This window comes from Maniola jurtina, chromosome 1 (genome assembly GCF_905333055.1).
Source record: "Maniola jurtina chromosome 1, ilManJurt1.1, whole genome shotgun sequence".
NCBI classification, from domain to species: Eukaryota; Metazoa; Arthropoda; class Insecta; order Lepidoptera; family Nymphalidae; genus Maniola; species Maniola jurtina.
In genome coordinates, this window is record NC_060029.1 from 11,545,503 (window position 1) to 11,667,398 (window position 121,896).

General features: G+C 36.8%; 7 protein-coding genes across 14 annotated transcripts; 3 read left to right on the plus strand and 4 right to left on the minus strand.

Moving 5' to 3' along the window:
* The first annotated feature begins 2,702 nt into the window (after positions 1-2,702).
* Positions 2,703-49,977, plus strand: LOC123867830 (tyrosine-protein kinase transmembrane receptor Ror-like). 2 transcript variants are annotated; one of them, XM_045910130.1, is made up of 8 exons: positions 2,703-3,248; positions 43,230-43,311; positions 43,979-44,122; positions 44,705-44,799; positions 46,137-46,340; positions 47,288-47,456; positions 47,863-48,021; positions 48,106-49,977. In XM_045910130.1, the coding sequence occupies exons 1-8, from the start codon at positions 3,195-3,197 to the stop codon at positions 48,876-48,878; spliced, it is 1,680 nt and encodes a 559-aa protein (XP_045766086.1). In that variant the 5' UTR covers positions 2,703-3,194; the 3' UTR covers positions 48,879-49,977. The 2 variants fall into 2 exon arrangements, with proteins under 2 accessions (XP_045766086.1, XP_045766077.1); XM_045910121.1 differs by having other exon boundaries at positions 2,733-3,248; positions 47,234-47,456.
* Positions 49,682-55,142, minus strand: LOC123867843 (gastrula zinc finger protein XlCGF57.1-like). 3 transcript variants are annotated; one of them, XM_045910158.1, is made up of 5 exons: positions 54,883-55,142; positions 54,548-54,849; positions 54,026-54,217; positions 53,427-53,547; positions 49,682-51,989 (listed from the first exon to the last, which is right to left on the minus strand). In XM_045910158.1, the coding sequence occupies exons 3-5, from the start codon at positions 54,180-54,182 to the stop codon at positions 50,681-50,683; spliced, it is 1,587 nt and encodes a 528-aa protein (XP_045766114.1). In that variant the 5' UTR covers positions 54,183-54,217; positions 54,548-54,849; positions 54,883-55,142; the 3' UTR covers positions 49,682-50,680. The 3 variants fall into 3 exon arrangements, with proteins under 3 accessions (XP_045766114.1, XP_045766098.1, XP_045766106.1); XM_045910142.1 differs by lacking the exon at positions 54,548-54,849; XM_045910150.1 differs by lacking the exon at positions 54,548-54,849 and having other exon boundaries at positions 54,850-55,142.
* A 654-nt stretch (positions 55,143-55,796) lies between these two features.
* On the plus strand, positions 55,797-110,450 carry LOC123867810 (dedicator of cytokinesis protein 9). Of its 4 annotated transcripts, XM_045910091.1 has the most exons (35): positions 55,797-55,870; positions 55,982-56,055; positions 57,606-57,725; positions 58,009-58,181; positions 59,603-59,897; positions 61,788-61,959; positions 62,751-62,958; positions 63,049-63,352; positions 63,829-64,046; positions 64,408-64,598; positions 65,534-65,778; positions 66,259-66,458; positions 66,787-66,907; positions 67,378-67,650; positions 67,733-67,849; positions 68,292-68,474; positions 69,009-69,146; positions 69,401-69,596; positions 69,818-69,888; positions 70,556-70,715; positions 71,587-71,826; positions 72,692-72,809; positions 73,227-73,370; positions 73,700-73,917; positions 74,430-74,666; positions 75,056-75,216; positions 75,721-75,841; positions 76,335-76,430; positions 76,895-77,025; positions 77,675-77,816; positions 103,058-103,470; positions 104,544-104,760; positions 105,083-105,248; positions 105,860-105,985; positions 109,558-110,450. In XM_045910091.1, exons 2-35 carry the CDS (start codon positions 56,008-56,010, stop codon positions 109,769-109,771), a joined length of 6,177 nt encoding a protein of 2,058 aa, XP_045766047.1. In that variant the 5' UTR covers positions 55,797-55,870; positions 55,982-56,007; the 3' UTR covers positions 109,772-110,450. The 4 variants fall into 4 exon arrangements, with proteins under 4 accessions (XP_045766047.1, XP_045766041.1, XP_045766053.1 ...); XM_045910085.1 differs by having other exon boundaries at positions 55,823-56,055; XM_045910097.1 differs by lacking the exon at positions 73,227-73,370 and having other exon boundaries at positions 55,823-56,055.
* On the minus strand, positions 78,044-88,258 carry LOC123867870 (venom acid phosphatase Acph-1-like). Of its 2 annotated transcripts, none has more exons than XM_045910182.1 (10): positions 88,048-88,258; positions 85,740-85,855; positions 85,159-85,226; positions 84,259-84,366; positions 81,862-81,943; positions 81,428-81,585; positions 80,583-80,765; positions 79,941-80,061; positions 79,242-79,489; positions 78,044-78,698 (listed from the first exon to the last, which is right to left on the minus strand). In XM_045910182.1, the coding sequence occupies exons 1-10, from the start codon at positions 88,080-88,082 to the stop codon at positions 78,552-78,554; spliced, it is 1,266 nt and encodes a 421-aa protein (XP_045766138.1). In that variant the 5' UTR covers positions 88,083-88,258; the 3' UTR covers positions 78,044-78,551. The 2 variants fall into 2 exon arrangements, with proteins under 2 accessions (XP_045766138.1, XP_045766145.1); XM_045910189.1 differs by lacking the exon at positions 88,048-88,258 and adding an exon at positions 86,525-86,895.
* Positions 89,163-93,688, minus strand: LOC123867887 (prostatic acid phosphatase-like). Its single transcript, XM_045910198.1, has 7 exons — positions 93,436-93,688; positions 92,800-92,910; positions 92,472-92,714; positions 91,337-91,519; positions 91,145-91,265; positions 90,684-90,895; positions 89,163-89,994 (listed from the first exon to the last, which is right to left on the minus strand). Exons 1-7 carry the CDS (start codon positions 93,595-93,597, stop codon positions 89,833-89,835), a joined length of 1,194 nt encoding a protein of 397 aa, XP_045766154.1. The 5' UTR covers positions 93,598-93,688; the 3' UTR covers positions 89,163-89,832.
* On the minus strand, positions 94,224-101,453 carry LOC123867894 (venom acid phosphatase Acph-1-like). Its single transcript, XM_045910209.1, has 7 exons — positions 101,184-101,453; positions 99,983-100,093; positions 99,662-99,901; positions 98,918-99,100; positions 98,419-98,539; positions 94,869-95,080; positions 94,224-94,534 (listed from the first exon to the last, which is right to left on the minus strand). The coding sequence occupies exons 1-7, from the start codon at positions 101,343-101,345 to the stop codon at positions 94,370-94,372; spliced, it is 1,194 nt and encodes a 397-aa protein (XP_045766165.1). The 5' UTR covers positions 101,346-101,453; the 3' UTR covers positions 94,224-94,369.
* Positions 110,451-116,088: 5,638 nt separating the features above from the next.
* Positions 116,089-121,121, plus strand: LOC123867864 (protein phosphatase 1L). Its single transcript, XM_045910169.1, has 2 exons — positions 116,089-117,232; positions 117,605-121,121. Exons 1-2 carry the CDS (start codon positions 116,222-116,224, stop codon positions 117,983-117,985), a joined length of 1,392 nt encoding a protein of 463 aa, XP_045766125.1. The 5' UTR covers positions 116,089-116,221; the 3' UTR covers positions 117,986-121,121.
* The last annotated feature ends 775 nt before the right edge of the window (positions 121,122-121,896 follow it).

The following is a 121,896-nucleotide window of genomic DNA, read 5'->3' on the forward strand; positions in this document are numbered from 1 at the left end:
ATTATAAATATCACAATTATATCATTTGGCCAACTGCCTTTGCAGTGCGTTGCCTTTATTTGTAATATGTTCGACTCTGTCGCCTCAATCAAGCATTCGTCTAGGTACTTGGTAGGTACTGCTCTGCTCCTCCGATCGTTAGAATCTGTAATTCATTTGGAAGTCGCTATACGCGAAGTGCCTGTACGCACGGAGTTGCGGCAAGTTCCATACAAACCACAGATTCTTGGTCGCCGTCGACTAATCGACCGTGCGTACCTAATGGGTCTAATTGTGTTTTGTGTACAATAACAATAAACTACTTAAAAATTGATTGGAAGCATGTTAGATCTACATCCGGCACATCCGCCGGACATTCACAGAATGTTCTTTTTTTAAAATTGTAACTCACTAGAACGGCTGAACCGATTTTGACGGGATTTTGACAGACAAGTAGAGAATTGACCAGGGAGTAACATAGGCTACTTTTTTAACCGACTTTCAAAAAGGGTGTAGTGTTTTTCTACCTATGTACACCGAAATCTCCGAGATTTCTGAACCGATTTGCGTCATTTCTTTTTTAATCGATAGAGGATTTTTGCGACATTGTTTCATAAAAAATTTGGAGTCCAACTCCTCAATCCTGATGCTGCAGGGGATCTGACCAATCCACGCGGGCGAAGCTGCGGGCATCAGCTAGTAGTCAATATAGGGGCTTCTTTTGAGGACGATTCAAATGACATGTGTCATATTATAATTATACTTTTATGCAATGCATTAAGGTTATGTATGACACAATAACACGTCGTTTTAATCGTCCTCTAAAGAAGCCCAGATCTTGATAACTATGAATTCCGGTGTTAGAGTCATTTAGTAGCCTACACAGAAATATGATTTTCATCGATCAAAAAAAAAACTTATCGTTATTAATTAGGCATGTCCTGCTGGTAATCATCAGGTGCTACACAAAAACTTTACGTTTTTAAGTATTTTATGTACCTACCTACTATAAGATAATGCCCGCGACTTCATCCGACTGGATTTAGTTTTTCCAACAATCCCGTGGAAACTCATTGATTTTCCAGGATAAAAAGTACCTCATGGCCGTCACTAGAATGCGAGCTCTCTACCCAAGCTCGCGACTTCGTCCACATGGATTTTATTTTTTAAAGAGCCCCATCCATGGGAACTCTTTGATCTTTTGGGACATAAAGTAGCCTTCCCTGAGATGCAAGATCTTTATACCAAACATCGAAATCGGTTAAGCAGATGGGCTGTGAAAAGCTAGCAGACAGACAGACATACCAATTCGCTTTTATAATAGTATGGATATTATCCATTGGATAAGTAATAGTACCTAATTCAGCTATTTGATAAATAAATAAATGACTACAAGGATTTTCCAAAAAGCGTCAGAAGTTAAAAGAGAAAGCATGTCAACAGAATCTATAAAATTGTAACTACCTACATTTTATTAGCCATAAACATTACGTCAAGTTGCACACGATTATGCGTGAGCACAACACATGTAAGTAACTCTTCAAAGTACCTATACTAAAAGCACGAACAATTTGTATGCGGCATCAATGCAAGCCGATGTTTATAGCAACCTAGGCGATTTTCACACGGGCGCGGCGCGGCCGGCAGGCGGTACTGACCATACAGATTCTAACTGGGTATAATTTATAGTACTTTGATAAGTCCTTAAATTGTTATGGTCCATATATGCAAAATGATTGCGTTATTGACTAAATTTAGGTATGATTCAAGTGCAATATTATTTTGTAATTGAGGTAAGTAGTTAAAAGCTATTATGGAAATTTTATATTATGCAAAATCGTGAATCTGCTGAATTTTCACGGGAAATAGATAGGTAGGTAGGTACAGGTACTTATTCTGATTGTTTAGTTAAAGCTGTATTAGGCAATTTGGATTTCTAGCGGGCTATTTCTGTGTGACTAACGTCTTATGTCGATTAGCTTTTAGCAATTAACATTAGCAGCGAAGTAAAAGATCTGCATTGAACCTCTACTTTATTATGCAGGCAAAGATTTCACGTTCGCACTTTAAAGGTTCTACTTACTTGTAGTACGTATCTATTAAATTGATTACGAAAGTACTTAGTGTTATGTACATAAACCTTACTTATTTACCTAAATCACTTAATTTTAAGTTTAGTAGGTACTTCCTTCCAACGTTTTGTAGACCAACTAATATTGTAGAAGTTATTTATAATAAAGATAGACTTTTTCAGTTGGTATAGTTAACAGAATAAAAGTGGTTAAGATTACGCATAGTGGAAGTAGGTATTCATGCTAACAACTTTAACTATCATTATTTCATACATACGACACACAGACAGACATACGGGCAGACAGATAGACAGCTAGACGGGCTGGATGAAACTGTAAGGAGTTATGAATTCATTTTATTAAGGAATTAAAAACCTATTTGAAAATATATAATTTATGGTATTTTCCGTTGCTATCATTTTGTTTTTAAAATGACTTACAGATGTTAATACTTTTTCTTATTATTATCCTAAAAACAGGTTTTTAGTAAGGAAATGATACCAGCATAGTTGTAAGAAGTACAAGAAAAAAAACAGCATTTTTTCCTCAAACATGTATTCTGACTCAAAACCATAGTTATGGGTTGCAACAAATCTCAGATATTTTAATCTTTCAACCAACGAATGTGTTAGTGAAGAGCAATTAGGATGAGAAGGGTAAATGAAGTGATCTATTTGAATAATTCGGAGTAGGCGGGAGGTGTGCGGCCCCGGGACGCGCAGCTCGCGCGTGGAGCCCGGAGGCGGGAGTGCCGCGTTGCCGCCAAAGGATGCCCACTCCGACACAGTGTGGGCCTGCAGCGAGACGCTTCCCAGCCGCACGCTCCCCGCTCTGCGCCGCGAACGTCAAACTTTTTTCAGCGAAAACACGGCCGAAACGGATTACGGGGTTACGGGACGTAATGCATCCGCGATTCACTTTCTGGATTCATGCAGTTCTTTTTAGTGCTTGTGAAGTGGTAACATTTCCTATTGGAAAAGAAAAACTTTATCGTGCTGAAACTTTTCACGATTAGGTGTGATTTTTTTTAACAATAGTGCTAATCTTAGGACCCTTAGTTAGAAGACAGTTAGTTGTATTGAGAAGACGTTTCCTCTAGTAGGAATGTGTTTTATTTGTAGATAGTTAATTGTAACAAGAAAAATGAAGAAGAAAAATCAAGGTGAAACTTCGGAAAAGCCGAACAGGAAACGAAGGGTTAGTAAGTTTTTCAGAAACTTTTCTTTTGTTTTGACCATTCATTATTCATTTCAATTTATTATTGTACAAATCAATGTCGGACTTTTTCGAATACAAACCGTTTTATCTAATACCTATAAATTTTGTTTGTAGGAAGTAAGTAACCTCTGGAACCACCGAACCGATTTTGAAAATTCTTTCACCAATAGAAAGCTAAATTGTTCCTGAGTGACATAGGCTATATTTGATTAACCCCCGACCCAAAAAGAGGGGTGTTATAAATTTGACGTTTGTACCTGTGTATCTGCGTATCTGTCTGTGGCATCGTAGCTCCTAAACTAATGAACCAATTATTATAATTTAGTTTTTTTGTTTGAAAGGTGGCTTGATCGAGAGTGTTCTTAGCTATAATCCAAGAAAATCGGTTCAGCCGTTTGAAAGTTATAAGCTCTTTTCTAGTTACTGCAACCTTCACTTGTCGGGGGTGTTATAAATTTTTAATTTATACTTGTTTTCAAGCACCCGTGCGAAGCTGGGGCGGGTTTCCGGTGCAATAGGTAGTATGTCCATCACCGGGTGCAAGCTGTCTCTGCAATAAACGTCAAAATCGGGTCAAGAGATAAGTCGTGGAAAGCCAGCAGACAAACAGACAGACACACTTTTGCGTTTATAATGTTAGTATGGATTAAACTACTTAATCATTAACGTACTCTGTCATCTATCTATCTGTCATAGATCACGTCTATACCCTATCAGCTGTTAACGTATTTTGTTGCAATTAGGAGTAACAAGTTCCTATCTAATTACCTATTATAATTATAATAAATAAATATACTTAAACTTCTCGAAAGAAGGCCGTCGGCAGGCGCTCCCCTTATGACGTACCTTCGCTAAGCCGCCCCTAATAAGCCCTCTAGGCCGCCGCCTAATTTTGCCTTATTGAAATTGCTTAGGTAAGTAAGGACTTAAGTATATGGACAGGCCGGGCCTTACCTTACCGGATGTAAAACCTTAGCATAGATGTCACTTCCATCAGATGAATCTAAATAATATCTAATAAACAGGCATTAGATCAATATTCAAATTATTGATTGGGATTTCTTAGGACCGAGAAATGGATCACTGGAAAACATGCGAAAAACTATTTTGAAAGAAAATGGGCATCATAACATTACTGCCCATATTATAAATGCAAAAGTGTGTTTGTAGGTTGATTGGGTTGTCCTTCAATCGCGCCTCAACGGAGCAATGCATTGATTAAACTTTTTGTAACTATTAATTCCTGAATCACAATAAATTAAAACCTCTGGCTAAAATAAAAGCAGTTTCTATGCGGTTTATTTATTGACCGGGTAATCATGTGGGTAGACGATTAGCGTTTATACGGGAAATAATTTGAATTCTACTTGAAATGCAAACACTATCTGTGTGGTAAAGTAATGTTAAGCTGATTAATCGCACCCGTTATTCAATTAGTATCGATTGAAGAAATAGGAAGCTGTTGCTACTATTTATCCTACCTACTTATCTGATAATTTAAGTTTAAGAGCGCTTAAAGTCTTATGAAATGAGATAATGATTTAATTCAGAACGTAATAATACAGATTTTCACAAATATTAAAAATACTTAAATATAAAAATTATAAAACAAGAATATCATCCAAATCACTGTAACGAGGCAGGGTGCCTAGAACGCTGGCTGCGTTACCTCGTTGAATGGCCAGACTATGCTGACCAAGGTAACTGCCAGATTTCCGGTCACCCGTAGTAATGAAACTTATGAAATTATATACTGCCGAGGAATAATCCGAACCGCTAGGATATGGAACGCCCTTCTGGCATCAGTTTTCCCTTCCACTTTTAATATGGGTACCTTCAAGTCAAGAAAGAATAGGCAACTTCTAGGCAAACGCGCTCCATCTTAGGCTGCATCATCTCTTGGTTAGGTCTGACTGCAGCCAACCGCTAGTTTATAAATTTAAAAAAAAATGTGGGAAATGTCAGCACTCTAACTAAACCTGACTCTTGTAATGTAAGAACTACGGTGTTACAAGTTACGGTCATTTCTTAAGGCAATACTTTCATCCATACAATCCAGTGGTCGTAAAATATCCAAATGATCACATTTAATGCAAATGGCATGTTCGAAGAGATATAAAATTTTTATTGACGTTTTAAATTTATTAAATCATACTTTATTTTCGTGCGCATTGAAATACGGCCTCGTAACGGCACGTTTCCACGTTAACGCCACAAGTTAGGTTAGGACCTACGTCTTCAATAATGTCATAAGAACCTTTTAAAGTTTTACCTAAACAATAAACTGTGTTTAATTATACCCCAAATCTTTCAAAGAATTATTCTACCTACACTATTTTATACATCAATGGTTTAACACACCAAATTAAAGATAAATATTAGGTATAGGTATTTCAAATACCTAGTCTAGTCTAGTTGCAGTCTCGGCTTCCCACAGAGGGCTTACATTTTCCACAGAATATGTTGTATTGTGTTACAAATCACAATACATATAGGTAAGTTTCCACGTGAAATGTTCAGAATGAATAATGAATCTTATATGGAAATTAATTGAGAAGTACATATAGGTAATGTATCTAGTTCCTATTTTTTGACGTGACAACGTCTTATAATTCGATAGCGCCGGCTGCACGGACGAAAAAACATGACTCATGCGGCGTTACCTCGCTCTGAGGCGTTCCATGTAAGGCTTGAAGTGCAAGCGAGAGCGCGGAACGAGCGACAAAGAAGCACAATCGGCCTTTGTTGTCACGTTCAACTATCGTCAGTAAACCGACTTTACAGACAACCAATTTTTTTTGTTCCGAAATCGAATGTGTTAGTTGTAGTAAGTCTAAGTCGAACATGAAATTACAATCTTTATAAGGGTTTTAATTTTGAAAGTGTCATTTAGTAACGTCGACAAAAATTTTCCTTCTTTCCGTGGCCGGTGGGCCGGTGGTATCTATGACGGATTTTCCGGAAAAAAAGTAGATGAACAAACACGTAAAGTATATACAAACACTCCAAAAGATCAGTTAAATAAACGTAAGTAGTTAGTTACAATAACATAAGTGATCAGAATTACGAGTAATAACATAACTGTGGAATTGATCTTAAATAAGCCGAGCGAATTTAGGTTCTACGAGTATGTAGCGACTAGCACTCTCATTTATTCGAATTCAAAAAGCACCGCAATGAGATCGCATCACGCTCGCAAGTTAGTGGCCAATAAATAATTCAGAGTCGTGATTTGACTGCAGTTCTATGTTGATAATGCTCGCAGGTTAGTGTCGAACCAAAGTATTATATTTTAGTTTTGATCTCCCGTTACGAACTGTCTACGCCTGCGTTGACATCTAGAAAGACCAGTGCAAAGAAGGTATATGAAGACACGGTATAGAATCTGTATTATACTTACTTACTTACTGGCAGGGTAGTGAACTGCCAGAATAAATCACTTAGGTAGTTTTATTTCTCGAGAGAGATATAAAATAATATTAAAAAAATTTGACCCCTGAATCGAAGTGAGCCATCGCAATTTTGCGAGCGAAAAAGCGACGTCCTCGTTATAATAAGTTGTTACGAAGAATATATTTCAATTGAATGAATTGTAAGTTAACCAACAAACAAAGGTCTTTTTATTTTATTCAATAGCCTCTTAGTATCGACAATGCGAGTTATCAGATTCAAAATAAATTTCCGTAGTTTATTTCTGGGATCTTATCAGATTTAATATATTGAAACCACTTTGTAAGTTAAGTCTGGAAGGTCATTGGCATAATGTCCAGCTATCATGCCATGTTAGTAAGCATTGGGAATATGCCAGCTTCAATTTTTTGTCGAGACACGTAAGGCCCCCTTATACGGAAAGACTACCTTTCTATATAATCCTATAAATTACTTGATTGATAGAATGATTGTATCAAATACTAATAACGACTTTTTGTGTTCATTTTCTTTCTTGAAATCTTGATTAAAGTAATCAGTATAATATAGATACAATTATTATTAACATCCTTTCGATTTCTCTGAACTTTATGAAATCAAGTTATAATCTGTCACTTAGTGACTAAGCTTTTCAATAAAGAGTAAAAAAAAAAAAGTTATAATCTGCGGTTTTTTGTGTACCATTTTGCATAAAGCTTGTAGGTAAGCTTCTGAATTCCGATATTCTTCACCATCATGAAGTTTTTCTTTTAGGTTACGATATGGGGCTGTCCCATAAAGTAAAGACCCAAAAGCCCCACAAAGTTATACCGTGCAAAGCTGGGATGAGTTATGCACTTAAGTAGGTAGTGAAATAAAAGCAAAATACGGTAGGTATAATTTTGAATACAAAAATAAAATACTGTCGAAAATATTGGTTGAAAACTGACCTTCAGAACTTTAAAAAATCGTATTACAACTTTGCAAGTATTTGTTGAATTAGTCGTACGTATTGTGAGCAGCTTTATAGTATGAGTAGACCGAACGAGATTTTTATGCAGAACACTCGGTCCAAATGCGAAGACATACCTTTTAGAAGCTTTCCTCGACTTGCGTTGCCAGATGTAACCGTAGTCCGTACCTACCTACTGTTGAATAAGCAATAGTGATGCGTAGAGATAAGTATGATGTTTACTGAAATATGCAATGGATTCGAAATAGTATTTTGTTTGGGAAATTAGTTAAAGCGATAATTTTTGGCTATCTGACTATCTTGGCGGTCGGCGGCGAGTGTGAGTTAAGCTTTACTTAACTGTGTAGTGTTGATAGCATAAACTGCCTAGCTATTGCGTTTATCGACGGTTTTTGCATCAGTCTAAACTTGGATGCTATGTGTTTATAATTCGTTCAGTGTTGAACAAAAGTTAATTATGTTTATAACTAGCCAATATCCATTGTCCACAACATCATCTCCGTGAATATCATATCAAAACGCACGTTTTGAAAATCGGGAAAAGGGGTTGGTCACTAATAAATAATGGGTTTATTAAGACTTGAATAGAAGTGGGTAAACCTATATTATCGCGCAAACTGGAGGCCCTGGGTGACTTCCGAAGATAATAATCATCATCTTGATCAACCCATCACTGGTCTCTACTGACCACGGATCTTCTCTCAGAATCAGAAGGGTTAATTCATACCAGACTGACCTAGTGCGAATTGGCAGACTTAAAACACATTTGAGGATATTATGAAGAAATGATGGATTCTGGAGTTACGTGCGTTTTAAGTAATTAAAAATATCGTGAGGAAAGCGTGGATAGTAATTTAAAGTATTTTTTTTATTAGAATTTTGATGTGCCAAAGCTCTAGGGTCTTATTGCGTCAAGACCGAGTTAGCTGCGGCTAGCGCGTTATATTCTCTATCGATATGCACTTAGGTAAATGGGTGGTGACGACTGTTTATTCATATTTTAAAACGCAGCTTTATCAGAATTTTTACATATAATTTCGTTAGTTTTATCGACAATTGCGGCTACAATTATACCTACGTTTGATCGGTTCTCGAACCTTTGACCTGCGAAGCTGTTATCGGCAAAACTTTACGAATTGAGCGATATCTTTACGCCATTCACAAGCCTATATTTAAAGTTGTTTAAAGAAAGCCGTTGGTAGGTTCAAAACATGTTGATATTTCCTTCTAAACATATTTAGTTACGATTGTCTAGTTACTAGTAGGTTGTTAGATATAGGTTCTTCTTCTTATGCCTACTCGTATGATAGAGTGATCTATAGAAGTGAATCTAATAGAAAAGATTTTATTTTATACGCCTAGGTACCTACATAATATACTACCTTTATAAGGCCACACGCTTAAATAAAGCAAACGCTTTACTTACCTACTAAATTAACTCCTCGATCCATGATGCTAATAAATTAGATACCTAATAGCATTACTTAGGTAAATTCCTATACAGTTTTTAGGAATTTTATCTATGATTGGCCATTTTACCACTCTAGTCAAACATGTAGTTAGTTTGTGTAATTGGCACCCAATAGCCTATTGCCAAGTGCCGACGCAATGTTACGAGAAGACAAACAAATATAAAGGTAGGCATGCAGTGTGCACTAGGAAAACTGTGCACACTCAAATGATATAACGAGATATCTAACCTAGATAAAAAAAAAAACTGTACCTATTAATTAGAATCAATATTAAGAAAAAATAACTATTGTACAATGAATGTTTTATTTTATTTCATTTGAATTCCATACAAACTTATGTTACCTAGTTACTCTTACGGATCTACATAGTGCATACCTACTTCTTATTAACATTGATTTTCTTTGTAATCATCGATTTTTCTAATCCATGTAAATCAGAACAATTTTGATCCGTGTTATTATGATTTGCAGGACTAGACAAGGAAAGAAAAGAGTAACTAAATTAGTTACCGGATGTGATAAATCGTGCGAAAAACAAATAAGTTGGTGACTACGAGCGGTGTTCAAATAATATTTCCGAAAAATTAACATAATTGGCTTTAATTATGGAGCACAAGAAATAAGTGAAATGAGCTGATAAAAGTGGTAAATAATAATTAATCTAACCTAGTAATTAAAATTTCAAGCCTTTTGAAGTGAACAACGGTCACTTAGGTTTTATTGGGTAATATTCCTAACTTAGTTAAAACTTAGCAATTTTGAGGTACGAGTATAAGTACCTTTTGTGATAAAGTTGCCCGTTATTAGATACGAGTAGCGATAGTTTTGGATAATTGCAAATGTGAAGATGTACCTACTGTTGACTTATCACCAATTAGCTATTCTACAACCTTGTATCAGTTATTTTTATAAATCCTTAGTTCATCGCCCAATATGCTATTTATACCTATACATCGTTTAAGTTATAATATAGAGCCAGCGCAGCCTACCTGCCAAATTAAGAATGAAATAAGTACTTAATTCGATTAAATTTTCTAAAACAGTAGGTAGGTAGCTGCTGAATTTCTGGCTGATGGCCAATTCTTCTTTTCTTAAAAGCGAACAACAGGTGGTAGATACCTATTAGTTGACTGACTATTAGATGCTTTAATAGAGCTAGTAAAAATCTATTTCAAAAAGCATGAACACTTTCAAGTTCGAACTTCGAATGCCCTACAATGCTGAATGCTCTTTCTTGTGAATCTCGAATGATGCCATTATTGGGCTTTCATAGATTTGTACTATTGTATACTTTTTGACTGTCAATTGTTGGATTTTTAAGATAATGATGTAATAATGGTGAAAATTACCTAATTGCGTAAATTGAAAACCAAGGCTACGAGGGTTCCAAACGCGCCTAGGTCTGAGGAGAGCCAAACTCTGTTAGACTGTCATACACTGTTTCTACTTCATAGTTCCTACATTATTCCTTTGATAATACAAATACGCTATTCAAAACCGCTCTAGGACCTTCAAATGATAGCACAAAACCAAAAAATATATGCATTAGGTAACAATTTTTCTTCAATTTGTTGTTTATTGAGCATTATAAATCGATATCCATATCAAATAATTCTACGACAGTAATTTTAAATGAATTAAGTAATGATTAGTTTGGTAGGTATTTGTTAGTAAAATTATGACTTATAGTAGGTATAACTATGTTAGTAGGTACCTAATATATGTAGGTAGGTACGTCATTAATTATTATTAAACACCTACTTAGTATTTAGCATATTAATTAATTAATTATCTTCAATTTATGTCGCACCGGTAAGTAATGCACACAGAAATCCAAATAATACTATACTATTTATCTATGGTAATGCATGTGCACGGTGCTCGCGCACCCAGTGCTTCACAAGTGGATCATGAAATTTTTTCCATACTACAACCCAGGGTTTCCAGACTACTACCCATTGAAATCTTAATTTTTTTATCAAATGGATAGTTTGAAACTTAGGCCTATCGATGATGATTGATGTTAGTTAAATATATCGTGGTTATGCAAGTGTTATATACCTGTCTGATACGCCAATTCTTATATTTTATAAGTAGATAAGTACCTATACAGTATACGATATCATGATTGTATTCTGGCTATACTTGGCATAGGTACATGTACTTTAAAAGGATACAAATCAATTAGTGAAAATTAACATAGTTATATCGATTTGCCTATTAAATAACTCATTGATTGATTACAATTTCAAATGGACGCCGATTTAATCAGAGCTCAATGATAATAATGACTTCGTCACAATGTTTATCCCAAAACAATTAACTAATATGAATGACTTTGTGTTTGACTTCTATACTAACTAGAGCCAGACATCAAATAAACAGTAATTACTTATTATCATAAATGTGCCTAAGTAACTAAATATTTTATTAGGTACCTATTCGTGTATTGAGTTTGACTTGAAATATATAAATAGTATTAGGAACATTCTACTTTAACATTATGATCCGAAGCTTTTGAGTAGATAATAGAACTACTTCGTCAGAAGACTGCCCTAGTTCACCCTATTCCGAAGAAATGCAACCATTCGCACTTCCCAAATTACAGGCCTATCGCGATTACCTCCACAATTCTTAAAGTTATGGAGCAAATTATTTATCACATTTAGCTGACGGGGTATCTTGAAGAGCATATCAGGTGATCAGTGATCGTCAATACAATTTTTGCCAGAGCTAATTTGCTGGTGATCTCTTTATATACCTCACGCACTGCCGACAGCAAGGAGGAGGCCTTGTTATCGCAAAAGCGTTGGATAGGGGATGTCATGTAGCACTTATATCGAAACCACCATCCTACGGACTACCCGTGAAGCTTTATAATTGGGTCACCAGCTTTAGTGTTCACATTTCGAAAGATGTTCAATTTCGGGATCACTTGGGAGCTAAAGTCAAATTAGCCTCCAAAAAGCTCGAGGTGCCCGAGCACAGGCTCCTCCCTTCTTGCTGTCTATAAAGCGCAAGTCCGACCACATAATTATAGAGCATTAATCCTGCCTACCCTTGGCACCCCAGTAGGTACTAACTCTTTCCACTTAAGGTGCATGACACAGGTCTGCCCGCGAAATTCAAATTTAATTTGGTTTTTCGCAATTTGCAAACATCGACAAAGTAGGCTTATGGCATTTTAATTGCGCCAATGGTAGTATCCTTTATTTCACCCTTCCTTTTTCTAAAACCGTACCGCACGCCACGGTAAGCAATTTCCCTGGCCTCACCAACTAGTTAAATAAACTATAATTTTAATGTCAAAATAATTTATTAATAGGCTGTCTAGCAACAAATAATTTCTTTATTCATATTTCATGTAGACGTTAATAGAGTCACCAGTTTAGTGCGTAAATCATATGCTAATTTCTTGCTTTCGAAACGAGTTGAACATAAATCATACCGAGAAAACATTATTCCCACTGATTGGATTACAAGAAAAAGCTTATCATACAATCAATTAATAAACGGACAAGGTGGTCCAACCGTAAATAATGAAAGACAGACCGGCGTCTCTAAATTAATGGTTTACGTTGAGTAAAATACACGGCTCATATTTATTTGCATTCGACTGAGAACTCTCTGGTGAGATGGGCGGGCGGGGACCCGAAGATAGCGAGGTCGCGTTCCGAGATAACATGTGAGATAACAGCACATCTTCACTACGCTACACGATTGTCTTTGCTTCTGAGGCTTGTTTGTAGGGTGCGTTCGCTGCATTTTGATATATAAACCTCATGATAAAAAACAAAATGGAGTAATAAACATTTGGTCTTGTTATTTTTATGACCGTCAGCGAATGAGATTTTTCTTCAGTATATTTTGGAGCGTGCTTGAAGCCTTACGTAGTTTTAGAACTAATAAAATGAAAGGAAGCTTTTGGATTTCGTTACAATACCTAATCCAGTTTGATGGATTTCTAAGTATTGTTAAAAAAATTGTCTCCTGACTTCAACAAATGAAATGAAATAAATTTATTTATTTCATGTCTAGAACAATTACTGTAAAAAACCGGTAAAGTGCGAGTTGGACTCGCAAACGAAGTGTTCCGCACTATTGTACAAGAAATCTAAAAATTGTACAAAAACAGTAATACCTAATAAAAATTTGCAAGCGTACAATGTCATCTTGATGTGAACAAATAAACCAATTAATTGGCAAACATAAACCCTTTTTTTGTAGTGAAACTACACATTTAAAAAGACTAGGCTATCTGCATGATTCTAGGTCAATGGGAAGTACCCTAAAGGTTTCTTGACGGACACGACAGGCAGACAGACAACGAAGTGATCATGTAAGGGTTCGTTTTTTCCTTTTCAGGTACGGACCCCTAAACATTAACATAATATACCATTTTCTAATGAAGTTTTTAATAATCGATTGGATCTTAATCCAAAGTGCAACAAGTTTTATTTACGACCGTTGCCGTTGATCTGTAATCGAAGTTTACGAGCTTCGCGCTTGTAAAGAAAAACTATTCATGCTTGCTCTCCAATATTTATTAGGCCTTACTTCCTAAGCATTTCATAAAATTACGTTGTTCAAATATTTTTACTGAGAGGAAATCAAAGAATAATATAGTTTAAGAACGATATCTGAGATGCATCTCGGTAAAATATTAAACCCGTCAAGTGCGAGATGAACTCGCACGCGAAAGTTCCGCACCATCGTACAAGATAATATAACAACTATTTGCCTACTCATTAATTTTTATGGCAGCCATTTTGAAATTAATCATCTTGGTTTTTTATTTTGTTGTTTTACCGGCAATAGAAAATAGAAATACTAAACAAGTAAAAACTTTGGTGAAAATTACAACTCTCTATCTGTTACGGTTCATGAGATACAGCCCGCTGACAGACAGACGAACGGACACCGGAATCTTAGTAATTAATAGGTCCCCGTTGGGCACGGAACCCTAAAAATTCTTAAATATTACATTTTCATAAATATTTATGGTGCCTATAAACATTTATTTGTTTTCTAAACTCTGTACAAGCTACAAGTTTTTTATTTCATGCACACCCTGCACAAGTGCCCACCATCAAGATTATGAAAAACCGCGTAGGCATAAAGTCTTATCGTAATCCACATGTAATACATCTTCTCTTTTATCTTATCTATACGGTAGTGGGTACACATATACACAGATTATTCCTCGATTTCATAGACAAAGTCGAAATTAATGAATTTCTTGTCGGCTCCTCCTCGGGAATCTGCATTCCACGACGTTGGTGAGGTGGTGACGCCCTGTGTACATTTTCAATTTCATATATTTTATGTAACTAACGTGGCTTTACGTTACGTCGAAGAAAATCTGTAATTTAGTATTTAGTAGAGACGTCAATCTGACTATTTGGAAGTTTTAAACGCCGGCACACGCCGGTGTCCGAGTTTTACCTGGAATATGTCACGTTACGTCAGAAAACGGCAAAATTAAGTTTTCAAATGGAATAAACCTGACTATTGGATTAGTAATGTGACAAAAGACAAAAGTAATAAATATCCATAAAAAGGCCAGTAGAAGGCTAAGGCGATCAATATTCGTTATATCCACACGCTCACAGTTTAACTCTTGCTATTAAACACGATCTTTTATAATACCTGAATCACACAGCAGGCACAATGTTTATTTAATACTAGATGATACCCGTGGCTTTGTCTGTCGTAGGTTTTTAAAAATCTCGGAACTCTTTGATTTTCCGGTATAAAAAGTAAATGTCTATTTCCGAGATGCAAGCTATCTATGAACTTTTCATCAAAATCGGTTAGGTAAACGGTGAATTATCATACAGACAGACACACTATCGTATTTATAATGTTAGTATGGAAGCGGTATGGTTTTTTGTCATTTTCAAACTTGTTAATCATAAGAATACCTACCTACTGATTTTCTCGTTGACAAAATACAGATAGATCGAGAGCCCGTAGGTTAATTGTTTAAAAAATCTTAAAGTTGGTCTTACCTGCCAACTAATCCGTGGTCTGTTGCAATTTTTGAATTTTAATAGGTAGTTTATGTCACTTTAGATATTTTTTATTGTAATAATCCCTCTCGTTCATTTGTTATTTTTATGAAGCAAGATATCTTTCCGAAAACAAGTTTGAAACATTTATAGCACGCCTGCCATAGGTCCTGACAGGATCACTAGTCTCTGTGACAGACGCGATAAACTCATATTTAATTATACATAAATAATTTTAAAACCTTTTAATTAATAGCTTTAATCATTAATAATAAAAAACATTTGAAATATTAAACATAAACTGTGGGCTGTCTTCAAAGTTTAGTTCCCTATATGGGTCTAAGCACAAGTAAGTAAACCACCCCACAAACTTTCAGCTTTGATCAACCACTTCCTCAAATCTCCCACGGACTCTCGGACAAATGTTTATAAATTATTTTGACCCCGAGGTCAGTGATTTATTGGTTAAAGAAATGGTGCCCAAAAACAAGATTAAGATAATTTTTCAACTCAAAAAGACGGTGACATTTTAATCCCAATTCCAGTTTTTAAAGTACGAAGTGATAAACTAACGAATAGGTTTATTAATAAGAGTATGTGATTGATATTCCCGACGGATTAATACTAAAAATTAGGTATAGACAATAGACAGTTAATACCTGATGGGCCGTAGTGGTTTTAGTAGAAAGAAACGTATACCCACTTATTTAAATATTTATTTAATAAAAAATTTGCAATATCACAATAAAATATGTTTCCCATTTTATGGGAGAAATATCCGAATTCCAAACACACTTTCCCATTTTTACACTAGTTATAACATCCGTAGAGATAATTTATTAACTCGTATCGCGTATCAAAAGTTAATGTAGTTAAAGAGCTTTTAATGCTGCGTGTACAAGTAATGATCGGTATTTATAAAGTGGAAGCGCAGTGGGAACTCGCCGTAAATGTAGTAGGTACCTAATTAACGTCACTTGGCTCCGCGCAGTTTCCATAAACTGCCTATGTCACTACTCACGCGCCTTATAAGGATGGAATGCTGAATTCTTGCGTTTTTCTTTCACAATACCGAATGAGAAGCGCCGAGTGCAGGTTGTGCTAAGGAGTTTTACAAACGGGTATGGGGATGAGAATGCTTCAAGTGTACCTTTTGCAATGTAAGTACACAGGTTGCATTTAAAAGTGCAACCGCCTTAATATGGATTTCTGCGAATCTTCGGATCTCGGTATGTGAACTTGGGAATATTGACGCAAGAAATATTGAAAAAATCTAGCAAATTATACGAAAATTAGCTAAACGCTTCAATGTTTCAATTGTTCATATTTTTAGGGTTAGATGTACCTGAAGTGTGCCAACGGGACGTTATTACTCAGCCAACTGTGTCCATCCATGCGTCTGTTTGTCAGCGAGCTGCATCTCATGAATCATAATAAGTAAAGAGTTGAAATTTTCACACAGAGTGTGAATAAAATACCAAATAATAAAAAAAACCAAGATAACCAGATGGCCGCCATGTAAATTAGAAAATTTATTAATATTTAAATAAAGGATAAAATGCATAATTTAAATATTTCAGAATATTTCTAATTTGTTTGCTAATTTGGAATATTATATACACTGAGGAGGCCAATAACTCGTACGCCCAAGTTAGGGTTTGCATGCTCGTTTCCTCTCGTCTTTCATCTTCGTTGTCGTTATCGTAGCGTGTGTAGTTTCGATCTGTTGTCAATTATAGAGCAACTGACCTTATATCCTTAACTCTCCGCCTTGCCTCTAACGAAGATTGTGGTTCGGTAGTAGGTACCTACCGATATTTTTATGTTATATCTATAAAATATGAAATCCTGAAAAACTAATTTCAAGTGCCCCTTCTTCTGGATGGGTAGGTATATAATATTTCTGGATAGGGACTAGGCATGTTTAAGGGCATAGAGATCTCCTGATCTATTGTAAAAAGGTAGATTTTCAAAGTATCTGACTATCGCAAATAAATAGGTAGCTATAGATAGTACGCGACATGGCAATCGGGGCATGAGGCGGGAGGACGCCCCGCACATCACCTGCGCTATCTCGCACCGGGTTAGCGCGGGGGCTGTGCGGGTGTGCAAGGCGTCCCCACCCCGCTTGCCATGTCGACCTGTCGCGAACAATACATAGATAAATCAAAATATGAAATATAGACCAAGACCACGATCAAGTATAAATAACCAATATTTTTAGCAATGACCGCTAAGGTACTAGATGGGCCATTCCGGACAAAATCGTGTTCTGTCAAACTTAGTAGCTGTATATGAATCTGTCAAAATTAGTAGGTATGACACGGGCCATCTCTCATCTCTCAGTCATCAAAGTCATCATTCATTAGTTAGATACCTACCTACTTAGTTACTTTCAAAAGCGAGTTGCAGCCTGCGAAATCATTTATTCGTAATATACTAGTAAGTACATAGAAGTTGTTGATTTTTTGGACCTGCGCAGACGCCTGATTATATTATTTATTGTCCGTGGAGGGGAAAAATTTCTAAGAATCGCATCGCATAACGGATCCAACGCTTAAGTATTAGACTAATAGTAGGTAAGTAATATGTGTAGGTACGTCTATCACGGAATTTTGTCCACTGCGGACAATAGTTGCTCGTCTGTGTAGGCCCTTAGTGAATTCATGTTATCTATGTGAAACATTTTTTAGACTTTCACAAAGTTAAGAACGTTTCATGAAGTTCTCAGCGAATAATGTACCTTATGATGTGGGAAGTTATATTCACATGTAACAATAATTTTCTTTTCGCTTCATATGGTAGGCCTATGCTTGACTAGAGTGAATGTTTTCTTAATGTTGTATCATGCAAAAATAACTAATATCGACGTTAGCGTTAAGTGCTAGACGACAGTCGAATAAACAGAGCCGCAGCCGCTCAAGGGCGCGCGCGTTTTTGTACGGAGAGCATACACGACCACTAGCCAGTAGCCACCCATAACACTTAACAGAGACAGACATGTAGGATAAATTATTATTTAGACCTTTATGTTTACTTTAATTAATATATTTATTAAATATTATTATAAATGCGAAAGTGTGTCTGTCTGTTTGTCCATGCCTCAAAAGAAAAAAGGAACCCCGCATAGGATTACTTCATTGTCCGTCTGTCTGTCTGTTTCGCGAAGACCCTTTTTCTCAGCCATGAGTCACTAACCGTATATGTTCATTGAGTTGTCCATTAAGCGACAAGAAAATATTAGGTAGGTAGGTACCTACTAGGTATCTATATAAGATAATTATTTTGATATGCCTAGTACCTATACTTACATATAGTTATTTTTATTTGTATGTGTTTTTTTTCTTATCATCATCATCATCATCATCATCAGCCTGTGGACGTCCACTGCTGGACATAGGCCTTCCCTATAGAGCGCCACCACACCCGGTCCTCAGCCTTCCTCATCCAGCCACTTCCCGCCAGCCGCTTTATATCGTCGGTCCATCGTGCTGGAGGGCGTCCCACACTACGTTTGCTCAAACGCGGTCTCCACTCAAGGACTTTCCGGCTCCAACGGCCATCGCCTCTACGACAGGCATGGCCTGCCCACTGCCACTTCAGCTTGCTAATAGTTTGGGCTATGTCAGTGACCTTGGTTCTCCTGCGGATCTCCTCATTTCGGATCTTATCCCTCAGGGAAACTCCTAACATAGCCCTCTCCATAGCTCGCTGAGCAACTTTGAATTTGTGAACAAGGCCATTTGTCAGTGTCCACGTTTCAGCACCATAGGTGAGGACGGGAAGGACACACTGGTTGAAGACTTTTGTTTTCAGGCATTGAGGAATTGACGATGAGAAGACTTGACTTAGTTTTCCAAAAGCTGCCCAGCCTAGCCGAATTCTTCTGTTGGCTTCCTCATCGAAATTGCTTCTGCCAAGTTGAATTATTTGGCCAAGGTAGTTGTATTGTGAAACAATTTCGATGCCAACATTTTCGACGCGAACCGGTGTCGGGACAACGTGCTGATTGAACATTATCTTTGTTTTATCCATGTTTATCCCGAGACCGACACGTCTGGAAGAGCGGCTTAGGCTACACAGCATCTCCTCGAGATCTTGCGGAGATTCTGCTAAGATAACCACGTCGTCAGCGAACCGTAGGTGTGAGATGTACTCGCCATTTATGTTGAGTCCTCGTCCTTTCCAGTCCAGCGTTTTGAAGAGGTCTTCCAGTGCACTGTTAAACAGTTTTGGAGATATTACGTCCCCCTGTCTAACACCCCTTCGCAATCTGATAGGTTTTGTCTGCTGAGACTGTATTTGGACGGTCATTGACGCAGAATCGTAAATACATCGCAGCACCTCGATATACCGCCAATCGACCTGGCATCTCTGCAATGATTCCAAAACAGCCCAAGTTTCGATAGAGTCGAAGGCTTTCTCATAGTCCACAAAGGCAAGACAGAGTGGGAGATTATATTCCTCTGTCTTCTGTATAATCTGCCTTAAGGTGTGTATGTGGTCTACGGTACTATAGCCTTTTCGAAACCCAGCCTGTTCTGGAGGTTGGAACTCGTCAAGTCTTCGGGCGAGGCGATTTGTAAGAACCCTCGAAAACAACTTATAAACATGGCTCAAGAGAGAAATCGGCCGGTAGTTCTTCAACAGCTCCTTGTCTCCTTTTTTAAAGAAGAGGATTACTACACTCTTGCTCCATGCTTTCGGCGTTGTTCCATTCATGATGACGTCATTAAATAACTCCTTAAGCTCTGTGAGTACAGGGGTACCTCCTGCACGTAGGAGTTCTGATGTGATGCCGTCATCACCCGGCGCCTTGTTGTTGTTGAGTTGTTTGAGGGCTATTCGCATCTCGCCAATGTCAATTTCTGGTATGTCTTCGGTGTAGTGGCGTGTCAAGGTCGCTCGTTTGTCGCTCGTGTCCTGAGCCGCTTTAGGAGCCTGAGAAGAGTACAGCTGTTCGTAAAATCTTTCGATCTCTTTCAACACCTCTGGTATTGAAGTGACAATCTTTCCTTCAGGAGTCCTCAGTTTTGTCAGGTGGCTCCTCTCAAGTCGTTTTGCAAACACTTTTGAACCTCGGTTTTGCTCGATTGCATTTTGGATATTGCGAGTGTTGTAGCGCCGGAGGTCAAACCGTATTTGTTTCTTAACACGCTTGTTCAGAGTATGCCACTCAGGCAACGCTGAGGAAGTATCTCGTCTCTTCTCCATTAATTCTAGGGTATCTTTGGAGATCTTAGATTCCTTTTTCGGCTCATGACGACAATATTTGCGGCCCACTTCACGAACGACGTCAACGAAGTGGTTGAATCTCTGGTCAATGTCTAAGGTGGTTTCCAACAGTTCGAACCGGTTTTTGAGCTCTATTTGAAAGTTACCTGAGCTGAAGTTTTGGGACGATTTTGGTCTGAGAGCCGACTTCATCAGACGGTTCCTCTCTAATTGTAGATCCATACGCAAGATACCTCTTACAAGTCTGTGGTCGCTGCCAGTATTGAACCTATTGATCACTGAGACATCTTCACATATGCATCTACGGTCCGTCATGATGAAGTCGATCTCGTTCCGAGTCACATTGTCCGGGCTACGCCATGTCCACTTTCTAGAGGGCTTCTTCTCAAAGAACGAATTCATTAAGAACAGCCCTTTCCGCTCCAAGAAGTGAACTAGCATTTGGCCCCTGTGGTTTCTGGTGCCAAAACCGTATGAACCCATTTTTGATTCGCCGTCTTCTTGTACTCCCACCTTAGAGTTAAAGTCCCCCATAACTACGACGAAGTGAGTCTTAGTTGTTTTGTCCATGGCCATCGAGATGTCCTCATAAAAGGCCTCTACTTCTTCGTCGGAGTATGTCGACGTGGGCGCATAGGCTTGTACAATCTTCAGAGAATACCTCTGATTCAGCTTGAGTATAATATATGCCACCCTCGTCGACACACTATTGATCTCAACTATGTTATTGATGAGGACTTTATTGACCAGAAATCCAACCCCACCTTGGGATGCCTGATCGCCTTGTCGATAGTAGAGCATATTGCCTGACTCTAGGGTTATCGTGTCCTCCCCCTCTCTTCGGACTTCCGATAGTCCCAGAATGTGCCAGTTAATATTGCTCAGCTCCACTTCGATTTCAGCGAGGTGTTCGTCCGATCTCAATGTCCGGGTATTATACGTAGCCAAATAAATTCGCTTTTTGTGGTAGCTGTCCGAAACCCGGTGATTCTTCGCACCCCCCGCTCTACCGTGACCGCGTCCGCTACCGTGGACGGGAATAGTAGCGCTGCCGGGGACTGGGGGCCATTGTGTATTGCCGCTACTCATAGGGAGAAAATATGCCCGTAATGACCACGCTGGGCAGGCGTGTTGGTCATCGCAGTGCTAGACTTGATTGTGTTGGTGTCGCTGCTGCCCGACACCACCCTGTGTAATTTGGTCAAGCCCAGCTGCTTGGAAATGGTTATACCGCCATTTGTCGGTCGCCAGAGCCTCGTTAGTTAACCAGCAGGGGGCACCGCGGGCAGGTGAGGTTGACTGTTGAAGCGCTAAGATGGAAGTGCACTCCCTTACCCCCCAATTTTTTTCTTATAGAGATAAAGAAATCAACTCCGATTGGGCTATGTCAGTGTGAATCGTCCCTTACCCAAGCGTTATAATTCCCGATAACATAAATATTTTATTGAATAATATATGTTATTTTACTGAATTTCATACCGATGTAGAAAGATCGAGGAGAATAATTTTAAATCAAGAAGATGTAACTACTAGGCAGGTAGGTTCAAGGTTCCTAGGTGAACATTGACTTGTTCGCTGTCACGTAAAATATCACGAGTCTAAGCCATCAATCAAAACTGGAATGAGAAAATAATTTTTCAGAGAAAACTGTATACAGGTGAACTTAGTATTAAATTGAATTTAGGATAGGTACGCAACCCTACCGGTGATATGAAAAAATCTAGAAATCTAAAGAAACCTATGAATAAATTTAGTCTCAAGATTGCCGATATTGTTTTATTTATTTTGTAATTAGATAAAGTAGTGTAGGTACACCCACTAACGTACGTACTTACCTATACAAAGCAAGGTAGGTATAGGTTATGCAAGTATCTTATGTAGGTACCTAGTTAGCCGATAGACAGAACTATAGTAATCCAAGTCACATTTTTTTTAACTTTTTGAGAAAATAATAGAAACGCGTTTAGACGTGGAAAATGATACTTAACAGCACTCAGATAGTTAGGCATGAAAGAATTACGCAGGTAGGTATGTTTTTTTGCGCCTTCATGTCAAAATCTTTATTAAGATTAATTTAATGTTACTCGCAAAAACCACATAGTGATCTATGTGGTTTTACCATCACCAACATTTGTCTAATACAGTCTTTTAGAAAGTTAACAGCTGGCGATCTACATAATATTATTATAATAGGTATTAACTTATATATCATATTTTAGGAATCTACGAGCAGATAAAAAACTTTTAGCCACACCAAAACTCAGTGTCAGAACTCTGAACACGCCGTAGGGTTCCGTAAGTATAGTCATGCTATAGTAGCTGAAAACTTTGATGGTCATTACATAATATTTCGTAAACGATAGTTTTTTTCACAAAATGTCTATAAGAAATCTCGAAATCTGATAATGATTTTAAAATACCTATTCGACGAGGTACTTTAAGGGAATAAAAAAATTTTTTTTGGACTCTTAACTTTTCATGTTAACCTTTCCTTCGTCCAGATTTGTCGTCGAAAACCTACCTGGGTACATTTCACGCGGTCCTTTACGAGTTGTAGGTAGCCGTCGATTTCGTTTGTACGTGATTCTCTCGACCCACATACTGTGAACCTTTAATTAGACATTGTAATGTTTCAATGCATGCACATTGCACTCTTACGCAATCAACTCTTATTAGATGCATTTCTATCGATGCACTTGAGATTTCACTGCATTTGATCCAGATCACTCACCGTAATACAAATCTCAAAGAAATCTGAAACTGGATCAGTGAACTGATATTTTTCATTGGTAATATACCTTCCTGCTTACGAATAAAACGCTACTGATGGCAAATGAATAATTTTTTTTATGGAAAATACAAGCGTGTTTATTCACCGAACCGAAAAGAAGCCGTCCTTATTAGTAATCAAATTGTTCACTATCGACTTCACTATCGAATTGGTCACTTCGGTATCGACATTCTCACCCGATCTCAATTTCTGGAAATGCATCAAGTCAAAGGCCAAAACAGCAGCCAAAAAACTTGGCATCCTTGGCATCTGATAAAAAGTGAGGCGATATTTTTATCAGGGTCAGATTCGGTCTGGCATGAGATCTTCTCTGGATCTATCCTACCAAGTAAGTATACCAACTCGATGCGATCCAAAAGATGGCCCAACCCGAAGAATTTTTAGCGATCAAGCAGGTAGCTACATAAGTAGGTAGTACTACCTACCTACTTATGTACCAAAAATGGCTCTGTTAACAGCACCGACGCAGAGTCGGCTGCTTTGTGCTACATGGTTTTCTATCGAATGTATTTTGGAAATGTACTCAGGAACTTCTTAGTTTTGTTCCTCCTTCAATTTTCTTTCAGAAAACAGCGAGAAACCATGAGGCTTGGTTTCCTTATTGCTTGTTCCTTATAGTATGGAATATTATTGTAAATTGAAGAATTGAAAAGAGCAACCGCCGAGTTTCTTGCTGGTTCTTCTCGGTAGGAACGGCATTCCGAACCAGTGGTAAATTATTTGACGATTCAAAAGCACTTGTAAAAGTCTATTTGAATAAGAATCTATTCTAATCTATTCTATTCTTATGTGATTAACATCCAATCTTCTTGCACGAAACGTTTCTGGTACGAATTGTTAAGGTGTGGAATACTCATCCGGTATCCATGTTTCTGCCACATATCTAACTCAAGTGCGTTCTAACCAAGAGTGAGGCTTGTCTTCATATAATTCTCATATCTTTTATAAAATATTTTAAATCTGAATGTATGATCGATGAATCATGATTCTCTTACAGGGAAAATCGTATTTAGATCAGCAATTTGCTAACTACAAGAAAGATACCAATTACCTTCCAATTAATTATTATATAAGGTGTACGTCTATCTATCGCCCCTGGCCCTGACCCTTCGTTAAAGTAATAAAGCCAGCAGGAATGTGGGTCATTAACCGAGGTGGATGTAGTTCCGAACGCACCTATCCACCAATTCATATGATCCAAATGCGCATTTCCGTATTAAAGTCCCGACGCGACGCCGACCGCGCCGGTCTTCATACGAGCTCGTAATGATAATCACTCCAAATCGCGTGAACACGAGTAATCGAGGCTAAAAATAGTTTAGTATAATATAATATGCGAAATATTAGATCTATTGCAATGAATTCTAAAGTCTAAGCCACTATTGAGTCTGTCGATATTAAATTGATAGGTACCATGTAGGTACCAACTTCTGAGTTATGAGTTCTAATCATGTTCTCGATCTCTATAAGTTCATTCATTTTATTAAGTTTATATACTTTGATAACATTTTTAACCCCCGACCCAAAAAGAGGGGTGTTATAAGTTTGACGTGTGTATCTGTGTATCTGTGTATCTGTGTATCTGTGTATCTGTGTATCTGTGTATCTGTGTATCTGTCTGTGGCCTCGTAGCGCCTAAACGAATGAACCGATTTTAATTTAGTTTTTTTTGTTTGAAAGGTGGCTTGATCGAGAGTGTTCTTAGCTATAATCCAAGAAAATCGGTTCAGCCGTTTGGAAGTTATCAGCTCTTTTCTGGTTTTCTTATTACTTTTATCCCAGGACCACCAGAGGTTACGTATTTTCTGACACAGGAAATATGTACGATTGAGTAGTGTTAGTAAGTACTAAGAAAGCATGCCTAGCCTACGTGCTAGCTTGCTTAGACGGCCAATTTTCAGGTATCTGATAATCAAGGTACATAAAACCATTACTTACCTCACGTAAATTCTCCAAACTGATTTTTACGTATATTTTAGGCAACATCCTTAAAAATATGTCGCCAATACTCCCAGACACTTCCTGCGTCGGCCGTATTGCTTTGCAGACGCTTTAAAGCTCCCAACATAAGTAATTACTTAACTGCACGTAAATTCTGATGCTCCATTTTTATATATGTCCACCAGACAACTATTTTAAAACCTTTTACAAGAAGACAGACCGATCCAGAGGGCCAATCATCCCCTAAATTCAATTTTAATGCCTCTGTGGGTTTGAGCGCGAGGGCATCATTATCTACGCGCATGAGACTGAGTAAGACATATATTAGGATATATATTGACTTCTCTCTCACTCTCTTATAGTTTACTTATGTCAATTAATTATTAATATTAAAAAAAATCAGCTAAAAATTAAAAAAAATGGAGAATTTACGTGAGGTAAGTAATGTTTTTATGTACCTAGATTACCTGACACCTGAAAATTGGCCGTCTAAGCTAGCAGGTCCGTAGGCATGCGTTCTTTTTACATACTAACACTACTCAATCGTCCACATTTCGTTCGTCAGAAAATACGTGACGGCTGGTGGCCCTGGGATCTTTCACTATTGTAACAGAGGTTCATAATATTATGTCAATTGGCAAATGTCAAGCCGTCAAGATGGCGTTGCCTGGATACATAATTATTTATTTGAAAATAATGTTTTGGAAAACTCCGATACTTTGGATCGTAGGCGCGGAGTTTCTAATTTATAAAATATTATAATCACAGTTAAAGCGAGAAAACATCAATTCAATTATAATATCCAACAGTCAACCAAAGGCCACGAACAATCAACCCAAACCCAAACCATAGTCAAACAATTTTTAGGGTTCAGTAGGTATCTGTAGAAAAAAAAAGATGTAGCCTCGACTGTTGTAGTCGCGTAGGTGTGCATGGCACCATTAAATATCGTAGGAGGCGATGACCCTCCGCGCGGCTGAGGTTCCCGCATCGTAGTCGCTTTGTCGCGCAGGTTTGGATGATGCATTAGGCGCACCTTCTTTTTATTTTATCTGCTTGAACTCAGCTTATTTACTTTGACAAAATACGTTTAAAATTCATCATCATCAGGATCAACCCATCGCCGGCTCACTACTGAGCACAAGTCTCCTCTCAGAATGAGAAGCTACCACACTGGCCAAGCACGTATTAGCACACCTCGCGCACCTTTGAGGGAGCATTATGGCCAACTCTTAAGCATGCAGGTTTCCTGACGGTGTTTTCCTTCACCACTTCATTGTCTGTCTGTGTGTCATCTTTCAAGAGAATCAAAACTTATAAATTGGGTACTTCCCGTTTACGTAGAATCATGAAAGGCAGGTAGCAATATCTTATAGCCCAAGCACTCTACTCCTGTGGCCCAAGTAAAGTGAAATCCGACAACTGAATTGTCATTACATAAAAAAAAACTTGTACGGAACTCTTCATGTGTGAGGCAGACTCACACTTGACCGGTTTTTGAAAGTTATGTCAAATAAAATTTTGACATGCAATAACAAACGAAATGAAATACAAGCCACTTTATTCTTTATTTCATCGGATGAAAGTCGATTTCAATTTAATCGTAGGTATATCTTGAAAAGCGAACTATTATACGACTACGTAAAATGGGTACATTTTAAAGCAACGACATGTTAGAAACAGATATTTCGTTTTGGTCGTGTTAAACTATGTGAGTCATTCAGATAATTCTTGATTTAGTGATGTTCGGTCAAAAATATTTCATGGAACGTATAATTAACATAACATTGATGTTACTTTTGAAGAGATATTAGCTGCCTTATTGGATTTATATTATTATAGAAATTGGGTTTTAGAATGGCACAAATAAACGGTAATTTATGAATAAAAGTTTAAAAAGCGTGAAATAAAAATTAAATTAAAAATTTAAAAACCCCCGACACATAAACCTCTAAAAAGTAAAAAAATAATAGGTAAGTATGTATGGGCCCTTTAAGAATAGTATAAATAGTAAAGTTTTTATCCAAGCGTTCGTTGCGTCGGGGGACCGCTAAAGACTATTCTTTCTACAACAGATGACTTTCATAGTTTATGATAGGTAGCGGTCCCCTGGCGCAACGAGCGCTTGGATAAAAACTTTACTATTTATACTATTCTTAAAGGGCCCATACATACTTACCTATTATTTTTTTACTTTTTAGAGGTTTATGTGTCGGGGGTTTTTAAATTTTTAATTTAATTTTTATTTACTTCCTAAACTAAATCATCATCGCGTGCTCTATTCGAATGAAAGGCTCACGTGCAAAATTGTTCCATCTAAAGCCACTTTTCACACATCATCAAAGCTTATTTTATTCGCCAATCACATGTTTTGCCAAAAAGATGGTTTTCAATCAATCTTTACATAGACATTAGACACATCGTTGCGTGGTAGAGATCTCTACTTCAGGGATAAGGAAGCCAATTACATAGGTATATTTCAGCATTATTTTATTGTTTTGTTCCTTGGTGTACAAAAATTCATTCATCTTAACCAAATCTAGGTAGGTAGGTATCAATATAAAATATCGCGTATCCACATTCGTAGATAAATCTCCGCTGTTCATCGGTACCATATAATAAATCACAATCCTGCGCGTCCTCAAGCCTAACCGACACTTTCACCTACGGCTCGAAAGTTTATTTCACTTTAGTAATAAGAGAATCTCTCCAACGAGATTTATTTACCCTATTAACATAAGACAAATAAAGATCGTAAGATAGCAACCATTAATGGAAATCTCGATTAAAAGACATGACTCTACTGCTAGATACTAAAATATAAAATTGCCGAACAAGGAACCATTCATAACATTCGCTGAAATTGTGATTGATAGGTAACATTACTAAGGCGACCCCTGGCGCCATGATCATAATATAACTGGGAGGCCCCGGGTGACTCAATTTTGGAATCCAGCCTTGAATGCTTGTGAAACTGAACTGCCAATGGGCAGGGAACATAAGTAGTTCGTAAAACCGAAGGACGTTGGGATCCCAGGTGCTGGAATCATTGGCGACCTCACATCGGAAGGCCCTGCGTAGAAGACCCTCCACTAGGTGGACAGATGACATCAAAAGAGACAGGGCTAGTTTAGGCTACCTTTGAGAAATTGTACGTTTATTTGAGGCATCCTACCTAGTATTTGTCTACCGACAAATCCGTGCCGCCAGCTTTCGAGTTCGTTTATTGCAAGCAAAGTCTAATTCATCGTAGTCATGTTTCTAGGCGAATAAAAAGTTTATAAAAAGTGCCTATAATTTTATTTATTGTTAGGATCTAAACTAGATCGCTAGAGTAAGTGTAAGGCATAAATTCAAATTCGTAAATTAGCACAGATTGTTGTAGAGCAAACAATGATTACCAAAATAACGTTAGGAGAAACCAGGACAACACTAAAATAATCCGACCGAAGTTTTATTGCAACATAAACTTCGTATAAAGCATTATGTTAACCACAATACACAATTGAATGTTGAATTGCATTATATAAGTACTTTCAATAAAATAACATAGCTGATTCAAAATATAAAACTGCGATCGGTAGAACTGATCATCTTCGTGGAAAATTTAATAAAAATAAATATTTACACGCGCACGGAATTGGAAGTTTATGGGTTGATGGGATAATAAAAAGTGTTCATTTTGACACCAATCTGGTGTTTATTATTTGGGACAAATGTGACCCGCCATTCGTAACCTGATACCACGCCGTCTGTCGACCGACACTACTCAACTTGTTTGATCTACTGAGAGCTTTTTAAACTTTTTATGTCATAGTTTAGTGATCTTTAGACGCCTTTATTGTTGAGTAAACATTTCAGGATTATCATTCCCGGCAGACGAGGATTTATTTTTTTGTACCCAAATCCGTTTTATATACGAGAGCTTTGTTTTATTTTTATATTCGAAAGTCGAATTAGGTGCCTACTTAAATTTTTCTATAAATCGAAATGATTCACTGATGAACGAACGATTTTATTAAGGCTGCCAATAAAGTTATGCAAACATTAGGTACGAGTACGTACGTCGTAGACAGGCTTTTTAAGAAGCTTTTGAAATGTAATCAGTAGCGGCTGAAAGATATATTTCGATAAGATAAATAAAAAATAAATTAAGGGTTTTTGAGTTGTATATTTAATCCTCTAATGTATATAGCTCTTGATATATTGTTGATGTTACGGAAAGACTTTTGTTTTGTTAAATAGCAAAGATCGGCCGGTAGAGCCGCTGATGCTCGGACACTTTAGGAAAATAGACAGAGCAAATAGATTTGGATTGGCAATGTTTATGCCATAGGAAGGGCAATAGGTACCTTTACAATTCTAATAAAGGTCTTCTAAAGAGGAATGTTAATTAAAATGGAGAAAGTGTCATTAGGTAATGGCCGAAAGTACCTACCTATTTTCATACATATTATTCATTATCTTAACGTTTCTTTGACTACTATAATATCGGAAAGATGATGCCCACTAATGCCGCCACAGACCTCCAACGGGCTTAGACAGCAGCTACATTAGGGCAATTTCAATTTGACTATAAAATAATATAATGATCTTGAATTCTTTCCAAATACCTATGTAATTGGGTCAAAGTATCATGGTGCGTAGCTCAAAAACTTGAGCGTGAAAACTTGATGCGTAATTAGCTGTACGATAAATACATCCTTTTATGACCCGAAATGAATATACACGTAGGCATATAACTTTGAACAGTTTGGAATATTATGTTTTTTGTGTCTAAGAAAGAATTTGTTCACTGTTGCTTAATGCCGACGAACGCTAAGCGGTTGGATTTTTAAATAAACATTTTTAATGATCGGCCCGCGCCTGCGCTCTGCCAGGTGTACGCAGACGGTGCGCCCGCGCACGCACCCCCCACCTCCCGTCTACCCTCTGACACGTACCTTCCACTTCTTTTGTTCCTATTCACAGAATTTTCTGACATGTCCTGTAATAACAATTAAATTATAATTTCTGAGGAAGGCCGTCATAAATGTTACAAAAATAAATTTTGTAAGTGCACACGTGAAATAGGGTTGAACGTAGCTCATAGAAAATGTTCTATTTGCGATAAAAATAAAGTCATTAAAAAAAATAATTATTAAAAAAATAATTAGTTAGAGTTAAAGATAGAGGAAGTTTAACGTTTTAACTGATTTTAAAATCTGACAAAATAGTGAATTTACTTAAAAATCATCAATGTACTTGAACAAGTAGGTGCCTACTTACGCTCTAAATAGAAAATTATTATCTACATATACTATAAGAAAAACATAATAAAATATGTTGATGGGTAGAAATGGTGCTATTACAATCTTATTCAAAGAGGTCAACAGTGTTATCTTTGAAATGATAATATTTTCCTTCTCAGAATATTTTTTGTTTACCATATTTATAAAACAACGGCGCCAACACTAATTATATCTATTAGTAATAATAATATGTATATAGTATGTAGTATATGTGTTGTATAATTATGTATTATGAAGTACCTATTAATTATTATTAATACCATAAATCAACTTAATATAAGTAGCTACCTAGTCTACCCCTCTTTTCATCCCTAACATCATCATCATCATGATCAACCCATCACCGGCCCATTACTGAGCACGGGTCTCCTTTCAGAATGAGAAGGGCTTATACTCTGCCACGCTGGCCCAGCGCGGATTGGCAGACTTCAAACACTTGAGAACATTAAGGAGAACTCTCAGGCATGCAGGTTTCCTCACGATGTTTTTTTTCCGTTAAAGCAAGTGATATTTAAATGTCTAACACCGAAAAGTTAGGGGTTCCAGGTCCCAGAATCGAACCGCCCGCCCCCGGAATAGGTACCCGACCTGTTAATCACTAGGTTATCACCATTAGTTACCGAATGGTGATAATATCTATAAATAAGTTCTAGACATACGAGCGAATAAATTGTAGGTAGGTAGATAGATATATTTTATTTTCTTGGTGTCTATCTCTGATCTAGCCTCTAGGAAATTTAATATCAACACTATAGTATGTTATTTATTACAATTAACGTGTTGCAATGAACGTGCACCTATAATTTGTAGTAGATATTGTAAAGGCTGTGTAATAATGCCTTCGGGGTAACTTGTAACACAGTATTTCTTAGGTAATCAATCAAAGCAATCATGTTCAATTGACTAGCTCTTTGTTGTATGAAATCAATACTTTATCAATAGAATTATGACAACTGTATGTTGTATACCTAATTTGAGATGAAAAATACTTTTAAGGTTTAAAATTGTCATTAAAATAAATAAACAAGCTATTTAAGTCGTTAGTGTTATGGGAACATCGGATTTTCTCACGAACTGAGAATTTTTGGAGATTTAAAATAGCCTTTGTAAACATTGATTTCATGTCGTTGATTCGATCTTCATATCACAGTATCTAAACGACTTGTGATAAATTTTTATACACATACCTACTTACAATAATTTCAATGCATTAAGTAGGTTGGTACCTAGTTTTTTTATTTTTTTTTTATTCTATTATTTTTAAGGGGCTTTTATAGGTGTCCTATATGCCAGCCCCATCGGTACAATCTTTTTTTTTCAGTTGTTTCAGCTGCAATCAGTCGACAGACTATAAGCAGGTTAGTTCTGTTGTCGGTGACTTTACCAGACTGGAGGGCCACTGCCCTCAAGTCTGTATAGTATCGAGCACATTTGCCCGCTTCAGTCGCTTTAGTTTTTTAGCAGTTAATAGGCTGTTTGCCAGTAAATTGGGGTGTCTTTGTAGTCGCTCCCGATGTTTATCATTATATTGATTGATTTCTTCGATCACAGTTGGCATCTCCAAATATTGGTGTATTTCCGCGTTGCGAGCAAACCACGGAGCGTTGGCAATGTTCCTGAGCATACTGTTCTGGGCTCGTTGTATGACCTGTATGTTTGATTTGCACGCCGTGCCCCAGATCTGAATACCATACAACCAAATGGGTTTTAGAATAGAACAGTAAATCAAAATTTTGTTGTTCAGGGATAACGCAGACTGTCTTCCCAAGAGCCAGAGTAGATTTCTAAAGCGATTGTTAAGCTCATCGCGCTTGCGCTTGATATGAACCTTCCAAGTGAGACGTCGGTCCATGTGGAAACCTAGGTACTTGACACATGTTGTTTCGGGTAATGTATCTTTACCTAGTTTTACAGGTGGGCAGTCACCATTTTTTAGGGCGAAGGTCATGTGTTGTGATTTAAGTGCGCTGGGTTTAATACGCCACTTGTTTAACCATCGGTTTGTTTCATCCAGTTGTTTTTGCAACTGATTACTTGCTTGGACTGGGTCATTACTGCAAGAGAGAAAGGCAGCATCATCAGCGAAAGTTGCAACTGTGACATTTGGTGAAAGAGGCAAGTCACATGTGAAGATGTTGTACAAGATAGGACCCAGAACAGACCCTTGGGGTACTCCGGCAGAGCAGGCATATAAGCCAGATCTCGCGTCATGCTGTTTCACTTGAAAAAATCTATCTTTTAAGTATGATTCTAATATCAGAAACATGGAGTGTGGTAAGAGTTGCTTGATCTTACAGAGAAGGCCTTTATGCCAAACCTTGTCGAAAGCTTGCTGAATATCGAGAAAGGCTGCAGAACAGTATTCCTTTTTTTCAAGGCATTGCCGAACCGTGTGATAAACTCTATGTACTTGCTCTACCGTCGAGTGTCGTTGGCGAAAGCCGAATTGGTGCTCAGGTATTATTCTGGATTCATCTAGACTAAGTTTTAATCTGGTTAAGAATATTCTTTCCCACAGTTTAGATAATACCGGTGTTAGACTGATAGGGCGGTAGGACGAGGTTTCCTCCACAGGTTTGCCTGGTTTAGGAATCATAACTACTTGGGACACTTTCCATATGTCTGGAAAGTGACTTGTTCGGAATATGGCATTAAAGAGATTGGCCAAAAATACTAGACACTTTTTAGGTAGCTCTTTTAATAGTCTTGGTGATATGAGGTCAAAACCGGGGGATTTTTTACTTTCTAGAAGACCAATAGTCTTGGCGATTTCTCGGGGAGAAGTGGGCTTTAGCGGGAAGCAAAGTTGCAAGTCCTGTGCAAGAATCGTATCGATTTCTGCGTCATTTGCATCAATAGGGTCATTAGGTCTAAATACTGAAGACAGGTGGATGGCAAAAGCGTCCGCTTTCTCTTCATCAGTGCGAGCCCAAGTATTACCAGTTCTGATTGGGGGTAAATGTTTTTGAGGTTGCTTTAATGTGTGCTTTGTAGCATTCCAAAGTGAGTGTTCGCCTCGACCTGTTGGAGACATCTGTTCTAGATTATTTTTTGTGATGTTGTTTGAGGTAGTTTCTAGAATTTCTTTGAGCTCTTTGATGGCGCGATTGAGGCGTGTTTTGTCACTTTGGTTGCGTGAGGTCTGCCATATACGCCGAAGCCGTCTTTTTTCCTTGATTCTACTTCTTATTTCCAGAGGAAGCCATACGCCAGCGTGCTTGGGGGTTATATGAGGCGTGTTACGCCAGGCAGCTACTTGGATTGCATTTGTAATATATACACTCGCGTTGTCAACTTCATCAGCAGTTTTAAGGGACATCTTTAGATTAATTGTTTTGTCAAGGTAATCCCTATAGGATTCCCAATCGGTTCTAGAGTTGTACAAACATTCCGATCCTTGATCAGCTGTGGGAATTATTGCACTGACTTCCAGAATAACCGGTGAATGGTCTGACGAGCTGTCAAGGCTTGATTCAATAGTTGTATATAAATGTCCAATATTTTTGGTGATGAAAAAGTCCAGCAGGTCAGGCCTTTTCTTAGGATCCGTAGGCCAATAGGTAGGTTCTCCTGAAGACAGTGGCTGCAAACGATTATTATCAATGCTCATCTTGAGTTCTCGTCCACGCGAATGTGTATAACGGGAGCCCCAATAAGTATGCTTGGCATTCCAATCTCCAGCACTTATAAAGCGATTGCCTAGAGTTTTGAAGTAGGCAGAGAACATGGCCTCGCTAATGGTGTGCCGAGGCGGACAATAAGTAGCAGAAAGAGTGATGTAGCCAGAACGATCCTTAACCCTGATGGTTGTTGCTTGTAGATGACTCGTTACATATGGTTGTAGCAAAGAATGTTGTAAATATTGTCTGATTATAATTGCAGTTCCTGCGTGAGCACTGCCATCTGGATGAGGAGTAAGATAGGTGCAGTATCCTGGTATGTGGAAGAAGCTTCTTTCCGTGACATGTGATTCTGAAATGAGTACAGCATCCAATTTGTTAACTGCCATAAACGCTACTAATTCGTCCTTTCTACCTGAAAGGCCGTTGATATTCCACGTTGCAATGCGTAAATAATTCATTTTTGCATTTTAGCTACGAGTGTTGTTATAAGGCCCAGGAGGGTACTTATTTGTTGTAATAAAAAGTCTATTTTTTTGTTTTGTTGTAGGAGTATATTTTCTAAAGTGTTGGCGGGTTGTGGGAGTTCAGAGTTTTCACTGTTCTCTTTTGTAGGAGCAGGGGTTGAAGCGGCTTCCGCATAGGTTTGACTACGTGTATGATTCTGTTTAGGTATTGAAGATGTAGTTTTGGCTTCATGGTTGGATGTACGTCTACTTTCTGTTGGGTTTGGTTTCGGTTGTTGTGGTATTCTATTATTTTGCCTTTTGCGATCTAATATCTCCCGGTATACCTGGCAACCTTTATAGTTTGCGGGATGATCGAGAAAACACAATGCACACTTAGCTGGTGAGTTTCTTTCTTTTTTAGGGCATTCAGAAGTTTTATGTCCTTCTGCACATTTGACACAACGATACGGCCTCATGCAGTTGTTTTTGGAGTGCCCGTATTGTTGGCATCGGTGACATTGTACCACGGTTTTGGATTTGCGGGGATTTTCAATTTTTACTCTTTGGTGAAATATGTATTGTATGTCACTAACAGATTTATTTTTAATGTTAGGCTCAATATTAATGAAGAAAGTCGATGTTGGTATTTTATTCGGGCCATATCGTGAGTTAATTATTTCACCTCGTACCTTATTACCTGTCGCTTCTATGGCTTCGATTATCGCACTATGTGGAGTCGTATGGTGTAGGTTTTTAACGACTATACGGAAGCATTTGGTATCCTTTCTTGTAAAAGTGTGTCCGATTAAGCCGTTTTCTCTAATGACATCAATAATTTTTTTGTATTCCTCTGTAGAGTCAATGATGATCCGTAAGTTATTTTTGTTAACAATTTTTAGCTTAAAATGCTCTGGATTGCTTCTCGACTCTAGTAGTTTTGATAATTCATTAACATCCTGAATGCCATACAAGATAATAGGTGGTGGCTTGTTTATGGGTTTCTTTTTGGGGAGAGAATTATTATCATCTGGTGGGTCTACCGGCAAAGCGCTGAAGCTATTAGAAGTTTGGGTTTGTTGCGTTGGAGAGTCACTCCCCACTCGTCTACGTTTCCCTCCTCTAGAACAGGGCACTTTTTGCCAACTGGGTGGCTGAGTTGTTACTTCTGGTGTATCGACCATATCGGAATCATAGTCATTGCTATTCGTAAAATAGGTGTCAATTCTTTGTTGGACAGTATTACTCACATCACTGAGGGATGAAGATCTTGTTCTGTCGAGATTCCTCGTCACTTGACGGGGAAGAGCTAAGTGCACTCGCTGCTTTGATTTATTGCTTTCGTGCTCTTTTTTATTGATTTGGCCAGTAACATTTTGTACTGAAGAGGCGGCCTGGTTGCCCACCACCTCGCAGTCTTCGGTAACCAACTTCTCACACACAGGCCCGGGTACCCATGTGCGCCGGTCGCTAGCCGGATCGCATGGCAAATCGCATTTCTCTTTATTCATACTTTCATAAAAGGGGGGGTTGGGAATAATAGTAATAGCTCTTTCCCAAGGCGCTACACACAGACTTTTGAAGGCTATTTAGCTCCTCCTGGCTCCTGCTAGCCATCGCGAGCGAGCCCGCGTTTGTCGGGTTAGTTTCCGCCGCCCAATGTTCGGCGTTGAAGTGTATCTGTCAGTTTTGTGTTATGTGCTTGTCAGTATAATTGTGTGTGATTAATGATAGGTGTACTTTAGTGTCAGATAAGTGTGCGGGAAAGTGGAGTGAGGATGTGGCAGAGGAAAAATGGGAATAAGGAACTGGAACATAAGGTTGAGGATAAGTAGGACTCGGCTGATGGTTTTGGTTACGTCTGATTCAGAGGGAATCAAACCAATAACAGGCAGCAACCACGGGAAGGAAACACATCAGCCTTGCCTAGGGGATCTACATGACATGCACTCTCCCCCTAGACCATGCGCCAGACCCAACATCGGACAGATGTTGGGAATAGAGATGAACCCAGACCACTAAGTATAATATTATTTGGCCTGCACCCACCTCCGCCCAATCTAAATTAAAATTAAACTAGGTATATACCTAAAACTACAACAATTTGAGAGAATCACTAACAAATTCATACACTTTCATTGCCGAAACGCTCAAAGGTTTGTTTAAAATACAGTTGAAAATACCAATATTTTTGTAAAATTTAAATTTAGTTCACACATTAGTGTTTCTCTCAAATTGTGATTCCGAACACATGCCAGTAGCAAGTGTGAGACATCATCTACGTTACTCCCTTCCTCATCCCTTTTCCTCATTAAATATTTAAACTTGCCTAACGGCACGTGTCCAGATCTAAGTCTAAATGCTATAACTAACTTATTTCTACTAATTTTACTATTTACAAACTCTGGCAGTTCCATTGCATAATGTTTAAAGTGCACCTATTGTTGCAGCTATCCATTGTGAAATATACTAAAGAAATTTTTCAGCATGTCATTATCATTGATCAATCCAACTACTAGCATTTTAATCTCCTCTATGATAACTTTAAAAATTAATTTCATTTTATTCTCCAAACTTGTTTGTGAAAAGCACACATCCTTAATTTTTAATAGCAACCTTACAAAGTCAAATCTCTTACGTCTCTTCTCATATTCTTCTCTATTTTCCCCTTGGCGTCTTTCTCTTTCTGTGTTTTCAGCTATATATTCTGTATCACCAACTACACGTTCTACCTTACTTCCTTTTTTCTTCCTTTTTTTTTTCTTTCTGTGACCCAGTCTGTACCGTCTCAATATTCTCCATTTCTATTTCACTATCTGATGACTCTTCTTTCTTCTCATTATGAATTTCAGCTTCAGTAACTAGAACATCTCTATAAGTCTTATTCAAATTCGTCTCATTATAATTTACGTTACGATTGTTGAATTCTTCATTTGTTTCGTTCATATTATAACGCTGACGTCTATCACTTAATTTCTTTTTAACCCCCGACCCAAAAAGAGGGGTGTTATAAGTTTGACGTGTGTATCTGTGTATCTGTGTGTCTGTGTATCTGTGTATCTGTCTGTGGCACCGTAGCGCCTAAACTAATGAACCGATTTTAATTTAGTTTTTTTTGTTTGAAAGGTGGCTTGATCGAGAGTGTTCTTAGTTATAATCCAAGAAAATCGGTTCAACCGTTTGAAAGTTATCAGCTCTTTTCTAGTTACTGTAACCTTCACTTGTCGGGGGTGTTATAAATTTTTAATTTACACTTGTTATCATAATATATAAGCAAAGCCTGTCGATATTTACAGTTTTCCTCACACATAATCTTCCTGATCTCCTTTTCTTTGAGAAATACTGGACAGGACATTCTTTCAAGTGCCATATGATTCCCATTGCAGTTAATGCAAGAATATATCTTGGTCTCACAATTTGAGTGTTGTTCTCCACATTTTGGGCAAAAATCCTTCTTTCTTGGACAAAATTTCTTTGTGTGGCCATAGCGCCAGCAGGAAGAGCACTGCGTGACAGGAAATGTGAATGGTTCCACCTTAAATCTGCACCCGTATATCAGTATATACGAGGGTAAGGTAGGACTCTTAAAACACACCCTTACTGATTCACTCTCAATCCAGTCACCATTTTCTAAACATCTCCTTAACCTCTTAATAGATAAAATTTCGAATTCACTTTCAAAACTCGCGAGCATTTCTTCCTCTTGAACATCTAAATCAATATTTCGTACTACACCGAATATCATTTGCAACCCCTCTGTTAATTGACATCTATAATCTGCTTCCGCAAACCATTTATTGCTTAGTAGTTTATGAGCATTTTCTTTGTCACCAAACTCTATCAAAACTTTAAAAGGACTTTTATATTTAATACTCAATATGCTTAGTATATTTTCTGATCGCAATAGTTTCGCTAGTGCCATTTGTTTAGGCAAAATTTCCTTTGACGTAACACTCACCTCAATCTTCTCATTTTCTTGTGTTTGTCCCATCATATTGATGTCATCATTCAAATCACTACTACCCGACTTGCGTACAGCGAGACGTTTGGTACGCCGCCGCGCTACCATTGTAAATCCTTCTTCGTCAATACTCGCGCCGCTACTGTCACGCAAACTTTTTTCCCGTTGCCTTTTTTCGCATCGTACACTTTCGTCAAATTCATTTTCACACGAAATATAACGTTCGCACTCCATTTCCTTACTAAATTCACTCATATTCCCATTTTATTATTTTGGTGTGGGTAAACAAAAAACTTTTATCAATTATTGAGAAAGCGCCCGCTCCAAACGAGTGCGTTCGCACGAATGGTACCTAGTTAAAGTACCTAATGTTAACCCATGTCATTTAATTTAATTGTTAATTTTAATAAAATATTGTTTTTTTTTTTGTACGTATTTGAGATTACACTTATTGAATGGCATTATTAAAATAATATATGATCGTAATAAAGTCGTGTTCACAACTCGGACATGCATTGTTGACATGACTATCACATTCCTTATCATATCATATTATTTTCATCCACGAACCTTCGGATTGAAGACATTTTTGTGTAGGTGTACCTACTGGATATTTTTTTCTTGATAGGTATGAATTCAACCTATTGTGCCTAAATATCAATTGGATGTCTGAAATCCTAACACCGCCGAAGAAAACACCTGAAAATATTCAAACGGTTAAAAAGATTTCATTAAACATGGCTAAGAATCACCCGATTAAACAGGCTGTCAAATGAAAAAAAACGCATCCCAATCGGTCCATCCGTTTGAGCGACACGAAGCCATAGACAGGCATACATATACACACAATTACACAGAAAATACACTCGTTAAACTTATTATATTAACCCTCTCTTTTTGCGTCGGGGGTTAAAAATATGAATCGTATGTGCAATTCGAGAAAATCCCGGTCAAGTGCGAGTCGAACTCGCATACGAAGGGTTCTATAGATTCACCATCTTGCTTATTTATTGTTTGTTCTAATAGTGGCAATAGAAATGCACTCTGTGAAAATTTCAACTCTCCAGCTTTATTACGGTTCATGAGATACAGTCCACTGACAGACAGATGGACGGACGACGGACCGACAGCGGAAGCTTAGTAAAAGGGTCCCGTTGGAATCTTTCGGGAACGGAACCTGAAAAATCACTGTGCAAAATGTAAAGCAAGAGCAAGTAGGTTGAGCAAACCGAAATCGCATCGCACTTTAAAAGTCTCTTTGAATTCCAATTGTGTTAGATAGAGGATAAGCCATTGATCCCTCATTCAAAATACACAGACTTTGTGCATTCACTATATGTTTCCGGATCGATCACATTTCACTTTGACCACAATGAAGCATCGTTAACAACTGGGCCCGTTAGATGAATGCTGGCTGATTGTGCAACAGTTGGTAATATTAGAATTATGGATGATATTACGTCTTGTAAATATTTCATCTCCATTTCAGAATTTTAGAGAGAGGTCGATAATGGTCCAACAGGGCTAAATGATAAGTAGGTACATGACTTCAAAGCAGTAGAATATAATATTAAAATAGACTAGGTACATATAGACGATGTATGTTTACCTAATATTATATTCTACGACCTACGTATTGGTAGCCGCTATGAGGACTTCGGCTAACAATATTATGAGGAACGCATTTTATCAATTTATATTACCTACTTATAGGCTCAAAATGGCTCGAAAATTGATATTTTCGATGTTGTTTCTCGATACAAAATCCTTCCTCGTCCTTTTTTTCCTTCATCATCAAGTCTTCAAATTCAAAGGGCATTGAGCGCTGAAGTCCTCGTTAAATTTTCTGAATGATGGTGCGATTTTCACCATCTTTTCAATATTTCTCAAGCAAAGTTCCTTGAAATCATGGAGCTTATTACTAAGCGAGAAAGTCATGAGCATAGACAAGCTTGACAAAGCTTTCGTACGACTATTATTTACAGATAGAGAGAAGAAGAGAACTACCGTAGTTATAGGTATAACACGAATATTGCATCGTCAAATAATCACTAAGTAAGTATGAATGTATGAATATACATTGATGATCTCAATTTATAAAAGCATACAGTGTGAGTGATTTAATCCAAAACGAGAAAAGGAAATAAATGAGAGCTCAGACGTTCATGAAAAGCATTGATTGTGTAATTCGATTACGTGCGGATTAAATTGGCGAGGCCGCATGATCCTTGTCCAATGTAACTTTTTAATTAGCCTCAACTCTGTACAGTACTCGTGAATAAGATACCATTTAAAATATGAATTACCCGTAATCTTGGTAAGCCTTTCTGTGATGAGTGATGACTGTACATATACAGACAAAACAATCAAAGATTAAAAATCAGACAAGTACAATCGCCGATATTACGCAGTCATACTCGAAAGAGTTAGTTCGTTTTCATGTTTGTGAATTCTTAAATATTTTTTCAGGAGTACCTGTAGATAGACTCACCTATGTAGGCGGTAACAACTGAAGTTATAGTTAAGTATAATAGTTTATAATTGCGTCCAATTCGTCTGTCATAGCCATTTTAAAAAGAAACTATAAGGAGCTGTAAGGTTGAATTACTACAGTTCTATTATCAAAAATCGAAATCTATTATAGAGAGCCAGCGCGTGCCAGACCTTCGTTATTTTATAAAAGCTGCGTATTGTCCCCAACAAAGGGAAAAACGATCAGCGACTATGAAGTTTGGATCATGGTGGCTTTGGGAGCTAACAGGCAATAAAGGTGTAATCTTACGTCAAAGTATAAAGTCAAATTTTTATTTTTATTTTCTTCGGAATAGTATTGGAAATCGAGAAGAAATTACGTCATGCATTGCCAGACACTTTAGTGTCGTGGCAACCCCATGCCAGACGCCCTTAGTGTTTAAAAGCTTAATGTTGTTTGCCAGGGGGTTGTTTGTGGCTTGTGATTTATGCCTACAGCCTAGGTCTAAAACTCTAAACGAATGCAGTAGTGTGGTGAATGCAGTGGTGATTTTGTTTTTTTTTTTCACCCGAGACGAGAGTTGTTGTGGCTTACAACATCAGGATAAATGATTTATTGTTGCATTAGTTTTTATGTTTAATGCAGTAAAACCACAGAGTAAAACCTATCTAACTCAGAGACAGGCGTGTGTATCGTGTAGGTATCGAAATGTATCTATGTGTTACAAAATATTGTTTTTATAAAATTGTCTTACACAATCAAAGTACACGGACGACTAAGTTTGCTCTTTAAATTGAGGACTATAAAATATCGATAACTCATTTATGTATAATATGATATTATTGATTTATCGTAACCCCAGGCAGCCGCGGAGTGGGCACGCACCACGATAAGGTGTCCAAAATAACTGCATCGAACATCTCAACCGTTCCAGATGATGTTACGATTCAATCGTGTTATTTATGTTATTTTGATATCATTAATATACTTATTTATAAAGCAATTTAGGATGACACGGCGTGGGCTTCCGCAGGGACAAACCTAGGAACTATTGCATTTGTGTTATACAGTGTGCTCGACTTTGCTATCTTAAAATTCATATCAATGATCCGTTATAACGAAATTATTTGCGCATTGAAACCTAGACGAATTGATTTACTTACTTAATGTTAAATTAGGTAAGCATTCTTGCTTTCAAATATGGTTCATCTATGATCTACTTCTAAGTTTATTTTTCGCAAATTATAGACCTTTCAAAGCCGAAGAATCAGAAAAGTCTTAGAGCATAGGCATAGAGCAACTAAAATGTTGAGTAGGCACTAGAGATGACAGATTCATGCACAAATTAAGACATATTAGGAATAACACAGCACTAAGAACCTTTGAACTTCAAAAATGGCATACCTACCTACCTAAAGGTTCCATGTGTGCGTAGGTCTGTGCCTACTTAAAATAACACTCTCCGAAAAATTTTACCATTTCTAGTGTGAGCAAAGACACTAGGGAGGTAGGTACATAGTTTCTTTCAAACTAAGTAAAATCTCATGGAATGTTTGTGCCACTTGCACGCGCGTGGCATTAAATATGTATGAAAGAACATTTTAATTAGTAGTGGGAATCTTTGTTTGTTATGTATGACGAATAGCTATTTGTTGAGACCTATGTAATTCATTGGCATCTAATGGCAGTCATTAGAGATGTGTAACGGTATAGAACATACCTACTGTGCCTCGCAGTGAGTTTTTGCGTAAACAAAGCTCTTTAGTTTCCTTACATAGGGCTATTTTCTATGGGACCGGCCCAATGGGCGCCGCAGAAGGGATGCCTCCCTTGTGCGGCATGATGTGTTCGTAAGGGATCTTGGAGCCTCCCGATATGCGTTGGAGATGGTCTTCAAGGGGGATTTAGTTCCTAGATCCTACATAACCCAATTTCCCAGGTCGTCTTGAGTAGGTACCTATCTTAAGAAGTTTTCCCCCTCTGTTAACAAAAAAAAAGGATGGGACAAAGCGACTCTTGTCGGTTTAGCTTTAAAACGCTGTATGTTTTACTAATAGGAACGTAGGTGCCTACCTAAAACATTACAGGTAACCGATACTTACGTTGAAAATGCCGAAATACTTTACGGAACTCATGACATTCACTTCTCCTCCTCTCTCCTTTCTCCAAAGGTTTTGGAGAAAGATTGTTTTAACAATATGGTTTCTTTATCTCTCTATGTTGTTGCGTAATAAAGAGTACCTACCTATATCTATGTATTTAATAACGTAGGCTATCTAGCCTAGGTGACTACCTAATATAGCAAAATTGGAACCTAAAGTTTTATTTCCTTTTCCAGCTTTTGCGGGAAAAGACAACGAAGTTAGCCAGAGTTGCCAGAGAAGAAGCCAGGCCGAAACAGTCTTCACACAATAATACGAGTAAGTTACAAAAATAAAATATATTAGGCCCTAAAAGAAAGTCGAGGTGTTAAAAACATGCAGGTACTATGTTTTTTTTAAAGAATATTAGCCATTTTAATCATGACTAACATTCCTCTTCCCCCTCCATTTAAGCGTAAAGCTTGTGCTAGGAGTAGGTACGAGAATAGTGCAACGGGTGGGGTTTGAACCGCCGATCTTTCGGATCTCAGTCCGCTCCTATAACCGTTGAGCTATTGTGGCTTAGTATGATGACTGATGAGCGTGATGACAATAGATGTCGCTAATTGTGGTCCTCATAAGAAAGCACAGAGTCACTGAGCGAGCAATGGGGAGAACTATGCTCATTTTCCCTACGTGATAAAATCGGAAATGGGGAGATAACCGATTTAGCTCAGGAGGTTGCAATTGCAAAGCTGAAGTAGCAATGGGCAGGGCACATAGTTCGAAGAATCAATAGATGTTGGGGTCCCAAGGTGCTGGAATGGCGACCACGCACCGGAAACCACAGGATTGGAAGACCACCCCCAATAGATGTACAGACGACATTAAACGCCCGCGTGGAATGGTGCCAAGAATACTGGCTGCATTTCCGCGTTCATCAGCATCAGCGTTCAGTAATGGTTTTCTCTCGTTTGATGATGATGATAATGTTTTTGTCTTCCAGTAACATTTATCCATGGCGGTTGCGAAACGTCGTCGTGTGGAAAAGAGGCTGCTTGCGTCCCATACAATGCCACTCTGCACTACTGCGTGTGCACCTCCAATGCCGAGCCTGCGAAGGAAGGCGTCAAATGTCCCAGGAGTACGGGTGAGAATTTCTTTTTCTTACACCTATGAACTCTTTGATAGCTAATTAGTAAAAAAAATAAGTAAAAATAAGTAAAAAATAAGTAAAAATAAGTAAAAAATAAGTAAAGTTAAAAAGTAATGTGACTCTACCCCTTCATACGATTAGGACTTTGGAGAAAATATAGAAGAAGAAGAGAAGAACTGCCTTCCTTATAGCAATATTTTTCTTTTAGAGACAATTGACATTAAATATTCGATACCTATTTTATAATTTCGCATTTTACTATTTTGACTAAGCGTAGACGTAGCTCTTACAGTAGGTAGGTACTAAAATAAACGAATAACTATAGCGATAAGAGGGCTAAAACTACTAACTCCACAGATGCAAAACTGCAAACCATTGGGTTGGCCAAAATCTTTTGCTATTGGTCCCCTAACTTATCAGTAGGTAACTACTCACGCAATGCTCTACAAAATTTCGCGTACTTACCTGGCGTGAACGCAATCTAGTCTAGGAGCTCTCTACAGTTAGCATTTTTACTGTCACCAAGGAAACATCTTAAATACGTTGTATTATTTACGTGCTTTATAACTATTACAGTACCACTGACACAAAGAAAAGCCATCCACAATGTGATCCCGCCGCGGCCGTCCAACGCGACGGAGCCTTACCCACCAATATCGCCCACCGCACAGGTACGCATACATCACCATAAAACATCATTTACTATCGCCTTTTATCTATCAGTTATGTACCTATCTTAAATCTTAACCCCGCGCTGCTTATTTAGGTCTATAAAATGATTTGAGAACAGTAAACATTTACGTTTATCTTTATCCTTCGTTAAAAAGCCGCCTCAGTTAGGTAGGTATAATATATCTAGATTCTAAACAAAAGCTTAATTTAACGAACCTAATTAGAACTATCTTAGGCAATATGTCTTTATCTTTTTCATGCAATAGTAAAATTGTATCCATAGGTGCTTATACTTACTACTACTAATATTATAAATGCGAAAGTGTGTCTGTCTGTCTGCTAGCTTTTTACGGTCCAACCGATATCGACCAAGTTTAACCGATTTTGATGAAAGGTACAGAGTTAGCTTACATCCCGGTCGAAGGACATAGGCTACTTTTTATCACGGAAAAGCAGAGTTCCCACGGGATTTTAAAAAAACCTAAATCCATGCGGACGGTAAATAAAGTAGAGAGATAGCTTGCATCCTGGAGGTAGATAAATACCTAGGCTAGTTTTCAATCCGGAAAATCAGTTCAGAGTTCCTACGAAATTAAAAAAAAAAAAATCACGCGGACGAGGTCGCGGGTATCTAATTACACTAATATTAAATATTATAAAGGCATTAATATTATACAGCAGCAGGCCATTGAACTGATTTGCCTTTGCTGCAGGTAGGATCACTTTAGGACTCATTGAATCAAAAGCTAAGCTTTTAAAATATTATTTTTTGAAAGCTTTTCGCCCCAAATAAAAGCCTAAACGTACCTACCTACTCCGTATTTCAGAGGAAAAACTGTAATTTGATCAAACATTTTATCAATGAAAGTATTGATTTTGGAACTTGCTGTAGGTATGACCGAGAAAAACGAAATCAGTGTTTTTCCATCATAGCTGATAAATATTCATGATAGATAACGTTGTTTATGCCGCCCCCGAAGATGTCTAAAATTGATAGATTTGATGAAAATGTCCTTAAAATGTGTTCAATATGCATACTAAATAAACCATCTTAGATAAACGATTCCTTCATACCTTTTGGGTAAAGACTCATATATTCTCCTAGATCCTAGTACTCTATTTGCCTACGTAAGTCCCTTCACAATCAGTTCAGTCGTTTCAAAATACCTGGCCCCGACTACCAGACAAATATTAAAACAATGGGTTTTTGGATTATGATCAATCATATTAGTACCTATAAATCACCATAACATTTATTTAATAAACGGCAGTGATTTTTAAATCATGCCCAGGCTTCAGTTACCTAATTTATATTTTTAATCTTATTCATTTCTAGGTGCCGCGAACAAGCAGTGAAAAGTTCACGGAAGCCACGGCGGGTACTGAAACCGTCATTTCAGGATCTAGCACGTACTCTACTGCGAGTACGCCCCTCCTCATAGGCATGGTGGCTGGCTGCGGAGTGCTCTTGATTTTAGTTACATTTCTCATATTCTACCTCAGAAAACGTATTTGTCACGTCGACAGAAAAGTAAAACCGGTAAGTTTTTCAGTTAATTTGCTTCGTGCCATCTAGTAGGTACCATACGCAAATTTTTTTCGATTATCCCTTTCTATGTCCCCGCGACCCATGGAATCCATGGATGCTATGTCTATACGTAGGCTTCTTTACTTTTTTTTTTTTCTAAGAAATGCATTCTATTTGACCATAAAAGAAGTTCACTTACAAACAAAAAGAAGGAAATGTCTAAATTAGTTACTTAGGCATTTTTAATATTACCTAACACAATTAGGACAGCCTTCAATAGCCAAAGAGTACATATGTAGGTAATCACTACGTTATTTCAATAGCTTTTACGAGAAGCAATGATAAGGCGTACCTATAGTAGATTACCTACTGCGTTGTTGTATGTCGTAGTATTTGGATTTCTGTGGTCGTCACCCAACTCACAAGGCAATCGGATTCGTAGGTACCTACATATTTTTATATCAGTGTTTTATATAAATATTTTATAACTTCTAAATTATTGAATTCTGACCACACACAATAATTTAGGCCTCAGCCGTGGCTAGTTACTAACCTACTGTCAAAGCTTTGCCAAGCGTTTTAGAGTTCCGGTACGATGCTGCGTAAACCGATAAGGGATACTTAATGGCTTTAATAAAACTGCCTTATTTCTTCTAAATTAGCCCGCTTTCATCGCCACCAGATGAGATCACAAAAATGATAGGTACCTATAAGTACATAATTACATAGTACTAGTAAGTCTGTCGTAAGTCGTAAGTCGTAACGCTGCGCTCTGAGTTCTGACACCCAAGACACGCTCCGGCTTCCGATTGATCTTTTATCGCATCAGTACCCAGACTGCAATACGACAACCACAATGCACTTTGTCTGCAGCTTTAGCTTAGCCTAAGTACGTTATGTTATAGCGTGTACGACCAGGGGAACCTCTGCTTGCTGAACGGTATATAACGAACCCGCAGTACGGGCTGTGCGGCGCGGACTCCGTGGCAACTCCGATAGTCGTTCCGGGCACGCCAGCGCCCCTGCCGGCCAATAAAGCCAACGAGCCCGAGGTGACGATGCTAGAACGAAGCGCACTCACGTTCTTGGAAGAGGTTGGAGAAGGCTGCTTTGGAAAAGTTTACAAAGGTAAAACGATCTAGTATAGCTGACCCGCTCCGGGTGAGATTTCTAAAAATGCCTTCTTATTGGAGGTTTACGTATTTAAACAAAACGTACATGTGCAAAATCTTTATAGCTCCAAAGATTTGAGCTATACGTTCTAATATCAGTCCGTCACTTTTCCCCTTTTATATAGGTTTTCTTTTATTTGAAACATGCCCCTTTCTCCGCTCACTCGTTCTAGAAGTAGATAAGAACAGATCAATAGAACAGATGCGATTAGAGTAGCTTTTCGGATTTAAGTTCATCCCTAAACCGCTGAGCTTTATTGAAAAGCTATCCAATTGTATGGTTTCGAGTAAGTTTCAACTGTACCTTATTAGGAACTGAAGGTATATCCATGCTACTCCATTACATAAAGTTGTACTTTCAGGTGTTCTCAGGGGCAATAGTGCTGAGGAGGTTGTTGCTATCAAAGTGTTAAAAGAAATAGCAGGTCGCAGTGCTGAACAAGACTTTATGAGGGAAGTTAACATAATGTCAGCATTTCGGCATCCTAACATTTTGTCACTTATTGGAGTAGTGTACAAAGGTAAAATATTTTTGTGATATTTAATATCCTACTGTTAACTGTAGATTATTCCATTTTAATTTTTTTTTTGCGTTTTTTTTTCAGATGATACAAATGTGAGTCCGTGGATGGTCTTTGAATACATGAAGTGGGGAGACTTGGCAGGTGTCCTGCGTGGTTCACGTGGTGGCAGCAGAGAGCAACCAACACTCGACGAGTCGGCTCTACTACATGTAGCTCTCCAGGTGGCGCGGGGCATGCAGTACCTGGCTTCCAGACGTTTTGTACATAGAGATCTTGCTGCAAGAAATTGTCTAGTCGGAGCCAATTTAGCTGTGAAAATTGCAGACTTCGGAATGTCTCGAGACGTTTACACTTGCGATTATTACAAGATGGGCGGTGAGAGACCTATGCCAGTTCGTTGGATGCCCCCAGAAAGCATCGTGTACGCCCGATTCACTCACGAATCGGATGTTTGGTCGTATGGAGTAGTTCTTTGGGAAATATATAGCAGGGGTAAACAACCTTTTTACGGTTGCAATAACTATGGAGCTACCAAAAAAATCTTGCGGGGAATTCTATTAGTGCCACCCGAAGACTGTCCTCGATTCGCATGTGAATTAATGCGCTCTTGTTGGGCTATCGATCCTAGGGATAGAATAGGATTCGACGAGATCTGTAGAAAATTAGAAGACGCCCAAGCCGAAGGAGGTTCCGGTACGCAGATAAGGTTGCCTCGCCCACCGACTGCACCTTTAGATTCAGCTGGCTACTTGGTCCCCAATACACCACCGACAGTCGATTATTTAAAACCGCTTCCAGACCAAGACCCTGAATCTGATTTTAGCGACGACGACGACGATGAGGAATATACTTGACGGCTAGACCTAGCGCCGTGTTCGCATTACGTGCCGCGCTCCTCGCCCGCAGCCGCCGCTAGCGCCACTGCCCTGACATTCCCACCGTGGATGAATATTGAACGATTTGAGTGTTGACTACTCTCGGAATGGCTGACGTATAAATCACAAAATAAATAGGATGATCCAGCAGAATATTCATGTAAAGTTGTATACATAATACTCAACTACCTACTTAGTGTGATATTTTTCTTGTTACGAAACATGCTGAATATTTATGAGAGTAAAGTGGAATAAACTTTTGACTTAAATACTATAATAGCTGTATTTAGTATACTGGTAATGAGCAATTTATTTTTAAATAATATTGTGCCATTTATATAAACCAAAAATATATGTGATAAATCATATAGCTAATAATATTATAATGTGTTAAGTGTGTACATACGAATTATTATACTACCTACTTTAGAATGTTTTTTAGTTAAAGAGAAGACTTATTAAAAATAAAGGTACCTGCATTCTTAGGTAAGGTATCTGTTTATCCTTGTACCTAAGAATATAGGTGTCATGTAAATAGTTATGAAAAATATCATATATTATATTATAATAGGTAGGTACACGTATCATAAAAAGGTCAAATAATATTATTTTCAAATTACATTGTACAAAATACCTATACAGACTTAGTAAACTGTGTTCAACTTTAATGGAACAAATTATATAGAAATGCATAGAGTTGCAAATGCAAACCTAATAATGTAGGTACCTAATGCATAAATTTTGAGAACTAACCCGCCATTTTAGCATGTAGTAAGTACTAAATACAGTTCACATTTAAAATAAGGTCTAAAATAGTACTTTTAACATGACAATTGGCACATACAGCTAAAATGGTGAGTGAGATCTCAAAATGTATGCACTATACCTATCTATTGATCTGTCTTTTATCTATAGGTATCCTCAATTTTTAAGAGGTAACACCTACCTACTTAATTTAAAGTAGGTTAGGAGTAAAATATTAATATAGGTAGGTACCAAATTGTACAAAATTAAAGTTGTAAAACTTCGTTTTGAAGATAGTAAGTAATCCACATTAAAAATGTATTGAATTTGTTATCAAAGAGTTTTATTTTTATTTCCAAATTAGATTCCTTCAAAATAACATTTTATACCTTAATCCTACACCCATATAGACAACAAAAAGAGCTTATGTAGGTACAATGCATCCACAAACAAAATCTTGATGGATCATGTTTTAGAATTTTTCGCAATGTATAAAATTTTTCCTGTAAAAATATCTACATATTTTCCTATCGCAATCTGTAATGACATTCAATGAATAAATAAGTTCAAAAATAAAACATGAAATAAGCTAAAAACAAATATTTATTTTTAACTATATAATAATCACAATCACTTTTTTTACTGCATTGATGATATAGAACAAAAATCTATTTAGTTAGGTATTAATTTTTTACGTAAGTACATATTATGTATATTTAGGTATACATTGGGGCAAATAAAACACTAACTTTAGATATTAGTTGCTGTAAATCGATCTGTACATGTCTCTTAGGCAAACTGGCGGACTAAGGGCGGACTAGCTGTCAGTGTCACACAAAATGTATATAATAACCAGATAACGCCTATTGTAAAATATACGCAATTATATGCACAAACATTTCAAGGCGCTACGCTGGAACAACATAATAATTAATATTGTTGCCAAAGAATATTGAAATTTACAAAAAATATAGATACACAGTCCAAGTGAATATTAATGGGCATAGTGCCCAAGGCACTGGTGCTGCAACATCACTTTATTCCTCTTTCTCATCGTAAACTAGCTCAGTTTTGATGTGAACGAGTATACTAAACTCGTCGCTCACAGTTGCACTCAAGTCTCCACATGAGTAAGATTGAGATTGAGCATCATGAGTGTGAGCATGCAACGCCAGACTGCACTCATCTGGGTACTCTATATGGCACACGTCACATGTGTAGCTTTTATTTACATGTGTTTTCTCATGTTCATCCAAATCAGTTTTATTTGTCACTTTATGATCACAAACACTACACTGATAAGTTTTCTTACTAGTACGAGTTCTCATGCGTGGAACTAAATTTATTTTATCTGCATGCATCTTCTCATGTCGTTCCAAATGGGCTTCTCTCACTGTTTTAAAGTCACAGACACTACACTGATAACTTTTCTCATTAGTATGAGTCCTTGTAGCACATTTATTCACATGAGTCTTCTTATGTTGATTCAAATGAGTTTCTTTGGAAGTTTTAAAGTCACAAATACTACATTTATAAGATTTTTTCAAATGAGTCTTTATATGTTTATTCAAATGGGTTTTTCTTGCTGCTTTATAATCACAAATGTTACACTTGTATGGTTTTTCTCCGGTATGGGTCCTCATGTGGGTCACCAAATTAGATTTTCTTATACATTCGTATTTGCAATAATCACATTTATACGGTTTTTCTCCTGTGTGAGTCCGCATGTGGTTCACTAGTGTTCCTCTTTGAGCACATTTGTATTCACAAAAGTCGCAAGCGAACGGTTTGTCGCCTGTATGAGTCCTCATGTGATTAGTTAAAATGGTGCTCCTCGTACACGAGTATTGACAGAACTTGCAGGCGAATGGTTTCTCTCCAGTGTGAGATCTCACGTGGGAGTCTATATCAGATTTGCGCGTGCTCTTGTACTCGCAATATTGACACGCGAACTTTCTCTCACCATTGTGGCCTTTCATGTGTGTTGCTAAAGCACTACTGACGGCGCATTTGTAGTCGCAAATTTCACATTTGTAAGGTTTCTCCCCGGTGTGAGTTCGCATGTGGCCTAGTAAATGATTTCTGTATGCACTTCTGTAGTCACAGTATTCACACTTATAAGGTCTCTCTCCAGTGTGAGTTCTCATGTGAACCACTAATGTGCTACTTTGTGCACATTTATATTGACAATGTGAACAAGAGAATGGTTTCTCTCCGGTGTGGGCCCTCATGTGAATGAGCAGATTATTTTTCAGTGTACATTTGAAGTCACAATAAGTACATGAGAATGCCTTCTTCTTCGTGTGACTGGTCATGTGTCTTACTAAATTTGTTCGACGCGCACACCTGCAATTGAAAACATGATGCATCATACATTTTACCTATACTGATATCACCTATATTGATTAAAAGCCTAGTATTTGGGATTTCAGACTCCATCCAGGTTCCCAGGCAACTCTAAGTTATGCAAATTTTAATCAATTAAATATCATGTATGTGAAGTACCCTGATTGTGTTTTTAACCCCCGACCCAAAAAGAGGGGTGTTATAAGTTTGACGTGTACATCTGTGTATCTGTGTGTCTGTGTATCTGTGTATCTGTGTATCTGTCTGTGGCATCGTAGCGCCTAAACGAATGAACCGATTTTTATTAACCCCCGACCCAAAAAGAGGGGTGTTATAAGTTTGACGTGTGTATCTGTGTGTCTGTGTATCTGTGTATCTATGTATCTGTGTATCTGTGTATCTGTGTATCTGTGTATCTGTCTGTGGCATCGTAGCGCCTAAACGAATGAACCGATTTTAATTTACTTTTTTTTGTTTGAAAGGTGGCTTAATCGAGAGTGTTCTTAGCTATAATTCAAAAAAATTGGTTCAGCCGTTTGAAAGTTATCAGCACTTTTCTAGTTATTACTGTAACCTTCACTTGTCGGGGGTGTTGAAAATTTTTAATTTACACTTGTAATTTAGTTTTTTTTGTTTGAAAGGTGGCTTGATTGAGAGTGTTCTTAGCTATAATCCAAAAAAATTGGTTCAGCCGTTTAAAAGTTATCAGCTATTTTCTAGTTTTCTTGTAGAAAAGAAGGTTAGATAACCCTTAGGTTCATAATATTCAAGTGTCAATTGACAAATGTCAAGTTGTCAAGATGGACGTTGCCTAGATATACATAATTATTTATTTGAAAATGATTTGTCGGGGGTGTTGAAAATTTTTAATTTACACTTGTCTAATTATGAAACATTGTGAGGAAACTATGCTCTCAAAGGTGAATGAAATCTGCCAATCCACATTTGTCCAGTTTTATGGACTGTAGCCGGCAATCATTGAAATAATATTATCATCATGATTATACTGATATTATAAACAGCCCACGCGCCGCGCCACACCCCGCATTCGCCATCTGCATTAGTGTGAGTGCTACATCCGTATAGTCCGTACAAAATGACTTCTAACGCGCCATTTTAACTTTAACAGGGTCAACAGTCATGTCAAATATACGATTCACTTTCAAATTATGGACTAAAATCGTACTTTGACACGAAATTTGACACATATTATTGATTATTATTTGACTTCTCAGACATCAAATAAAATAAACTCATTTTGTACAGACTATACACAGTACACGAGGGCGTAGAACGATACCTACGCCGGCTCATACTCGCATCGTAGGTCAAATAGCTACTTGCTATCAACGCCAATAACTGTTTTATAGCAGTTGATACTAGAGTCCAAAGCTGTGTTGTAATCATTTATGAGTTGAACTCTTCAAATATAAATACCTGTATTGACAAAGTTTACACAAGAAAGGCTTCTCTCCAGTGTGTACCCGCATGTGAAGGATGAAGTTACTCTTCTTCGGACAACGGTAATGGCAGAAGGTGCACGAGAAATACTTCCCACCTGTAATAAGTATAACACAACAATTATTTATTAGTATTGGAATACCAAGCAAGCACGCGCAGTGTGGGACGACCTCCGACCCGCTGGACTGATAACCTTAAGAAGATAGCGGAAAGTGGGTGGATGAGGAAGGCCGAGGATCGTGTGTGGTGGCGCGCTCTCGGGAAGGCCTATATCCAGCAGTGGATGCAAACAGGCTGATTGATTGATAGGAATACCATTTACCTTCAATGTGACTCGTGAGGTAGCCTCACCCTATCTCATGAGCCATCTAAAGTAGGGAGAGAGATCGAACAATTCAACATCAGTGTCACCCTTCCACAACCTGTTTCCTACCCCATCCATGAGCCATTGCTGTATGCCTAACAAGGCTAAAAAGGCCAAACCATTCTGATTCTGGAGGAAACCCATACTCAATAGTGATGATGATGACCAGAAGCAGGCAGCTGTAAGAGATAATAAGTGCAAAAATCCTCACCCTCACTTGTGTCATCATAAGTTTCACAGGACTCTATGTAACTGTCATTTACAGTTATAGGAGATTCATCATTCTTGGTCAAATCTGTTATATTTTCTATAGATTCCTGTGTATTATTATGTTCAATAATGTTAAATTCTTCTGTTTCTTTGTCCATTATTCCTTACTTAAGATCTCTCTTAAGTTATGGATCTGTGGAATTTATATACCCACATATTAATTATTACTAACCATACCAGCATATGTACTACTATTTATTAAAATATTTATATTTTCGTTTTTATATTATTTAAAGGAAGAAATGTTTTTAAAACATACCATCAATTTGGTTGAAACATTTCTATAAATAAATAATAAAACTAACTTCAGCCCAAAGCCCAATTTCACATAGATGACCTTTTATGTAAATCTTCTCCAAGACACAGGTGTAAACAATGTTATACCACATGTGTAGGCTCCTAAACCTCTACAACAGTAATGAGAATATACTTACTTACCTGGAATTTCAAAGTTTTACCTTACCTACTGAAGCCTACAAGTAGATAGCTAAATCTACTAATCCATAATAATCCATCTAGCCACTGTGGTAGACTATACCCAAACCCTTCTCATTCTGAGAGGAGACGCGTGCTCAGTAGTGAGCCAGTGATGGCTTGATGTTGATGATGAGTAGTAGTAGACACATGATAATAAGTTGATTGTCCACATAATAATATGATTAACTAAGTATAAGACTAACATCAAAATTTAAAACATACGTGTTAGGAAGTTAATAACCTAAATTCTACATTGTAAAATAGAAAAAAGTAATTATTTAAGTATACCTTCACACATAGAGTAGGATTATATTAGGGTACCTTCACACCACAAAAATAATAAACCACAAGGCACAAATCCACATGCAATTTGCAAATCCACAAAGCTCAGGACTCTGGAATCTTGAGACTGAGACAGTATGTATATTCCTTGGACTAAGAGTAGGTACTAGAGAGTAGTATATTCCTCGTTGGAGAGTTGAAGTTCCTTGATTCTATTGAAGCTTAGCTTGGTTCCTTGCTGGCTTTAGTCCTATAAATTATGCCTATGCCTTGAATTCACAACAGACATAGAGTTAAGAGATGACTAGATGACTGAGTGACATGACAATTGACATGACATAAAATAATAAAGCATAGAGCACCGGCATCCGGCACCTACCTACGCTGGCGCTGGGCTGGGCGCTGGCCCATCTGGCCATACACCATAGATTAATATGTAATACCTACCATACACGTTCAAGTTTTGTAGTCAAGTCAAGTTTGCAGCCTTGAACCTGCGTCCACTATACTTGATAGTGTTGTATGGCTAAAGTCTGGCCTGGTCTAGCCAAGGCCATACAAAAGTAGACTGGAAACGCGCAGCAAATCCAAAAAATATCAGTAGTGCAGCCGCAAAATTAGTATAACAGACCTAGAATAACCTATCTAACTGAACAGAAATGAAAATAAAATAATCAAAAGAATTCAAAAGGTTATTCTATGGGCTGCTGCCATACTGATTTATTTTTAATATAACGCGTTGTTGCAGTTTTGTTACCCTTTGATATTAGATGAGTAGTACCTTTAATATGTCAAATCACGACGTTACGATTGCACTCAGCTTGCACTCGGCTGTGATTTGTGACTGTGATTGTAACGCTTGACCCTTGAACGGACGCCACTTTTCTGCGGCAAACTTGATTGACGGGAAGCTTGATCGTGTAGGGCCAGCGTTATGTGCCTACAGCTCTATGGACAAACAACTGTCAAATGTGTCAAATGCAATGCAGATTGCAGTCAAATCGTTACTAATTTTCGCTCATTGTAGGTACGGGTTTTGGTTTTTCGGTGTTTTATGTTGTGATCAATGGTGAATTATTAAATAAAATGTTATTAATGTAAAAATTTCAAATGCAAAATTGCAAATGATTCTTTACAGTGATGTCGCATTGTGAATAATTGAGAATGCCTCCAGTGATTTCTAGGACTAAGAAGAATGGCGCTGAGTACGAGGTAAATATTTGTGCTAAAAACAGTAAGATTATGTATTTGGAAGCTTTCTATTTACTATGAAAAGTCGTCGTTGAGAACACACCCAGTTATGACCTTTTTGACGACTACTTGTGTCAGGACTACATAGCGTTCTTTTATGTATGACGAAGTTGGTTGTTCCAAATACATCTTTTTAAAACAGGTGATTCCGTTTCTAATCAAAGATTGTTATATAGAAGTGGAGATATATTGACTTGTGAGAGAGATACACTTTAGCAGTTCAATTAGTAAACATTGTTTCATTAAAAAATTACAATGGTATACCTATATATCATTGATATTTTCATTAGCTTCAAATATGATACAAGTCTCGGAAAACAATGCTTACCGTCGTAGTAATTAGTACAAACATACCACACCATATTATTTACATAACACAAGCCATTGTGAGCCGTTTCAAAACAGTAAGTAAGGCCAAATGTTATTCAGGTATAACTCTGAATGTTCATGTCTTAAATTTTAATTTAAAAGTATTTTAGTCTCTCATAGGCAAAATTATATTTGAACTTAATGCTCCAGCTACACAGCTCCATTTTGCTGCAGGCAAACCTGCACAAATCAGTTTACACAGTTAAGTGTGTGTTCACACCCATAGGTACACAGTAGCTCGTGCAAGCCTTAATTACCATCCATATGCACACACTGCACAGGTGCAGTATGAGTGCAGGCAAGACGAAGCTCTGAACCCAGAACTTAACCTTAAGAAGAAATCTGTTGTTTACTCTAGCATTACTTATCAACTACCTCTTTGGCAGTGGACAGTGCTATGCTTTTGTAAGCGGGAGGTCCATTCAACTAATTTATAATTTCTAAATTGTCTCTGGTTTAGTTTGTTGTGAACATGGACTTGGAATAGCTAGATACCTCAAGCCATTAGGCTTGCCCAAAATTTAAGCCAAATTTGTGCAAAGCACCTGCATTATTTTTATTCCTCTTTCAATACTATTATTCCTCCTTTCAAATACGAAAATCAATCCTCTCTCTTGTTGAAGTCTGTTGGATCACTGGCCTGTGACGATTGAAACACTGCAATCTCTACTAAATGACTTGTGTAACATCATTGTAGGTAGGAAAAAATAGGGTCGGTTTTCATACTATTTAATGAATATGCAGCATTTAGCTATTCCAAGTTTGTGATTGAGACTGGTTGTGGTTAGTTACCACCTACCGGCAAAGCAGTGAAACCAATTAAATTGGTGTTCTAGTATGATGATGCATAGAAACTGATTAACCTATCCTGTTGATAGCCAGTATCCAACTTAGACTGCATTGTCACTTACCACTATAAGTCAACTGTTAACTTGTCATAAAATAAGTTTTTAAAAGTAAAAGTTTTAAATTTGTTCTACAAAAAAGTATTTAAACTTACTTCAAACTTCCAAATATGACTTTCCCATCATATGCCATTTTAAAATAGTAAAAAGCTGGTTTCAATTCCAATAACTGCAGCAGCATAGTATTTTAATTAAGACTTCTTTTCTCTACTTGCTAAAAATAAAACATTTTTTCAGAATGTACTCAGTAATAAAACCACTGCGCTTGATTTTGAAAAGTATATTCAAGAAAACAAAACATTGTTATTAAATGATCCACTAAGAGATATACTCCTTTATCCATCAGATGATGTGTCGGTATGTATGTTATTTATTCTCATTAATAAGTTTTTTTTAATGTTATTTGTGCAAAAGTCAAATTATACCTCCAAAGTTGATAGCCCATCTAGTAACCAATTTGGGTCAACATTGCTTAACTAGCACTCGCATATTGAGCTTCAATAGCTCAATGGTTAGAGAGTGGACCCCATTGCATTATTGTTGTACAGACCTACTCATGACTAATATTCCCGTGGCATGATAACCATGGCTGATATTCTTTAAAAAAATTAAATTTATAATGTTGCTGTATTATCTGTAGAGTGTAGTTCTGCCTCGACGTTGGAGGACAGTTACAACAGCGGTGCCCGATGTTCGAACAGCTGCAACATGTCCACTACTCACAAGGCAGGCCCTACTCAGCTATGCCTCCAGTTGGAATCTTGTTCATTACAAGTACAATAGCTATTCTGGTTCTTATCTTAACTTGCCTAGGTAAAGTATTGTCCTTATTTATGTAAAATTCTATAAGTGGTTTAATAAAGACAGAAACATACCTGTAAGACAGTCAGTTGGGTAAATAAATAATATAAATAAAAATGATATTTTGTTTTAGGTAGAGCTAGTATACTAGACATTTTTCATAGCACCTGGGGCTTGGCTATGTAAAATAATAATAATAATTAAAGTTCTTCTTTATTTATTACTATATTACACTATTATACTATTGTTTTAAGGCAAAAAATCGTAGTTTTTTAATGGCCAAAAATGCAATGTGTTGTATTGTCGGTTTGTAGTATAATTCTGGTCACAGAAATTATTATTAAGTTACCCAACACGCGACGCGTCATTTCAGGAAGTTATGTTATAAGTATGCTTCTGTCTTAATCTTATTACTATGATATGTATTATAAGGATAACAATTAATTATTAATTACATTTGTAATATTATTTATGCATCATCATAATAATAGAGTAAGAAAAATAAGAACTCCATTAAAGTTTTTATATCCCTGATTGATACATGAGACATGTTTTATCATAATTAACATATTATGCATTTTATTGCGGAAAATCAAACAGTCCCCTTTTCCCCGGATCTTTAAAAACCTAAATCTACGCCGACGAAGTCGCTGGCATCTTCTAGTTAATGATATTTTGCAAAGGTTAATGTTAACGCATGCATCTAATGTGTTTAAATGATACTAATAACCCAGAATCTCATTAGCGAATTAATTAACATATTTTTCACGGCCATGAGCAGTGATTTTATTATAAAAGGTTATTTTTCATTATCACACATCTGAATCACTTCCTTTCTATTGAAAAATAACGCAATCAGTTTATACTAACAATAGTAATCCGTACTGTTGTAAAATTCGTTGTTTTAGTTTAGGTATCTGCTTATGCCATTGTGAGGAACTTTGAAAAAGATAGCAATTGGATGATTTATATTTATAGGCAAAACCATAATATATCTAATATTTCTCAAATTTAGATATGAGACATCTAATTTTGAATAAGTTAGGTACCTACTCATGATTGAAAAACTGGGTAATCCCTGTAATGAAATAATATAATAACTGTGGTTATGAATTCGTTATCGGCATATTTCTGAATAGCGATAACTACTTCGTAGTGCCTCAATGGATTGCTTTAATAAAATTATGTTAAAACGTAATTCTTTTATAACTCTACACACTATTCCTGCTATCTGTACACAATGTACTTGTACGTACATTTTGCCATTAGAGTACATTTTGAATTATCTGTAAACCTTCTGTAAACTTTGAAAAAACTTTTAATAAATGTTATCTTTCCACACATAATAAAAATCCCCATCCTAAGCAATCTAAAAATATTAAATTACTTGCTACTATAGCGAAAATATGTTGTTTTTACATTTGTATCAACAGACCAATAAATAACAAACTTCCTGAAGAAGTGTTCGATATCGACGCTGAAACAGAAAACGAACATGACGCTCAAGCGAAAATCGACATTGGAACCAAAGAGGGATACTTGCTCAAAGGACCCGAAATCGGCTCAGATAGAATATTTAGCAATCTTGCATCAAAATCCTTTAAGAAACGTTTCTGCTCAATGGTTAGAGAAGCGGATGGCGCATATATACTCGAAGTTTATAAAGATGAGAAGAAAACAGATACGAAGCTTACAATCGTTATGGACTTTTGTTCAGACGTTGTAAAGGTAATACCTTATAGTGATTATTTTTTATTTTACTTCAATATAATCTATTTGCTACTTACACAGTATCATAATTTTTGGTTGTAGAAAGTTCCAGACACCCCAATGTTGATTTTTCATTAAAATCAACACCTCTGCATCCTATTTTTCATTGCTTAGGGTCGTGACTCATGACTCCTTTCCATTATTCAGATATAATGGTAGGAGTTTTCTTGGGATAATGATTTATAGGGTGGGTTCTCAGAAAATAATCTGACCCGGCGTCATATTTCTTAAAACAAAAAGTGTGCGTCTATCGCTTACAAATCACATCACATTTCACACTAATATTATAAAGGCGAAAGTTTGTGTGTATGTATGTGTGTGTGTGTGTGTGTGTATGTGTGTATGTTTGTTACTCCTTCACGCAAAAACTACAGGACTGATTTGGCTGAAATTTGGAATGGAGATAGATAATATCCTGGATTAGCACATAGGCTACTTTTTATCCCAAAAATCAAAGAGTTCCCACGGGATTTCGAAAAACCTAAATTCACGCGGGCTAAGTCGCGGGCATCGGCTAGTTGTTTATTATAGAAAGCATTTAAAAGTAAGAGGGCTTAGACTTGTAAAGCATTTAGAGCGTAACTGAGTGCAAGTAGCACGCAGTTTGACCTACACTTTTATAGAGCGTGTTCTCTTTAGCCCTTGCATCCGTAAGTCTTCGGTAAATATTTTAAATACCTGTGAACGTTAATCGATAAATATTGCATGTCTATTAAAGCCGGCTCTTTAAATTATTATTTATTTTTATCTTGTTTTATGTAGTTTGCGCAATGGATGTTTACAATTAAATTGATTAAGTAAATCATTAAGCTTGCGCTTTTAAAATTATCACATGATTTTAAAATTTTCGGGGAAATCGACTGTGAGTAATATTTCGGGTTTCGAGAAATGATATTTAAAAATCCAGACCTCTCATCTCGTTTACAACGAACGTAAATCGTGGCCTATTAAAAAAATCTTTCGAAATAAATACTTACCAAATATTTATTTCGTATAATAAGACGTATTAGGCAGGGCTTTTCAGCTCTTGCGCATTGGTCTGATCTGATTCCGAAAATAATATGAAAAAATAGCCTTTGATTTGATTTTCTTCGCCGTAAAATTCTGGCAAAGTGAGTGGCCGCGGTCAGCAAGAAGTGACGTCTTGTTAGCGCCTCACGCATATTCGCCACTTCTCCCTACTCACAGAGAGCCTGGTACATTCTTGCAAGGGACCGCCCACAGCAGACTTAATTAGGTCGGTCTATCACATGGGTGACCTTACTCTCGACCTCTGGTGCCCTCCACTTTGCCCTGCACAACAAGGCGTCATTCCCATGCCGGGAGACGATGATATGAATTAGACATTAATGGTATAATATTAGTTGATCAAATCATCAAAAATTTCTTAATTCTGATTTCGCCGATTCGTATAGTCTATCAGACAGTAAGTCTTTACAAAAGTATCTAGTCAAAAACACCGGGCAAGTGCGAGTCGGACTCGTACACGAAGGGATCCGTATCATCGTACAAGGTATACCTAAAACTTTTATGTAAAACACTGCAAGTTAATGACGGGCTGCGCCATCTATATGTGATTTAGAAAATTAATTTTTTCGTGAACACATTTTAACTACTTTTTGTGATGTAATCACAAATTCCCGGTACCTGCCTTTCATGATTCTAGGTCATCAGGAGTAACCTATAGGTTTTCTGGACAGACAGATAACAAAGTGATCCTATAAGGGTTCCTTTTGAGATACGGAACCCTAAAAACGAACGAATTAAAGGAATCAAAACACGATAGAGATAGTAAGATGAGATGTAAATTAATACAATTTAAGGAAATAAAAATAAAATATATTTCAGAATCCAAAACGTGGGAGATTTTGTTTCGAATTGCGAATGTCAGGCAACAAAGGTTACACGTTCGCGACGGACACTGAGGAAGAGATGAATGATTGGATCAATGCATTCAATGCAGCACTCAAAAAGAACCAGGACCAAGAATCTCATCAGGCGGATGAAGTGCTGGATAAAGGTTCGTTCTATAGTTCTCATAGTTAGTTATACAGGCTTTGTAGTAAATCTTTTCAGTATGCACTCTCTCCTGTTTAAATAAATGCACTGCAATATCATCATTTCATTGTGGTCCAGTAATTATAGTTTCAATTAGTGATTATATTGATAAGTTGATTTGTTTATGGTGGCGACATAATCGCGAAGTGATAAAGCCCCGGCTAAAAATAAAGATTAAAAAATGTCTAAAGAAGTATCGGATTAGCTAAACTCTTGTGTAAGAGTAATTTTTTTAAAGTAGCTATTGTCTAGCAATTGTAGTTTATATTATAGAAGTATATTTTGAATATAGAACTCAATGAATGTGTGTGTAAGATTTTCGGTTCATCGGTTAACTCATAATTGACAAACTACTGAAGACTGCGATAAATGAGTTGCCCTTGGCTGAACGTTCCACTCCGCATCTCATACTGTATTATTATAACGTCATAAAAATCCAATATGGAGTATATCTGCACTAATATTATAAAGAAGAAGTTTGTAAGTTTGCTTGTAGGCAGTAATCTCTGGAACTACTGAACCGATTTTGATTTTTTTTTTCACCAATTGCATTTTTTCTGAGTGACATAGGCTATATTTTATTCTCAAGCACCCGTGAGAAGCCGGGGCGGGTCGCTAGTTTCGTAACAAACAAACATCGCGGGAGGCTTCCTTACTTCGTTCCACCAACTGGTCCTAAAAATAAGTTCTGCTCATGTCAGGTCAGGGTGAAGTTTATAATCGGATTATAGTTATTTTATCTTGTTCATTCAGATGCGGATATATCTCTAACAGCAGAGCCTCCGCCCCCTACATACGGCACACTGAAGGGCCTGGAACACAGTATGAACCCACTCCTAATGCGGTACTCTAGGGAAACCGACCTGTCTATTGCGGCGGCCCGTAACGAGTGCCGCTCTAATATATTCACTTTACCTTACAAAAGAACACCATCGCCTGAACCACAGTTGGAACCTTTCAAGTATGTAAAGTATGCTACTACACTACAAACTACGAATCGTATCCATATGTTAGCTAACAAGCATACACCAATGATATTGTTTCCTTACAGAGAACATTTTGGCCAAAGAATCTTGCTCAAATGCGAAAGCTTAAAGTTTAGGTTACAAGCGCCCATCGACGGCGATAAGGAGCTCCTATGTCAAGTCGAGCCTTACTTCACTAGCATAGCGCTATATGACGCGAGGAGCGGCCGCAAGCTCACGGAGAACTTCCATTTTGATTTAAACCATCCCGCAGTGAGGGATCTAGTCAAAGAAAACGAATGCACAAAGTCATTAGTAGAAAATTTTAGCTACGATGTTAAGTTAGATGTTAAACTAATTCCGGATGAGTGGTTCAGATCAAAACGACAGGTAACAATTTATTGTAATATCATAATAAGTAATTTGAACACAGTCATTTTACTCAGCATTGTAGCTTATTTTACTCAGCAGCTCACAAGAGACGAAATTTCTCATCCAAAAGGAAGCTGTGACACCATCCGTATTTTTAGCGAACTTTCAGTAAATACTAAAAGATTCGTTCTTTCTTAATGCAGATTGCGTATAAAATGTCTATAATCCTCAGATAAAGACTCTTTGGTGATTAAGAAATCAGCCCTTAAGAGGTAAAGAATCGCTTTTCGCAGAATTATGTAAGCTACGCGCTATGCGTGGCGCTTGTTATTCTTGGAAACTTACAATGACACGTGATGTCATAAAAATGAAAAATGAAACTTTAGCATGGAGAGTCGTTTATACGAGTATCGCTTATAGTCGAGAACATGTGATTTGTTTACCTTTTAAGTTACCGGAAAATAGATTGCTTATATATTTTGTACTTGTTTCAGGTAGTGATGTCGGTAAACAATCCGCATCCCGATTTATTTTTAGTAGTGAAAATCGACAAAATCTTGCAAGGTCACGTGAGTCAGGTGCTCGAGCCGTATATGAAAGCCACAAAAGATCCTCGATTAGGACTCAAAGTTCATAAAACGGTCCAATCTTACGCCAATCGGGTCGGAAACTATAGGATGCCTTTTGCTTGGGCTGCAAAACCTCTATTTAAGTATGTTATATTCTATTACATATATCGAGAAGACGCAATTGCGCGCATGTTTCTTTGTCCATTTATCATCTTGTATTTTTTCTTACCAATTGTAGTCGGTTTTGTGGACTGAATAAAAAAAAAAAAAAATTACTTAAATAGCTATTTTAATCGATTATATAAACACATAACCCTCCTTTGGGCTTCGCTACAGTCTGGTAATAAGTCAAGTTCTTATAATATTGTCTAAGATTTGTCTACATTAAGTATGTCTTCATAATTAACGTCCCGAAAAGATTTTTTTAAATAGACGTATTTTGAAATGTTATATGTAAATAGGAAATTTTGAGTACTTCATCATATATGTTTTTTTTGCTTACAGAATGTATAGCAACGATTTGGATACGACTCCCGAATTTCCTGCAATCTACCGTCAGGAGCCGAACAAAATGTCTGATGAAGACTTAATAAAAATACTCTCCGACTATCGAAAACCTGAAAAACTCGGCAAGCTAACGGTCATACCGGGATGGCTCAGCGTCAATATTCAACAGAGCGTGGAACAAATACCTAGTATGTATAAACTATAGAATAGGAACCTATTTTGTTCGCAATGTTGTGTCATGGCAAATCTACCGATAAGCGCTAACGCATTTGTGTGCGTAAAGTAAACGCATCGCGGTCGAAAGCGAGCGCAACACACACTATAACAATGTGTATGCACTTACACAGTGTGTGTGCACTTACACAAATATAGCCAAATGGTCCCCGTGAAATAGGACAACTATAAGAGGCACCAAAAAACTTGCCGGATGCCGAATGCTCTTTTCAAAAAATCATATCTATTATTATACTTGTTTTCCTTAGCTTACATAAAAACCAACAAAATCGCTTCTCTCAGAAAGATGTATACAATATGACACTCTATGCACGGTGCCTAAAATGTTCTTGGGGCAACTTAACAATGAAATCCGTAATAAGTTGTCGCTTACTTGTTTGTTCGGGGTGTTAATAGTATTAGATAAAATAGATAATAGTATTAGCTTTTGTAATTAGCATTATAGTTCAGCATTAATTCAATAGTAATATTTGTGTTAAACAATAATTGGTTGTTGAATAACGAATACCTACATTAATATGCATTAACTTGCACTAATATTATTAAAACATAAGGATTCCTTATGTTTTAATAATATTACTGCAACTACTTAAAGAGAAAATCCTATTAGCTCATTTATCCAATACATGCATTTGTCTTAAGAATTTTTTGCTGATGTAAATAAAGAGATGTACTATATCAATGAATGTATATGTCGCAGCGAAATGGCATAAGCCGGAAGTTGGCCATATGCCTTAGGGATAAGGCTAACTCCCGGAGATGTTAAAACGACAACTCAATTAGACCATTTCACTAAACAAATCTAGTGATATCATAGAATACTATAGATAAATAGAAATGTACCTACTATACATCTCTATTTATTACCAACTGAAATATTTCTGTTTAGACTGTATGACAAGCGCATACGCAGCTTTAAAACCTTTTCCGCTACCGCCTTCATCGCCGCTCACGTTAGAACTAGCGACGTTAAACCAAGAAGCTGAGCAGCCGTATGCAGCGTACATTCACCATTTGTACGTTCGACCGCTGTCTTTGAGTTTCGAGTCGCAGAAAATGTTCGTCCGAGCGAGGAACATTGCGTGCTCGATAGAACTGAAGGAATCCGACGTGGGCGATGTGAAGCCGTTACAGGTGAGAAATTGGCGTAAATCATAACTTAAACTAATTTCATAATATCCGTACTACTCGTAAATATTATAAATGCGAAAATGTGTCTGTCTGTCTCTCTGTATGCTAGCTTTTGCGGTCCATCCATTTAACCGATTTTTACGTTTTGTATGAAGATAGTTTGCATCCTGGGGAAGGACACAAGCTTTTTGTCCCCGAAAATCATAGAGTTACCACAGGATTTTTCAAAACTTAAAATCCAGATCAAAGAATCGCGCATCATCTACTTGGTAGAAGAATGAAACAAATATAATTTTTACTAGAAAGAAAATAATGGAAAAAAAAACGTTTATTCTTCGAAAGTTGTGTCACACATCACTAGTTGTACCTACCTAAGGGTTTGGTTATCCCGCCGCTTCTAACACTCGAGCATTAAAGCTAAGACGCCTCCAGCAGAACAAGCGCCGGAATAAATGACTAATACTAGAGTTTTTATATTTCTAGGTTATATATGGGCGTATAGGCATGACGTCGCAGTACCGCTGTTCGGTTCTACACCACAACACAAACCCCAACTGGAGCGACGAGGCGAAGATCCGTCTCCCGGCGACCATCACTCCGACTCATCACCTGTTGTTCACATTTCACCACATCTCGTGCGATCTCGCCAAAAAGAATGATACTAACGTAGAAACATGTATAGGGTAAGTCCACCATATGATTTTATCCATATTATTTCGATCAATGAACTGACTCGCGGCTGCAGCGTGGGTGTGGCGCTGCAATCGCGCGGCACTTTGCGGCATCATTATTTATCCATATGATTTCGATCAATGAACTGACGCGCGGCCGCAGCGTGGGTGTAGCGCTGCAATCACGCGGCACTTTGCGATGAAGGCGCCCCAACAGTCAAGTACTGTTTGTACTGTTTAACTCGGTTTTATCCATGACATCCGATAATTCTAATTTGCACTTGGGTCATATAGAGGACACATAAATATAATTATCGTAGTGCAAAATCATTTGTTTCAGATATGCATGGGTTCCATTGTTGAAAAACGATAAATTCATAGACGAAATTGTCAACTTACCTATTGCTACTCATTTGCCGTCTGGATATCTGTCTATTCAACCACTTGGACTTGGGAAAGGGGTAAGACATTTTATTTGTTACGGAACCTCTCTATGGTGTTGTTTCAACTCCATAAGATTTAGCAAAAGATTCTATCACTATCGTTGTCTATTGCTGAGATTATATTATGACTTCACCTCAGGTTGTGCTACTTTATTCTTAACTAGGTCACAAAACATAGTGGTTGAAAGTATGTATTAGAATAAACTAAGGACAGTTACTGGATTGTAAATTAGATTTAGAAATTAATCATACATAGAAGTTTAAGCTAGAATAATATAACTTATTAGTCCATAAGCTAGATGGTTGTAGAAATAAAGCTGCCAATAGATAATGATGCTTTATGGTAAGAAATAACCTCAGGTTGGTCGCCAAGTTACCAAGTAAAAAAATTGAGTTTAACAGGGCTTCTCATTCTGAAAGGAGACCCGTCGCCGTAGTGGGCTGGTGAAGAGTATGATGATGATGAGCCTTATTTTATTTCCTTACAGAATACAGGTCCAGAAGTGGTATGGGTGGAAAGTGAAAAGCCCTTATTTCGGTGTCAACTGGTCCTGGATTCGACGGTCGCAACGCGGGATATGCACTTACATAACCTATTCGCCCAAATCGAGAGGCTCATCAAAACCAGCTCGCCCCCTACCTCGCCCAGCCCGCCGCCCTGGCATGACGTGTGTAACGCCCTTAAGGCCGCACATGCCATCAACTTGAGTTCACTCGTGGCTTTCCTGCCTACGATATTCAATCAACTCTTTGATCTCATGGTAAGTTATATCCTTCTATACTCAAATCATTCATCCTCTCAATAAATACATTTGATCTATCATTTATGTTTTTTTTTTTCAGACAATCGAAAAGGGTTACACGCAGGATATGGGATTTCAAGTGGTGAAATTAATCGTGCATTTTGTGCACTTAATACATGATTACGGGAGAAAGGATCTACTTGACAGCTATGTCAAGGTAAAGAATAGTGCGTACATTTTGAGATCTCCTTCGCCATATTTGCTTTGTGTTTCAACTGTCATCTCAAAAGTACGATTTTAGTCCTTAACTTAAGGGTGAACCTTACTTTTGATAAGCCATTTGACACAAAGCAAATATGGCGAGTGAGTTCTCAAAATTTATGCATTGTAAACCATGTGACTTAACACGAAATTTTGACATGATCGGAATCACATCTGGTTGGCTGACACTCCTATATTGTACAGCCAACGAGAGATTGCGTTTTTGACGTTTCGTTTTCAGATATCAAAGTAATGTGTGCGAGACAGCACACAATATTATTTTGTGTGTAATTGTAAGATATCAAAAACGCAATCTCTCGTTGGCTCTATGATAATAATCATGTAAAAAAAAAATTGGTCCTTCCATCTGAATAACGTTGTCAATTTGTTCCTTGTAGTATGTGTTCAGCTGTGTGGACTTAAAGCTGCACTGTGTGCTGACGGCGCCACTGCACCAGTTCTTGGCGCCGAGCCAGCAGGACTTCCTATTGAGCCACAAGTTTATGCAGTACTCCGGTTTCTTCTTCGACATCATCGTCAAGAGCATGGCCCAGTACTTGATCAACACTGGCCGGATTAAGGTCAGTGTGTTTATTTTATATACGTACTATTTGAAGTTAAAGTCGCATTGTGTTCTGACGGCGCCGCTACACCAGTTCGTGGCACTGAGTCAGTAAGACTTCTTGCTGAGCCCCAAGTTCATGCAGTACTCTTGCTTCTTTTTCGAACACATCGTTGAGAGAAGGGATTTTTTAAGGCTGGACTAAGGCCAATTTAGTTAGTTTTCTTTATTGTACAAGTCGTCATCAACCACATACATACAACATAAACGACCTCGGGTTTAGTTACGTGGTTTGGCTCCGAATGTCATCACTGACGAGACACACTGTTTTAATACTTTGGTCTTCAAGCATTGAGGAATTTCGGACGAGAAGACATCTCAAAGTTGCCCAGCTAAGTTGGATTCAGCGTCTAACCTCTTTCGTGAAATTGGACCTATCTAGCTGGATTGTGTTTAGGTATATATAATACTCATCTAACACACATAAAAACTTAAGAGTTCAGGTAAAGGAGCGTAATTTAATTCCTGTCATAATTTGCACGTTATATTTCAGATGTCTCGGAATGAAAGGTTTCACAGCGACCTCATGGAAAACATTGACAAATTAGTGACTGCGGTCGAGCCCGGATATATATTGCAGCAGCCAATGCAGACACATATTTTCAACAAAAACCTTGCTGTATTCCTTAAAGTAAGTTAAGCTTATAATATTTCATATTTGTATATACTAAAGTTTTGGTTTCAAGTACTTGTAAAAAGCGCTTATGACTATCTTCTCTTCTGTTAAAATCTCGGCGATATAAGAACCTAGGCTTGTGATAGAGACATATTATTTACACTAGGATAATCAGTAAAATATCTTTATTGGTCGTTATTTAACTGTAAGCTAAAAATAATAATGAAAATCATCAAACAAATAATATATATTTTTTAAATCTCTTTCAGTCATGCCTCTCATTTATGGACAGAGGTTTTATATTTCGCCAAGTGAAGAAATATTTGGAAAAGTTCAAGACCTGCGATCCGAAAGCGTTGTTCGATTTCAAATTCACGTTCCTACAAACTATTTGTTCACACGAGCACTACGTTCCTTTCAACTTGCCGCTACAGGCTAACAAATTAGCCAAAGATTCTGATGAAGGTAAGGACCCAAGATCGAGATATGTAGAGCGTCCTTTAATTTTACTTAACTTAGAGTCAAAACGAGACAGTTACGTCTCTCCATAATACTATTACGTAGTACGGAAAGTATGAGAGATTGACGACGCGTGACGTGTTTTTGATGTAACTCGATTTTCGCCGTAATACTATGTGAATTCTTGTAAATCACATTATTAATTAATTTCTCTGATTTGTTAACAGAGCCTATGAAGTTAAGACTGACTGAAGAGTTTATAATGAGGCATTTCCTTGCTGGGATTCTGCTTAAGCAGGTATGGATTTTATTAATAACGTATTACGTAATGCAAGTAAGTGAGAGATTTCTACCGGAATCCTGAAGTCTTAGGTTGAGATCTTTAGAGCGCACTTTGAGTTTGCTTGGACTTAAACTGTTAAAACGAGACAGCGCTATACTGCTGACACAAAACCGTCTCGTTCACAGAACACCTCATATAGGTGTTCTGAGCAAAGTCAAAGTATGCTTTATAGACCTCAACCTTAACATAATATATGATTGATTTTTTAGCTTTACCCATTTTCCTTTCTATTTGTTTTGCCTGAGCTTTATTGTAAAATTTCTTTCAACTAATTGTAGCATAGATAGACTTCACGTGTTAAAACTGTTTTACCTTGAAATTATTGGTGTAATATTTAAAAAAAGTTGTAACATAGGTAGAACAGGCACTAGGCGAAGTGTCTCAGAAGCGTCGCTGCGCGGTGGGTGTGCTGCGTAACTTGTTCACGAAGCATGAACACGACGATCGATACGGCACCAAACAAACGCGTGCGCGACATGCTCAGCTTTATGCGCCCTCGCTTTTTTTTTTTAAAATAGATACTTCTTTAAAACAATGCTGATCCTGGCTGGTATTTCACGTGTTAAAACTGTTTTACCTCAAAATCCTTGGTATAATATTTCGTTCTTCAATTGTAACATAGGTAGAACAATCACTACGCGAAGCGCCTCAGAAGCGTCGCTGCGCGCTGGGCGTGCTGCGGAGTTTGCTCACGAAGCATGAACACGACGACCGATACCGCACCAAACAAACGCGCGCGCGGCTCGCTCAGCTTTATGCGCCATGGCTCAATATTGTACTAGGTAAGTGTCCTTCTTTAAAGCTGAATCTATACAGATAAATATATAGATAGATAGATATAGATAGATAGAATAGATAGGAAGTCTTTATTGCACACAAAAACATGTAAACAAACAACACAGAAGGAAGAAAACAGAAAAACAATTGTGTGCAAAGGCGGCCTTATTGCTTAGAGCAATCTCTGCCAGGCAACCGTTGTACTCTATACAGATTGACTTTCTAAGCACGGCGAAAGTAGGAGGCTCACATATGTAATGCCAGCCCCTCATACTTTCGTCGTATTACAGAGCTTACAAGTATTAGAATTTGACACTGTGTATGATTAGTGAGTTAAAAGCTGTGATAGTCTAGTGGCCTTTGTCTCTTATTTGGGAGGTCTGTGATATCTGTTCGCGTAGTAGGGGCATTTACCAACACTGTGCTTTCTGGAGTTCGCCATTCCAGCACTTGGAACCTTAACATCTTTCGGTTCTTCGAACTATGTACCCCTCCTCATTGTCACTTCAGCTTCGCAACCCGTTGAGCTATGTCGGATACTTTGGTTCTTATATGGATCTCCTCATTTCTGACTTGATCATGTAGAGAAACTCCATGGAAACTCCGAACATAATCGTAGCTCTCTCTAAATCACTGAGTGACTCGGGAGCTTTCTTCGTCATCTATCGGGGTTTCCACTTCAGTTTGTAATCTTCTAAATGTATGTGATCTTAATTTGCAAATATCTAAGTTCGTTTTAACAATGATAGATATTTTACCTGTTTTTTTTTTCATCAATTATTTTGAAAACTGAATATTTACAGAAAACTTGATATCAATTAACACTAATGCACGTTTAAGGGTATTAGTACTATTATAGCAAGTTTCAAATTTCAGATAATGCACATCGCCTAGTAACTAAAACCCTTGCCAGTCCAGTACTAGAGAACGGATACGATAAAGTGGACGGCGATGCGACCACGAATGCCGTACTAAACAGCACGCAGAAAGACGTTGCATCAGCCAACAGCACGCCACGCAGGAACAGACTAACTTTACACTTCGACCACACGCCAATAAGAAACTCTGCACACTTTAAAGAACCTCCAAATGTCACTAACAACATGTACGGAAAAGGTAAGTTCTTTTTCTCAAAGTTTTGGGTGCGGTTTTGCAATATTAATCGAATGTTCAAATGTGGTAATATCTACTCATACTATCATGTATCAGCATCACTGACAGAAATTAATATTTGTGTAATTATGTTCTTAATTATTTATTGCTGAATACGTCGATCTTATTTGCCTCTCTATGTTAACAACTGTAGATATTATCACTTTGAAACTTATGGCTGACATACTTTTAATACCAAAGTAATATATTCGGAATAGATTTTTTTGCAAGCAACTTAAGAGGGCTCTCTCCGTCACTCGCTTCTACTCGCTTCATACAATCGTAGTTCCAATTTCATTTGAATATTAAGCAACCAAAGTCCATGAAATTTTGCAGACATATTCTAGAAACTAATATCTATGTCTGTGGTTTTCCAGATTTCTGTTAAAATATTCGGTTTCAAAGTTACGCGGTCTTAAAAATTTACATACAAATCTTTGAGCCCCTGTAATTTTAAAACTACATATTTTTAGAAAAATCTAAAACACCACAGACAGATATTAGTTTCTAGAATATGTCTGCAAAATTTCATGGACTTTGGTTGCTTAAAATTCAATTGAAATTGAACTACGATTGTATGAAACGAGTGGAAGCAAGTGACGGAGAGAGCCCTGTTAAATAAAGGGATAAATATTTAGAAAATTTTGACAAAATTAATCTTGTTATTTCCGATAAATAATTGATTATAAGCTTTCTTATTTTGAATTGGATTATTTTCGGTGGTATAATTAGTTTCACAACAGTCATCTCCAGTTTTATATATTTTTTTATGTATTTGTATGCGATTGATTTGACGTGGTGGTGGCTTAAACGACACTTATGTTTGTAGATAACGCAAATAGCATGTCGCAAAGCTCGCTAGAATCTGTGTCCACGATGTCGGGCGGTGACTCGTTACCGCGCAACACTCGGTTAGATATGAGCGAGATCGGTGACCAAGTCAACAGGTAAACATTATTTTTGAACAATTTGTAGGGTCCAACCAAACTTTCGCCTTCGGCTACCTTGCCAAAATAAAATGAACCGTAGTTCAAACTGAAGCCTGGGGGGGGGGGGGGGGGGGGGCACTATGATAAATAATATGAACTTAAAAAACCCCTTATTTTATTCATTTTTTGCCACTGAACTTTCTTTTCTTGAACTGAAAATCTTTGAGTTATTAAATCTTCGCCTTCGGCCAAAAATCGAACTTCCGTCGGACCCTTTATGGCTAGTTTCTTTTGAGTATGATCTGCTTTAGCGTTGGCGGTTTTTTGTTGATTGCAGGTTAATTTAGAATGTTATTACTTTTCTCTTCTTGTGTATGTCACTAACAATGTTTGTACTTTGGACTGTGCTGTTTGGTGATGTATGGTGTCGTCCAGATTCGGTGTGATGTCCGCGGAGGAGGTGCGCGACGTGCTGCTGTGCTTCCTGTTCGTGCTGAAGTATCTACACGAGGACCGCCTCGTGGCCTGGTGGCGCACGCACTCGCAGGCGCAACAACACGCCTTCTTTCATGTGCTAGAGTAAGTGCCGCGGAGGAGGTGCACCTTCTATGATGTCCTAGAGTAAGCCACTGTGCCTCTGTAGTCTATACTATGCAGAAGGATCAGGGAGCCCACCGCAAAAAACCTCAATCCTTATGTAATTAGTGGAAAAGGGTTACAGGCCTCAGTCGACGTACGAGACAGAGCAATGTCCCATACGTCGACGTCTTTTAAACATGTCTTTTATTTTAAAAAGAGTTTTAAATAGTAGTATTAAAAATATTTTAAACAAAAAATATTTTGTTTTAAAAAAATATTTTTCCCCCCTGGTTCTAACATGCACTTGACCAGTTATTTTTTTGTTGCAGAATATGTGCAGAACAATTCCAATACGTGGGCCGTAAGAAAATCCTTTCAGATTTGCGAGTGCCATCACCGGACTGTAACGGCAAGCCAAAGCCGATGAAGGCCAGGACCTTGCCGGCTAGAATGAGTCCACCGGACTTCTCCAAGGAACCACCTATTATTGTGGAGAAGAATAATACTGTGAACAGGGAAAATCTAGTCAATACATCTGTTACTACAGGTCAGTTTTGAGCTTGCCATCGCAAATAATAATTTTACACAGCCATCTTAAATAAACACATAACACATAATAGGTAAATTGTTTAACACAGATAATGTGTTAAACAATTTACAGTAAATGTTTGATGCTACATTTTTTTATTTTATGAAAAGTTTGTTTTTGGCTGTGATCTTATCTGATAGAAAGTGATGATGTGGTCGAAGATGGTAGCGGGCTAATTTGGTAGGGTCATAGGCAAGAGTATATTATACCCATACCACAGTTCACGACAGTTAGGGAACTTGTAACAAAACTTCGAGGCTTCGACGTTTTGTTCTCTTCGACATTTGACGCGAGGTAGCCTATAAATCGCCTATTTTTCTTTGATTTCACGTCACCTATAGCCTAATATTTGAACTATCGTCGATTCAGGATCACACTGAGAGTTCTCTCACTAGTTCACTCTGCCCATATCAATATCAATGTCAATTCGCTCTCTTATCTTAATACGTACTATACACTTCCATTCACAGAATTAGAAATGATGTCGGAACACGCGGTGTTATCCGCTGGTTGCCTGGCAACGGAGGTGGGACTCACGATCATAGACCGAGCATGTCTATTCATGAGGAACCTCGGCGTAGCAGAGGGTGTGGCGGCCAGGCCCTACTTGAAGTTGCTACTGTATCCGCAAAGCGACACGTTGTATAAACACCTCTTTGCCGCACTACGCGCGTACATCAATCAGTATTCCGAAACTCTGTTTGAAGGTATGTATCTCAAGTTGATCTCATCATAGATTGAGCGTGTCTGTTAACGAGGTCGATTCGATCCCGGGCACGCACCTCTAATTTTTCGGAATTATGTACGTTTTAAGCAATCAAATATCACTTGCTTTAAAACAGGAAACCTGCATACTTGAGTAACACTCTCAAACGTGTATGAAGTCTGCCTATCCGCACTTGGCCAGCGTGGTATACTATCCCTATTGAGTATAGGGAGAGTATATTACCCATCTCATTCTAAGAGGAGACCCATGCTCAGAAGTGAGCCGGCAATGGGTTGATGATGATTGCTCGAGCGTGTTGGATCAATATGTACAAGTATAAGCTTTACTTTAGCAATTGTATAGAGATATCTAAAGGATATGATTCATCAGGTGGCAGCACGCTTTGTGCCGGCATCGTGAGCTCGGTGGTGAAGCTGTGCGAGGCGCGCGCCGCGTGGCTGCGGCGCGAGGCGGCGGCCGCCTTGTATCTGCTGATGCGCGCCAACTTCCAGCACGGCACTGGAGGAAGCCTCACCAGGGTCCATCTGCAGGTCAGTCGGAACCAGCTTAAAGTGTCTTATCACTGCCGCAGTTCGACCGGAACTGTGCGACCATCTCATTCAATACTCGCATGTTCAGTGTACAAGCTTCAATAGACAGCATTACACAACATTAGATTAAAATTCCCACAAGCGAAAAAACATCTTCCAATGTCAAAACCTTTTCTTCATTAACTCTTAAGGCCGGACTTAAGGCTAACTTAAGTCTGCAACTACAAAAAACAATCGTATTCTTCTATTAAAATTCTTCACACTCGTAATGTGACGGACTCTGACTTCCGTTATTATTTCAGTAAGAATTTGTTTTATATAAATCTAATATTTTATCTTATGTTTTATGTAATATTTTTTCCGATTGTTACAAGGCGGCTCTTCCAATTGGTTTTAAACATCGATGTATACAGGATTTAGTACAATAATTATGATAGAGATCGATTTTCTTCATATTATATATACCAAATTGATCTCATCATTAGCTGTATCTTATCTGCACAGGTAATCATAGCGGTGTCAAAACTGCAAGACAGTTCAACAGCGCTGAACTGCAACCGGTTCCAAGAGTCGCTCTCTGTGATCAATTGTTTCGCGACGGGCGACAAAGCTATGAAAGGAACAGGTCAGTCTCAACATGATGCTGTAAAATTGATTGTATTCTCGTTAATTTATAGAATGAATTGTTTGTTGTTTTATTGAATGTCAAGATGATTTTAAACTCATCCTCTGCGATTTCCTATTCTTGTGTGCTGCTGAATGACGTTTTGTAGACGCACTCACGGTGCTTCCTGTTTTGTTTGCCTAAAAGCTGACACCTCTGGGCACTCTTTCTTTTTTGGGGCGTATTACATGTGGCGTTTCCTGAACAAAATAATAAACTGAGTTGCTCAAGAATAGCTAATATGTTGAAAAGATTGTCATTACATAGTCAAGTCCAATAATCTTTTAATTGTAAAAACATTTTTGATTGCACATGTTTGTTTCACAAAACTTTACTACTGTATCACTTTCGCAGTTCGTCTTAATCACGTTTGACATATTTAATAATGAGTGAAAATATCTTTTGCAATCGCAAAAGTTCTTGTAAAGACTCCTGCAACTGTTCCGTTACACAGGTTTGTCGAGTGAAGTGGCAGAGCTAATGCGACGCGTGCGCACGGTGGTGGGCGCGCGGGCACGGCTTGCGGGCGTCGGTGGCAGCGCAGGCGCTGGTTAGTTTCCTTTAGCTTTTTTTACATTTTAATTTTGTATTTATTTATTTATAGAGTTAATGAAAAGTGAACATTTCACACCATTTTTTGTAGTGATGGTAATTGGCAGCCCGAATAGACTGTAGTCTGTGCTAGGGCTGAGAAAATGATTGGCCTTAGTAGGCTGAAAATTTGGATTTTGTACAATATATAAATCTCCTAAACACAGGAGTATGGAACAGCATTCTTGCCTGCTCGGCATCCGAAAAGGCATGAATGCTATACAAATTAGTATTAAGAGGGCTAGGACGTAGAGAGTAAGATATTTTTAAGATAATAATTTTGTGTACGGTTTAGATTCTACAGAGGTGACATGCTCACTTTGTGACCAAACTATTGTGTGAATAAATAAATTTGATTGTTTGTAAGATTCTTGTATACATTTACTTTGGTTTAACTGAATCGATTTTTGTATCCGTCTGTAGGCGCCGGCAGCGTGCACCTCGCGGAGTTGCAGCACGCGCTGGCCGCGTCGTGCCGCGCCACGCCGCGCCTGCGACACGCGTGGCTCGCGACCCTTGCCGACCACAACTCGCGACAAGGCGACCATGACGAGGTAATTATTATTAGCCGCCGCCCTGAGTACCTAAGATTTTTTTCTGAAAAAAATTAAAGAAAATTTCTGTGCTCGCTTCACTCGCAAAACTAGTTCCTTTGTGCATATTTGTTTTACAATTTAAAAAAGATCAAGCGTGCTGACTCATCTTATTCAGTATCTGTATTTGATTCCCTGTTGGCTTTATTATGAACTTAATGATGCCCGCGACTTCGTCCGCGTGATTTGGGTTTTTAAAATTTCTGTGGGAACCCTTTTATTTTCCGAGATAAAAGTAGCCTGTGTCGATTTTCGGGACTCAAGCTACCTTTATGCCTTTCATATAAATCGATTAAACAGGGCTATTCTCAAACCTGGGCGCGTTTGGAACCCTTGTTGATTTAGTTTGAAGTTTAGTTAATTAAATATCGCCACTATATCATCTTACAAATCTAACAATTCTGACCATCAAAAGGAGTACAATAGTACCTACTTTGAATAAATGATTTGAGTTTGAGTTTAATTGATTTTATTTATTATGTGTCTCTAGACGTCTCTAGGCAAATTACTGGTCTAACGCCAGTTCGTTAGAGTGCCGAGTTCACTCGGGCCTGTGCTGGAGACTCCTCTTAAAACCAGTAAGAATATTCAGCATTATCAATTTTTGCAGGCCATGTGTTGTCAGCTACACATAGCGGCGCTAATGGCGGAGTATTTGAAGCTGCGCGGCACACAGACGTGGGGCGCGGAAACCTTTGCCGATATCTCCATGAACATTCCGCGGGACGAAACCGGTCTCAAAATAGACGAGGGTAAGTAGAAAAACAACTTAAAGGTTGATTTATGTTAGGCCATGACAAGCGGGACCAAAGAGTTGTAGCATGGTAACTGGTAATTCATAAATTAATACATGCTCCTCCGTCATGTCCTCGCAAAAAACTTAACCGTTTCCTGTCCCGTTCCTTGCACGGTCTAACATATATCCACTCTTACATACAATTCCAAAAAGTTTTTATATTGAAAATTCAAACAATTTACGTTATCTAATCGTAATTAGTTTTAATATCTATAACTTAATACCACAGTATTATAATCACTAATTTACATTTTTGTTCGTATCAGAAAATGTGCCACTTTACTGTATGTTGAATGTGAACTGGCAACCTGTCCTATCTCAAATTTTTGACGATTTCGCTTTATGCTATTTCGTACTCCGCAGTGCCACAATTCTAGGCGTCATCTTTACTATCAGGCGTATATTATTATTTAGCTAAAAGAAAACAAGTTTTCCCTTCATCCTGTTAATTTGTTAAAATTGAGATAGGTCGCCACTTTACAGGCAATATGTCAATAAATAGGGGGAGAGAGACTGCAACTGACTGTAAATTTTTTATAATAGTGAATTATTTAACTAGCCCATTATGTTATTATCAATAACTTAATTCAATTATACATATTATGAATCTTTAGTTGAAAATATACTACTTTTTAAAGTGGCACTTTTCTGAACTTTAAACTAAACACTATCACTCATTGCAAGGTTATGTCTATGGAACTAGCGTGCAGTCTGTCTTGTAGTCGTACGACACGATATATTTTGTGATGTCAGTGAAAGTGTCCAGTGGACACAGTGCGTTGCATCCCGGCACCTCCATCAAACGAGGCTCCGCCGAGTCGTCGTCCCAGTAGTAAATCTAAAAAAAAAAAAACTTAATGAAAATGATGATACTTATACTGTATTAGCAAAATCTTAATCCAATAAAATACAACGTCATAAAATCCTATTGATTACACAACTGCCCAAAAAAGGAGTGTAATATTTTCGGAGTTCATGTATATGTAAGTTATGGTGAAATAAAGAAACTCTTCGTTATTAAACCACAACTTCTAAATGGCTTCTAACATCGGCTGTAAAAAAATCTTTAATTTTTCCAGTTAATAAACTCCAGTGCAAACTGCAATGGGGTTTTTAAAAAACTTTCAATTACTTGAATGAACTTACTTGTTTTATAAATACGAAAGTCTGTTTGTTTGTTGATTGCACAGATGACAATGTGATGTGTTTATGTTCATTTTTCAAAGTGTATGGGTGCCTTTATAATATTATAGTGATGGTGTTGACAAATATTAACTTTTAATATGTCTTATGAGCGAAGTTTCATAAGTATATCTTAAGAGCGAATGCAAATACATACCATCCACTGTTTATACCTGAATACAATCTAAAATAAGCTTACCTTAAATCCAAACCGCTGTCCATGACTCAAAGCATTCTGTTCCTTCTTGCCTTGGCCAGAAGGTAGTTTTTCGTGCAGTTCGAATAGTAAAGCCGCGCCAGGGTCGGGCAGGCGCGGAGGTGGCGCCACGCAGGCTGCCAGTAGCGCCGCAACCGATACCGGTGTGCCGATTCTCACTATCACTTTAGGGCTCGCTGGGTCCCTCGTGTTCCATACTGCTTCTTTTATTATTTGCTGTAGAAGTGCTCCTGTGAAAATTAAACACTGTGTTTGACTTTTATTATGAAGACTACAGGGGTAAAAACCAGGAATGTGAGCTTAAATCCAAATTGAGTTAACAATGTTAGAGCCTCGATAGCTCAACGGTTAAAGGAGCGGACTGAAATCCGAAAGGTCGCCTGTTCAAACCATACCCGTTGCACTATTGTCGTACCAACTCCTAACACAAGCTTTATGCTTAGTTGGAGGGGAAAGGGGAATATTAGTCAGCATGAGAAACTTGGCTAATATTCTTTAAAAAAAATGTCATCTAGTGTACTTGATTATGGCTATTTACTATTAATGATTTGTGAATTAATTGGTGGTTTTTTTTTCGCAAATTCGAATCTTTTGTATGCTGTTCCTACGTCCATTCCATTAACCAGAATTGTGTCGATATTATTTGCACTGAGCATGATTACGAAAGGATTACCTACTCACCTCCGCTTAGCTTTCGTAGAAGATTATTATGAAACATCATTGTGTACTCCAGTCTAGCAACATCCATGAGCTTTCTTTTTACATGTTTTGCCCATTTAGGATTCGCAACCTTTATATCATCCTACAAACAATAGAACACATAGAAATGAATCTCTTAATAATTTGGTAATTATATCAAAAATTGCGAAAATGGTAAGTCTATGGAAAATGGTACATATTTGTCGGCACGATATGTACTCATTCATACTTGATTGAACCGTGGTCTAGCGGTCAAAGGCACTCTGGGTGCACAATAAATAATTATTAACATACTAGCTGATGCCCGCGACTTCGTCCGATTGTGTGGATTTAGATTTTTTAAATCTCGTGGGAATTCCTTGATTTTTCGGGATAAAAAGTATCCCCTGACACTCTCAATGTAAACCACTTGCTCTTCTACGGCGTGATTGAAGGACAAACCAATAACCAAACATTCTTTCGCATTTATAATATGGGTAGTGATAGCACCAGATGAAAAAAAATGTTTTATTTCAAGGTAGTGATCATAATAATTTAAATACTGTATTTTGAAAATTGCTCTCTTCGGAAAGCAAACTATCTCCACTATTATAAAACTGAAAAAAATTGAAATAACTTACATACCTGTATAACAAATAAATTATTTAAATTATAAGCGTCTTGGGGCGTACTGAAGTTGGTGCCCGTCATGAGCGCAATCTTGTGGAAGAGATCTCGATACGGTATAAGTAACCCTTCTGCTACAAACGCCTTCAATAGCCTCTGTTTCTCTTGGCCGTAGCGGGGACAGTTTTCTTCATAGAGTAGCTAAAAAAAAACTTAAATTTTTTCTCTGTTACGTCCCATTGAATTTGTTTTTAATATATTTAGTTGCAACTATTGCATCAGTGTAAAAAATTGATGAAATAAAATGAAAATTGATTTTAGAAACACTCGGGAACTCATATCAGTGGAATCCTAGCATCCAAACTAGGACCGCCTGTACAATGGGTAATTTTCAAATCAAGACAGAGATATAAATCTTTGGGGAAATCCTTATGAAATACTCGTAGTGCACATCTGTACCCCAGGCTCCAAAGCGGAGCTTTGTCGAATTGATGGTAGCATACCAGAATATGATAGGCATTGATTTGGCAATTGATTCTGTATTAATCAATGCCGTCAATCTTGAGTGACGATTAAATGATGGAGTAGAGAATTATTTAATGTAAAAAAGTATTCGTATTGGACGCTACGTTATCCGTCATTCAGGGTGCTATATTTTCCTCCGAGACAAGACTAGGCCCGTCGTGTAAGGGAAGCACCCAAAGATTCTAAGAGATCTAGGAGCCTTCCAAATTCCAATATGCGCTGAGAGGCCAGCGAGGAGGACTAAGTAGATAAAAATCCTATACTTAACCGGATGTCTTCCCCAGGACATGTTAAGATTTCTCACCCCACGTTAACAATGAAAGTAATGGCTTTCTTACATAGTCCTCATTCCTTGGTGGATAAGTGTAAGGCACCGGCTGCCAGTTCAATGTGTCGTTCCACATCTGGTCGAGCGGTGGCGGCCACAGGCCCGCAGAAATCAGAAGAGCTGTCATCTTGCTTAGATTTGTATCTGAGGCTATGACAATGCTTTTCTCTGTAATCGACAACAAAATTATTTATGTTTTACTTCAATACTAGTTGAGCCGCCCCGGCTACGCTTGGATGCAATTTGTGAATATATAGAGATAGAGAAAACTTGCAAAATCTTGTCGGTCAGTCAATTTATCCCTTTATATGTAGATAACTCTCAAAAGCTATAGGTAGTAGATTTCGTCCGGAAGACACACAATAATTTTTCTTAATTTTCAGGGCCTTTCCTATGTTAGATTAATTTAAGTAGAGTTTAATAAATTGTAGTGTTCTTACTCACCAGCTTCGTAGATAGGTCCTAAGAAGTCGTTATATCTTTTTCTAAGTAATGCGCCCATTTCGAATGTCAACAACTTTCCTTCCTGCAAAAAGACAATAAAAATATTATTCATCAATCGTTAGAGCCAAGTTTGAGCTTATGCCTAACTTCAATGGTAAACCTCCCGAAAATCAGTAGTTTTTATATTAATTCTAACCTACTTTTACATTAAGATTTAATATAATTTGGACCATTAAAGTAACATAATCAAGTCAGCGATGCAGTTGTGTTGAAAAGTGATAAAATAGAATGAATGCTTTTCTACAAATTGATTGTGACGTGCGTTGCAAACGATATATCATTGTTAGGCGCTGACAGTAATCTACGCCTCTCGACACCTCGTTCCTGTTTAAGGCACCCGCGACCTTCAGAAGTGGAGCTCCCTCTTGCCGCACCGGGAAGTAAGCGCTTCGTTATCTTGACTTGACCCTCGTGTATAACAATTATAGAAATACTACACTGTCTTAAAGGTCATGAGCCCGGCCTGCCCGCGAAATTCAAATTTAATTTGGTTTTTCGTAATTTGTAAACTAATACGACAACGTTGGCTTATGGTTATTTTATTTGCGACAGTGGCAATATCATCCTCACAGGTTTATATAAAAATCTTTACTTGAAAAGGTCCAGTTTAAGAAATAAATTAAAGTATCGACTAATTTGTGAGAATAGTCGATACTTTAATTTAAGTTAACGAATTAATTTCAGATCCCGAAGTTCACAAAGTAAAATATAGCATACGAGTATAGTAAACTGTACTATGCAATTTTACGACAAAAATATTATATTTTAAATTCATGTTAATTTGTTTCCAAATTATTTTTTTCAGTTTTTTGTTTAAGAGTTATAAGTAATAATTTTAATATTTAAAACATTATATTTTATATTTTTCTATAATATTGTTTTTTTTTTTTAAATTGAGAATAAAATAGTTAAGTTTTGTGTACATTATAAATTATATCCATAGTTTAAAAAAGAAAATAAAGGTAGTTTTTGGTACTCTGAATTTTATTTTAATTTTTGATACATTTTATTAAAATAAATTAAGTAAAAAAACACATTACATTTCAAGCCTTATATATTCACCTATATTAGTGGAAAATTTCACACAAATCTTTTGTAATAAAAAAGTTATCGATTTTTGATCCGAAACAGACCTCGATTTTCCACAGTGCGCCGGCTCGTTTGCTCGCTATTTTATTATTTAAAAAAAAAACTAGGTTCTGTGATATTATGTCGCAATATGAAATCCGTCGTAAAATTAATCCAATGAACTACGGCGCAAACATTACAATAGGCAGGCGTATCGATACGGTCATCAGATTAATTCGACAAATAGAGGAAACACGCTGAAGTTAGCTTTTGTTAAAAATCCACATCTCACTATTATGCGGAACTGATTAATGAAAACGTGGACGTATCGGCATTCACTGAATGCATTTCATATTCATCTAATTAAGGTAGTAGGTATGACCCAGACTCTACTTCAATATATTACTTTACACCAGAATCTAAAACATATTGTATTCATGCGTTCTTGCAATTTTTGATCGGTTATTATCACTAAGAAATGCCTAATCGGCAAAAAGCCTAATGTGGTTAAGAGTCGTCGGCCTGAGAGTTCTCCATAATGTTCTCAAAGGTGTGTGAAGTCTGCCAAACCGTATTTGGCCATCGTAGTGGACTATGGCGAAACCCTTCCCATTCTGAAAGAAAACCCGTCCACAGTAGTGAGCCGGCGATGGGTTGATGATGATGATGATGATACCTAATCGTTAAACCCAAGAGTAGACCTCACACTCTTCGTACGAAAGAATTTGGGTGCCCAACCCATTATTATATCACGAAAACTCCTCCCACTATGTGATTAATGGAAAAGGGTCACGATTTCGAGTAACGAAGAAAACGAGCAGAGATAACTTTGATACATTTTTGAGCTGCGCTTGTTCTTGAAACAAATTATAAACACGGAATTTTTTTTTTCTTCGTCTGGCTTTACACTGATTAGCCAATGTCAAGCTTGTAGTCATTTACAAGTTAGGGAAACTATATGTATAAGTATGGACTTCGTCTGTGCCGGCGCCCGCCGACATACACGCTGCGTCCCCTTCGAGCGCTTCCCAGTCAGTTCCGCCATCAATGATCACCATTAGAACACAAAAACCGGCCACTTCTAACAAAAAAACACTCCAAAAAGACACAAGACGCGCGCCAGCAAACGCCACCACAGACGAAGTCCCCACGGAATTTAACGTTATTATAGTTCGCAACTATTTTATTTCGCAACACATTCACCTCACAAAGATGGGTTCCCAACGAGTCACACCAAAGCTGTATTTGCTGTAGTAAAAAGATGCTTACGTTTGTCAGAGCTCCTGCGCCGTAAGGGACAAAAACGTGGTCCGGCGGTGGCGCTCCTAACATTTCCAACTCCCTTTCGCTAGGTGTACGTTCGCCGTGTGACATAAGCTACAAACATTTATTTTATTATTTACAATAATTATATTTTGCATAATACTATCAATTCAAAAAAAAAAAAAAAAACAAAAAAAAATATTTTTACTCAATTAAACTTTTACAAGTAGGTACTTTTGAATCGTCAAGAGCATCTATACCACTGATTCGAAATGCCTTTTCTTGCCTTGCCTTTTGAATGGAATTACACCGACAAATCTCTTGTTAAACCAAAAGACTGTCTTTCCATAAGGTATAAGATAATTTATGTAAATGAAGCAATTGTCTTGATTTTTTTACGAAGTTTTGCGCTGATTATTTCTTGCTAGGTATGCTCGCACCAAGGACCAAGGGTATCCTTATCCTGCCTTTCAACTTAGATATTATAGGCTACATTTTTGCGCAAAGGATCAGCTGGGGCCGAAATGTAGCCAGTATTCTTAAGAATAAGAACCACCAATCTACGCGGCCATGATTGTAAAGTAATAATTAATTAATAATGTAGTAAAAAGTACGGTCGGCCTCAATTCGAGTAGCAACTCTGCGAAACTATTCCATCATAAATCTGTCGCACTTATGACCTTTTTCTATAAACACGCCACACACACCTAACGCATGTGCATAACCGTGGCACGCGAAAATGATCATTAAGGTGCTAAACGACTTACGGCCTTTGACTGTACAACGGATCGCACGACATAGAAGAGTGGGTTTTTAGATGTAAGAGACTAAGAATAATATCATGCCTGTTACAAATGCAGTTTGATAATATGGTAATAGGTATAGATAAATTGCTAATAAACTCACCACATGCACTTGTCGAAGTATCGTCAGTTCGACCGTAGAGTCCTTCATCAGAATCACTCCTACGAGGGCTAAATTGACAATTATTGACTATTAGTATTTCATCGGTTTTCATCCAGTTTAAAATAGCTAATTGATTCTATTAATTTTATTTATGTTAATGTTGCTTGAACTTTAAATAGGCTAAATCAATTGAATAAGAATAGTATTAAAAACCTATCTCTTCTCTAAAGAAATACAAATAAAGGAGTGTCAACCGATGTCAATAATTTTGTGCCTACAGCAGATGGTTAGGAGCAGATCCATGAATACTTCAAGCGACCGCAAAAATAAAACTCTCTTTTATTCCCTATCCCTTGGGAATTTCAAAGAAAGTCTGCTCTTATTCCTCGTCTACATTATAAAGGGATCCTCTGCAAAATTTCAGCATTCTAGGCCCAAGAGTTTGGCCTGGGCGTTGACGAGTTGAATTGCAAAAACGGCATTCTCTCGAAAAAGCTTCAATTGGAAAAATATAGCGAGTATGCTTAAAGGCTGTTTTGTACACATGAAGTTAGAGAAATGCAATCAAACGGTAGACAGACCGGCGATGAGTGAGACGCCCACCAACACGCCGAGGCAGCAGCAGGTGTGTTCGGTGCGCATACCGGCCGTCACTTCCGATGCGCTGGTCGGCTCCTCCTCGCGACCGCCCTCTTTCCTGCCACACACACATTCTATACATCTACCTACGTCATTTACTGCAAATCGTACACACATATGAATTCGTAAAGATTCAGTAGATATCATTATCATCGTCGTCAAACGGTTGCCGTCCAGTGAAGGACATAGGTCTCTTGTAGGGACTTCCACACGCCACTCCACCTGTCGCCTGTCCACCTAGTGGAAGTCTTCCAACGCTGCGGTGTACGGTGCGGTGCGGTCGGTGCGATCTAGCAGTTAGACGGTCCAATGGCGATATCGGTTTTACGAACTAAGTATGTATCCTACCCAATGCCACTTCAGCTTCGCAGCCCGCCAAGTTATGTCGGTTGCTCTGGTTCTTCTACGGATTTCATTTCTGATTTGATCACGTACTTAGAGTAACTGCAAGCTCTCTCCATCGCTCGCTGAGTGACTGAACTTTTCTTATGCTAGTTAGCGACAATAGCTAATATAATATTATGTACCTATATCTTAATTGTCTCTGAAAAAACATAAGATCGGTTGAGTCTTACTTAGATTTGCAAAACTCTTTGAATAGGTACCTCGGTAAAAGGTCTTTATAAAATGACGATATTGGGACTTGTAAGGTGTTTGTTGAAATGACCGTACAAGTTAGAGGTCCTCCTCAAATCTTGATCTTCAGCTAAACCAAAACAACACTCACATTTTCCTCCGCCTGACTGGCAACTCTACATTCTAGTCCGATCTTGGGTCGTTTCGTGTTCACTTTTTACAAAGCATCCTCAAAAGCCTATGCTCATATCATTACACAACACAATGGGCGCGATGGATCGGTTTCTGAGTGTGGGACAGCCGACACCGGGGCGGAAGTGCACTACACGCGAAGTGATGTCCCACTGAGGACGACACGGGACGCTCGCCAGATTCACGGTCGTTGCGACCTGTCGCTCAGATGATTGACTTTGTCCAATCGATTGTACGGTGTCTATTTACACACGCGAGAGCAGACATCGCCATTTGTTGGCTGTATACCTATGCTTCGGTAACGCCCTTGCCGACGTCACCAGCTATCGGAACTGCTGATTTTATCATTTTATTACACCCATACAAGATTATATTTTATGTGGCATGCAACTTATTGACATTGCAAGTTCAATTCTGCAAGGTTTTCGGACAATGCATGGGATAGTAGAATTATGTTTATCCCACGGTCTTCCTCTTTGTTGTTTAGGTACTACAAAGCATTCATTTATATGCTTTATGACTGATTAATATCCCCAATGAGATGAAAATATAGTGATACAAATATATAGGTATACCAACTATAAGGTTAAGAAATAGTGTTTAGATAAGGAAATAAGTAGAGGATTAGGATGACCGGTTAAAGTTCCGTAAAATTAAATTGGTTGAATAAAATGCAAAAATGTTTAAACATGAAAGCGATAAAGTGATAACAGAATAGCTTCCAAACAATTCGTTCGACCCCCATATTGGATCAGGTAGGAACGGTTTATTTTGTCTGATAGAGTGAATTAAAAGATTGCGATGTCAGTACCCGATCGGGGCACCTTAAGTTTATCCCTGCCAACAGACAAACATCTTCCTGATTTATATTTTACTAGCTGATGCACAACTTCGTCCGCGTGTTTTAGGTTTTTAAAATCCCGTGGGAACTCTTTTGATTTTCCGGGATAAAAAGTAGTTTGTCACAGTCCAGGCCTTTATTAACTATGTATATCTATGCCAAAAATCACGCCGATGCGTCGCTCTGTCGCAGTGTGATTGAAGGACTAACAAACAAATACACACTTTCGCATTTATAATATGGGTAGTGATAGCATCAGATGGAAATAAAACTTTTATTTCAGGAAATATAGCTACTACACAAAGTTTTTAATTCAATTCGTGTCAGCATATTAGTATATCAGAAACAAAAAGAAATGTGTTAACATTTACTTAATTGTGGATGATAACAACGGGAAAATTGTATGTTATTTACGTAGCCTTGGAAGTATATAATAACAGAAGTAACTTAAAAATGTTATATTCTCCTTTATTTGTCATGGTGACGTATAAAGTAGACAAACATTACAAAGTAGTCAGGTAATGAAAACTTAGAAGTCACTTTTTTATAATTTCATCCACCAAACACCGCCTTCACCGTGGTTCTCCGCCTTCCTCATCCACCCGCTCCCCTTAACTTAACCATTAACCCCTGTCACTTACTTTGAACATATTATGATTTCCTTTAAATGCACCATGGTTCACAACTAGTACAATATTACTGGTATGCGTCAATGTCATTACAAATCCACTACTTAGGCAGTTATTCTTGACATGATACCGCGTTTGTAGTCACTAATATACCAATTGCTACTCATCGGTCCATATCTCAATTGTTGTAAAATCTGATAAAATAGGTAGTAAAGTAATTTAGTTTGTAAATAAGAGCAACAATGAAACAAAACCACGCCTGATTAACGTGGTGTTATCAATTTAGTTGTTAATATTATAACTATCACACTAATATGTGTGTGTATGTTTGTTACTCCTTCACGCAAAAACTACTGAATCAGTCAGAAAATCAAAAAAAAATACCGACTTTGTGGCGCACCATTTTTTTACGGCACTGCGCGCTTTCTTATTATTTTTCATGGATCTATCGATGGTAAAAATGCCGTACAAAAATATATGACCAGAATGTACTCACTCTACCTGCACTTTTGAATTCTCACCAGCACTCAGTTGGACAGCTTACAAGTGACGGCATAGTGCTGAATCTTATTATTTTATGCTCTTATATCGTCCTGTATACGTCACCTGGTGGTTCATATGACCCATAAATTTTTTGGACATGGGCCAGTAGTCTATTACAGTAGATATGGATATATGTCTGTCTGCTTGTCTGTTTATTACCCATGTGTTCGCGTATAGTTCATCTGATTGAGTTAAAAATCTGTGCAGATTTTTTGATTAATAGGTATTGCTGATGGTAAGTTTTATGACTGACAGCGTTTTTATGAAGTTATTACATAATAGAATATTTTTTATTTATCATTGTTGGATTCTTACCTCATCATTATCCGAAACGTGAGGTGGTCGGGTACTTTGTTATGTAATTATATGACTAGAGAAAAATATGTATTATTTGTTGTTACTCGTAGTAGACCTATGATTGTGTCGAATTAGTAAGTAAAATCATTCGTAGGTATATTCTATTGAGGATAAAAGTAAAAAAAAAATGACGATATTTTAATGAACAGTCGGTAAAAAAGAGACAGTAAAAGATAAACAGGGTAGAATGTGGAAATTTATTTTGTTAAATAACGGAAAATCAAAAAGATTTCACAGCCAGTTTATTGGTTTTTCAATCAGTTATCTAACAATAAATAACTATTGAATAAATCATAAATTAAAAAAAATACTTATAACACCTACTTACTATAACAATAATTAATAAATGTCAATAAATAAGATTAAGTAGATAGATAAAGAGTTAAAATTCATGTAATTGTGGTTACATGTAAAAAAGGAACTCTTATAGGATCACTTCGTTGTCTGTCTGTTTCTCTATCTTTTGTGTCAAGACCCCGGCGTTAAGGGAATCAAAACCTATAGGGTACTCCCGTTGACCTAGAATCATGAAAGGCAGATAGCAATGACTTATTGCACAAGTAAAGGAAAAATCCATAAACCGCGAATTACATTTTAATTTTATTTTTATTACTTGTAAGTACGATGGTACGGAACCCTTCGTGTGTGACTTGGACTTGCACTTGACCGGTGTTTTATTCGATATAATAAGAGTTCGTTCTGTTAAGACCTGCCTCAAGAGTCAACACCACGTTATGACGAATCATGCAGTCAACAATGCAAGATATAAATATGTATTTGAAATAACATGTAGGTAGATATTTTGTCCATTTATAACGACATTGTATTTTGCAGATAAAATTGAAACTACTAAAACATTGGAGCTCAAAATTTCATTTTCTTTATCAAAATATAATATTATCTGTCGAGAATTGCACACTGTTCCCCATATTCACTTCGGGAAAGTACATTGTCCACCGTCAAAGTGACGAAGGTGTCGTAGTCGCAAAACGGCTGCCCCCCACAACCGGAGATTGGAAGTACAATTCCGGGACCTCCTGCATCCGGCGCGTGTACAGCCTTCGAACAAAAAATATAGGTTCTAAGGAGAGAACTTATAGGACTTTAAATGTTATGTTTAAAATTACACATCAGTAGGTAAACAATTCTCTTAGCTAGAAAGGGCAACGGAGTAGAAACTAGACATCTGAATATGTTAAATTTGCACTTATTGGCTGAAAAGTTTGGCCTCACATTGTGTTGGAGTTTTTGGTAAGTACAAACAAATATTATTTGACTTAACAGTGTCTCCGCAGGGCGCGGAATCACTCTCACAATCGCTTCTCAGCTACAAAAAAGATTGCATAGAACTATACCTATCCGACTTCCTGGTTGAGAGATTGGGTGATCGGGTACTGTGATATCGTCCCACTTAAATATCCTAGGTCACTTTTAGCGCTTATTCTGAACTCTTGAATTGTCTAAGAATGAATTAGTGCCTACCTAACCTACTTTTTATGAATTTGCCTAGCTTAAACCACGTCTATAACGAATGATTGGGTGAAATAAAATAGGAAGCGTAAAGTAATAATGTCAATTTAGAAACAGTTAGAACAATCTCAATAGTACCGTAAAAAAATCAAGGTTGAACTACTGAAAGTAGCAAAGCGTGAAAGTTCCATTTCCGCGCATAGACTGAATGTAGGCTGTCAAAAATATTGAGAATTGTTGAAGTAAAAGGGCACAAGTACTAGATGGAGTAAACTCACAGTAAAACCGTACTGCCCGGTTAACAAATGCTTTCTAAATTCCAATAATATCGCTGAGCCATATTTGGGCTGGTGTGGCTTGAAGACTCCTATTCCCGCCATAAGTGCAGCTACGTTGTTCTCGTGTGCAGAATATAAGTGCAGGTTGGGCTGCTCGCGGTCGCCCATTCTTGCGGCGTTCGTCGCGTTCAATATGTCCGTCAGTAGAATTCCTGTAATCAGAGGTTAAGTACATTTTTTACTTTTTGCACATTAAAAACATTAGATTGTCCAATTGATCACCCAGCAGAGCTGTAACGCCGTAGAACATATAAAACAGTATCGAAATGTATAGTACGAGTATGTACTATGTTCATTGTTCATGTTATACACAACAGTTTGGTTCCATGACCTTCAACTGTACAGCTGGTTAGGGTGGAGTATATTCATTGAATGTGATATAAAAGCTATGGTTTTTGTACCTGTTGCCATGCGAATTAATTCACTGTCATAGAATTGACAAGCATATTCAATCTTCGTAATTTCTTTGATTTTTGGCATCACTTCTTGTGCCCAAGTTGGAGGTTTCACTCCTACATTTGCCTAAAAAAAATTATATTGAGAAAATCAAAAGATTTTCGAAGAAATATTATTGGTTTTTGAGAGATACTTACTAAAGTCTGGAATAGGTTATCTAAATAGAAAACGTCTTCTGGTGTGGATATATTCGTTCCTGTTTTCTGACTTAAAAATTTGAACAAGCTCTCGTAAGGTTTTAACCACTTCTGAACTTCCGTAGACTTGTACACCTTTGCCCTTAGGTGCAGATATCGTGGACAGTTGTAGTAGTAGAGTAACTGAAAAAACAAAGATACTAGGAAACTTTTACTAATTTTAATGGGTGGATAATATAATGATAGTTGCGGGCTCTAATTTTATTTTTTAATCTCATTTTTAATCACGTGCATCGCATGATAAATTTTGATTACGGTAGACAGGAAAAACTAGAATGACGTGTAGTTTTTTATAACATACTTTAACGATCATCAAGATTTTTTTCTGATTTTCTGATTTGTATGTTTAAATTCGTTATACATACATATTCATTTCTGGTCGTCATAATGAGCGCTTAATTTATACGAGACTAATCTTTACACCTTTTATAAAATTATTTCGTTGTCTGTCTGTATGTCAAGATCCCTTGAGAGAGTCAAAACCTTTGTAGTAATTCCCGTTGATATAGAATCATGAGAAGCTAGTCTTATAGTAGTACAAGTGAAAAATCCGAAATTGTGGCTACATCACGAAAAAAATCTGGGTTTTAGTGTTATATATGTATCGTGTACAATGCTACGAAACGTACGAGTCCGACTCTTACTTGACCGGTTTTTTATTTGTTCATTGTTTAATTTCTTATGCTGAACTTCATAGTCAAGTCAGGGGCTTCTTTAGAGGACGATTCAAACGACGTGTCATATAGAAGCAGGCGTTACTTTGCGGAAGTCCATGATATACAAGGAACTTTTTCTGCATGTTTAGCAGTGGGAGGGCGGGCGATACATGTCACACGCTACATGTTGCACCATACAGATTGTCTGTTTCAGCGGATTATAGCAAATTAAGGTTTTGGTTCGTTGTATATTCAACCTTTATGCAATGCATTAAGGTTGTATATGTATGTATGTCGCCAGTATGTCGCCACAGTATGTCGTCAGAATCGTCCTCTAAAGAAGCCCCTATCTTGACTATGAATTGCGGTGTTAACAACACATAATATTACTGATAATTTATTCATTTGTTTTTACTAACGTCATCGTCCTCATGAGGTTCCGTGTCGTAGGGTACTGGTTGCCAGTTCAAAAATGGATTCCACCTCTGGGCTGCCGGTGGTGGATACATAGCAGCCAGAGCAGTCAAAGCCGTCATCTTGGTACGCGCGTAGTCCGTAGTCCGAATAACAATCTCATCAGGCAAATACAACTTGGATATAAGTTTGTTGACGTAGCGTTTTTTCAAGTACTCACCAACGCGAAAGCCTCGCTGCTTGCCTTTCTGTTTAGGATAGAATAATTGCATTATCGAGTATTTATTGAGAATTTTAAAACTTTGTTAGACGATTTTGATTTCTGATACTTACGTTTGTTAAAGCTTTCTTGCCATAAGGAAAGAAGATGTTATCATTGGTATTGTCCGCAGGAAACTTGTCTAATTCTTCCTGATCCGGTGTTCGGTCTCCATGACGAAAAACCTGACATCGATTGAATATGATATAATCTGTGTAAAGATTAACTTAACTACGTGTTAAATAGGGGTAATCATAAATAAATTATTCCTGCGTGTTATCTTGTAATTCAGAACAACAATGTTGCACCTTAAATTGTCAAACTAATTAACCGTTATCGTTCAGCTTAGCTAACCTGCTCATTAACAATACATTCTTGTTAAATTTTTTTGCCGGAATCTAAAAAAGTGTTGGACCTCAATGTGCAAGAAAAGGTTAAAGTACCTAGTAATTTAATGATTTAAATAGAGTACTTAGTTACTGAAAGCAAGGACTTCTGAAGATTTTTAGAAAAATTATTATAATTACAAATAATATGGCAAATAAGAAAATTATAATTTTCTTAGATACTAATATTAGATACTAATACTAGATACTAATCAGTTCTCGCGGGAGACCTTCACATTTTTATCTAGTTTGAAAAACTATAGGTTGTTGTGTTCTACGTATAGCAAATACCTAACTTTTTTTATACAAAGGTGAAGGACGTACCACAAAAGACATTAGGAGTTCAGTGTCAGTCAGGCCATTGTCAACCGAGGGAATCTTATTGTTGGAGTTGGCTGTGAGACCAGCTGTCGTAGTCTCCTGTGCATCTTCTCCGTCACCATATACAGCCACTATCATCAGAACTATGACATATACTGATCCCATTATACTATTACAATAAAACCTGGCGTGAGTTTCGTATCGGCATTATCTACGCGCGTTCACGAGCCGAAATCGACTGCCATGTACTCAGGTCTCCACTCCATTTATATAGAGATTAATTAAGTACATCTATTGAAGACCGGGACCGAGCCTAGGCTCCGTGCAAAATTATATCGCACACCAGTTGCGACAATATATACCTATCCATCCAGTCAAAGATAATATTTCCTCAGGTGCTGTCTATTTGCGTTATGCTAATGTGGAAAAAAAATTCTTTCTAGATAAAATAAATTCTCGAAGCCCATAATAAATTTAAACATTAGGAAGCTGAAAATGGTTCATACTGTTGTAAAAGATGTTACATACATGTTGTAAAAGAGAAACCCAAAACTGAAGTTTACTTTCTAGTTTCTTAGGCTTTTCAATATTTAAGGTATTAATTATATCTAACTATCTATTTCTGTAAAGGAGCAAATGTTTCAGCCTATTTCCGATTTTTTACTCTGAGAATATAGGTAAAGTAGAACTAAAACAATGTCTTGCAATTTATTCTGTTTTATTTTTAGAAACAAAATAATTTTAAGCTTGGTTTTAATAAATCTTCTTAATTACTTTATTATGAATAGGTATTGAATTAAAATACTGTGTAAATTTTATTTCTCTCGCTATGTTATCTTTACTACTATTGTCAGGGTAAGTATTTTAACACTAGCAAGGAAACAATTATTTACGTAATTTTAGTATTATTTTTGCGAGATCAATACGGCTTTAATATCTAGTAGGTTAAAGGAGTGGAACATAGGTTTTTGAATTCTTGTCGTGATAGTAACAAATCTTGAGTAAGTTTAATAAATTTATCGTAATCGCATATTGGTGCTCCGCCGCAATCCACAATGGGTAGAACTTGACCTGGGGCCCCAGATTCTGATGCATACACCACCTGGACACAAACAATTAATGAATGAATATACTTTTATTGTACACCACAAAATTTGTGCAGAAAAACACATACAAAGCACAACAAAATATAGGCAGGTAGGTACAATTCGGCGGCCTTATCGCTACCTACCGATCTCTTCCAGGCAACCAAAATGGTACAAAGGACATAGCTACAGATACCTATTAGAGGTAGGTGGTGCAAGTATACATTTATATGTAATATCAAAATAATAAATATTTAATAAATAAATAAGTTATTATATATAAATATATTCTGGGATCTATCTGTAGGTATGGTGTATCAATGGGCATATGAAAAAAAAAATAACGTTTACCATGACTCCATATTTCCCAGTGTCGCGGTTCCTCCTTAATTCCAAGATTGCGGCTGATCCGTATTTGGGCTGATGCGGTACAAACACTCTAAGAGCGGCCAACAGTCCTGCAACGTTGTTCTCGTGAGCCGAGTATAGGTAGAGCTTCGCTACTTCCGTGTTACCAGCAATAGCAGCCTTTGTTATGTTCACTATTTCTGACATCAACACTCCTGAAAAATCATCAATACTTGAAACTTTTCCACCTAACAGATGTAAATGTCTTACTAGTAGCTGATGCCCACAACTTCGTTTGCGTGGATTTAGTTTAGATTTATTTTGTTAGATTTATCTTTTTACCTATCTATCTTCGTATACCTACATATATTCGAATTCAGTGAGAAATCCAGACCAGCGCTAAAAAAATTATTGGATCACAATATTGTTAAATCTCCGAGATTTCTGAAACGATTTGCGTATTTTTTTTTTTAATCGAGAGAGGAACTTTGTGACATTGTTTAATAAAAAAAATGGATTCCAACTCCTCAATCCTGATGCTGCAGGGGACCTCACCATCAATACTGATGGGATTTAGAAACTGTCGGTTATAAATTGATTGATATTGAAGGTATCTGTACCAAGTAAAGACTTTGTCGTTGACCTCGAGGACCCAACTCCTCAACCCTGATGCTGTAAGGAATTGCATTTCTAAATCCTGGTGATTCCTCGGGTTTTTTAAAGTATCATCCGTTTAAATGTTTTTACGTGGTACAGAAACACGTTGCATCCCGGGGACACGGGTTATTACGGATAGCCTACTTTTGTCCTGAGAAATCAAAAGTTCCCACGGGATTTCAGACCCTAAATCCACGCGGGCGAAGCTGCGGGCATCAGCTAGTTAGGAATAAAATGCGAAGATAAATATGAAGGTATAAACCACGTATAAACGTATGTAGATGTTCAGTCATGCATTGGTTTTATTGTACAAGAAATTCAAAAAGGATACTAATCGCTTCAATTCACTATCAGTAAGTATTGTTTAAAAAAGTATTGTTTAAATTACCTGTTTAAACCGATAATCATGCAAACGACGCGGTTTGTTAAACTTATAATATTAATAGATACCTACTTTTTCAATAAAATTGATACCAAAAAGTTTAGTGGAGTAAACGAAGCCTTTTCGTCGGAAGTCCTCAGAAACAGCTCCGATTTTGATGATTTTTTTTAAATTCTTGTTTTTTATACATTATTTAAAATCAGAAACGTTTTGAAGCGGGGAAATAATTTTTAGTATTTTTTATCCATATGTACACGAAGTCCAGAAAAACACTACTTTCTCTTTGAAAAGTTGTAGAGAAGGTCAAATGCTACAAATGACCTTTAAACACTTATAGGCGAAAACCGCCCGTTTTTGAGTTATTGATCGTTTTCAGAAAAATACGTATTTATTTCTTTTAAAAAAAAGTAAGGCATATTGCCGACTTTTTATTTAATTTCTAAGTACTAGACATCTCAATTAATAATTGTGAATACTAAAATAAAAATAATCTTTGTAGGTTCCCCGGTTAGGGATCCAAGACTGTACCAGTTTCATAATTTCTATTGGGTTACTTTGCCAAAAATACTTTTTTTTTAAAGTTACAGAAATTTTTGGCCTGCAAATTATTTGCAAAGCTTTTATACATTCTCAGCTATCTAATGATGTACAAAACTTTAAAATAAATTGAAAATTAGCTAAAAAAATGATAAAATAATAGCACAAGGGAGAAATTTCTTAACGCTTAAATCTTAAATAAATCGTTCCTATCGATCAATAAGCTATCCCGTGGCCAATTTTATGATCAGACTTGACCAAATCACATATTCACAGTAAACTGTTAAACCTCTTTCTAAGTAGAGACTAGTAGGTACCTCTAAACAAAGAAAAAATTTAAGCGTTAAGAAATTTCTTCCCTGTGCTATTGTTTTATCGTTTTTTTAGCTAATATTCAACTTATTTTAATGTTTTGTACATCATTAGATAGCTGAGAATCTGTAAAAGCTTTGCAAATAATTTGCAAGCCAAAAATTTCTGTAACTTAAAAAAAAATAGCATTTTTGGCAAAGTAACCCAATAGAAATTATGTAACTGGTACAGTCTTGGATCCCTAACCGGGGAACCTACAAAGATTATTTTTATTTTAGTATTCACAATTATTAATTGAGATGTCTAGTACTTAGAAATTAAATAAAAAGTCGGAAATATGCCTCACTTTTTTTTAATGAATTTTAAAAGAAACAAATACGTATTTTTCTGAAAACGATCAATAACTCAAAAACGGGCGGTTTTTGCCCATAAGTGTTTAGAGGTCATTTGTAGCATTCGACCTCCTCTACAACTTCTCAAAGAGAAGGTAGCGTTTTTCTGAACTTCGTGGATAAATATCGCACATATGGATAAAAAAAATACTAAATATTATTTCCCCGCTTCAAAACGTTTCTGATTTTAAATAATGTATAAAAAACAAGAATTTTAAAAAAATCATCAAAATCGGAGCTGTTTCTGAGGACTTCCTAAGATTGCCTATTTTACGGCTTTATTTACTCCACTAGTTCTGCATTTTCGATATTCTTATATACCTTTGACGTATCATCAAAAGTCCGCACTCAGAGTTTGCCAGCGAGCAATGGAGCGCAGCATCCATGGGGAGTAAAGCTGACAGTATATTAAAAACAGCTTAATGCGCTCCCAATTAAGCGTAAAGCTTGTGCCAGGAGTGGGTACGACTATAGTGCGACGGGTGGAGTTTGAACCGCCGACCTTTCAGAATTCAGTCCGCTCCTAAACCGTTAAGCTATCGAGGCTCTAATGCGCATATCCAACGAACTGTGGACAAAGGCTGCCACACATTGGATGCCACTAAAGATAAAAAGACGTCGAGACAGGCCGAGGCGTCGTCGCTGGCGACGAATTCGATGCCAATATGTCGACCTGGCCCCAAATATCCCTAGACAGAGACAAATGGAAGGAAGAAAGGGAGGCCTTTGCCCAGCATTGGGACAGTTCGGGCTAACAATAATAACTTACATAGTTACCTATTCTAACGATGATGATGATGATGATGGTGTGGAAATAATCAAAAAACGCAGAAATGAATCCCTACTTATTGTTGCTGCTAGAGAAACAACTGGATTAGCAACAAATTAGTATTATAAGTAGATACTTGATATTTTTGCACCTACAATTTGCCCTTTTTGTGGGTTCACATAATTTCAACAAAATTACAGTCGACGCGGATCCAGTCTAAGGTTAGAGTTAGATCCAGTGGTTGAAATATGTATATTAATTACTACACTGCAATACTGTGAACCGAGTGTTATAAAAAGGAGAAATAAATATCTATTCGTGCTTTCATTGATTTTCATCATCATTATCATCTTAAACCATCGCCAGTCCACAATGCAGCACTGGTCTTCTCTCAGAATTGAGAAGGATTTAGACCATAATCGACCTCGCAGGCTAAGGGAATTGGCAGATTTTACACACCTTTGATTGATTGGTTTTACTCTACTTATTAAAAATATTAAATACCTGATGTTAATCTTCTCAATTCGGTGTTGTAGAACTGGCAGTAATAAGCGATCTTAGTCATATTTTTTATTTGTGGCATAATATCTACAACCCATTGCGGAGTCGTCACACCAACATTTTCCTGAAAACTTTATCCCATAAAAAAACATTTCATGCGAAAAATAAGGGGCAGTTCCTATCAAAAAGTTTCGGCTATTAAAAGTACTGATATCAAAAATTATAGCCAGTTATTTGCTAGGCTCGGTAAATGGAACCATACAGTTTTATAGGGCGTATCTTCTTCGACCACCTTCAAGCTGTCATCGCATTCATAGGGATCCTGCTAAAATGTGCTTAAATAATTTATGTCTCAATATTAACACCGCAATTCGAAGCTCATTTGGACTGGCAATGATTTTCTTGTTTTCAGCTTGACAATAATTTCGTACTCCTTTGAATTTTGCCAAGTAAACCATTGCCAGTTCCACTCTGGTGAGTTGTATAAACTTTTATCGCATACCGTAGCTTGAAATAGGTTATCCAAAAAGAACACTTCTTCAGGCGTTGTTATTTTTCTTCCAGTTTTCGCGCTTAAAATCTTGAACAAGTCTCCATATGATTCGATAATTTTGCCTATTGCAGGTATGTCATATACTTTTTTTAAGAGCTGTTTATATCGGTCACAAGTTTCAAAGTAGGCGAGCTAAAAAAGTTAAATGAATAATTAACTAATTATTTTACTAAATGTATCGATGAAGCATTGTCACAGTGATGTAAGAAAGTGAGATCAGTGTTCTAAAATCACAATAGGGTATTTTACTCCAATTTTTTTAATACTTTATTATAAACTAGGATAAAAATAATGACGTAAACTGAAAAAACTAATAAAATCGATTAAATAACAAAAAAGTTATAAGTATTTAATATTTCAGATTAGACAGAGATAGCGATAATAGCATTATGACGTTACTCCGTGCTAAAGCCATATAGTAGCTTCGTGCGGTTTCATATAAATTTTCGTTTTGCGAGAAAGGGATAGAAGACCCTCCCACTCCAAAATTAAAATGCCTGTAACTTTGTAAATCTTTGTTGTATTTTAATATTTTTTTCAGCGTACGTCATTATTTTTATCCTAGTTTATAATAAAGTAATAATATTTATCAAATTCAAATGTAGGAAAATACCCAATTACAAAATACAATCAATATACCTTATTGTTGTTAAGTATAAGATTTTGCTTGCTATAGGACAGTCACATACTTACATCATCATCCTTATAAGGTATCGTGCTGTATGGTACGGGTTGCCAATTTATATCTGGATGCCATTTCTGTACGGGATGCGGCAAATATAATGCCGCCAAAACTGCCAAAGCACTCATCTTAGTTCGTGCGAAATCAGTGGTACGAACAGATATCTCCTCTGGTAAATACAACTCACTGATGCTGTCATTATATCGATGTCTCAGCAATTCCCCCAAAACAAATTCACGCTGTCTACCTTTCTATAAAAGAAAAAAGGAAAAATTGACGTCCTACTTATATTTTTTCTAGCTAAATAGGAATGAAAATTACGTTAAACTTACGATGGTTAACGCTTTCTTTCCATGCGGGTAAAATACATTATCATCAATTTTCCAAGCGGGATACAAAGCCAACTCTATCGGATCTGGCGTTCTATCCCCGTGTCTAAAAACCTGAAAATAATATTAAACATATTTTTATACAAGAACCAAAAGCTTATTTTGGTATAGCCCTTTAAAAGCATTCTAGCAAATTAAACTTTTGATGCCTCGTAGACTTCCGCAAAGCAACGCCTTGTATACAAAAAATACATATTTATATTACGAAAGCTACTTCGTCATTTATACTTAACAGGGCTCTCTCCGTCACTCGTTTCATACAATCGTAGTTCCAATTTCATTTGAATATTAAATAAATAAATAAACAAATCTTTATTATCTGAGCAGAACATTATTTACAGACTTTGGTGTGAGGCCCTGCCTCCTGATGAAGTGAAAACTGTGTTTCAGGAGGCAGTGTCTTCCCATAATATAGTGTATGTAGCACAATATAATATAACCACTTATAATAATTAAATTAAGTTTAAATTGAAAACACGTAATTTAAGGTATACTTAATATTTAAAGATAGATAGTTAGAATTCTAAGAGCTTTGTGTAGTGTGACATATTCTAGAAACTAATATCTGTTTCTGTGGTGTTTTAGATTTTTCTAAAAATATGTAGTTTTAAAATTACAGGGGCTCAAAGATTTGTATGAAATTTTTTAAGACCGCGTAACTTTGAAACCGAATATTTTAACAGAAATCTGGAAAACCACAGACATAGATATTAGTTTCTAGAATATGTTTGCAAAATTTCATGGATTTTGGTTGCTTAATATTCAAATGAAATTGGAACTACTATTGTATGAAACGAGTGACGGAGAGAGCCCTCTTAATCAATTTGAGGCTTTGTATTTGACTACGTACTTTTTTTTTAAATCTTTATTTGGTTAATATCCTATAGAGAAGGTTTGGAAATGCAAAGTATTTTTAATAATACCATTTTGCTAATAAAATTAAATAAAAAAGAGCTATGATTTAATCAATCATCATAATAAAATAATAAATACATAAGCCTCTACAAGTTACTGCTTGACACTGGAACTAATTTACTGGTTAATCAGTGTTTATAAAATATACATTAGTATTAGTATAATATTTAACGTTTTGCACACTTTTTTATACATATTATCAAAATAATTATTATATTTAATAACTTACCACAAAAGATACCACTAGCTCATTATTGGTTAAGCTATCTTCGATTAAATCGTTGCTTGCAATATGCTGTGTCGAATACACAACACGAGGACTTCGCTGTTCTTGCGTATCACATATCACTGCCACTATGGCCAAAACGATGAACACCATAAGCTTCTTCATTGCAAAAATCACAAAAAGAACCTACTTCTAAGAGCAGCCTATCTCAACACGACTTAATTTTAAGACTGGCTGTATTAGTTTTTCGTATTTAATTTATATATCTACACATTCTCGTTATTAGACCGCAAACCTATTTTATTTCCTGCCTCAGAATTTTTATTTGGTTGCCGGTTTCGACCGGGCCTTGTTACGTCTCTTGGGATAGAGAGCTGTACCATCAAACGTTTAGGTTCCGTAAAAAATGTGTGTGTCAGAAGTCATACCACATTTATTGTTATAGCCCAGTCATTTGGTAATTTGAGATGGAAAGTTTACCGGGAGTTGTGCGCAAATTTGTGGTTTTATAGATTTCGACGTGCTCTTTCCGAATTTTCATTTTGCCACCTCGTATCTTTGCCGCTCGCGGAGATACCATAAAAAAAACCGCGCCACCCACTGTACCACATGGTGGTGTGGAAATAAGTTATTTGGTCAAAACGAGTGTTGGAGTGGGCTTTGTGGTGCTCGTACACTAAAACTATTGAGTCTACAAAAAAAGGTGACTACAGAAATTGTAGGAAATTGTCTCTAGTTTAATTGTTACATAACCATTTTCATCGTAAAATGAGTCGGAAAAAAGTTACCGTCAAAAAACTGTTTTCGGACACCATTTTTCCAAGATGGCGGTGCGAGCGGCAAAGATACGAGGTGGCAAAATGAAAATTCGGAAAGAGCACGTCGAAATCTATAAAACTACCAATTTGCATAGCTCCCGGAAAACTTTCCAGATAAGCCCCTTTTTGAGGACCAAATGAGTGGGCTATTAGGCGATTCCCTGAAAATTTAATTTTTATAAATATGACTTTGTGTTTCTATAAATGTACTTTTAATATCCAATGTTCTTCTCGGTTAGACTGTATCTCCAACGGTTAATAAGTTAGTTGATATCGTAGTTATTTATTATGCTCGCTCCTGTATGCCAATTATAGCATATTAACTGAATATTTTCAAAATATTTGACTATCGTGAGTATGCGGGAAGATAATTTTTAACCCCGACCCAAAAAGAGTTCATTATAAGTTTGACGTGTGTATCTGTGTATGTGTCTGTGGCATCGTAGCTCCTAAACTAATGAACCGATTTTAATTTAGTTTTTTTTTTGTTTGAAAGGTGGCTTGATCGAGAGTGTTCTTAGCTATAATCCAAGAAAATCGGTTCAGCCGTTTGAAAGTTATCAGCTGTTTTCTAGTTACTGTAACCTTCACTTGTCGGGGGTGTTATAAATTTTTAATTTACACTTGTATCCTGATAAATAACTTGCATTGAATTCGAATTTCGAACACTTGAAATTTTTTCTGTAGTTGGTAAAGACGCATTAGAAAAAAATTGCTTTGGAAAATATTAGTGGTATGTAGTTACATGGCTCTTAATATATATTCTGAAATTTAAATGCAGATTAGTTTTGCTAACTTTAAAAAGCTCTTGTGTTGTTATTAATCATTACTATATTTTTTACACAAATTATAGGTATTTATGCACAGGTTGATGAAACGACAATAATATTTAATTTCGTCCAATGCAGCAAAGTTTATTAAGTACTTTAGAATGCAAATACTTCAAAAAAGTGCCTATTCAATATTGATATAGGTTACAGTAAAAAAAACATACAAAAAACTTTGCTAACAGGTCAATGATTGAGTTATAATAATAATGTACCTTACTTTTTGTTACAGGTATGACCGACGTCCATTACAACGAACAAGCGCTCCTCGATCAACTAGTGCTGTGCACTGAATATGTGGATAAGGCTGAAAGATACGAACTGCTGGGCCCTCTTTACCGCCTAGTGATTCCCATATATGAGCGAAGAAAGGACTATCAGGCCCTCCTCACTTGCTACCAACATCTCACGAAAGCTTACGCAAAAGTCATAGAAGTCACAAATTCCGGAAAACGGCTCCTAGGAAGATTTTATCGAGTAGCCTTCTTCGGAAAAGCTCATTTCGGAGAAGATGAGGAAGGCATAGAGTTCATTTATAAAGAACCAAAACTGACTTCGCTCAGCGAGATATCGGAGAAACTTCAAAACTTTTATGAGCAAAAGTTTGGTCCTGGCAACGTCAAGATGATTATGGACTCGGCGCCGGTAAGTGGACAAAATAAACAGGTTTCTAACCGCTTGAGTCGATGAATGCTAATGATAATATGATTAAGCATTAATTACACTCGCAAGGCTGTTTCAGAGTCATTTAAATTACGAGTTGCCAAAATCCCCACATGAATGAATAATGTATTTTACAAGAAAAAAACCGGTCAAGCTTAAATGGGACTCGCACATGAAGAGCTCCGTACAATAAGTAAAACTTTGTTTTTTTTTTTGTGATGTAACCACAAATTAACGGTTTACGGATTTTTCTCTTTACCTATGCTATAAAACATTGCTACCTCTGCCTTTCATAATTCTAGGTCAGCGGGAAGAACCCATAGGTTTTGATTCCTTTGACTGGTCTTGACAGACAAACACAGATAGACAGACAAACAGCGACGTGATCCTAAGGGTTACTTTTCTCTCTGAAAATACGGAACCCTAAAAACAGGATCTGCGAAATTGATTTAATGTGAAGGTATGCGATAAAAACCTGAACCTAGCATCCTATCAGTAGAAGGGCTAGTTTAAATATTTAATATGCGTGATTTGTATTTTTATTGTTACTAACCATTCGGTATTGCGTGAATAAGGAACGTGATCATCCACAGTTTGGTGTATTTCGACATAATATATGATGTCCTACTAAGTAGGTAATGGCTTGAGCCATACTAGGTATGTCGGAAAGGGGTCCGAACTCCTAAACTGAAAGGAGATTATTGTACTCATCACTATCCATTTTATTAATACGAAACTGTGTTTGTTTGTCCTTCAATCACGCCGCAACGAAGCCTTCAACGGATCGATGTGAAATCGCCCAGGAATACGGAAATAGTTACAAACTTGGAGAGAAATATAGACTAATTTTATCCCGGAAAATCAAACAGTTCTGACGGATTTTAAAAACATAAATCCACGCAAACGAAGTCGTATGTCCATCTCGCGAATGCAAGCTATTTCTGTACCCGGCAAAATCGTTAAAACAGATAAATCGTGTAAAGGTAATAGACAGCCAGACTCACTTCCGCTTCTATAAAATTAGTATGGATATATAGGTAGATTTATCTTTGTAGGTGATTCGTGAAGAGCTAGACAGCAAATTAGCCTACATCCAAGTGACGTGGGTGCGCGCGTCGCCGGAAGGAATGGCGGCCACTCACTCGGGAGGCGAAGGCTCCTTTGAGAGAGCCCACAATGTCCGTCGCTTCGTCTTCGAGACCCCGTTCACTAGAGACGGAGCAGCGCGCGGCCCCGTGCACCATCAGAGGTTACGCCTGACACACCTTACAGGTAGGTGTTTTCCAAGTAGTAGGATATGTTTCCACTAATGAGTGATGTTTTTCAATCAATCTGATACAAGTAAAATGACCCAAAATTCATTAACTAAAGTCAAAAATTCAGTACCACCAATTATAATTTTGCATTAAGGTTTCCGCTTGGAACGCTGGCTGGACAAACTTCACGAGACAATATTGTCGATTGTAGAGGTCGATTTTACTGATGTAAAATTTGAAATTTTATACTCATCCTACAGCTGGTCTGTTTTAACAAGCCTAAGTAATAGGACCCGTAACGTCAATGGTATAATGTCATTCTTAATATTTTATTCCAGCGGAGAACTGGTTCCCTTACGTAAAACGAAGAGTGCCGGTGATCGAAACTCAGGTGGAGGAAAAGAGTCCGATAGAAGTCGCCATGTCCGAGATGGAGAGCCAGGTGGCTGAACTAGTGGAGATTGTCAACGCCAAGGCGCCTGATATTAAGAAACTGCAACTTAGGTATTGACATAGCCTAAAGACATAGATACAGTAGGTAAAGACAGAGCAATCCTGCGGGAACATAGGGGCGAGACGGGGACTATACCGACCGGCAATAGTCTGCAGAACAAACTTTTTATTTTAATTTTATTTTTACTCATATACAAGTTAGCCCTTGACTGCAATCTCACCTGGTGGTCAGTGATGATGCAGTCTAAGATGCAATCGGGCTAACCTGGACTTTACCTGCTTAACCTGGACTCAGGCTACTTATTATTATTTTTCTCAGTAGTAGACCCTTCGTTCTAGGTCTCTGGTTCAATCACAAAATAACTTAACTGAAGAATAAAGATGTTTTGATAGTTTTTAATTAACTTTGCCCACAAATTTTGGTTTTTGAAAAATAGCCCCAGAAAGAACTTACTGGTTGAATGAAGAAAGCTTTCTCTTACGTAAAGTCCATAAATAAGTATGGTATGATATTTCTACCTACCCGAAGCTAGTAAAATCGATTTTTTTATATATGAGTATATGTTCTGTTACAAAACAAACTCATTGGAAAGAGCTGAAAAAAGTTTGATCTTTTCAAACAAAATAATTTATTAAATTGTCTGTTGTCTTTGTGTTTACAGGCTCCAGGGCAGTATATGCGTGCAAGTGAACGCCGGTCCCCTAGCGTACGCCAACGCTTTCCTAGACCCCACGTTGGCCCTTATGTATCCCGATGATATGGTCGACAAGTTAAAAGCGATTTTCAAGTAGGTTTATTTTGTATTTATTTATATTTTTGGATTACTTTCAACCATGTTAATCACGATTAACTTCCCTTCCCTTCCCCCTCCAACTAAGCGTAAAGCTTGTGCTGCGACTATAGTGCAACGGGTATGTTTTGAACCGGCGACCTACCTTTCAGATTTCCGTCAGCTCTTTAACCATCGAGCTATTGAGGCTCTTTAACTTTGCACAGGTAGCACTTTTACTTCACATCCAGATGTTAAGGTGGCCGAGCTTGTTTTGGGCTGTTCTCAGACTTGGGCTCGTTTGGAACCTTCGTAGATTTATTTAGTTGTACGTTTACGCAATTATTTGTTACCATTACATCATTATCTTACAAATTCAACAATTGACAAGATAAAATACCTATACGAAGATACCAGCTTTGAATAAATTATTTGACTGTTTTATGAAACTTAGGGTTCCGCGACCGGGGAGTGAAATATGAAAAACCCCTGCCGTTAATTTCTCTGAGACACGAGAGATAGTATTTTACTATATTTTTCTTGTTGATTGACTAACTTGACTGAACCGGGTCAGACATGAGCGGAGCGGACCGAACCAGATCGGACCGACCGACAACGAACCAAACCGGATTGAACTGAGCTCGACAGTCTGGCCAAAATTATTTCCACCAAAAAAATTCCTGAGTTTTTGTTTTTCATTATTTTTTGGTTGAATTGTTTACGTTTTAATATTATGTAAATAGTAGGTAATGAAGTGCATTGACTGTCTGTCTTCTTTGCATTTCGCTTTTATCATTTGATTGTTATGTTTTTCAAAGGCACGACCTACAAATAGACAAACTAATGCTGAATTATACAAAATATGGACGGTAAATTAAATGATATGTTTCTTATAAAAGACCGATTGAATTAAATGAATAATAAAGGTCAGGGCCATTTACCAATACAGAAACGTGATTTGATGTAAACAGGTTCCCAAACTTTGAACTCATTACTCTCTTTTAGGAAATTATTCAAAAAAAAACATGATTTTTGTCCTTGATATGTGTCTGATATCCATCAAAATCAAAAATCAAAATCAAAACATTTTATTTGCTTAAATGCGGGTTAAATAGTAATTACAAATTCATATTATTGGTATCACCACATTTGCCATAGAATGGCGTACAAATTACGTACATACATGAATCATTACAAGTTAACGTCACTCAAAGTCCATAATATTATCTACTTACTCAATTTTAAGTCAAAAAATTCTTTAAGCTCATAAAAATTGTGCATATTTAGCCATTTAAATAGTTCAGTTTTGAATCTATTTAAAGGTAATAATTTGATGTTATTAGGGATTTTGTTAAATATTTTAATACATAACATGACACATTTTTTTTACAAAATACTTAGTCTAGGTATATAGTTCAAAACTAGACGATCAGGATTTCTATTGCTATGGGCATGATCATAATATGTATTGCTTGCAATTGTAAATAATGACTTGTGTTTTTTAACGAAGCAACAGATTTCAAATATGTATAAACCATTAAAGCGATGATAGCCTATTGGTTAAGCTTAAAACGTCGGCCTCCTAGTCGAGGGTTCCGGGGTTCAATGCTCAACTCGCACTTTTAACTTTTAGGCGCTTCGTGCATTTTAAGCAATTAAATATCACTTGCTTCAACGGCGAAGGAAAACATAGCTAGGAAACCTGCATGCCTGGCAGTTCTCCATAATGGTCTCAAGGGTGTGTGACGTCTGCCAATTCGCACTAGCCCAGCGTTACGCTTAAAACCTTCTCATTTAAAGAGGAGACCCATGCTCAGTTCGTATAATGCTGTACCTATTTCGTATATCGCTGCGCACACAGGAGTTTGATGTGTAATTACTGTGTATTTTACTGCCAAATCGAAAGGCAAAATTTTACCGATCAAAAATCCAATTATAATGGGCAATTTTATAAAATTAAAATTTGGACCTTGATGCATGGTTATAAAGTGAATATTTTCAACTTTGGGGATGTTGGAACTGAATGCAATGTTTATTTATAATAATCGACACGTTAGACATCTCATAAAAATATAAGGAAAAAGCTTTTAGAAACTTGAATGTCCAGATTTAAATATCACAATATTGTGCCAGTACTTGTTAGAATTCTCAAGTCAGTGAGCCATGTTTTGTCATTTGCAGAACGGCTGAAACTACTAATAAAATTTACTGTCGTTATTTGTCACAAATTTAATGATCTTGTGACTTATAGACAGATTATAGATAAATATACATATTTATTATTATTTATTAAATATTAGTATGGATTTCGGCCGTTTTATGACATCAAATCATGTCATTAACACGTTAATTTTATTAATCTTATTCTTACGTTTATACAAACCCGTTAGGAGTTATTTTTTGCTAACTCGTTCTTTGCAGACAAGACCTCTTAGTAATTGACTTGTTTTAATAGTTGTATTGTTTTGTTTATAAATAACGATTAGATTATATTAGACGTTATTTAAAATAACCAATGCATTGATGTGTGTACAGATAGAGAAGGTCGAAATAGAGTATGTCGACGAGTACATATATCTTGGACAACTTATTTCTCTCGAAAACTCCTCCATCGATAGAGAGATCGAAAGACGTGTCACAAATACGTGGAAGAAATATTGGAGTATGAAGGAGATTTTCAAGGGAAACCTTCCAACAAAAATTAAAACTAAAGCTTTAGAGACTTGTTTACTTCCATGTCTTACTTACGCATGCCAGTCTTGGCCTCTCTCCATCAAAACGATTAAAAAAATAAGAACATGTCAGAGAGGATTAGAGCGAAGCTTAGTTGGGTTAAAACTGAAGGACCGTGTGAAATGCTCTGAAATAAGGCGACAAACTAGAGCAAGAGATGCCATCAAACAAATTCTAAGACTTAAATGGAGATGGGCAGGCCATATTCAAAGGTGCCAGGATGAAAGGTGGACGAAAACCGTGACTAACTGGTATCCTTTGAATTGGAAACGAAGGCCTGGAAGGCCAATAAAAAGATGGGATGATGACATCGCAAAAATTGCGGGAAGGACATGGAGTACTTTAGCTAGAGATAGATGCACATGGAAGGAAATGGAGGAGGCTTACACCGCTACAGGCGGTCCTTACATGTAAAAATAAAGAGCAAGCATGTTTATTAATAGAAATAAATGTAAATATCATAGGATTAACTAGGTTTAGAAAAATAAATGTAAGAAAAAAATAATACTTTTTAAACATAGTTATAATAGTTTTATAGAGTTAAGAAATAATTAATGTAAGGAATCAAATAAAGCTTTTATTATTTATTATTATTATTATTATTATTATTATTATTATAACTCGTTCTTTGCAGACAAGACCTCTTAGTAATTGACTTGTTTTAATAGTTGTATTGTTTTGTTTATAAATAACGATTAGATTATATTAGACGTTATTTAAAATAACCAATGCATTGATGTGTGTCAACAAACCCATCAAAAGTGTTTACGTAAAATTTATTTCGGAAGAAATAAATTTTTGATATTCATTGAAAATTCGTTCATCTTGAAGTAAGTTTCGTCATTGTTGTTTTATAGGGAGTTCCTGACAGTGTGCCACGCGGCTCTGCAACTCAACGCAAAACTGATCAGTTCGGACCAAGTGACGTACCAAGAAGCCCTCGAAGCCAACTACTACAAGCTCAGCGACTCGCTGTCGAGCGTGCTCGGCCAGCCGCTCCAGGACATCCTCCTAAATGGAAGCCTGAGCGCCACCGTCACCGGCGTCGAGATGGAATCCAGCAACGCCTAAAAAAATTATAACCTAACCTATATAATTCTCTAGTCTCAATTTTCTAAAATATGTAAAACCTTCGACATCTTTAATTCCTATAGTTAACAGTCCAGATTTATAAAATCAATCTATGTGAATTCTGATGATGTTTTTAGCAATTTTGACAAATAACAACGTTGCTTAGTAACCTATCGACAGATTACAGATAGATTGAATATTAATTTCGGTTGTAAATCAACAAACAATAATCCAACACGTCTTAGTTATTAAAACTTACCGCAGGGCTAGTACGAATATGTGATTATCACATTGCGATGTTCTCAATTGTCATGGGCGGTATTAATGGTATTATTCAGCGAATGATAAAATATAGAAACATTCCTTACGCCCGATTATGGCGTAACAAAGACCACAGTGGTGCTCTATCACCATGTTCAGTTCGATTGTAACTATAACTATCACTTTGCGTCAGCCAATCACGGCAGCGGCCAGTATCGCGTGATACATAGTACGAACCAATCATGATGTGCCTGTTAAGACGCAATTTAATTGGTTGAAGATTCTTATACAGATGTGAGTTTGTTGACTCTATTTCCGAATAATATAATTGAAGGCAGCTTCTATGCTTTGTCGTTCACTGATAATATAACTTTAAATGCACTATAGCAGTGCAGTTTAACTAATAGTGAAAGAATGTGGCTAATTCTGTTGGACACAATCTCTAAATTAAACTAAAGTAAGAGATTCAATTGTGGGGAAGGACAGCACTGGATTTAGCTCTGTCAGTTTAGTTGAGCTTAGACTAGTTTAAAGATTGTTTACAACAGAATTAGCCACCGTGTCAGCCAATCAGAGGTGATACCGTCACAGTGTAGCTGTCTAACTTTGCTGTTAAGGTCCCAGGACTTCATTTAATATTCGGATGTTATCCGATTTTTAAAGTCCTTTTATTTGTATCTGTTCTTCAAAAAGCAACGTTATCCATTTTGATCAGAAGCCAAAATCTTGTCTTTTGATATAAAGAATCTCACAAATATACCTATTGCCTATATTATAATATACTTCGATAGTGAGTTTAGTCATAGTTTTCTCTTCTTGAGAACTTTATCAATTAGATAGCATAAAATGGCTATTAACTTTCATTTTTATTACTTATCTACTATATACTGTAATCCTTACGTACGTAAGACGTATCCTTTATCTTATACTATAATTTAGATGTGACAAAATATTGATTTCCAATAACTCACAAAAATGGACTTAACGATAAAAATTGTATACAGTGGTAATCTCTAACGGCCGAAATTAATAATCATAATCAATCTATCTGTAATCTCGATAATCTGTAACGTAAAACTGAACTGTAATTGAAACGTGAAAATGTAAGATCATTTTTGACAAATAACGTTCCTGAATAACATATTATCGACAGATTAATGATAGATTGAATTCTTATTAATTATGTCGGCCTTAAATCTTTAGTTTATTAATCGAATTATCGTATTTAGCCGATTCGATTCATCAAGTGACCGTAATGCTGGAGACTGACTTGTAATATTTTGATGTACCTAATGTATCGAGTTTTTGTAACTCAAAGCGAAGACTTGTAACGTTAGCCTGTAATGTGTTCGCGGCGAGCGCCGCGTGCTTTATCGGAAATTCCTTTCAGTGTTATATTACAAGTCAGTGCAGGTTGCGTTATGGCGTCATTTTGAGTAAAAATGGTACATTACAAACAAACGGTACAAGTCAGTCTCCAAGCTTTAGACCTTATGAACATAATGGATAGTACCATTAAGAGGCAAAACAAGATAACCATGTTACTAGACGTTATTTGACTTGCAATTATGCAAATATTAACCAATTATAATAAAACTGCGAAACTATTAATTAATGAAATAATTAGTTAAACATTTGCAACGGGAAACAACGATGATGAGGTTAATTAAGGAAATAATTATTATACTATTGACTATTCGTAAGGTACAAGTCAATTAAACCTTCCATCCTTTTTACAGTCGTTTTGCTATCTTGGCTTTAGTTTAACTGAATTAACACTGACGACGTGAACACTACTCATTAGTAGAACTTGCCTTATTGCTCTCAAAAAGTAGCAAACTTATAAAAGCTAATTAATATGTACAAAAAGTTTGCAATATCTCATTTCCATCCTTGTAAACATTGTACGCACAAATGCTAACTCACTCATTTATTGCTGGTTTTTCAATCGTCAAATAAACTTTATCTGACGTTACACATAAAATCTTTGCATATGAGATAGGTTTCATATCTATTGATAAATTTATTCAGAATCTTTGTCTTCATCAAGATTATAATGGCCTCTGCTTATCGCCACCACACGGTAATAGCTGTTGCCTGCATTTATGGAATAGGTTAGTCTAGGTTTCCTATGTAGGCATCATCAGGTTTAGGGTAGCGCCCTATTTGCGCTTAAACTTAAACCTTCCATTTGTATGCTACCTTATAAATACGCATAATATCATTTCGCAACATGATAACATAGTTCAATTTTTGTCTAGTTAAAAATATTATAAAACACTGTGTTTCGCAATACCATTTTTAAGACAATAATCTATAATCTTTTTTTCAAATGACAATACAAATACCAAAGTCCAAAACTTATAAAGTATGCTCATGATGTGAATAGTTTTTAAAATATATTAATACTTATTTCTTTTATAATGAAAGAGGAGAACGGGAAATATACACACACAGTTAGACACGATATATCATATTATTGAAAATAAATATATTCATTCATACTAATTAATTTATTTGTATTCTTAAGTATATATATCTTTGATCTTAATTTTAAGGTTCCTATAGCAGTTTAACTATAAACACCCACCATATCAAAATAAAATTTATAGTTCCTCACTAATAAAACATCACCATGCATGGAAAGATTTTATCACCGAAAAAAATATATCATAAATATCACCTACTCTCTAATCACGTTTTTTTAATATAACTTAATGAATTTATTAATAATTTTAAATAAAACATTCTTACTTTAGTACAAGTTGATGTACAGATTAAATTTTATTTTAAAAAGTTTATTATCAGTTTAATTTATTTTGTTGATAGTGCCTGTTGGTTTTCGTCGCGTTAATATAAGTGTACTTTGTGTAAAAGTAATAAACTTACTTTCACTATTTTGTTAAAGAAGTTAGTATTTTAATTTTTAAGAATCTAATCTTATCGGATTTTTGTGTCGTCATAATCAAAAAATATTGCGCCTCCCTAGCACAGACCATGTCATCATGGCATTGTGATCATTGCAATTAGATCCATTATGTTAGTTGCCCGTTGACTGCAACGTTTCCCAGGCAACTAGTCGACCGTGCGTAGTGGATCTTATCGTTGTTTTATATTGGCTTAGCGGGCTAAAGGTTAAAAATCTCTGCAAAACAATGATACAGCTTGTCTATAGCTTGTCTAAGCTGAAATGACGCGCTCGGCGCTACTACCATCGATGTATATGGATGGACCCTTCGAAGATAAAAAACGCGCTCAAAAAGTCAATAGAATTTGAAAAAGTCTCTTGACTTTGTCAATGACGATGACGTAAGATTCAAGCGTATTTTTGCGGACGGAATTGTATGGGAAAGGCTAATCCATATACATCGATGGCTACTACATAATAAGTTGATTGAGATTTGTGAGTGCAAATATTAATAACGACACTTCATCTGTGTGGGAGTTCGACTATTCCGTGAACTAGGATCTGTATGCGTACATCATAGTCGACTAATCGCGTGATAAACCCGACAGCGCTCACTGTATAAAACAATACGTCCGCTCTCGCCCGTGTTCATATCATTTACAACACACATTGTTGGACAACAAATCAGGCTCCTAGGTTCGAGTCCAGGCAACTGAATGACCAATTACAATGGCATTTTAAAGTGTATTGCGCGGATATTTTAAATTTGCTCGTGTGCGTTAAATGTGGTAGTGGGACGCGTCATTTCAGATTAGACAAGCTATACCTCAGCGTGATTGGGCTCTTAACATTTTTTCTTCGCAGTCAGATAAACTCCATTGAATACTCTTTTCATTCCATTTAGTATTGTAATATGTTGTCGCAACAGATAAATACATAATATGCCATAATATTATGTACAATTTCCCGCGGAATCGCAGATGAACTAATTTAGTAGTAGTAACGGGAAAGAATATAATAAGTATAATATTATAAACTCAGTTCGTATAAAATAAAAAAGCGCCCGAAACTCTTTAATATAGTATGATAACGTTTTAGTTTCTTGATTTATTATTTTCTAAGTGTCGAATTCCATAGACATAAAAGCCGGTTATCGGTTAATTTACGTATTAGGCTTGTATTAGGTACATTTTTCTGACACTATGTGAATGTTATTTTTAAGACCATGTCCTTATTTCACAAGGTTTTAAGCAAAATAAATCATAATCCTTATTACACGGCGTAAATATTTTCTTGGCTTTTATTACATTAATTAAATTATACATGCGAAAAAATTGTTTAAAAATAATTAAAAAATGCGTCGCCTTCATACTAAGATAACGAAACTATTTGAAGGGCCGAAATTAATAAAAATCAATTCCATATGTTATCTGTCGAACTCGATAAGTTCGACACGCTGGAATTAGCATATTAGTCAAAAACTAAAAACTTTCAAAAATTGTATGGTTTTCTTTCTTGACAAATAACAATGTTGCTAAGTAACTTATCGACAGATTGTAGATAGATTGAATAATATAATGATTTTAGCCATTATTCTATTATTATTGCCCTATAACTGATAACTGGTGAAATGTTATGATTTGATGAAGAAAATGTTTTAATTCATAATTTGTGTTATGTTGATAATAAATTAACATGATGAATAATTACAAAACGTATGCCATAAAATATGTATAATAAAATAAATATTTATACATGATTTATACTTAAAGTAGTCGGGATTACGATGTATGTTTGCACAAATTAATATAAATCGAGGATTTTGTATCTTAATCTGAATATTGTAATCTGAACTTGCTGTTTTAATACATTTATAAGAATGAACTGAGTTTTTTATTTCGTTGCTCCTTAGGCTCAATTCACACTGGGTTGGCAGTGGCGCGGCGAGCATTTTCTGTGTAAAATAATAGTAAATTTTGTCTTTACACTGAAAAGACCAGTATCACTCGAGAATCTTGAAAAGGCCGTGAGGACATACGTGGCGACGGCTCGAGCACCCTCGCGGCCACGTGCCTTTTCGGCGGTCCTATCCGCAATGTTGCGAGCGTCAGCGGATGCGGGCACAGGCAGCCGCACGCTCCCCGTTTTGCGGCGTTTCTTTTTTAGGAAGAAGTGTTTTATAAACGAATTTCATCATTTTCTATCCAAACATGAGTTTCCTTACCGAATGTTGAAACTAGACTGGTCTGGTTAAGAGAGAAAACTAGGCGATTAGTAACGCGGAGCCGCCCATGGCGACGCCCGCTTGACGCTGCCCGCCGCTGCTATCCCAGTGTGAATGAATCGAGCTTTATCCTACATTCTAGTTTTCAGTAATTCGATCTGAGTAAGGGTCGTTATACTTATGAGTTTGAATAGTGCTTGCACAAGAGATATGATAGCAGCTTAGTGGTTATTCGCCCCTTCTCGTTCTCAGAGGAGCGGGTCTCCTGAATTGAAAAAAATGTTTTCAGTGAAACGGTGAAAAGATTTTTCAAATAGGTACTGGCAGTCATCATCATCATTTTCAACCGATAGACATCCACTGCTAGACTTACAATAGGTAAAAAGAGCAAACGAGTAGGCAGGTCATCTGATGTTAAGTGATAACCGTCGCTCATGAATATATGCAGTACCTTTCAGAGGAACCGCCAATGCGTTGCCGCCTTTCAGGAATTCGAAGGTCCGCCGTGCCCCTTGAATAATTCCATATTGTAATCTAATGGGAACACCGCAGAAGCGTGATTTTGCAGTTTGCATGTGCGTGGAAAAAAGGATCGGTCGAAATGCACCAGGCACACCAGACGGTGAGGGTAATCCTTCATACTATCTCTATGGGGTGAATTGTTCACCGACCAGAAACATTGTTTGCAGTGGCGAGCGGTGCGCATGCGGTGTGGTTGTAGAAAAAGGAGGGTGGACCATGGGTAGATAAACTACTTTTCAGAGAGATTAGGTATCTACTGCCCTAGATGTTCATCTTCATGATTTTAAATCACTCTTAAATCATAACCATAGACATGCCTTGACTCGTTCTAGCCCCCGTCTCTAGCACGAGTCATTATTTTGCATAGTCAATGTTACCTATATTATAAGTCTGTGAATGTTATTTTGACAGCGGTCTGCGGTACAGTGATTCTACAATTTAATTTTAGTCTATTGCTTGGTTTACAAAACTGTAAGTTCGCGATTTCCTATTGCAAAATAGTTTTATTAGTTTTATTTGTATTTGTTTCAAGGACATGGAAGACGAATTAGAAGATAAGGTGGTACACCAGACTTATGTGTCGTTTATGAAAATTTTATCGCGCTTTACGAGCAGCGTTGCGTTTGACACTCCATTGAGCTATTTATGGAAGATGGTGCGACTCTACTTGCTTCGATCAGAAGTGTTAGTGTTTACTCTTGCTCTCATTATATTCTTCATGTATCTGCAAACGCTGGGGCTATGGAGCCGGACGCTGCTGAGCAGGCTGTCCCAAGCCATGAGCCCGCTGAACGCCGTGCAGCGCATGAAACTCATGGAAGGCTCCGAAGCTGACAAACAAAGCTGGGAACTGAAAGGCTCTCAGAGTGCGGCTTATGCAATCAAAGGCAGGCGAATGCACATGGAAGACAAGTTTATTATTAACGAAAATATAAATAGCACCGGCATATCGTTGTTTGCTATATTTGACGGCCACGGCGGAGAGTTTGCCGCCAACTACGCTAAAGACCACCTTATACAAAATTTATACAACAAAGTTGTCGAATTATGTGCCTTCAAAGACGGCAAGATAGTAAATACACCTCAAAGAGACAGCCCGGAAGAGCCACCAAAGGAGCCGAGCAATCTCTCTCTTGACCTAGAGAGAAAGAGTAGTTTTAAAAAGTCTTCAAGTACAGCTGATGATACATCAAAAAAAGAAATAACCGATCCAGAACTCCTGGCTCAGCTGTCAAAAGCGAGACCAATAATCACAAGGGAAGTAAAGCCTACTAAAGCAGTAAAAAATATTGCAGTCCCACTGTCAAGTTATGTGGACAAAGGGAAGATAAATTATGGTAAACTATTGACAGATGAGGTTTTAGCTGCTGACAGGTTGCTTGTAGAGGCTGCCAAGCGCACCATGAATGTAGCGGGGACCACTGCTTTGATAGCTGTGTTAGAAAACAACCACTTGATTGTAGCTAACGTAGGTGACTCGAGAGGAGTGATGTGTGATAGTCGCGGTAATGCAATACCTGTATCATTTGACCACAAACCTCAACAGGTACATAGTTTATTATTTATTCAAATTGAGTCTTTATTGTCTCTTTATCTATTAACTATTTATGGCCCATTAGTAAACCAATTTGATGAAATTTGGTACAGAGGTGGCTTGCATCCTGGAGATAGACAGAAGGATAAAACCTTTACCTTCTCTAGGGCTTTTTTATCTAGGAAATTTTTAAAGGATCTAGTACAGCACTCCACGTTTTCAGTGAGCTGATATATGGCCCACCATAGGTTATTGTATTGTATTTATAATAGGGAAGCCACACAAAAAATAATCTATCAAATGTTTTAGATAGATCTTGGCCCATAAGACCAGTGGAGGAATCTAATCTAATAAAACATTTACAAATTGTGTTATGTTCAACAGGTGCGTGAACAAAAAAGGATTGAGGCAGCTGGAGGTTACATTGCCTTTAACGGAGTGTGGAGGGTGGCTGGTATCCTGGCAACGTCAAGAGCAATGGGGGATTATCCACTCAAGGATAAGAACTTTGTTATAGCAGATCCAGATATTCTTACCTTTAATCTAAATGACCACAAACCCATGTTCTTAGTCTTAGCATCAGATGGTTTATGGGACACATTTTCAAATGAAGAAGCTGTTAAATTTATAAAGGAACGCTTAGATGAACCAGATTATGGAGCTAAAAGCCTAACTCTTCAGGCCTACTACAGAGGGTCCGTTGATAACATTACAGTTCTAGTGATAAAATTTCCAGATACTAACTGGCTGACAGTAACTCAGTAGTCTACTCTCTTGGACATATTCTGATTTTTAATTATATAGCTGATTTTATGAATTAGCTAATGTCACTTATGAATGTAAACTTTTAGAAGACAAAATTTATATTTGAAAACTAGATGCAGGTGACAGCCGTTTTGGTTTTTTAAATTCCTGTAGGAACTCTTTGGGCATAATAAGTAGCATCTGTCACTGGGATGCAAGCTATCTTTGTACAAAATACATGATGCCTGGGACGTCTGGGTGTGGATTTAAGTTTTTTTTAAATCCCAGGGGAAAACCTTGATTTTTCCTGGACAAAAGTAGTATATGCCCATCCCTGGGATGCAAGCTATGTCTGTCCCAAACGTCAAAATCGTTTTCGAAACCATCCAGATTTAAGAGTAGTCTTTACTAATACTAAATATGCTAAATAATAATATGTTTTGTAAAAATTTACTACTTTAAAAGTAATAAAAAATTTCATAATTAAATTTTTATTATCAATGTTTGATAAATCTCTAAATAAATAAGCCTCTAAAATATACTTAATTACATTAAGAAATTATATGCCACCTTCTTTTAATAATATTAGTGATACAGTAATATTTTTTGTAAATGAAACATAAACTGTGTGGTTGTGAATGTTAATTGGAAGAATAACTAAATTTTATTATTATCAATTTAAATCACTGTTGCCAGTTTTTTTTTTTCGCCAAGTTGGGATTTTGGAACTTTTTGAGTGAAAACAGCGGAATTCGTTCGTTGAAAGCGGGACATAGTAAAAAAACTTATATAATCAGAAGTTTTCAAATATTTAGCTTTTTATTTGAATTAAAATTACGTTTACGTAACAATAGATAGCAAAAAATTGCCATAGAAAATGTATTCTAATAAAAATATAATATTTTAAATCAGATTTACCCTATCTTTATATAGTTGAGTCTTATTCATGTTCAGAATAAAAAAAAACAAATCAAAATCAAAAAAGTTTATTCATTTGAATAATATAGCGTTTCAAACAATAGTCTGTGAAGTGAGTGTTACAAATTGCAACTTACAATAAGAGAATAATTATTATTTATAAGAATTACTTATTCATGATATTTCTGTGAGGATTTAACTTTTAAAGTTTCCTTTTTCGCTTTAATAAAGATGAAGAACTCTTCACAGGATAGCTGTAGATTAAACTGGATGAGTAATTCTGCTTGGTCGAGTTATCCCCGAAAAGCGGGACTGAGCCTGTTCCGCGCGGGATATTTAATTTTGATTTAAAAATCGGGACGTCTGGCAACGCTGATTTAAATATTAATTCATATCCATATGTTGAAATATAAAATTTTAAACTGAAAGATAGAGATATATATGCCCCGGAGATTGCAATTTAATAATTAATATCACAAAGAATTTTATTCATTGTTGCTTTCTAGGATAGTTTCAATTTGTAGAATATAGTAGCAAAACCTTTGCTCATAAATCAAAATACAAACTTGTACCAATATTATATTATGTACATTATTTATAAGTTGTTAACAGCTGCAAGTTGCTGAAATAGTGACGCAACATCATAGTTCCTTATCTTGTGAAATGTGATTTCAAAGCCTTTTTTTGATTTTGCCAAATATCTTATTTTTATTTAGGTTCTGCATTTTGTGCCTAAGCTTTACTTAGCTATTGTAGGTCGTAGGTATATTACTCGTATGTTTTACCTGTGGTGCTAGTCAATTATGATGTTCGCACATTACAGGCAACGCTAAAAATTTTATTACAGTGCTTATTGGTGTACTGATTGATGTCTTTGAACAGTTTTTGTGTGCGTAGCGTTCAGTGTTCTGTAATTTGCAATCACCTTAATACTTCACTCTATCGCGTATAATTTATTGTGTAATACTAATATTTAGTGTAATTTTAATGTGAATATTGGTTAAGCCATTTTTGTTGTGATAGTATTAAGTAATCTACTAACAAAAATTATATGGGGATAAAATATTTTTGTATTCCAATCTAAAGTTTATTTATGCTATATTATAATGTTTACTCAATAATATTAATAAGTACAAATTTAAGTTTATGGTGACCCTTGAAATTGTAATTTTTTTTTTAATTAAATTAACTTTCCTAAAATATTTCTCAAATTGGGGCCAAAGCATTCTAATTTGTGGCAAAGTCAGATATGTACTTTACAAGAATGCTATATTATATACATATTATTATTTTTTGTTCCTAATTACATATTATATTCTTTTTAATTTACAATAAATTCTGAAGTTGATCATCAATTTTGATAATTTAACTTCCCAACTATTAGATAATATGGTCATCAAATCATAGAAATTATACATTTACGACCGAAATTAATATAGGTATCTATTCAATCTATCTGTACTTTGTCGATGAGTAACTTGGCAATGTAATATTGTTCCTTTTCAAAAAATACCACACAATTTATAATTTTCATTTTTCATTTTCACTAAGGTAACTTGTCGCCAGATTAAATGATTATTATTTATTCATTTCAACTAAGCTTTTTATTATATTATATATTGTTGTGTATTTTTATCCTGTGAATAACATTATATCATCTATATTTTGTGTTGCAATTATTTTATGTTAATCTTGTTCAGAGTTTAACAAAAGAAAATAACCTATTAAAGACAATGCAGGTACATTTGTCATTCGTAAATAATTTCGTTTATCTAAAGTAATCAGTAGATAGTTATAATTTTTCTTTAAAAAACATGTATATAAGATTTTGTTAGTAAAGGTTCAGTTCAAAAGTGTAGATGTACTGTATGTATCATAATATAGACTCGGACGGCAAATCTTCCTAAAGAAAAAAGAAAACTTACATAGTTACATTGGTAAAACCTCTTTAACAAGAAAAAAAATATTCTGAACATATTACACATTTTTTAGCAAACCTACGCTTTGTCTATGTTCCTTTATGTTAAGTATATTTTTTGAATTAAGTGAAACAAAATACTTTTTAATTAAGGAAAGGAAAAACGATTGGATTAAACATTTATTTTCTACTTGTGTGCTCTGTGTGTTGATCATGTAATAAAAGAAAGGAATATTGATTTCGATTATCATTCAAAATAATCATAATATATTTTTATGAGTGTTGTGTATAATATACAGGAAAATAAACTCATTATAACAAATGTTTGTGTTTATTCAGACTTTATTTACATAATCTTTATTGTTAAAAATATGGGGATATACATATTCATATTTTGTAAAAGGCTTTTGCGTCTCCAGCGTTGGTTTGTATTTGTGAAGTATTTTATGGGACCTTGCATATTATATTATCTAAATACACTATTATACTTACAATTAAAAATTTAAATCGAAATTCAGAATATTTTGTATGAATGGCATCGATTGACCACTAACAACAAAGGAATATAATCAAAAACAGTACCTAAGGGTTCTTCAAGTTAGAATTTCTTTTATATTAGTCTCGAAAACTTGTATGAAACAACGAAAGTTCGAGACTGCAATAGAATGAAAAGATTCCTCACTCTATTTATTACTAGCGATCTGACCTGGCTTCGCACGGGGACTTTTTAACATTTTTGTGGGGATCTCTAATTTCTTGAAAATAAAATATTGCTTATGATACTCAGGAGTAATGCAGCAGGAGTAATGCAGCTTTCTACTGGTGAAAGAATTTTCGAAATCGGTTCAGTAGTTCCAGAGATTACTTCCTACAAACAGTCTTACACACTTTACCTCTATAATAGTAGTACCGATTGAAAGCAAATTATTCACGGGCGGATCTAAGGCAGTTGCGTTAACTAGATTTTTGCCTATTTAAATTATTATGACTAGAGTTGGCAATATGAAGGCAACACATCGTGGGCATAATATGATTAAACAATATAAAGCAAGGAGCTTAGTTTAATATTGCACGTTTTAAAATTTTCGAAGGCACT

Excerpts from the sequence above, each read along its gene's own strand:
- LOC123867887 (XM_045910198.1), bottom strand. The coding sequence starts at position 93,597 with ATGGGATCAGTATATGTCATAGTTCTGATGATAGTGGCTGTATATGGT. Across the intron at positions 92,715-92,799 it reads GCAAGAAAGCTTTAACAAAC|AAAGGCAAGCAGCGAGGCTT; the intron begins GTAAGTATCAGA and ends TATCCTAAACAG. Across the intron at positions 90,896-91,144 it reads ATTAATTCGCATGGCAACAG|GAATTCTACTGACGGACATA; the intron begins GTACAAAAACCA and ends CTCTGATTACAG.
- LOC123867870 (XM_045910182.1), bottom strand. The coding sequence starts at position 88,082 with ATGGTGCATTTAAAGGAAATCATAATATGTTCAAA. Across the intron at positions 85,227-85,739 it reads GGGCGTCTCACTCATCGCCG|CCCTCGTAGGAGTGATTCTG; the intron begins GTCTGTCTACCG and ends TTGTCAATTTAG. Across the intron at positions 79,490-79,940 it reads TCTACGAAAGCTAAGCGGAG|GAGCACTTCTACAGCAAATA; the intron begins GTGAGTAGGTAA and ends TAATTTTCACAG.
- LOC123867843 (XM_045910142.1), bottom strand. The coding sequence starts at position 54,182 with ATGGACAAAGAAACAGAAGAATTTAACATTATTGAACATAATAATACA. Across the intron at positions 53,548-54,025 it reads TTATGATGACACAAGTGAGG|GTGGGAAGTATTTCTCGTGC; the intron begins GTGAGGATTTTT and ends TACTTATTACAG. Across the intron at positions 51,990-53,426 it reads TGTAAACTTTGTCAATACAG|GTGTGCGCGTCGAACAAATT; the intron begins GTATTTATATTT and ends TTTCAATTGCAG.
- LOC123867864 (XM_045910169.1), top strand. The coding sequence starts at position 116,222 with ATGGAAGACGAATTAGAAGATAAGGTGGTACACCAGACTTATGTGTCG. Across the intron at positions 117,233-117,604 it reads TTGACCACAAACCTCAACAG|GTGCGTGAACAAAAAAGGAT; the intron begins GTACATAGTTTA and ends TATGTTCAACAG.
- LOC123867810 (XM_045910091.1), top strand. The coding sequence starts at position 56,008 with ATGCCTCCAGTGATTTCTAGGACTAAGAAGAATGGCGCTGAGTACGAG. Across the intron at positions 57,726-58,008 it reads ATCCATCAGATGATGTGTCG|AGTGTAGTTCTGCCTCGACG; the intron begins GTATGTATGTTA and ends TATTATCTGTAG. Across the intron at positions 68,475-69,008 it reads TCAACACTGGCCGGATTAAG|ATGTCTCGGAATGAAAGGTT; the intron begins GTCAGTGTGTTT and ends GTTATATTTCAG.
- LOC123867830 (XM_045910121.1), top strand. The coding sequence starts at position 3,195 with ATGAAGAAGAAAAATCAAGGTGAAACTTCGGAAAAGCCGAACAGGAAA. Across the intron at positions 43,312-43,978 it reads GTCTTCACACAATAATACGA|TAACATTTATCCATGGCGGT; the intron begins GTAAGTTACAAA and ends TTTGTCTTCCAG. Across the intron at positions 48,022-48,105 it reads TATTGGAGTAGTGTACAAAG|ATGATACAAATGTGAGTCCG; the intron begins GTAAAATATTTT and ends TTTTTTTTTCAG.
- LOC123867894 (XM_045910209.1), bottom strand. The coding sequence starts at position 101,345 with ATGAAGAAGCTTATGGTGTTCATCGTTTTGGCCATAGTGGCAGTGATA. Across the intron at positions 99,101-99,661 it reads TACCTTATAAGGATGATGAT|CTCGCCTACTTTGAAACTTG; the intron begins GTAAGTATGTGA and ends TAACTTTTTTAG. Across the intron at positions 98,540-98,917 it reads ATAACCTATTTCAAGCTACG|GAAAATGTTGGTGTGACGAC; the intron begins GTATGCGATAAA and ends TAAAGTTTTCAG.